The sequence below is a fragment of the Uloborus diversus genome, chromosome 4 (assembly GCF_026930045.1).
Source record: "Uloborus diversus isolate 005 chromosome 4, Udiv.v.3.1, whole genome shotgun sequence".
NCBI lineage: Eukaryota > Metazoa > Arthropoda > Arachnida > Araneae > Uloboridae > Uloborus > Uloborus diversus.
Window position 1 is genome coordinate 122,734,331 of NC_072734.1, and position 109,995 is coordinate 122,844,325.

The window sequence follows — 109,995 nt, forward strand, 5'->3', positions numbered from 1 at the left end:
TAGATGTTTCTTGGCTGATGCACTTTAGTTAAGATTATGATTGGTCATGTTCGAAAGAGTTACCGGTTAATTCAGACTCAGTGGGCCAATGAAAAAAAAGTACGGTCTGTTCGAATAGACTTACCGGTTGTTGACAGTGAGCTCTATAAAATGGAGAAAACCTACAATAGTGGAAACTTGAGCTCGCTTGGCGGGAGAACGGGGTAGAGCGGAAGACTAGATTTGTAAGATTATCGCTGTTTCGCTAGCGTTACGATTTTTGCTGATGCACTGGAGGGCGTGTTAACGAGGATGCGATCGCTGATCTCATTGGCTGCAACCAGTTATGTAATAGCTGCGCTTTTTGGGAAGATTGGCAGTTTTGTTTTTCTCTTGAAAGGAAATAATTGATGCAAATGAAACTTAAATGAAGTATTGTTGCGTTGTGTACCGTATCCTGTTGTAAAACCATAAAGGGTGGACTTGACACTTTTACGTGAAATATATTACAGTAGTTAGTAGTACAAGAACTTATATTAAATTAAAAAAATAAAATAATCGCGACCTCGATTGCCTTAGCTCATTTTCAGATGAATCTCGCGGGAAAAAGCGCGCATTAAATTCAAATTTTTTTATAAGAAATGAAAAAAACAAGCAAAAAAGAAAGATAATCACAACTACTGAGTTTTGCTAGTAGTAAAAGCAGAATCATGAGAGAAAATTGAAAATCCCTTACTAAAACCAATTACAAGTGTTTTGTTTGTTAACTCAAAAGAATTGACAGTAGATAAGAATTTTAAATGATTAAGCTTTCTACTATTGTGTGCCAATAATGAAATCGTTACCAATTGCGTAAATAAAGGTTTAGAATTGTTCTTGAAACTTACTTGAAAAAAAAGGTTATTTATAACTTCAGTTCAATATGAATCTAAAGTCCCAAACGAATGCTTTCATAAGCAGGAAAAATGTGTTCTTTCGATTGCTATCAACGGGTCAGTCCAAACACATTAAATAATAATATTTTTTTTTTTTTTTTTTTTTGAGCAATCACGAATTCTCACTTTCCCAAGTTTGATGTTGCTCTGATTTTTCAGATTTCCATGACAATGTTTGTTTTTAGTACTTATTTAGGAGGGAAAATTTCGCCTTCATAGTTACAAACCATGTGCGGTTTGATTTTATTTATATTTTTTTCAGGGCTGTTTTTTTTAGCAATAACGAATTATATACTATCCTCGCTTCACCAAAAAGGATGTTACTCTCCTTTAACAGACTACCATGACGATGGTTGTTTTTAGTATTTATTTAGAGAGCGAAATTTTCGTCATCATAGTTACAAATCATCGGCGGATTGGTTTTATTATTAAAATTATTGTTATTATTTTTTTTTCAGGGCCTAACTCAAGCAGACTTAACATTTAAAAAAGAAGGTTTTTTGGGTAAAAATTGTGTTTTTTCAGGCGAAAACACCTGTATGGATGAATATAAACAATAAAACTATCTAAATTCAAAATTTCCCGATTACTCATTCCCATCAGTTAACACTGATAAGAAATAAAAATACATAACGTAATACGCTGTAAATAATCTTTATGATAAATGTACTGGTGAATATCGGCCATAAAATCACAATCTTAATTACTGCATCCATATCACTATTTTATTTTTCATGGATATGCCTCGTATTATCTATTCTGGAAAATCATGAGTCATAATAGGACGGGTGCAGATTTCTTTACCATTTCCATTCCATCTGTAGAAATATGAACTTCAACGAGTAGGGTCCTATCGCAATTCGTGTTTGCGGAAACGTCAAGATATCAAAATTTAAATGATTTTTTTCTCTCTAAATAACAGAGGACAGCACGGAAAAGAAAACGTAACTAAACTTTCACGTGTTGCTACCCCCAAAAGTAGGATCAAGGGAAAATTTTAAATCTTTTTCTTGCTGACATAAGAAGTATTTTGTTTTAAGATAAATAAATACCTTTGTGCTGAATAGTAAAGTCAGAACAAACAACGTAAGTAGAAGCACAAATTTGTAAATAACCGCAGACACGTGTTTCGGCGTTACAGGGAACGCCTTTTTCAATGCAAAAATAATGAGCTTATGGATGAAAAGACATCCGACAAAAGGCTTTGTCGGATGTCTTTTCATCCATAAGCTCATTATTTTTGCATTGAAAAAGGCGTTCCCTGTAACGCCGAAACACGTGTCTGCGGTTATTTACAAATTTGTGCTTCTACTTACGTTGTTTGTTCTGACTTTAAGTATTTTGTTTATTTAACAGAAACTGGCAACCGATAAAATTTTTAAATCAGTGATCTTTCCCTCGTCACTAATCGCGTGCATGAATAAAAGCTTAGGATTAAAATGGATGATAATGCTTATGGATGAAAAGATGTCCGAGAAAAGCTTTTGTCGGATGTCAGAGTACGCAAGGGAGAGCAGCTGCACCCTTAAAAATAGAAAATATTTAAAATTAAGCCAAAAAATTAAAGGCTGAAACTTAAAAAAAAAATTGGAATTAACTTATCAATGATTTCGGCTCTAGTAACAGTGTCATTGATTTTGAAAATGTATATTTTTTCTTTGGAACAGTAAACTACTCCAATAAACATTACAAAACATTATTGGTGACAGTATAAATAATTATAAAATCAGGAATACAAAATAAATATAAAACCATGAATTCCAGCAAGCTGTAAATAACTATTGAAAAAAAAAAGTTAATTTAATCCACTAGTGTCAACAATACATATATTCAGGGGTCAAAAAATACTAGTTGCCAGATCGTTTTAAATTTTAGAATTGGTCTAATCTAAACAGCAAAGTTATTTAAAATGTAATGTAATTAAATAACCTTGACAATGAGCGCATAAACATCCTATTTTTGGGTCATTCTCACAGAAATGCCCTCGTTATGTTTACGAATGTTTTATGATTTACACATATTTTTAGAAGTTTAAATGCTTTTCAGGCTACAGTTTAACAAGATAATAAAAGTAAAAATAATTTCACACAAATATTTTTTGCTTACTATAATAAGCTTGCGTCTCCAGCGAGCTGCTTCAATCCATCACAATAGTAAATTAGCCCTCAGAATAGCATTAAAATAATAAAATGTTGAGGTGGTGAATTCAAGCGGTAACGGAAGAACGGTTTTTGGGGAAAAAATCGATGTATTTCTGTCTGTGAACTTATCAAACTACATATTTTTTTCAAAAACTGATGCGTAGACATTTATATACATCATACTAAGTTGCTTAAAAAGCCAAAGCCAAGAATTTTTCGTTTGTTGCTTTTTTTTTTTTTAAATCAAATTTAAAAAACGGCAACAGGAGGACATTTTTGCGACATGATTTTCACTCTATCATGTTCTCCCCAAAAGTTCAGCAAAATTATAAAATGGAAAATTCTATAAAAATTAGAGAACATACGGGAGTGTTCAATCATTCAATTTCTCAAAGCTAGTTTTAAAAAATAATTATTTTAAGAATATAAACTATGCGTTTGTTAAGGGAAACGGAAGAACAGTAACGGAAGAACACGGAGTCCAAAGCAATTAAACTTGGTCAATTTCAACTTAAAAACATTTATTCAGCTGATACAGCAGTCTGAAACAATGATATCTAATGCCTAAGCCTGAACCATCTGTCACAATTCTGAATTCTTTAAATACTCAATAATTTTATCAGAATACATAGAACATTTATATTCTTTCTCAGGAAACACAAAGAACATTCCCATACTATTATGCATTCTCAAACAAGCTATTTGTATTACTTTATCTTCTATATGAAGTACCTGTCCAAAATATTTCTCTTTGTTAATTTCTTTCCTTTCCATCCAGCTAGCAAAACTTGTCCAAACGTTAATGAATCATTTGGCATATTCTTTTATGATTTGGTGTTTTTGATTCAGCTGTATCTTCATCAGAGCCCGATCATTCTAATATTGGACATGGGGAACATTTCTGTTTCAGCCCCCCCCCCCCCTTCCCCCGCGGAGGGGCCCAAAATATTTGAAGACACTGGCACACAAAATTAATTCTGTGCCCCCCCCCCAATATATTCCCCCTTATGCTATTAAAGAAGCAATAAAATATTTCGATACTTGCGTATTAACACAGTTGTGCTAAATTTGGAGGTACCTCATATCACAATATAGTATAAAGGTACATTTAAAAAGTAGAAGAGATAATACGTTATAATTATATAAGATGTAATTAAAATTTGCCCTTAACCGTAAACCGTAAACATAAAAATTATCTATGATATAAATTTTAATAGTAAATACAGAATAAACTGGGAGTGGGTTTTAGGATTTGCAAAAGATATCAAATTTTTAAGGGGATATTTTATTAACAAATAAGAAGTTTTTTTTCCTTGTCTTGGCATTTGCAAAAATATCAATGATATCATTGTGCTCTAGATTCTGAGTGAAATTATCATTTATTTTTAATTACTTTGATAAATTAGGAGGATTTTGGGCCCCCTGAAAACAAAGAGGGGGGGGGGGTCTGTGCCCCACGTGCCCCTGCGGTAATCAGGATCTGATCTTCATTTTTAACATTATTTAAACTACCCTCAATCTGTTGACTTTGAAGTGAAATCTCCTTCGATTTCTTGAAGTACTTACTATATTCAATAACATAACTTGTTACAGGGTTCAAATAGTGCGTATTTTGTGATGAGAATGGATATTTCTCCATCTTTTTGAAAGTTGATCTTTGAATTTACTGATCCCTTCATAGTACGTTTAACAGTTAAATCAATGCTGTCAACAGTCCTTTCTTGTGACTTGTGGCAACAAATCTGAAAGCAATTTCAATATTGTATCGTTAAAATATAAATTTCAAGTTTGCAAGCAAATGTTTCTGCTGGAATTGGCTCGTCATATTACAAACATGTCATACCAAAATGATTATCACATGCTTAGGAATTTTTAACTGTAGTTTTCATGATTTTCATTTCATGCAATAGAAGAAATAAAATCACGAAACATTAAAAAATTTTAATAAAAGTTTATCTAAATAAAAGCACTTATAATGTTTGCACAAATATCACTTATATAGGTTTTACTTTAAAAAATAGTTTGTTTTCTACTAACATTCTTAAACATTACCCTGCATCAGCTTATAGATATAAATGCCCTTCCGTTACCGTATTTTTTTGTCCTTCCGTTACCATTAAAAACCATATAAATTAAATATTTATTAAAATTTTAACTATGCCTCCTTGACAAGGGTCAAAATTCTTCTTTGCATAAAAAAACATTAGCTTCTATATCCCATAGGCTCTTAGTGAACTAATTGAGATGTAGTATTTCGGTAAAGGGAGGACATCAAATTGTCACTTAAGTTATGGACCTATATCATGGTTGAAATAAAGAAATTTGAATAAACTTACCAAAAAGTTTAACTAGACTTCAAAGGATAAAAGTTACCCTAAATATTATATGCTGATAATAAGTTTATTTACATTACAGTATGTAACAAAGCAGAGATTTTTTGCTGCGTAAAAACCTAAACAGAAAAATTGATTTTGCACTTGATTTTCTGAAAGTCATCAAACTATTTGGGGAAAACAGGTTAAGATTCAAGAATTTCAATTATTGCTGAAGATAATGGTATATGGCAAGTGGCAGATTATTAATTTTTAAAACTCAAGTGTCATGTTTCCTTTTTCTTGGAATTCACCTTTAGTATAGTTAACAGCTGAAAAAAGTAGAGATCCGAGTTTACCAAATCAGGTAACGTTTTTTTAACATTTGTCATTCCCCCACGCTGTTTTCATAAGAAAAGTATAATAAAACAATGCATGAAAAGTGAATAATCATCGTTACTTCCTTGTTTAAGATTATTTGTGTGCTTAAAGTCAGAAATTTATTACGCCTGGGTCCTGGCTATTGAAACCAAATTGCAGCAAGTCCCTCATTGTCATCCCTTCACTAATGTATACAATGGGGGAATGATTCTGAAATATTAATTCTGAAACATCACTCTGAATTTCAAATACATTTCTTTTATCACGTATTTTCTAATTCTAAGCGAATTCTTTTTATGTTTTGTTTCGTTTTTATAATTATTTTACGATTGCCACAACTTGCTGATTTGCAGTAACTATTTTTTTGTGGAAAAAATTAGCCCCTGAATCTAAATATGACCACTGTCCCCCTCCCCTCACTTAAAACTTTTTCGAAGTCGCATCCCCCATAATTAGTTTCCAGTATTTAGGCAATTAAATATTCATTATTTTATTTGGAGGGGAAGAGAACATTCATCTGAGGTGCAGGAGAGGTAAAACGTTCAAAAGCATGAACATTTGTGGCAAGGACCCCTCTTTATCCCTCCCCCCATGGGGGAGTACCCCCTTCCCCCATTCCGTACTCACTCATGGGGGGTACTACAGCAAAATTTGATAAACTATGAGGGCGTTGCATTACCCCAAAAATATAACAATACATTAATTATAATACAGGAAGGTTCCTTATTGAGGATCTCGCTACTGATATTTATTTTTTACTTCTTAGTTCATACAGCTACAAAAGTGCATTTTTTATTTCATTTTGTATTTTTCATTTTACGTTTGCGTACACATTTTCATTAACTTATTCCTTCAACTTTATATAATAAAATAAAGGATGGGGATATAGGCTCAAAAATGTGCCTTTAATTTTAACCATTTTCCTACTTTTCCCACGGAAATGGGCGGAAAACAATTCGTCAACGCAAGGAGGAAGAGGACAGTTTTATTACGGTTTTAGGGGAAAAGAGGACCTTTTAAGAGTTGTCTTCTTTGTACTACTATCTTCAAGCGGGGGAGGGGGATTTCATTCGAAGAACACACACCCTCAGCAAAGTGATCCTTTCGATAAAAAGCAGAAGAAAAACAAGCATTGATCATTGCAGAAAAACACTTTCTCACGATTGATTCAAAGCGTCCACTTTCTCACAACATATCCATATCCAGTCTATTCCAACGATCCATTCATTCTCTATTGACGTTAAACTCATGCTTAGTTTCATTCAGAATCAGTCTCCTTCAGCTCCTTTTATTGCTGTTATTTTTTGTATGTCGCTAGTAATTTTTTCTTAAGTTTACAGTAAGGAAAAAAAAAGTATGTATGCATAACTTGTACTTTAATGTCCGTATAATACCCACACCGACTCTTGAATTTACATCATGCCTTGCTGTTGCGCTGTTAATTGCTCTTACAAACATGTGAACAAGGCACACATCACTTTGCATCAGGTTTGAAAGCAACCTTTTGTTTAAATATTGTTCACAGACAGTAGCGTAACTAGGGGTTGGCAGGAGTGGCTATAGCCAGGGGCGCAGCAGAAAGAGGGGCGGCATGTCGGCTGATTAAACAAAAATTTTTTAAGAGTTTTTTTTTTTTAATCATATAAATTGAAAAATGCTTTAAAAAATTGCAAAAAAATTCTCAACAAAAAGAGCTAGAGGGGGTTCATATATATTTACACACATACATAACATCTACTGAATTGGAACATTGAGCATCGTTGAAAACAATTCTAAAAAAGAAAATAAGAAAAAAAAACTTTTTTTTTTTTTTTTTTTTGAGGACACAATGAGTTGCAATGTGGGCGACTGGGGTTTGGGGGGGGGGGGCGTAATTTCTTTAGTTCGCCAGGGGAGCTAGACTCCATAGTTACGCTACTGTTCACAGAATGTCGAATTGATCTTTCAAAACTTTTACCAGGCTGGAATTAGCCTAAACATAAAAGAAATTTTTGCTGTCTCACTCTTCTTCCTGTCTCACTTTGCCTAATTCTCTTTTATACTTTCTACGTCTCATGTTCTTTTTTTCCCCCCTTTTTGCGGGGCAAATATATAGCTGCTTTTTTTTTTCTTTCCTTCACTCCTAAATTTAGCATTTCTCACTCCAAAATAATTTTTTGTTACTCCAATGCGGAAATTTTACTACTCAAACATTATTTTCTGCCCTACAAAATACATTTCTTTGCTTTAAAATCATATCTTTGTTTCATTTTCCGCAGTTTTTAAAAATTCAAAAATTTATCTTTCTACATATTTTGCTCATGCAATCAAAGTCAACAAGAAGTGTATATTTGACTTACTATAGAAAACTTGTATCATTTCATTATTATCATTTGTATTGTTTTGTGTATACAAGAAATGGTTTCATGAATTTTATATTTCGATTTTTGAATTCGTTGATTTATTACACTTGTTTTATTTATAGTACGAACAGGAACTGAAATACATATTTTTTTTTTACAAATGTATTGAGTTAAAATTTTATTCTTTCTTTCATCTTCATTTTTAGGAACAATTGGAAGTAATTGTACTATTATACATAGCATACAAGAACATGGACTTGATTGAAATAATGAGTTTCAATTCAGTCACAAACCTATTTTAGAAATATAAAAAAATATTTCACAAACAAAAATCCCCCATACGTGCAAGGGCGGACACAGAAATAATTTTTGGGAGGGGCACCGAAAGGTAAACCCCCCCCCATACAATTAAAAAATAAAATAAACAATATCATGGGTTTTTTAATAATGTTTTCAAAAAGCCCTTAAGCCAATAAATCTTCTTTAAAGAGCAGAAATATTGTACAGTAAATTATTTCTAACCTGGACACTTATGGAATGGAACAAAAATATTCTGATTGGGGGGGGGGGGTTGCACCATAAAGGAGGATTGGATGAAACATTGTCGCCGCAAAAGCAACAGCAGGATATCTTACTATATGGATTCGCCATCAAAATGTGTTCAGAATATCGGGGGTGTTCACATTACGGAGTGTTCAAAAAGAAAGTCAATTCTAATTTCTTCCAATGTGGTCGCAAAATCTTTTTTTTTTTTTTTGAAATTTTATACCTATAAACTGTTTAACCTTATATAATTTCACCATAATTGTATAAATATACACGGTATTACTTAGAAACATTTTCATAATGATTAAACCAAGAGGATATTAATACATAATTTGTACTTTTTTCTATCCACGAAGAATGAATGAATAAACGATTTAAAATAATTAATAATAAAGTTGGGAATTTAGACATATCTTTTTTTCCAACTATTTCTTTACATTGCAAAAGAAATAGTTCTCAAAAAGATGAAAATATGATGCGATACGTCACAAATCTGTAAAAAAAAAACTGGGAATTGTGTAAAAGGAAAATTGATATGTTCTTTTCTTCAATAAATTCTTTTCTAACGATCAAAAAAAAAAAAAATCTGTGATTAAAAAATTAGTATGTACCTCTTAATTATAGCTAAAAGTCAAATTAAGAGGTTTTTTTTTTTAAATGTTTTTGAAAAAAAATTTTTTTTAAATAAATATTATGAAGACAACTCAATACTTACAAAATATCTGCTGAATATTTGAGAAAGAAAACCTAAAACTTCCCTGCAGAAAAGAGATAAACAACAAAAACAATATTGTGAATGTGAAAACCCTTGTTTTCGTTTTACTTTAATTTTCGCTAGCTCATCATTATCGCGAAAATTTAAGCCACGCGAAATATTTAAACTTTCTGTTCTATTCACATACAATTCACTAAATTTTTTATCTCGCAAAGTCACCGATACGTTCATTTTCGCAAAAATTACGACTTGTGTAACTGTTTTTACAGAAGGTAAATGGTTAATAAATTGAAATAAATCCGCATTTGTTTAAAAAGTACTGTGTTACTGTGTTAAATAATCCTACATTCTCAATGAAAAATACTAAAATTTTTAATTATACAATTAAAATTTGAATTAACAAATTATCTGTTAATTCTTACTCTTATTAAGCGAAACAAACAAAAAACGAAGGAAAAGAAAAACATATCTCCAAGCGCTCCGAGCGATGGAAGTTCCCTCCCTCTCCTTCTACGTCATCACACGTCACCCCGAGTCTTGGCAATAATGGTTGCCGAAAAGGAGCCAAATTTTTATTCTTTTACTAAATAAAAGTAAAGAATTGTTTAGTTTAATGATGTACATATTCAGCAGACCGACAACGTGATGTGGTTAAAAACCGGTCATTTGATAACAAAAAGCAAATGGGTTATTTTTAAATATTTTTTAAAGCTTGCGAACTTCCTCGTAGACTCCAATGCTAAGACCATCTCCTAAGCCTAACGAGGGGAACATTGGCGAGATTCGAAGGTTACACTCTACCCCAATCTGATTCGACCCCATCCGCTCTCCAGGGTTACTATACAGCTCAATGGTTGTTGACCGTGGTTCACCGGTGTTTAACCAGGCGCGTTGCACCAGTTACCAGAAGACGCCGGTTGCGTATATTATGAGTGGCAAACCAGCCTCAGAAAAAAAGTTTTGAGAAAAAAAATAATTTGAACTTTGACATCTTGAATTCAAATTATGTTTTTCGCAATCACGAGTGTGTGTGGATGTGTATGTATGCGTGTGTATGTAGGCGTTAATGTAGGCAAGTAAGTGACACAACCTGGAGATGGTTTTCGCTAGAGGAGCAGCATCGTGAGACGGCCGGCCGACGGTGGTGAAGAAGAGGGGAAAATAAAATCATAGGAATTCAAAAGTGTCAAGTGATAACAATAAACAATAGCGATTGCTCAAAAGAAGGGGGGGGGGAACTTCTCACAAAATCATCTTCCTAAGATTGCATACAAGTAGATATATACATTTTGGAATCCCAGGAAGTCCTTAATTTCCCAGTACATGTGTTCCAGGAGACTTTCTTGTTGCAGGTCCGTAGCCAGATGGGAGTGGCCTGTTCTGCTGGTCAAGCAACGGTCCAACCTGCGGGAATTTATTCTATTCGGCATATTCATTATAGCTAGAGAAACGCGTTTTATTTGATAATCTAGACTTAACATACAAACTTACGATTGTATACCAACTTGCGATTGCTTCCTACAAAATAAAGGAACTCTTGCATATGAATGTGGAACCTGGGACACCAAGAACTACATAATTCTGAAGGGGGGGGGGGTGGAGCTGTTAGAAAGTACTTAACCTTTGTCTGTAGAAAAGCAATGCAAACCAACACGGGGAAAAAATTGAACATCTCATCATCTCATCGCCCTCAAAAGTAGTCTCCTTGGGACCCCCCCCCCCTCTAATTCTCGCAGTGGTGCTTCCATTGCTGAAAGCATATAGGGCCTGTATCTGATCGTAGTATTGATCGGTTGTCGTTGCAGACATTAAGTAATTTTTTGTCTAAAATATTGTACCATCACAGACTTTTTAGCTTTTCTTTTTTTGTGCCCTCTCTACCTGAGCTTCCGTTTATCTTTGGCGCCTTCGTTTGTTTTTATTTTATTTGCGTCCTTGAATGTGTGCGTTTTCCTTTCTTTTTCTTCCGCTCTGGAACCTGATCTTTTTTTTTTTTTTGCACCCTCACAAAGACCTGTTTCATCGTGTTTTTTTTTTTCGACGCCGTCTTGGGGCACCCAGTCCGCCCTTAACGGGGGGAAGGGTTAAATTCTGCAAGAATACCAATTGAATAAAAATATATAAGTAAAACAAAACAGATGCATAACACAACTGAAACAATTAGGACTTTAATGAGAATATACAAAACAAAAAATGAAATGCATTAACATATTGCTATCAAATATTTTAGTTACAAATTTCAAATTTTAAAGAAGATTTGCACCAAATTGTTTCTATCTTTGAAAATATCAAATTTAATTTGATTTCCCTGTAAGTCTCAGTGATGAGCAAAATGGAATTTAAAAACAAAGGGCATGTTTACAGCATTTTAATATAAAAATATTTAATGACTAATTCATTGAATTGAATAATTCTTTTAAAATGCACAGTTTAATAAACAATTTCTACAATTGGAAATTTATTAGCACATTTTCAGATGTGATAAAAGCATCACACATTATATACATTAAAAAATTAATCACATAACTTTTGTTGATTTCAGAGAAAACTATTGATTTATGATAGCAAATATCTTTAAATAAATACATAAATACAAAAAAGTCAGTATTAATTAAAAGCAAGATACATGAAATGATAAATAACATATTAAAAACAGATACACTAACTTAGAAAGGGAAAAATATATTTACATTACAAATTATCACAAGAAAAAAAAATCAATATTTATAACTAAAATCTAAGCAAACAAAAAGATTAAGTAATTTAAAATTTTCTGCTTTCAATCTCACATTTTGACTTATCACAAGAAGTTTATGCTCTTTAAAATAATGAAAACATTTAAATGAACAGTAAAGCCTTTATTTCATAAATTTTTCAATAACAAATTCATTTATTTTTCGAAATTCCTAGAAGGAGCTTCACTTTAGAAATGAGCATTTATTTAAAAACATAAATTGCTTTTTATTATGAAAGATTAAATGTTCTTCGAGTGTTATTTGTTGTGACAAACATCTTAGAGTTAAACTGAAAATTGACCGAGAATCCTTTTTATTTACTCACTATTCGCAACTCCAACGAACTATAGGGGGCACTGAAGTCACTGTCTAATGGCGGAATTGAAAACTAAAACAAACGCACATGGTAACGAAGAAAATGTTAAAAGTGTTGTGATTTTTGTTCGTACGTATGATTTTTTCGCTTTATTCTTTTTAAATTAATTTTCAAAGTCTTGTGGATATTCTGGCCCACGTAGAAAGAAATGAGAATTCAAGAAGCATTACTAAACGTCAAACATTAATGCAAAGTACGTAGTTCATAGTTCTAAGCAGCCATTTTCACGATGTTGAATTCGATATTTATCAATTCTTGATAAAACTAAATAATAATTGTGGCCTGACAAGAATAACAATTAATGCTAGAAAATTTAATATGACATTACAAATTATTACCAAAAGAAGATGATACTTCTTTGCTTTGCTTTGACTAGCACTTGTTTTCCATTTGTAGCTGAGTTATTTCTCTTGAATTCCCGAATCGGTTAATTTAAAAATTTTCTGTTTCGATTTTTCTAATTTCTGAGTTACGATTTAATTGTGTCATGTTATGCAAATCATCAACAAAATTCTCACGGATATATGGTGGTAGTTTTCTTTTCAATTGATTGACCATTATTTCCTTTCACTTATCGAATTCTGTAATCTTACTACCATTTTATTCCACTCATGATAAAAATTAAAAATGGTTTAACTAAAAACGCGAAATCTCGCCAAGGCTACTTTGCTCGCACAATACCAAAACTATATAACCCTAAACAAATTTGGCGATACCTTTCAGCTGAGAATGAAAGGAATAAAGTAAATTCTTTCTCGGTTAATCATTTTGTTCTACGATAATATATTCAAGAAAATATTTTGCATACTGTCCATTCCAACTAAATGCTGCTGTAAAATATGGTAAGTTTAATTAATTTAAGATTTAAAAAAAAAACCATATTCTTACGAATTCATACAAAACAATAAAATTTTTTACCTTGTATAACGTTATCCAAGTTTGTTAATCCAGTATTTTCGCTTTTACCAATTATTAAGGAAATAATGAAAACTAACATTATTTTGAGAAGCTCGAGAATACTACTAAGTGACGAATTAATTTCTGTAGCTGAAAGCAAACTAAGACACATCGATTGCGTTAATAAATACTCAGAACAAACTGCCTGTGTTTACGTCAACATACACACGTGGAACGCTTCATTTGCAGTTTTGTAAATCACCGCAAGGTAGCGTATTCGAGCGCTGGAGTTCCGAATTCCTCCCTTAAAGGGGTGGCAGAATAAAGTAACATTTCAAAATCAACCACTCAACACATTTGTCCATGACCGACATGAGCGAAGGTTACCGGCAAATTTGCACACGCTCGGGTTTGACACGAACATTCTTTTATTTCACTTTATTTCATTTCTAATGTAAGTTAGAGCTCCATCTAGTAAAAATAGATAGGCTACATATTATTACTGAACAAATTTACCATATATGGCTCAACTATGCAGCATTTGTCTTTTGTAGACCATGATTTCTCTTGTAAAGGAAAAGGTAATACAGTGAAATCCTGTTACAACGAACACCAATACAACAAAATATCTGTTTCAACGAAATAAATTTTCAGTACCCATTTAATTTCCATTACGTTATTTAAATTCCGTTACAACGAACATAATTTGCAGTCCCTTGAAGTTTGTTGTAACAGGATTTCCCTGTACATCTATTTTTATTGTCAAACTGAATTTTCAGCGATCCTTACGTTTTAAGTATGACAGTTGGATTTTAAAATTATAAATAAACCAGCAATGTTTTCTTTGAATTTGATGCTTTCACTCCCCCCCCCCCAGTCTTTCTCATAACTGAAATCGCAAATAATAACTTAAACTATGTCTATCCATTCATTTTCTTTCACAACAAGGGGGGGGGGGACATTTTAAACAAGTTTCCCTGAAAAAAAATCTTGATGAAGGGGTTAAAGGGCACTTCAAAAAAATATTAACTCCAGCTTTCAAAATAAGTATCACATATGATTGAAACAAATTGAATGAATAATTATGCGATTAAATTAACATTTTTGCAGCAATGTTAAAATTTCTTAATCATTCTTTTAATACAGATTTTCAATAATTTATCAAAAACTTTTCTATTTTAGATATATATTTTTAATACATTTGTCACTATTTATTTATCAGTTTCTAAAACTTCATTTATTTTCGGTGTACATAAATGATAGCTCTAACAAAAGTTTCATTAAGGACAATTTCTTTCTTTTCTTTCTTTCTTTGGCAAATAACAATGAGATACAACTTGACAAACAGTTCCAAAATATGATTCCTTTTTTTTCTGAACCCTTCTTCTCATATTCAAGGACATTTTAATGCAAAATAACTCTTATAATTGTAAGGATCAATTAATGTGATTCACCAAGATACACAAAGGATTGCAATGTAGTCTAACTTTTTCACACTTTTGCTTATAGTGCAATTTCAGTTGAATTAAAAACTTCAATTTGACATAAGGAAAATATCAATTTGACACAAATAAAGTCAGGAAAGCTCAAAAGGTTCACTACACAACAAATACTAAAGAACTTAACAACAACAGGCCGTGAACGAAGATATAATTTAAATTTCCCAGCAATATGCTTTTTCATAGTTTAGGCACTCCTAATTTAATAGACTTATTACAAAACATATACCACCGAATTTTATTAAATGAAGGCTGAACTGAAGTTTTCAATATGAGAGAAAATAATGATTTTAATAACCATCTACAATAAAAATTGGACAGATGTGATTTCGAGTTTAAAAATATTGTGTTTAAAATTATCACTGTACATAATGAATAGCAAAAATATTTTATTTCATTGATGTCAGTATAATGTTTTTTTTTTCTTTTTTGAATCAAACCAACTGATTTTTTTTCCTTTGAACAATGCAAAACAACTGTATAAAGCAGAAATTTTAAAATTGTCCATTTTGCAACAAAAAAGTAGAATGATACATCAAAATTTTAGGTACAGTAAAACCTGTCTACAACGATACTGTTGGGACCTAAAAAAATATTGCTACAGACAGGTTATTGTTATAGACAGTTTGATTATCTATGCTAAAATTTTGCTGGGACTAAGGAAAATATCGCTGTAGACAGGTTTATTGTTATAGACAGTATTGTTATACACAGGTTTCACTGTATAAAAATAATCTTATTTGACTGATAAAATCAAACTTGTCATAATATTTTTGTACAAGATGATTATAGCTTTCAGTTTACACAACTTGTTTATATTTTCACGACATCATTAGCACAGTCAGAAAAACCTTCTGGAGGGAGTTTTTTGATCAAAAAAGTCCTTTTATATGTTTAAACTACTGCATTAGAATACGCATTTATGTTAAAACCAATGCATGTGGGGGGGGGGGTATTCCTTCCCCCTTTTCCGGCGCCACTGCATGACATTCAAACAAGCAATTGCAAAAATATTAAAGTTCATTGAGTATAAACCAGTGGTTCCCAACAAGTGGTCCCTTGACCAAAAGCAGTCCATGAGGGTCTTGGGGTTGGTCTGTGGGAGAGTCCATGATAACTTATAAAAAAGTAATCTTTTTCCGTAATTAAATCAAAATTATGAATTTTGTTAAATAAGACGTAAATGCATTTGTCCTGATGAATCATGTTAGATATAATCTTTGACATAATTATTAGAACATACCATAACACCATAATGATATTTTTTTATGACGTAGAGAGGAAGCTTGCAACACCATTCAAACAGGTGGAATTTCATAGCTAGGTTTGTGGGCTACGCAAAGACAGTCTGCAGTTTGTGTTTATGTGACTGTGCTGTTAATTGTAATAGTTCCTTAATTGATAATACAGCATAACTTCGATTTAACGATTTCCTCAATTTAATGATACATCTCACTGGTCCTGATTTAAGTGCATTAAATGTCTACGCTCCTCGATTTAGCGATGTCCTTGATTTAAAAATAACCTTTCCCAGTCCCTTGACAATCCTTAAATCGGGGTTATACTGTAGCTTGTTTTTTGAAAAAATACGAATGTCACTTCTGAATTTAGTTTCAAATGATCAGTTGTATGTAATAATACAATGGTTAGCTTATGGTAATTCTATTTCAAGCTGAGTGGTCTGTAGACATCTTTGGGTTGGGAACCACTGTTCTAATCAGTATTTTACAGTACTGTTTTTCAGTAAGTATAAAACAAGAAGGATAACTAAAAATATATATATATTTCTTTACAACATTTACTTTTGGAAGCAAAATGTTCTGCAGAAAACTTGTTTGCGTTAGAGAATAATTAGCTGCCTCTTTACTTTGCAAATGTTTTTTTAATCACAAAACTAAAATTTAAAAATAAATGTACACAAATAGGAAAATTTAGTTAATAACAAGAAAACTTCACATAAAAATGTTTTCACAAATTTTAATAATACAGTGGGGTAGCAAGGAACAAATGGTTTTGTGAGGGATTTTGAGGCACAAAATTGGGAGTTGATCTGAAAGGTATTGGCATAAAGAAAGGAAACGCCCATTTTAGAAGCTTCAAAAACTAGGCAAGTAAATAAGGAAAAAGGCGGTAAAATGGCCAAAACATAGTTCCAATTTTAAGCAAACTTTTTATTTCCATATCTTTTCCATTTTTTGATAGCTCAAAGAATAATTAAAAAATATAGTGAAACTTCTCAGGAGTGGCTACCTGCTTTTTGAAAAATAAAAAGGTGGAGGTAGTTGTTCAGAGAAGTGTCAGCATTGGATTGTTCAAACAAGTTAAAAAATGTTGCTAGTATTTTTAAAAAATTGAACAGTTTACACTTTAATTAACTGAATTTGGGACAGATAACAGATTTCTGAAAACTTTTGCAGTACAACAAAATTTTGTATTCTCTCTCTCTCCCCCTTCAATCAATTCTAAATTGTTATGAGTGATATGCTTCAAACAACTCAGATACAACTGGATTGAAATTAATGAGTGGATGTGGCAAAGAAAATGCAGAGCTTGCAAGTTCTCTGCCACGGAACATGAAATGTAAGTTGAGTTAAAAATAATGGCAAATACAAAATTAGTTATGCCAAAGAGGTAGAATGACATTTTAAACAAAATTGGGCATGTTTTATCGAGGTGGATGCAATCGGATTTTGAAAGGAATAAAAAATAGAGACTGATGTGCAAAAAAAGCCGATTTGAGTAATTTTAAAGCCAAATCCGTGAAAGTTGACATGCAGGCTTTGCTGAAAGCAATATAAAAATTCGCTCATAAGCGTTTATGTTGGAAGGCATTTTAGCAGTAAAAATATTTTGTATCCATTTGCAAACGTGGAGGCTGCAACACAATCTGAGGGCACTGTTGAGGGGATTTCTGTAGTTCAAAATCAGATGCTGATGCTGTAAGGTTAGTTTTGTATAAAAGAAAAATCACTAAATTATAGAAAAGTTTAAGAACAAAGTCAGCTCTTCAATATGATTGTCTTAATATAATGTGCTCTCAAAATACATATTGAAAGCACATTATATGAAATCATGACATGGCAAAATGATGCAATAAATCTGAAGATTGAAGTCAGATGCTGATTATGGATGGGAAAACCAAAAGGGGATATTTATATCTCAGATGACAACAATGTAATCTGCACCATTATGGAGGTAGTGAGATGTCCATGAGAAAAAGAAATGCTCAACACTTGGATGTAAATTCAACCATCATGGTTTTCTCATACAGTGATATGTGTGAGCCTTGACAATGATGTAAATAACTTCACAACTGGAACATGGGAAGCAGTTAATGTGAAGACCAAAACTTTCTAAAAATTAAATTAATAGTCTACATCAATTTCATTTAAAAAAACCCACTGTTAGCAAATCACTCTCTTGAAGTAAGTATTTAGTAAAAACTTAATGTTCAAACATTTAAATAACATGAGCTTTCATTTTAGTATCATTATTATTATTATTATTATTATTTTTTTTTTTTGGTAGTAAACAATTGTTTCTTAATGAGGCAACACAATTTTCTGTCCTTGAATCTAAAATTATGTTAGCATAATAAGATGAAATAAATAACTGAAGCTACAATGAATATTTTGCATCTCCCAAAAATATTTTTTCTAATCTTAATTGAAGCTAACACTTAAAAGAAACTAGAAGTGAAACATTAAGCAATTCATAAATAGATAAAGGTTCACTTTTATAAAATACTAGAGGACCCGACAGACGTTGTTCTGTTCAAACTTTGTAAATTGAGAAGTTAAAAAATTTCAATAAAATATTAAGTGTTTGAACCGTTTTGTTGAAAAAAATAAGTAAAAAGAAAATGTTTCAAGTTGCTTGGTAACAGAATGTGTATATTTATTACAACCTGATTTATCTAATGCCCGCTGAGTCTTTGTTTTATTAACTATTTTTTCCTCGTACTTGATGGCTTGTTCCTTCAGCCATACTCAAAGCATAAAAAGCGTCCTCAGGTATTAAAAGGAAAAAACTAACTACCCATCTAGAACAAACGTTAAATCCCACTGCAACATCCCCCATATAGAAAAGAATAAAACAATCGAAAGGATATCGTTTAAAAAATTAAAAAGGTAAAAACAGTTCTCTGAATAAGCGAAAATCACTCAGCCCCCCCACCCGATATAAAATTCAACTAAAATGACTAAAAACTCTTTAAAAAGGAAAAACAATTCTTTGCAATTTGAAATATTTCACCAAACACAAAAAATACAATAAATTACATTAACAGTAGCTTTAAAATGTAAACAAATGATCACGCAGCTCTATTGTTTATAGCCTAAGTCACCAAGCCACCACGTTACTGTAATCCAGCCGATCAGTGAACGAAGTCAACTCCGACTGATTAGCGTTCCGATCTTTTGAACGAAAACTTCATATATTGCGTAATTTGTTTTTTCCCACCAAAGATGAAGATCTTCCACTGAACTGATCTTTTGTGTACAGAATTACCCTGTTGTAATTTATCTGGACGAAAATAAAATTCGTTTCGTCTTTAAATTCCATTATCTTTTCCTTTAATAATGTACTGATTAGTTTGATAATCCTAAAAGTATTCTTGAAATTGGTGCCAAAATTCAGATGGATTTGAGCCGAGAAACAAATGTTGCTACGTACGGTACTTTCTGATCATTTGATTAGGAAAACCTAAAGCACCAATCTGGTCACATGGTTCAACTACAACGACAGAACACACGTTTTGCGTGAACCTTCCAGTACTTTACTTTAAAATATATCTCGGGACCTAAAATCGTTGCTTTCAAGAGAAATAAAGGCTTCACTCTCTCTCTCTACATTTCATCTATTCTCAATTGACATATCACCCTAGGAAATTTCATTACGAAAAGCAGAGCTGGCTTTCTTATTGTCCTTTGGCAATGGGTTAAATATTTATTTCAATTCTCGCTCAACAATAGGTTAAAATAAATATTAATCTTTTGGGAGATATAATCATCCAATGTTTAAATTAATTAACAAAAACGTTTCCAATTCGATCCATTGCACTTTGAAACCATGCTTGCCACAACTTAATTACACACAAAAAATTTGATCAAAATCGGTCCAGCCGTTTAAAAGACTTATGGTGACAAACGTCCGCACAGAAGATTTTTATATATTAAGATTACTCAGGCACCACAGTATCAAAATTAGTAAATATTAATATGCATCAATTTGATAATGTTTCTGGATTTTACTAACAAATGGGCATTTTTTTTATAGCAAAAGCACAGCTGCAATTTCTCCAGAAAAAAAGAAAAAGGAAAAAAAAAGACAGCTTTTTAAGAATTTACAGCACAAAAATGAATTTATATAAAAGCTTATCTTTTTTATTTTTTTTTGTGACTTTGCAGGATCCTCCACAAAAGGCACAACACATTAGTAATTGTTATAAACAATGAAGTTATTACTTTTCCTGTAAAACAAGTTGTTCTTGATTTTAAATCTTTGCAAAATGCTTTTAACACCCAAATTTGTTTTCCTGGTGCTAATACTTTTCAAAAAAAAAAAAAAAAAAAACCTCCAATAACTGTACCACAAAGATTCTATGGAAGTCAATCTTATTACCCTTTGTTAATTCACTAAAAATATTTGGTTACACATAAAATTTCTGCTTTGTACAGTACTAACCACTAAAAAACAAAAAAACTAAATGTTTAATTTTTTAAAAAAATAAAAAGAAAACTAAATATATTTCAGGAACAAAAGTGACATAGAACACAAGCTCATTTTATGCTTCTAATTTTGAAAATGCAGGATTACCACAGAAAATCTCCAGCACCCAATCACTAACTTGTTAACAATGAAGGACGACATATCTTCTTGGACCACTGAGTGCTGTGAGGGAATTATTCTTTGGTTATGAAGATATGCTTTGGTTAGAAATAGGAAGTACATGGCATAACCCTTTGAGATAGAATGATTAGCTTGTTGCATGAACAAAATTCCCTTTGCGTTGAAAACAAATATCCTCATACATATAATAGCCAATGATCGAGTAATGCTCCTATGATGTCATCCACAATAAAACTTGTGGAATGGCATGATAATTTGATAATATGTTTTGTAATGTTTAAACATTGCGACAAAGCTGAACTGGATCCGGTAACTTAACTGTTTTACTGGTAAGACTGTCATTTCAGGGGAATGAAGAAATGAAAAAGTGGTCAACAATGAACGTTATCTACTGGAGTTTAGAGTTAATCCACTGGAGTTAGGGTTAAAATTTCGACTACAAAATATCACCAACACAAGCAATTGCTTCGTTTAAATGCAGAAGCAATTTTTTACCCCTCATATCTTGTTGAGTGATTTTCTAGTTTCAGTTGAAATAAGAACATAAAGAATCTATTTTTTACAATTCTGAAATATTTCTTTTTTGCTTATAAATTATGATCTTTGGTTGTGAAACAGGATTCCAAAGCTAAATACAGTCAACTCTTGATAACTCAGACCCTTATAAGTTGAATATTCCTGTAAAATTTTACTGGGTCCCAAACACTTGAGAAGGTTGAGGGAACTTTCCACAAATTAAACTACCAATAATTCAAAGGTTTCAACTGAACCTTTGACAAATTTATCAAGATATGAATTTTGTAATTTATTTCTGAATTTTTTTTTAACTAACTATTCCTAATAAAATAGCATCTCATTTCTCGTTCCAGACGATAGTCGCAAGACAGCATGGAATTTTGTTTGGAAAGAAACCTATTTTGGAAAACAATGGTTAAGCAAGAGAACTGAAGACTTTTTTAACAAGCATGACATCACAAAAAATTTAGATTAAAAGTTATAAAAATAGTCTTTAGGATATTAGTGAATTTTCTGTTCTGTAATCATGCCAAAATCTGGCTAAAAGTTAGGAGTTCTTCAGGATATTTAAATAAATAAAAAGGAAGAGTTTTACTGAAGATTATCAATTAAGAGTAATACTGGAAACTGAAAACAAGAAAATAATTGCTGACTGAAAAGAAAAAAGTTTTCAAGTGGGAGTTATCTAAAAGCAGTTGCTTAATGAAGTGAATAAAGTATAAGGAGGAAACTTTGAACTTCAAATTAGAAGTGATGAATTGGAGAAGATTTTTTGAAGCAATTTTGCTTTTTTTATGGTTAAAAACCAAGCTTTAAATAACAGAATACACAGCATTTGAATTTTGGAAATATGAGTTTAGAGGTTTGATGACAGGGTGTCCACGCAATCTCAAAAGTGAAATTTAGTGCTCTTTTTGGTACTTTTTCGGGACTAATTTAAAAAAAAACTTTGTAATCATAAAAAAGAAACCTTCTCAATTTTTGTAAACATTCATTGTACAGCTTTATAAGGATAATTTGCTTGTATTATAATAACTTGATTCTTGTAAAGCTATGCAATAGATATTTACAAAAACTACAATTTCTTTCTTATGCGACAACAAAGGTTTTAAAAAATAAAAAAAAATACAGGTGCAAAATTTTTGTGACTCTTTTGAGAATTTCCTGACCTCTGGAAACCTAGGATCGTGTTCAGGTATTGATTTGGTTAAGATTGTTTTTTACCTTTTACAATTAAACTATCAATATTAACTATTCTTGCTTTGCAGAGGATATAAATTCTTTATCATCGGCTTTGACTTCAATTTCAAAACTCAAGATGGAATGATTTCGGAAATGCAACAAGCTATGTAGGTCATCTCAGAAGGTTATGAAATACCAGACAACTCAGGAGACCGAGATGAGCATTGGATGTCTTTGCTGGCAGTTGACTTCAACTGCTAAAGGGTCATCTTCGCCTGATAATAAAATTTCAGATTCTGAACAAGACTCTTGATCACTCCTTTCGTAATGGATCTTTACTTTACCATTTATGACTGACTGCTTCCAACGTCCATGCTTCTGCATTAGGAAGTTGTCAACAACCCAAAACATAAAAACCTGGAAATAAGTAATTTCAACTTTTATTATAACTCAATATTAGCCCAAATATATAAGAAACTACAAAATCTGCACAAACATGCATTAGAACTACCACCTTCAAAAGAAATACTTCATAAATTTGACATACATAAAAAGTTAATTCTACATTGTACTTTCTTATTACTTGCAGGTAGTGATTGCAATACTAGTATACCGAATACTGGTATTTTGAGCAATTTTACAATTTTGTAATACCAGTATTTGCTGGGGTAAAATACCGGTATTTTCGGTACTAGCTTAAAGTAATAAGTTTCAATTAAAGAATTTTTAATTTAATTTATTATAAATCTACTTATATTTTAGATGTACATTTTTTTCCATCGTACAGTACCAAATTCAATCTATTGATGTAAAAATTTGGCTTCAAAACCACAAACTAATAGAATATCCTTAACCAAAAATATCAGAAAGGTTGCAAAATGATATTGTCATTACTAGATGGTGCGATGAATCGCATTTTCGTACACAGTGTTTTTATTTTCTTCATTTCTAGGATCATTCACTTTCCCTTTTGTAAAATTTCATTTCGATTGTAATGAAGAAAGCAGTTGTCCTATGAACAATTTATTCCAACCCTCAATTGCAGTAATACTTAATGATCTTTTTTAATTATTTGTCTTAACTGTGCTAAATTTTGACAAAAAATTTTTCTTGTTAGCATAACAAATGGTAATTTATTGTCACCGGTATTGATTGGTGTCCTGTATCTGGCTTTATACATGGCAAGATAACATTTAGAATTGAAAATTTTAATATAGGTAAAGCATAATCAATTGAAACATATTTTGAGATGTTTACGTAGTTATAATTGCCAAGGTATTTGAAAAGAAAGTAAAAACAAATAAGATAAACTAACAAGATCAAATTTATAGTCCAGTTGATCGTAAATTTAAAAAAAAGGGCGCATGAAAAGCAAACACAAACATCTTTTGCTCAAGAGAAAATGATGTTAATATTAGGACAATATCGTCTCTCCGAAAGAAAAAACAACTAGCTATAAATTAAAAAAAATAAATAAAAATACACACAACAAAAGAAACACACACTCACACACAAAAAGATTTATCCAAAAATAACATGCAAAAGACCAAATTATTTGAAGATGAAGGACTTCTAAACAATTAGAGGAAATGTATCACGCTTTATTAACAGTACCACCCACCTTCGTGAATTCAGGAAGAGTATTTTCAACAAGTTGAGCACTAAAATGAGTTTCAGGCTTAGAGACAATTCAAAAGATGCATTTTTGTTTAATATTATTGATTTTTTATAAGGGCATTTGTTCCCTCTCATTTTATATTTGTTCACTATACGTTTCCATAAAAAATGCAATTTTTGTATAAAATTATGACATGTGACAACGAAACAATATAGTTTCAAGCATTTTTGAGAAATTTCAAATACTGGTATTCTGGTATCACATTTTAAAAATACTGAATACCGGTATTGAATTTCTGGTCCGGTATTGCAATCCCTACTTACAGGGTATCGCACACAGATTTGGGGGTCAACACAAAGAGCCCTCAGTGTTAGCACACATTGCCGATCCTAATAAGGGGAATATATTTAAAGACTGGTAAGACTCTAACGCCTTTCAAGTTCTGGCTGGGCTAGTGCTTGTATGTTTTTTGTCTTAAATTTACTTTTTAAGATTTTTGTCTCTTCCGATCAGGAAAGTTTATGCTAAAAACAATCAAATAAATATTAATCAAAAATATTAACAAGCAACTTTTTAAAATATTTTTAATGTGAATATATTAAAGGTTGAAAATTCGCAGAATTTAAATAATAATATATACATAACAATCAGCGCTCACACTAGGATTTTCAAATTGTTAGCCAGTAAATTAGCCAAATATTTAAAATATTAGCCAAATTTCAAAAGTCTTAGCTAAACAACTATCAAATGACCAAAGTATAATTTTAGAAAGTAAAAATGCAAACACTTGCTGCTTATGTTTCAAAGACGCAACATAGCATACACTTACACTTAAGAGAAATAAGAATTGTTTGGCAGGTTTTATTTTCTCCAGCAGGATTTATAACAATTTTGAGGGTTTTTTTTTTCCTCTGTGGAATTTTTAGAGAATTTCCTTTTTGCCAAATTACAGTTTGTTTTGCTGAATTTATGTTTTTATTGCATTCGGCACAGACGCGAATGTTTAGTGCGGGTCCTGACAATCGTGATTTTCTAAAAGAATTTTTCAAAAAAATAAATAAATAATAAAAAAATTTTTTACATTAAATAAATAAACAATTTGAACATTTCATGAACATCTAGTTATATGAATTGCAGTAGCATACAGACATCACATTTGTTAGCATTGCAGAAATTAGGGAGATTTTTCTAAATTCATACCATAAAGGCGACTCCGAAAAGCAATCAAAAATTAAATTTTAGAAAAAATTCTCTAAAGCTTAGTTTTTATTCAAAAAAAATCTAAAACAATTAATTTGAGCTTTTCTCATAGATATCTATTCATAAAAAAATAATGGACAAGATCAGAGACATGACAGTATGGTCGACTTTTTAATTTGGGTGATTTGACGTAGAATAATCTATAAGTTTGAAAAAAAAGAGAGATTTTTGCCATTTACAGCTCATAAAATAGAAAGAAAAATTGCATTGTTTAAACTGATTTTTCGAGACTAACAAATAGCTCCAAACATTGTGAATGCTCACAAATTAACAGTTCGTAAAAATCGAGCATCAACTGGATTTGTTCTATTTTGATGACCATGTAGTGTGTAATAATGTTAACCAAATACATCTATATTTTATATTACTTCATTAACTTACTTACATTTATAATGAAAGGTATAATAAGGACCACAATCGCTACTTCTACTTTAGGATCGGTGATAGGAGACATGATTATTTTTCTCACCTGTAAAATTCCACAATTTAATTGACACAGTAATTGTTACATTCAGACCAATTTTTAGCCTACTTTCCCAGTAAAAGTCAGAAAAAGAAGAAAAAAGCATGAAAGAAGGCTTAATGCATCTTAAAAATATCGTGAAAAACAAAAAAAAAGTCAAAAATAAATAAAATAATTAAATAAATATTGAAAAATTAAAAATTGGAAAGTAGGGTATTGAGATGGGGAAAAATGTCTGTCGGTCTGTCTGTCTGTCTGTCTGTCTGTCCCCCCCCTAATAACTTTTGAATGAATAGTCCGATTCGAACAAACTTTTTTTTGTTCGAAAGATCTCGGCGAGGACACCTCATTCCCATATTTCACTTTTTGATTTGAACTATTTTTTGTTCAATTTTGAACAGTTCAATAAAACTTAACATTAGCGCCTACGGGGAAATTCAAAGCAATGCCGAACTGTGAGGCGAATTTGCTTCAAACAAACTTTGTAGGAAAAAGCTTTTGATAAAAAACTTGTATATAAGATATCATTTTGATTTGAACAATTTTCCGTTCAATTTTGAACAGTTCAAATCCCTTAACATTAGCGCCTACGGGGAAACTGAAAGTCAATGTAGATTCCGTACTTGAAGGCGGATTTACTTCAAACAAACTTTGTTGGAAATAGCTCTTGACGACCTACTCCCAACTCCGACTCCGAGAATTTAGGGGGACCTGACACCGACTCCGACTCCTTTTCCCGACAAAAAATCGGACTCCGACTCCCCGACTTAGACTCTGACTTCGTAGCTTTGGCAAACATTTATACACGGAGGAGAAATGACTGACTCCGATTCTTGGATATTCGACTCCGACTCTTTTATCCCAAAATGAGATTGACTCCGACTCCGCTGCTGTGGTTTTAACTGTGAAATAATTATTGTTGATATGATTTGTTTTTATTTTCACGATAAAGTTTTAATTTAGGTATTTAGTTTTCGGTGAATAAACTCAAAAAATATGCGCAGACGATTTTTTTTTTTTTTGACAATGAAAATTATTTCTTTAAGTTGACATTTTATTGTTTTTTTTTATTTTGGTAAGTGCATTAATTCGTTTAAAAAATTATTTTCGGCAACAGGGGAAAAAGAAACGATTTTTTTTTAATATGATGTATTTATTTTAATGAACTTATTATTTTTTCGTTTTGAAAGCTGTTAAAAAATTTTTTTAATGGAAAGAAGTGTATTAGCTGCTTTGTTTAAAAGGTGCTGCTTTTTTATTTGTTCGTTTTTTTGAAGAAAAGTAAGGAATATTTTATTCCTAGAAATCAGCTTAAAATATTAAAAAAAAATATGTTTGAAAAAATTTGCCATTTTAGCTATTTTTGAGAATATTGATCAGGTACTAGAAAGTAGTATGGGTATACGGGAAAGTAGGCTCGTCTAGTTCTAGACGGAACTTCTTGTTAAACTTCAATAATAAAGATAGATACATTTTTCGATTTTCCCTCTCACTGTTTTCCTTGGATTGTCAACCTTAATTCTTTGTTGCTTCCCTGCACAGATTAAATTATCAAATCCATGAACTTTATCTCAAGCTTACCACTTGGATGGCTCTTAAAATTCAGGCATCTTCAAAATTTCAGAAAAGAAATTTTGTGACTTTGTTTTAATGACCCACTTCCTCTTTTAAGAATATCAATTTCTCAACAGAATAGTATGTTTTTCCAGCAGTGCAGTGATATTTACAAAATTAAAAGTTTAAAAGGTACATAAATTTATGTACATCAACTAGTGAACTACATAAAAGGATAACAATGTCAAAGATCTGTTCAAGGGTTTCCTCATAAAAATCATTAAAAAAAAAGATACTTAAAAATGGTTGTTTTCTGACTTAAAAGTATCAACTCAAAACAAAAAAAGTTACAACAGACAGACACCTTTAAAAAGTTAAAACAAGCAATTAAAATAAAAGCTATTAGATTTTTTTTTTTTTTTTTTTTTGCATCAAGTATATCACTCCCTTATCGTTAACACAGGCTCAAGATTTTAACCTGAATTGGGCAGAAAATGGAATAAAAATCTTCATAACTAAACGGGGGTAGATACAGAGTTTTACTTTTGGGGAAAAAAATATCTATATCTTTTTTATTTTCATAAAAATAGAAAATTTGGTAGTTATATTATAGAGTATTTTTAGCTATAATGACACTATAAAAGAACCTTTATTCAACCAGCCAATAAACATGCCATGACAATGTTTCAACATTGAGCAAACTCCTTTAATTATTGAGTCTTAAACACAATTTAAAAAACATCAATATTTCACCTCATAGTATAGGATATGATTTCAAAAACTGTATAAGCAATAACTTTTAGGTTAATAGCAGAACATGTAAGAATGAAGTTTGGACATCACTCAGCACAATGGTTTATATCAGTAAAATGTGCTAAAATTATTTATTCTGATAGAAATGGACATACAATTTTGAATAATGTAAATTTGCTTCCATCTTTCATAGTTAAAATTTCATTCATACATTAATGAAACAATAGTGGAGCTCAGACATAATTTAGTTGGAGAAGAAACGAAAGCATTATTGTGTAAAACTATACAAAAGCAATTTCTCACTGATCAAATAAATTTTTAAGTAATTAATAGTTTTTTTTTTAAAAAGTGTGAAAACATTGCAGACACAGCAATGTAATTCCATAAAGAATGTTTGGTACACATTTTGTGCAATAAAATATCTGCAAAAATAAATCCACATTCTGAAGAATCTGTCACAAATAAGTAAAATTGTTTTATTTGATATTTCACAAGAAAGTGGATGGACAAAATAGGCATCTACAAAGACAAATTAACTACCTGATCCCAAAACTCAAAAAAATATATATTATATATATACTGTCGGCCCTGCTTAAACGAATACCACTGGTTCCTAGAAATATTGTTCGATTAAGTGGGGAAGTTTTTTCTACCTTTCCTGGTTAACAACTTTTGTCTTAAAACGGAATAATAAATCAATATCCAAGTAATAGAATAATTTTTTTTTCCTTCAAAAGCATTTTAAATAAGCTAAGTAATAAAAAAAAAGTATAAAAATTAAGTATATACTATAATAAAAAAAGCACGTATGAAAATTATAAATATTTAACTTACAACTTGAGGTATTAAATCTTTGTTTCCACACCTTTATTCAGTTCATATGTTATGGAGAAAGTTCACAATAGTGAGTTCTTTGCTTAAAGTATTTTGAGAACACTTTTCTAACTTCAATTACTGTATTTTAAGTAATTCACTCGATTTCTTATCGTTAGTTATGTTTATATTTCCTTGTGTTTTTTAATTTATCGACTGTCTGTTGGTAATGGCAACAATAAAAGAAACTAGATAGAATATAGTGGAAATGCTTTGATGGAATATGAATGTTATTTTTCCCGCCTGTTGTTTGACAAAAAATACTATTTTAACTTTTTAGGTCAATAATTGCTCTTATATTTAATTCATTTTAAACGTATTCAAAAATTTTTCTCAGCAAAATATATGCGAAAGCTGATCACTATTATTTGATTAACCAGGGAAATTATTCGATTAAGCGGGGATCTCTAACATTACACCTATGGGGGAAATATTCGGTTCTGGGAGATTTTATTTGTATCAGCAGGGTATTCGTTTATCCGTTACCCGATTAAGAGGGGCTGACAGTATATATAATATGTGTGTACATAATATATACTTAAGTTTGTTTTCTTTCAAAGTGTCAGCTTAAAAACATGTTTTAAGCATTTCGTTTCATGATATTGAGCAAAATCAAGTTTTTTTCATTTGCCAATGAAATATAAATCCAATTTTGAGATTAAAATAACATTTAATGAACATTTTTGAAACTTTAATTGAAATTCCAGTGAAAATATTGCAATTTTTGGATTCATCTTTTAAACAAAAGAGCAATTTAAGAAAATTCATGAACAATGATATGAAAACAAATCTGAGGAACTAATAACAATAATAATCTGTCATGATAAAAATTGTCTGAAAATATTTAAGCACACATACATTTGCTTTTGCTCTATTATAAAATAATTTATAAAACAAATTAATTACCTGATCCCAAAACTTCAATTGTATAAGAAGGGTAATGAGTATTTTCTCAATAAGCATGAGAGCAATATATACAGCACATTGAGATAACCATGCATAAACATAAGGAGCTTTTCCTGAAATAAAGAAACAAATTTGAGAGCTTTTATTTTTTGCTATTCAAAGTAAACAATATGATAAACACAGATATTTTTACAATTCTTTATAAACCAAACAACTTTGTAGAAAATCTTGAATTTTACACTTGGGAAATTCCTACGTTCTAATTGCAAAAATATTGGCATTCTGTAAGTGACTTGTATAAGACAGTACTTCATCTTTGGACAGTGTTTGATCCCTACTTCATAGCTTTAAAACAAGTAATGAAATAACATTCAATACAACACTGTGCTACCTGATGCAAATGTAACAAAACTCACGGAGCAAGACACAAAGGGGTTACAGTGGCCCTTTTGATAAAGTATTTGAAGCCCTATATCCAGGGGTGATAGTGTTCTCAAGTAAAATTTTCTGAAGAAATTTTCTGAAACTATGAGGAACCCCCCCCCCCCCGCCCCCCTGTAAAACTCTTCAAATATGCATATTTATTCAAATCATTGATAAAAACCAATTTAAAAGTTTTTTTTCTTCAAATAATTTTTTAGTTTTAGAATATGTGGCATACTTGCCAACCTTTGAAGAAAAAAAGCAGGAGATTTCACAAAACATACATAGATGATTCACCAGTGACATATTTCACATCGATATTATTATATTCTGCTTTTAAATGCTGTGAATATTAAGTTTGATATAAAATAGGAATTCTTCTAACATTTGAGCTAATTAGTACAAATACAACAAATGTAAAAAATACTGCGAATGAAAAATCAAATAATAAAGAATGCATTTGCTTAAAATTTGGTATATTCCCCAATTTCTCTTTAAAAGTAACTACAAAAATTTAACTACAAAAATCCGGGGAAAATACAGAAAAATATATTGAAATAAAATGTAAAATAAGTAGGTGTTGTGTAGCACATGCTGACCAACTTTCAAAATAATTCAAATATTTTCAAGATGCAAAAAAATTGAAATCAGCTGCAATTTTCGGCAAAGCACGTGCTTCGTTGAACATGCAATGTGGAAAGTTTCAAAAAATAAAATTTTACAAAATGAGTTATTAATTGGACAAATTAAAAGCAATTCAAGAAGCCAATTCCTCTAGTGCAAAATAAATTCAGCACCAACTAAAAAATAAAGTTCGAAAAAAGAATAAAATTCGGAAATTGTCAGATTTTCCAAAAAAAAAAAATTCCAATTTTTGCAGCATACAAATAAAAACAGGGAAAATGGAGTATTGAAGTTGTACTCTTTTCTGGCATTCCTACATATTGTGCTTAGGAAAAAATGGCGCAGGATGGCACATAATGTAGTTTTGTTGCAAGTTGGTGCAGAAAACCAATTTTGGCCTTCTCTAGCCTAATTGTCATAGAATTCCTACTCCTGAGGAAAAATTGGTTTCAGCCCTTATTCTTCTGCACAATATGGAGTTCTACTTTCCCCTGGCATTGATGGATGACTAGAAATGGGCGCCATCTATTGAGAAGAAACTGAAACTTTTTGATGATTGATTGAAAAAAAGGGAGAAAAATGGGTTTAAAACGGGAAATCGACGTAAAAAACGGGAGTCTCCCATTAAAAACAGAAGAGTTGGCAAGCATGATGTTGTCAGCCCAAAATTTTTAGAAACAGAACTCAAAATGTTATGAACTTCTTATATATGCTAGTTCTATACTATCAATTAGGTTTGAAAAATCTGCTTAAAAAGATAAATAAAATATAAGAAAAAAAAATAGATATGTATTGCAATTTTTAAAAGCTTTAGATATCCCAGGTTTACTGTGACTTAATAATAGAGAGAGGCACTCTTTTTCATAATTCATACAAATATAAAAAAATACGTAAGAACATACTAAAATTTTTTGCAAATGTCAGAGTTTGAAAGTCACACACACAGAGAAAGGGGGGAAAAACATCTTACCATATTCACCAAAAACTAAGTGATCCCACCCTTTTCTTCTTGAGATATGTTGTGTGAGACGAATACCAATGAAAATAATAAGAAGACCAATAGATGAATCTAGCAAGAAACTAACAATGTACCTGAAAAATGGATCGAATTAATTTTACTAATGGGAAAAACAAAGTTATTTTGAATATTTTACCTGTTACAATGCATACAATTTAAACTGTTTGATGGAGATGAACAACTCAAATTATTAATTCAAAAAAAAAAAAAAAAAAAAAAAGAAAGAAGAAGACATTATTAAAAAGTCGTAAAAAAAGAATTCTCTGAAACATTGGTAAATAAGTTAAACTATTGTTTACATGGAAATACTTTGTTCTATTATTAATGGTGCACTTATTCTTATTTTCGTTTTATTTATTGGGAGCAGTGAAATGGTCTTGAATATATGAAAATCAAACAAAACAAAATAAAAAAGGCTGAACCCTCGAGGTGCAACTAGAATTTTCTTATGGAAGACATTCTTATTCCATAGATAAATATATCCATATACAGTAAACTCCTGCTTATCCGCGGAATTGGGTGACGCAGGTGCCGCAGATAATAAAAATCACGTTTAACTGGCAAAAAGGCTAAAATCAGAGACAAAAAAGGTAAAAATTGTTCTTCCTCAAAAAACTAAGATGATGTATTGATGCATAATACTTTCTTTAAACAGTGAAAATATATACAGTACAGTTAAAATGTTTTGTATTTTTGCACAACAGAACTTCACATCAATAAAGTTTAAAAGTGTCTTTGCAATGAAGAAAGTACAAAAAATAAAATAAATGACACAAATACAACTGAGTTTAAATTTACAGCCATTGGTATTTGTGCTTTTTACTGCGAGAATATATGTTTCTGATTGTTGATTGACTCGATGTTAATCGGGAGTTTACTGTACTAGGAACAGCAATTTTAGTTCTGAAAATCCTTCTCTTTTGAGCACTAAGTAAAAAAAAATTACAGATCAAATTTTAAATTTTTGGACTTAAAGTGCAAAAACCTGTGAGTAGGATTGCTCCAGATTAAATATGATGGCTAGTAAGTAGATAAGTATGATACATTTGTCCGAGAACTGCTAAAAGAAAGACACTTGATTACTTACGCATTATTATGGACATATATGTGGTATCATTGTTAGCATATTTTCTAACACAGATTTTGTTCTTCTTGGAGTAGGGACTGTGATTCTTTGTTTAAATATTGTTCTTGCAAAGTAGTGTTTGGTGTTCTTTCCATGTATGATTTTAGTTGATTGAAGTTTATACTTAAGTCTCTAATTGAAATGTTTTAATTAATATACATTTCATATTCACTACAATATATATATGCAGTCTTTTTTTTTTTCAAACAGAAAATATGCATAGTATTTATAAATTTACCAAGTGCAAGGATCTCCTTGGAAAAATTCAGCTAAAAATACGTTAGCAAAATGAATAACCAGGGCTCCCATTCCTTGTTTAGACGTATCATAAAACCTGAAATTATCATTTTATTAATATTCATATAAATTTATGCAAATAAAAATACAGAAGTGATGATCAGCAATAGGCCCTTTGTATAACTACGAGGATCTTGGTGAATTTGCTAACTCCCAAAGAAGATTAAATTAAACTATTCACAGCACTGCAGTAACAACCTTTTCTGCCTTTAATTTCAATAATTACAACCCTATTGAAGTACAGTATAATTTGATTATCTGAGTGCAGATTGTTCATGCTCGTTCCTCCATAGAAGTAAAATTGATCTTAACGCAGTGACATATGCAGGATTTTCACGGGAGGGGGGATTTCCCCCAAATGTGTATAAACATTTTCTTATCTAAAGGGATAAGAAATATTGAAAGTACGTGGGCATGGATAAGTATCCATGTGATAGATTTACTGTGATAGATTTACCAGAACACAGCACATACAACATTTTTTTCTTCTACTAATGGGGGCTGCGTTTTAAGACTATTTAGCCTTTAGCAGACCTAGTGCAATCCCCTGATACGGTATCCAGTCTTTCATGTGCCATCATTAAGGCACAGATGTCAATGGCACGGGTTATTTGGATGCCCAGTTTCCACCAGATGGAGGCACCTGGGCTCTCTTTGATACGAAATTGCACTAGGAATGTAATTTTGCCGAGGGAATTCTAAGCCAAACGAATACCCAAGGAAACTTTACATGCCCCATAATCATATGACATGGGCGCTGATGATTTTCTGCATCTCAAAAATCTATCAAATGGCTACCCCAGGTTAGAACCTGAGCCCACAGGCATAGAAGGCCAGCGCCTAACCATCACGCCACAAGCCGACCCACATACAACGTACATGCACACAAAAAACATCTTTTATACATACATGAAATACACCGCCAGCTCAGTCATTTCCAGCCGAGGACTGCAGTTTCGTGCTACTGAATATACCATGCCTTGCCATCAATTTTCGAGTTGAACCGAACCATTGCTTCGGTCACTCGGCTGGTCTGTGCTAATTCTACATTAGCTACCAGTTTGTTTGGCCCTCTTGGCTTCCATAAGAGGTTTTCCATCTCCAGCTCAGTCACTTTCCTATGCCGGGCTGATGAGTGCTAATAAGCACGAAACTGCAGTCCTCGGCTGGAAATGACTGAGCTGGCGGTGTATTTCATGTATTTCTGCTTCAGCCCTGGCTAAAGGCCGGTAATCTACTGAATATCTTTTATACATGTTTAAGATTTTAAAGTAAAAGGGAAATCATTATTACAGAATGTCATAAATCTTTGCTGTTTCCTGGAAAATTAACATTTTTTCCAAATTTTACCTATGATAAATCCTCCAATGACAAAGTTCTATAGATATAGATAAGTTTTATAAATAACATTGAAAAGTTAACTAAAGGGAGGTTTTTTTTTTTTTTTTAATAAGCACATTTGACCAAATGATCATGCATAATATACAATAAATTCCTTTACTAACCATATTAGCCAAGGCCTTCTTTGTCTCCTAGGTTCACAAAACCTTTTCACTAAAATATAAAATCAAACATTAAAAACATAGCAAAAAGAAAAATTATTTAAAATATTGAAAAATTATGTTTAAAAGTATTATCGATGGTGTTTAAAGAATAAAATTATTTTTCACTTTTTAGAGCAATTTTGAAGTCGGTTCTATTTTTTTTTTCAAAATTTTTTTATTTCATTTTTTTTAGTGTAAATGTAGATATTTCAGTAAAAGTAAGAAGTTACCTAGTAAGAAGTTTGGCCCTATATCACTGTATTGCTTTAGAAAAGCCTTTATTCAAAATTATCATTACAATTACTATTATTATTATATGGCACCAAACTTTTATAACAATGAGTTTCATATTGTCGAGTAGATGAAGATAGCGAAGACAATGTGAAAGCCAGATGAAGCGAATACTCGTTAGGCTCAACTCGAGAAATGAACGTTACATCTCCTTATATACAACTTGAGAAAGTGCGGAACTTTCCAGACTTGGAAAGATACAGAAATTAATAGAACATTCGAGAAAATACGGGAAACAGTAGAAACGAAATTTTAGTAAAATTCACTTTGTCCTAGTCGGGATTTGAACCCGGGTCGCTCGTGTGGGATGCGAGAATTCTACCACTGAGCTACCCTTATCCACGGATGAAAAGTGCGAACTTCGCTACAATATCATTTTAATCATTTAATAGGGAAATTGCATAAAATGTACTGTTTTTTGCCCATAACTTTTTTTCTAAAGAACAAATATGGTCAAACAAAGTAATGGGACCTAAGTTGAGCCATCCCCTATCCATCAAAAAAAGAATCATCAAAATCGGTTCACTAGGTGAGACGCTATGAGTGGACAAACAAAAAAAAAAAAACATACATACGGTATGAACTGATAACCGCCTCCTTTTTGAAGTTGGTTAAAAAATAGTTTTTTTTTTTTTTGAATTTAAGTCAATTAACTGCCCTATATTTTGAACATATGCATAAATGTTGAAAAATCCGATTTTTTAATGGAGAATTCAACTTCCAGTGGCGCCGACTCCATGAGGCCTAAGGGGGCCCAAGCCCCCTCAAAAATATTTTCGAGGGGGCAGAGCCCCTCCAAAAAATCATGAAAATTATTAGTTATATTATGCTTTCTAAACTCACAAATTTATCTTTTATTTTCCTTGTTTGAAGAGTTTACTTCGTAAAATACATTGAGTATAGAGTTAAAACAAAGGTACCAGATGTGATATACCCCCCCCCCCCTTGGCGAGGATAGAATTTTTAGCTCATTTCGAAAATCGCCAACGTTGGCGATAAAACTTTTTCCGGTAGCCCTAGTAACCCTGCAGAATATACCTGGGAAGTACAGATGAACAGATGTGAACTAATTCTTTTCGCACGTGTGTCCGTGGAAGTAGGTGCACATATGTTCCGCTCTTAGGGGGATTTTACGACGTGGTGTTGTTTCGTGCAATATACCTTACAGGAATGCTTATTTTGTGTTAGTTTAAATTCAGTAGTTGTGTTTTGAAGTAAAAACATTAGAAAATGCCAGTTTCTTCAAACTTGAAGGTTAATTAAAAGTTAACTCCAACATGGTGTGTATCTGTAACGTGCCATTGTCATATGATGTATTGTTTTAGACTGAGTGAATATTTATACCATATAAAAAGGTAAGTTCTTTATTTTAGAATTAAAAAAAAACCTCTCACTTCCAAAATTCTTTGTTTTTACAAATCCTTCAGGGGTTCTTGTAGTATACATAACTGTGATCATACTCCGACCGTAATGTATATTAACAGTCGGAGGGATAACGGACCGAGCGGAGCGAGGTCCTGGCGAGCCAGAGGTCTCATAGTACTTTCGTAATGAGACCGAGGCAGGGCCGGCGAGCCGAGGTCTCATTACGAAAGTACTATGAGACCGAGGGCTCGTATCCCGGAGAAATGATGAAAAAAAAATTAATGCATTAATTTTGACTTGTAATTAATACAATAATTTATTTCATTGTATTTTAATATGTTTACAAAAAACCTCGGCCCTGTACATTTTTGAAGCATATATTCGTGATGCTTTTTGTTGTGCTTTTATGTTGTTTTTATATATATTGTGTTCTGAAGTGCTTTGATCATGTTTTCTTATTGTTAGCATAAAATATTATTTTATTTTATTTAGTTTTTATTCTCGGTCCACAGCCGATAATTTAAAGAAAATAATTTAAAGTTAAGTGTACCTACTTTAAGCCCAGTCTGGTAAAAGTAGAACCTGTCAACTAGTTGGTACTAACACTTCAATCGACGATTCCCCCACGCCATAATTAATGGCGACTGTTTACTGAAACCATCGGAGATTGCATGTCTCGATGTGTCGATTCAGAAAAGTTGAGTTGTCACCTGATCGACTCGAATTAATTCCACTTGTTGACCGCACGTGCTATGGAGAGGAGTACGAATATTCGCGGTAGTGGAATATGCAAATGAGTGATGGTCGAAGTAGAAGTTTGTGTGGTGACGTCATCGAGGCATGGAATCTCATTGGTTGATAAAACATATATATTGTGGCGAGTGGCAGCGATCTCTCTATCGTTTTTCTTCTTTCAACGATCCCCAGTGGTTGGTTCTGATCGTGAAGCCTAGTCCGGCTCACGTGTGGGGGGTTTTTCCCCGCGATGCTAGCGGGGGTTTTTGTGGTATGTGATGTTTAATCTTCCAAGTCCTGGAATTAGTGAGTCCAGGTGAAGAACCTGTTGTGTTGTGTCCGGCCAATTAAAATGTCGGGGATGTGAGTTCCACGTGTCTACCTGTGATGTTTACCGATCTACGTATTGTGTAATGTTGCCTGTTCAGTCCGGACATTCCTGAAGTGTGATTCGGCGGACCTTTTGTGCGTTTTCTACCTGATCCTTCGGAGTGGCAAGTGACTGCATCGACATCTTGGTGACATTTTTTCTTTATATTCTGGAACCACTTTTGTTATGATATTTTGGGGGTGTATTTTATGGGGATGTTATTCTAGTCATATTTAATAAATGTATTTTTCTGAAACATGTTTTTTGCTTGTCTCCAACTTGACATTACACGGCCAGTTAATGTTGGCTTAGTTTAAATATCTTAACTTCTGGATTTTAAACTTAACTTTAATTTATGCCAACAAAGTGGTAGCAGAGCTCGGTCGAATGTCATTTTGGTTGGAGACAAATTTGCAAAAGTTTTCAGAATAATGGAAAGGGACTATCGAAACATTAAGAAACTTAACTCCTGCAATTGGGCAACATGGTCGAAAAATATGAAAATGGTACTGATAGAAAGAGATTTATGGGAATTAACCCAAACAAAATTAGAAGAAGGTATTTCGGCAGAAATAAAGAAACGGAGGGGCCAAGCAGTGGCGATTATTTACCTCAACATAGAGGATGAGTTAAAACAACTAATAGATGATTTAGACGATCCATATGCTGTATGGACGTCATTGAAATTGAATTTTGAACCTCCGTCTTTAGCCCGTGTTGCCGGATTGTGGGAGGAGTTTTTTTCTAGCAGAATTAATGAAAAAGAAACTATTGGAATGTTCGCAGCTCGATTGAAGTGTTTGCTCCGACAGTTGGAGGAGAATGGCTATAAAATGGATGAGAAATTAAAGGGATTTCAACTAATACGTAGTTTAGATCAAAATTTTAGGGGAATAGTACAAAATATTTATAGATGGGATGAAAGTAAATTTAACTTTTCAAATGTTTTGGATGAACTTTTAGCAGAAGAGGGGAGATTAAAATTTTTAGGAAATGAAAATTTTGGAAATAGTAGTTCAAGTGTTAATGCTTTTTCAGTTCAGAATAAACACCAGACTGGGCGGAAAGTTGAAAATGTAAATAAATTTGAAACGAGAGTTTGCTTCACATGTGGGAAAAAGGGGCATATTTCGGCTCGGTGTTGGAGCAGAAAACCAACTAATCAAAATAAAGGTAATCGTAATTTTGTCAAACAAAGTAATCCCCCTAAGGCTGGAATGTTTTGCACCATCAGTAAAATATCAGGAGTGCAGGCCAACAACACAAATTTGAAGGAGGAAATACCAGTATTTTTACTGGATACAGGTGCCACGGCACATTTCTGTAAAGATAGGGACTTGTTTTGTGAATTGAGGCCTGTTAAAAATACAAAAATGGAAGTAGCTGTGGGCAATGTAAATAGTCAAGTCGAGGGGGTAGGGAAAATTGTTTTCGAAATTAAAACAGATGGTAAGCTAGTAACCATCACATTGAATGAGGTCTATTATGCTCCAACACTTAGACGAAATTTGCTTTCCGGATCCAGGATAGACAGTCTTGGTTTTTCATTAAGGTGGTATCCTGGTAAAATATGTATTTTTAATAATGATGGTATCAAACTTTTTTCTGCATTTTTAATTGATAAATTGTATTTTGTAAAACCCACTTCATTTTTAAGTAATCAAAGTAGTGACTCACCACCAAATGTAAATGTAACCGAGGTCAAAGGATTAGACCTGGAGTTGTGGCATGAACGGTTTTGCCATATTAATTATGACAGTATCTTGGAAACTGAAAAGAAGAACTGTGTCAAAGGACTTAATATAAAAAGTAGAAACCGGCCAGATTGTGAGCCTTGTATTATTGCAAAGAAAAGAAGGTGTTCATTTAAGCCCACTCCAGGGATAAGGTCTAAAAGACAACTTGAGCTTCTTTTCATGGATCTAGCAGGGCCATTTCCGGTGGAGTCACTAGGGGGGAAAAGATATATTTTTTCCATAATTGATGATTTCTCAAGGAAGTCCACTATTTACTTTCTAAAGTCAAAAGATGAAGCTTTTGGATATTTCCTTAGATACCAGAGGCATGTAGAGAGAGCCCTCAACAAGAAAATTTTGGCCATAAGGTCTGATAATGGGAGGGAATTCACAAATTCTAATTTTGAGACCCACTTAATTAAAGAAGGCATCAGCATAGAAAGAACCAACCCTTATACTCCCGAACAGAACGGGGTAGTAGAAAGATACAATTTGACATTAATGAATGGGGTTAGGGCAATGCTGAAAGACTCTGGACTAAGGGAAGAATTTTGGGCGGAAGCCGCCTTATGCTTTAATTATGTTAGGAATAGAACAGTCCTAAAAGAAAGGGGGAAAACCCCATTTGAGCTGTTCTGGGGAAACAGGCCTTCAGTAAGGCATTTCCGGAGGTTTGGATGTATTGCCTACAGAGGCATGCAAAAACAAAACCTAAAGAAATTTGACTCGAGAAGTAAGAAAGGCATAATGGTGGGCTACGCAACCCAAGCAAAAGGGTACAGAATTTGGGACCCAGAGCTAAAGAAAATTTTTGAAACTATTAATGTGGTCTTCAGGGAAAATTTAATTTGGGGGAAATCAAACTTGAATGGGAATGTAGACAATGATGATGATTATTCTTTTATTAAACCTATTAGTGAAGTTCTCTTAGATAAAGAGATAGATGAAAGAAAGGCTCCCACCCCTTGTGAGGAAATTGAATGGGTGAGGGATGCAGTAAAAAGAAAGAAAGGGGACCGTACTGATATCTATTACTATGAAAAGGGAAATAAAACCAGGTTAAGGTCACCCAATGATGTAGAAAAATATTGTAAGAAGAATAACATTGTTTACAATCCTGAACTATTTGATTTCAAAAGTAAAAATGTACCTTATAATCCTTTGTTTGATATTTTTAATTCTCCTAAGGAACAAATGGAACCCGAGCCAGAGGCAAATTTGTCAGAAGTGCTAATTCCACAAAACTATAATCAATGCTTGAAAACCCCAGAAGTAAAACATTGGCAAGAAGCCATGTCAGAAGAAATGAAAGTGATTCAAGAAAGGGGGGTGTGGCAGTTAGTTCCCCAGCCAGTTGGTAAACCAGTACTTGGTAATAAGTGGGTCTATGACTTGAAGAGGAATGCTAAAGGGGAAATTGCCAGATTTAAAAGCAGATTGGTTGCGATGGGAAACAGGCAGGTGGCAGGTGAATCGTATTCTCAGGTTTTCTCCCCAGTTATCAGTTTCTCCCTGATAAGAATGTTTTTCTCAATTCTGGTGATATTCCTGGGTTGGAGCCATTTTCAATTAGACGTAAAAAACGCATATCTTTATGCTGATTTGCATGAAGAAATCTATATGCGACAACCACAGGGTTTTGTAATCCCGGGAAAAGAAGACTGGGTATGCCGTCTAAAGAAATCGCTATATGGTCTCCATCAATCGGGGAGAAATTGGTACCTGGAAATTGATAGGGTTCTCCAAGGTCTAAATTTTTTGAAATTTAAATGTAGTAACTGTGTCTATACAAGAAACAGAAATGTGTTTTTATTGATGTATGTAGATGATATAATAATTTTTGGAAAAAATGAAATCATAATTCAGGAAACAATTCAGGATTTATCAAAACATTACGATATTAAAGAATTAGGGAGAACTAAAAAATTATTGGGGGTAGAATTTGAAGAAATAAATGGGGGAATTTTTATACACCAAAATTCTTATATTAAGACAGTTTGTGAAAATTTTGAAAAGTATCAATACCCATACTCGACCCTCCCAATAGCGAAAGGTACAATTTTGTCTTTAGGTGATTGTCCAAAAACGGACCAAGAAATAAAAGAAATGGAGAAAGTACCTTATCGCAATTTATTGGGATGTTTGTCCTATATAGCAGGGAAAACTAGACCGGATATTGCATATACAGTTAATTTATTATCTCAATTTCAAGCAAATCCGGGTAAAAGACATTGGCAGTGTTTATTAAGACTTTTAGGTTATTTAAAATATACAAATTATTATAAATTAAGTCTATCTGCAATAAATGAAATTAAAATCAATGGTTTTTCTGACTCAGACTATGCTGCAAATAGGGACGATAGGATTTCGATGGGGGGAATTATTATTTACATTGACAAAGTACCTATTATCTGGCGAACATTTAAACAAAAGTGTGTTTCATTGTCCACCATGGAAGCTGAGTATATATCTTTGACAGAAGCAGCAAAAGAGGTGGTGTGGTTAAAAAGAATTTTAGAAGAAACATCACATTTTGAAATAGCTGGATATAAATTTAACGGGTCTGTAATTAATTGTGACAATATAGCTGCAATAGAATTTTCAAATTCCCCTATAGAAAATTCCAGAACAAAGCATATTGATGTCAGATATCATTTTTTGAGAAACTTAGTAGAGGAAAATACATTTGAATTAAAATATGTGAAAAGCGCAGAAAATCCTGCGGATACGTTTACCAAGCCTCTGACTCGGGGTACATTGAAAAAAATGTGCAAACTCATTTTTGGTAATTATGAAAATGTAAAAGTTTAATATTCAAATGTGTAAATTTTTCAATGTTTCTCAAAAGTGTTTAAAAATTTTTTTTTAATTGTTGTTTGAAATATGTCAGTTTTCATGTCGTTTTGAAGTGTATCGTGCTGTGTAACCGAGAAGGGGGGAATTTGTTAGCATAAAATATTATTTTATTTTATTTAGTTTTTATTCTCGGTCCACAGCCGATAATTTAAAGAAAATAATTTAAAGTTAAGTGTACCTACTTTAAGCCCAGTCTGGTAAAAGTAGAACCTGTCAACTAGTTGGTACTAACACTTCAATCGACGATTCCCCCACGCCATAATTAATGGCGACTGTTTACTGAAACCATCGGAGATTGCATGTCTCGATGTGTCGATTCAGAAAAGTTGAGTTGTCACCTGATCGACTCGAATTAATTCCACTTGTTGACCGCACGTGCTATGGAGAGGAGTACGAATATTCGCGGTAGTGGAATATGCAAATGAGTGATGGTCGAAGTAGAAGTTTGTGTGGTGACGTCATCGAGGCATGGAATCTCATTGGTTGATAAAACATATATATTGTGGCGAGTGGCAGCGATCTCTCTATCGTTTTTCTTCTTTCAACGATCCCCAGTGGTTGGTTCTGATCGTGAAGCCTAGTCCGGCTCACGTGTGGGGGGTTTTTCCCCGCGATGCTAGCGGGGGTTTTTGTGGTATGTGATGTTTAATCTTCCAAGTCCTGGAATTAGTGAGTCCAGGTGAAGAACCTGTTGTGTTGTGTCCGGCCAATTAAAATGTCGGGGATGTGAGTTCCACGTGTCTACCTGTGATGTTTACCGATCTACGTATTGTGTAATGTTGCCTGTTCAGTCCGGACATTCCTGAAGTGTGATTCGGCGGACCTTTTGTGCGTTTTCTACCTGATCCTTCGGAGTGGCAAGTGACTGCATCGACATCTTGGTGACATTTTTTCTTTATATTCTGGAACCACTTTTGTTATGATATTTTGGGGGTGTATTTTATGGGGATGTTATTCTAGTCATATTTAATAAATGTATTTTTCTGAAACATGTTTTTTGCTTGTCTCCAACTTGACATTACACGGCCAGTTAATGTTGGCTTAGTTTAAATATCTTAACTTCTGGATTTTAAACTTAACTTTAATTTATGCCAACACTTATCTGATTTTTTCCTGTTGGCGCTAAAAAAGCATTGCTAAGAACGATGTATGACATATGTCGTCATACATCGTTTTCTTGGCGCCAACAGGAAAAAGTCGCCAAGGGTGGGGTATATCACATCAGTTCCAAAACAAATAATTATTACGGTAGTAAGCAGGTTAACTGAAAACGAGTGGTGTGAATAATGATAACGTTACGGTGCTGTAAGCACACTTAGACTTTGTCCTAGTGCGCAAACTTATGGGTCAAGTCTGTTACCGGTGGGCAGCACTGCAGCAGGCTCATCTAAGTGTTGCTGATCTGGAAAAAATATATGATGGTTTGATTCGTATATTGAATGGGAGGCGTGATAGTTTTGAATACCTTTGGGAATTGTGTTTAAAAGAAAAACCTTCACAAAATGATGATCATTCGCTTCCTCGGAATCAACGTACACCTAAGAGGTATGAAAACAACGAAGCCAGCTTACTGCACACTTTCAAAATCCCAAAGGAGTACTACAAGGCACTTTACACTGAGGTTTGTGAAATGGTACAATCTTGCATTATTGGGCGGTTTGCATCAACTAGACTCACACAGGCCATTGCAGTTGAACAAGAGTGCTTGCTGTTTTCAAACAGAGGTGAAACAAACTATGAAAAATCAACCGAGGTTTTCAAAAATGACCTAGACATTGAGAGACTGCGTTTACACTTGAATATGTTAGCTGATATCACGAATGAAAAAACAGCTGGTCTTAAAAACATGTGTAAATTAAATATATTTTTTAGGAAATACTGAACGTGTTTGTATGCATTTTTTCCTTTTTTTCAAAGCCATAAAATATGTGTCAGGCTTGTCGAGTTTTTGGGGCACTAATGTTGATTATATAACTTTAAAATACTTTAAAAAAACTTTAAAACTCACTATTTTTCATCTCAAATTTAGAAAATTTCTCACGGCAAGAAACCCTGGTACGTCTCCCCCCCCCCCACCCAATACTTTTTAAAAGTCAGCGTCTACGGGAGTGCTTTCCATGCAAGTCAAGTGCTCTACCTCATATCAGCCTATAGCTATAGCACTGCACGGCTCCCCATAAAATAGAACAAAAAAAAATGTCTTTTACTAAGACAAGTGACACGATCTAGTTGAACCAGAAAATTTGTATACCAATTTTTAGATTGTTTTACTTTGAAAATGCCATGTCACATACTGTTTGTTTAAATTATACACACCAGAAAATATGGCATTTTCAAGGTACAAAAATCTGACCTTCATTTGGGGGGGGGGGACCTCCGTAGGATTTGACAACCCCCTAAGCCCCCAATAATTTTTGCAAGTCGGCACCCCTGTCAACTTCTATGCAATTGGATTAAAATCAGTTGAAAAAAATATTACATATATATATATTTATACTTGTGAATGTTCACACTGGATAATTATTAAAAAAAAATATAACTTTGACAGAATTTGTTCTGTTTTCGATATTTTCTTACAAGATACAGTCTCTCAAAAAATGTAATGTTGAACATTTTTTGACACAAGGCTTTTGAGCAGGATGGTAAAAACATTGCCAACCCTGCTTTCATTTGCACTCATGCATAAGTATAGGAAAATTTAGTTACAATTATCAAAAAAAAAAAAAAAAAAAACATGCATACAAACTGAAAATTTTAATTAAGAACTCAACTTCTATGTAACTAGATTAAAATCATCTGTATAAATAAGTCGACTGCTCACATTCAATAAATGTTCAATATAAAACATTACTTTGATAAATTTTATTCTATTTTTGGAGTTTTCTCACAAAATACATTTCTCTAAGAATATAGTTTTAGACACTTTCGGGCAGTTTTGGACACAAGGGATTTGGACAGGATAGTATAAGGGTTGCCCAAATGAAAAGTGGATGTGTGCAATTATGTCAGTATGAATGATTCGATTACAACATCACTGCACAAGTATATAAAGAGTGGTATGAGTTATGCATCCTAGATGACGTTCAGCGGTGAAACCTGTCTGCAGTAGAGGAAATGGTACAAAAGGAAAGTCATGCTATCCATGAATGCCTCCAGATCGACATGGGATCTGCCAAGACCGGGTTGAGCACAAACATAGCGATCACAGATGATTCCATTGCCTTCAATAATGAAATGATCAAAGCTAATAAAAGGATTAAGACCCGTGAAATCGGTGACGAACTCAACCTGAGTAAAGGAACAGTTCACACTATCATCCAGGAAACCCAAACGACAAAAACAAATTCGGTTGGGGAGTATTGGAGCACTCCCTGTATAGTCCGGACTTGTCACTCTGTGACTGCCACATCTTTGGACCACTTAAGAGAGCATTACAGGAGAAACTTTTCTATTTGGACGATAAAGTGAAGGAAGCCATGCAGGACTTTTTCGGGAATCAGCCCCGATCTTTCTACAGCAAAGCCATTGACCTACTGCTGCAACGCTGGGACCTGTGTTTCAATGCCCACAGCGATTTCTTTTGATTTACATTAAAAGTGTTATTTTTATTCAACTTGTTCAATTTCATTTGGGCAACCCTTATAAAAATCAGGGTTTTTACCATAATGTCAAAAACTTTGCCAACCCTGGTTGTAGAACATCCACACAGTTATACATGGAATACACCCAGTAGCGGATACAGCCGGCGGGCAACCGGGCATTTGCCTGGTGGGCCGGTCATGCTTCGGGCCAATCAACTAACAGCAAAGTCTTTCAGGCTTGTCTACTAACAGCAAAAGATAAATTTTGCGCGCATATGTTTAGAATAACGCAAATTTGCAAAACACAGCCTCAGTTCCTCTTTACGCATGGGCTAAAGCTTGCGGGTGGAGGGAGCTAGGGCCGTCACCAAGAGGGGGGGGGGATTTCTGAACTGGGGCTGCCTAGGGCCTGATTACCACATAGGCTGACTAGGCCTAGGCCACCATGTTCCTAAGAGGCCCCAATTTTTTTAAACAATCATGCATAGCATTGCAACGATATGAAAAATACATGTATATTTTAAAAAACAAAAATATATGACTTATTAATTGGAACAAAACTTCTTTAAAGGGAAATTTTTAATAATTCTGCCGGTAACGAATTTACTTGGTCACGATTAAGAGGGGGTCCAAAGGGGATTCATAAATGCACATAAGTGATTTATACATAAATGTGTGATTAGACAAAGAGGCCTCCAAAAGTGCATTCATGCTTTGAAAATGTAAATCAAACATATTCGTGAGGGGCAGAGACGGATCCAGACAGAATTCTCGGAGGAGGTCATTTGAAAAGAAACGATGCTTTGGAAAATTTTTGAATTTTGCAAATATCAATATAGCCCACCTTTAACTAGAGCATTTTTTAAGGAATTTTCCCTAGGCATGCAAGTTTAATATTAAGGCTGTATCCTAACCAATAATTGTCCCCTTTTCTGAACAAACGTGTGCATGCATCGTCGCCCCTAAGTGGTATTCCTGTAATCAGTACTGTATTCTGGAGCAACTGTATAGCACTTTTAATTTAAAAGAAGTCGATACGAACTAACCGTAAGTATAATATAAGCTCCGAAGTAAAGGGGGTTCGGGGGCGGTTCTACAAATTTTCGAATTTGTAGTCTTAAAAACGCATTTTAGACGGTCTTTGGTAATGTAAGGGGAGAAAAGGTTCGGTGGCGCTCCTCTGTCTATTTTTCGAAATAGTAGCTCTAAGAATCCAGTTTTAAACGATATTTGACAATGTTAGAGGGAGGAGAGATTTTAGACTATCTTTGGTAAAGTTAGGGGTTAAAGAGATTCTGAGGTCCACTCCCAAATTTTTTTCAAAATTGAACTTATTAAATTGCAAATGTAGGCAATCAAGATTCATGAATAACTTATAGAGGACCAGCAATTTTTCGAAATTGAACTTCCAGAAATGTAATTCTTGAAGACTTTCAATGATGTTAGGGAGGGAGGAGTTCTCCTCCGGAAATATTTTGAGACTCAAGCGCTTAAAACAAAATTCAGGCCGATCTTGAACGATGTTGGCAAAAATGAGAGGTGGGGGACCCTCTCCTGGAAGCTTTTGCAGATTATTTTTTAAAACGTGGTTTGTAGACGATCTTTGGTAATATTAACAAGAGGAAGAGGAGTGGTTTGGAGGGTTCCATATTAAAAAGGGAATGAAGAATAATTACATAGCACTGCATAAAGCCAGGTTAAAACTTAAATCAAATTTGAATTTAATGCGCAATCATTAAATGTATGACTTTTTGTCGGACACTTACTAACACATATCCCTTTTCTTTCCCCTCAAGGGGGCAGGGCCTGATTACTGTGTAGGCCAACTAGGCCCCCATCTTCCTAAGGGGTTCCAAATTACTTCAAGAATAATGCATAGCATTATAATTATATGAAAAGTGTATGTATTTTTAAAATAATAAAAAAGCAATGACTTGTCAAAAGGAAAACACTTCTTTAAAGGAAATTTTTTATTCATTCTGCCAGTAGTGAATTTACCATGTCAAAAGTATAAGAGGTCTTAAAGGGGATTCATAAATGCTCATGATAAATGATTTACATAGTTCTGTGAATCTGTGATAGACAAAGGGGCCCATAAAAATACATTTCAACGAGCCTCAAACCTGTAAATCAACCACTGCATTCTGCTATATAGTCTTCAGGGGCCTCCAAATTATTGTGGGCCTGGGCCTCAATTTTAATTAGTCGGGCCTTGCCTGGGGAAGTAAACACATATAACAAGACAAGCCCATTATACTAATTGAACCCAAATATATGGTATACACTTGATATTTTTGAAATTTTCGTGGAGTGGCCATGCCCTCCCAACCTCTGGCATTGTTTCCATTCTTGTTCGACTTCACATGAATTACAATAAAGTTTTTTTTTTTTTTCAATTTAAGCTAGGAAAGGGGGTTTACAAAATTATACTTGAAACTTCCTCAGTGTGTTTTCATGGCTCCCTGGCGTTGTTTTTATATTCTTGTTAGACTTCGAGGAATAAGGGTTTTTTTATATTTAGCTCTAAGAAAGGTTTTTAACTATTTTTGAAACTTCTCAGGGTGGCCATGGCCCCCGCTCATTGTTTTCCTTATTGTTAGAACCTTTATGTACTATAAGGGAAATTTTTTGCATTTTTGCTCAAAAAAAGGGGATTTTAACTATTCTTGAAATATTCTCGGTGGGATCCGCCCATGGTGAGGGGGCCTCCAAATTAATGTGGGCCTTGGGCTTAGGCCTTTAGTTAGTCGGGCCCTGGGGCTGCCAATATATTTTTGATAGTGTAATAAAAAATAAATTAATTAATTAAAAGGAAAAAAACAGGAAAACCTTAACAGTCGTAAAAAGTTACAATACTTTTGGTCTCTTTGATGCTTTTATTTATAAATGACAATTTACTATTGCTTACAACAAGGGCCGATGTGAGGTCATGTCAGCTTAGTTGGAGAATAGGGGCCAGGCTCGGAAAAAAGCTAGTGCAGAGTGTAAGATATCCTAATGGTGAAAGGTGTAGAAGGGGGCCTGTGAAAAAATTTACCTGTGTCATTTTTTTCCGGATCCGTTTTTGCTCTCGGAGACCCAGTTTATAACAATTGGAATAAAAGTGACAAAATATTTTTTTACCTAAAATTATTTTTAAAAATGCAATCTTAAAATACCATTGAGGAGCATGAAAGACTCTACATTATTAAGATTATCAAATCAAAGGCCAAATTGTGAGTTTCAAACATTTTTTAACGAAACAAAGTATTCTGTACGCTGTACAAACTCACGGTTTCGGGCCCCTCAGTTTAAAAAGAAAATAAGTTGATAAAAACCAATGTCGAAAGAATTCCGGTGGTCCCCAGAACCTCCCATCCAATCCTAATATCATCGAAGATTGTGTAAAATTTAAATTTTTGGACTTCAATTTTGAATAACTTCATAAAAGAACAGCCGAACCTCTCAAATTTTTTTAACGTTCTCAATTTAAAACTGTTTTTAAATTAACAGTATCAAAAAGTTTCTGGGAAAGTGCCCCTTCCCCTCCTCTCTCTCTCGACATCATCAATTAAGAATGTTTTAAATCTCGTTTTTAGAGCTTAAATTTCGAAAAATTTTTGGGGTGAGCCAGGGTTCCCAATAGGGACGGGAAAATGGGTGGGCGAATCTCGCCACTTGCTAAAAGTTGAGTGAGATTTGAAAAAACTGAGTGAGAAAATTTATTTAAAGAATTTTTTATTCCATAAAAATTACAAAGTTCCACATTTACATAGTAAGGATTTAGCACCGCCTATTTTTGCGTTCATTAAATTTAGTGGCAGCTACATCATATGGAAAGTTCTCCAAGTCTACACCTGCATCAGATATGCGTATTAAATTGCTGAGCGTTTTTGGAGCAAGTCTATTTCGAAACTTATTTTTGATTCTATTTTGGGTACTAAAGGATCTCTCAACAGAGGCTGAACTTATGGGTATCACCAAATAAATTTCCATTAATGTTGATGTGTTCGGGTATGTATTTTTGTATTTTCGCGGAAACAGTTCTGCCACTTCACTTAGGTTTAAATCTTTGTAACTATGCTTCAGCATAACAGAAACATCTTCATATTCTTCAATCAGTTTTTCGCAATTTACGTAAGTAACAAAATGGTTTCCTAACGATAGCACTTTTGCTTTCATCTCTTCATTGTTAGCAGATTTTAATAAAAAAGGGTCAAAGGTGCTAAAGTTTTGAATAATATTCATAGATTCTTCTGGGAATCTAAATCCATACTTTCTTTAATTGAATTTATTAATGACATTTTAGTGGCAGTGAGCTGATCCAGTGAGGAAGCTGAAATTATCTTTTTATTAATCGTTGAGTAATAACCTTCGCTAGCGCCTTCCATTTCTTCCCTATCATTTTCTTCATTTACGATAATATTGTGAATGAATCGCTTTTCATTCACGCCTGGACTGTGTTTTAAATTTTCTAAGTGTATTCCTGCAGCATGAATTTTGGGCATGACAATAGATAAATCTGCTGAATCTGATTGAAATGCTTTCGAAAGATTAGTAAGTATTGGTAGTATATCGTTCAAAATGTGTGTTATGTACACAAACCTAATATGTCTTACGGATCTCAATAGTTCAGGTGCTGTTGGGTCATTTCTCTCCGTTTGCGAGTCCAAATAGACCATGAGCGAGTTCAAAGTTTTATATAGAACTTCTACAGCTTTATGTAGCGACAACCAGCGAATAGAGTGAAATGTTACATATTTCACTACCGATTCACTTACTAATTTTTGAACAGCTGCTAACTTTGCTGATCGGACAGCTGAAGCATTGAAGTATGCGAATATTGCTCTGACTGTATCGCTATAAGAACGAATGCTCTGTAAATTTTTGACAGCATCCTGCATAACAAGAGCCAGTCTGTGAGCTGTACAATGTATTGCAATTATACAGGGATTTACCTCTTTCAAACGAGCAATCAAGCCTGCATTTTTTCCCAACATAACTCGCGCACCATCGCAGCCCACGCAACCATTTTTGAAATGTTGATTCCTTTTTTATCCAACATTTCTTGAATAGAAAACATTAATGTATCAGCTTTACCATCCTGGATAGAAATATTTTCCAAAAATTCGCATTTTACTTTTCCATTCGTTACATATCTAATGTTAATGCCGAGATGTTTTTCATTGGCCAAATCGCACGTTTCATCACAAATTAATGAGCAAACACCCACTTGTTTCACTTCTTCCAAAAGATTATCCTCAATCACCTCAGCAATGCATGAATGAAGTTCATTCACAGAATCACTGTGTTCATATCTTATTTTGGAATTTTTAACATCACATCCTTGGAGTTTTATGAACTGTTGAAGATTACCAAATAGCGAATTTGGCAATTCATTGACTGCTACGAACAGCGCGCTTTTTAAACAAGAAATTAAAAATGATTTATTTCTGTTGTCTAAATTTACCGTAGCTACTTGCATACTTTTTTGCAGGATTCTGCCTCAATGGTTTGCAAATGTTCTTTACACATTTCATGGCGATCCAGAGAAGTTGTTTTATACGAAGTACAACCCTCTGAAACAAAAGTAATTTGAATAAAAATAAACGAATATTCGGATTTATATCTATTTATTACAAAAAGTTTCTGTTAGTGTATCGAAGAAATTCAAACTACGAGTAAACTACCAAATTTACAGCTATAAAATTTAGTGCACAGGCTGTCTGAGAATTTATTTATTTATTTATTTATTTTTTTGTAATATTTATCATTTTAATGACATTTTAACTTTCGGCGGACAGCTTAATATCAAAAAGTAAATAATTTCATTTTCTTAATTTTATTTTTCAGATGCTACATAGTTAAGACTATTAAAATTTAAAATGAAATTTAAGTATACAACACAACTCTACGTATTATTGAATTTTATATTTCTTGGCGGTTTTTTTATTTATTTAGTTTTTAAATTTGTTTATGGACGTTGTTATTTTAAGGATAATGCAGTTATAAAAAATATTTTTAGGAATTTTTGTTTTTGGATGATTGTTTAACATTAACACTATTTTCTACCTTGACACCAAGTGCGGATCCAGAGTAAGGGTGACGGAGGCATGCTCCCCCCCCCCTCCCTTTCATAAAATCAACCAAATACAGCCAAAAATATTATTTTGGAAATTTGAATTTCTAAAAATTCCCCCCTTACACCCCATCTTCTTTCGAATGTTCCTTTTATGCCCCCTCTCCTCCCCACCGCCATTCTCTTCCAACAACAATATCACTAAAAGCAATCACTGGATCCACCCTTACATGATACACTAATTAACAGAAATAATGTCACAAACTCACAAACAATACATGTACAGTAAAAGCTCGTTCAAGTTAACTGAATTCCTACTTCTATCATTTTTAAAAAATCTTATGGGAACAAATTTCTTCTCTTTAATTTCACGTCGTGTTGGAAACGAGCTAAGAATCAAGCTTAGCAATATTTCAAGCATTCGCAAAATATCCCTGCAAGATGATTCGGCGACTCTCTTTGAAACAGTTGTTTTAAGCTTTAAATACAAAATGTTTTTTTATTTTTCCAAATAATAATAAAATTCAATGATTGAATTAAAATTTGGTAATGTACAGTGGCGTAGCTAGACCCGACTTTCGGGGGGGGGGGGGGGGGGTTACTTCTTTTATATATATATATATATATATATATATATATTATATATATATATTTATATATATATATATATATATATGTATAATCGCTTGGAATTTTTTCCTTTTCTTCTTTTTTTTATCTTTCTCTTCTCTCTTCTTTTTCTCTTTTTTTTGAGACTAACTTTTCGGGGGGGGGGTTTTGTCCCCAAAACCCCCCCCTTAGCTACGCCCCTGGTAATGTACAAATTTCGTACTCATATAAAAATATTTTTTTTTTTTAAATATATATTATAACTCGTTATTTGCATTTCCTTATCCAAGAATAAGAAAAAAAAATTAGGCCATTGGTATACTGTTAAATTTTTTTTTTCGTTCATAGTTGCAACTTTTATTTTAAAAATAATTTTTTTGAGCGACTTATAAAATATTTACTGATAAAATATTAAATCATTACTTTGGATTTTGGTAAAATTTGGATTTCCTTTGGATTTAAATACAGGACAAATAATTGAGTTTTTACTGTAATTATTAGATGAAAAAATTAATAAATAAAATACTTTGAATTTACCTTTTGCAAATGGATTACGCTTCTTGTGGGCTCGGCAAAGTTTACAAAACATAAGGATAACTCCATTTTTTTCTTCCGTTTCCAGCCAATCATATATACTTTGCCATTTTGGTTGATATTTGTCAAGCTTTTTCTTTTTTTCCGGTGGCATATTTAATTGATCATTTTCTTTCTCACTATTTTCCATTTTCTTTTTATTTGAAACATTAGAACTCGCAAGTAGATACTTTTCCATTGCTAAGGATGAGTGAGAATATTTTCCAGGCGAAACATGCACAAAGCACGTTTGCTAAAATGATCTCCCTAGCCACTAGTGGGTGACCATTGACGTGTTGGACAATTGCTTAGTGATCGATGGGCGTACTGGCAAGACAGGTTAGATCTCAGAAATCTCTCCTTCGTTTCAAGTGTTTTGGTGGTAAAACTGGTTATGAAGAAAAGAGATACGTTGTAGCGAGAGGCTGAAAAATTTGTCAGAACTTTCCGAAATCGCCGATTTAAAGGATTTTTTTTTCTTTTTTCTTTTTGTGGTTATGTGGCCTGATAATTCGCGAGAATCTCGCACTTTGATTAAATATTTATAGGCGCGAGAATGTCTCGCATCAAAATATTTTTTATGCGAGATTTCGTTTGAAAGTGCGAGATTCTCGCGGTCTCGCGCTCTATTGGGAACCCTGGGGTGAGCCTCTTGAAAACTCCTTTTTCTAACATCACTGAAGGTTAGCAAAAATTTCGTTTTCGGAACTTAACTTTCCAGTAACTGCCGGTGCCCTGGTCTTTACCAAAAAAAGGCTTTTAAGATTTCAATTTGAAAATTTTCTGGTGGATGGCCTCGAAATCTATCTCGACTAAAAATCACCATCAAAGATCTTCTAAAACTGCGTTTTCGAAGCTAATATATTTTGAAAAATTTCAGAGGCGTGCCCCCGGAACCGCTCTTCTTACCATATACACGAAGATAATTTAAAATTCTGTTTTTGGATTTTCACTTCCGAAAAATTGCAGCAGGTGAAACCCTAACCTACGCTTCCCTAACATCACCAAATATTGTCTGAAATTGAGTTTTTAAGACTACAATTTCGAAAATTTTCTAGGGGAGAGAACCCCCCGACTCCTCTATTTCAGACTCAATGTTAATCTTTCCATTAAGTTTATATTTGCTATTACTTTAATGACTCCCAGAAGTTAGAAAGCTTAGTCCACTCTCTCTTCTTGTATTGATAGATGCGTTTGAAAAAAAAATTAAGGGGCTGCCAAACTTGTACCCGACCCCTCCCACCAGGTTTTTGACCTCACATCGAGTTTGGAGGTCGTCAGGGTATGGCAATACAAAAAAGGGAATAAGCAGGAAACAGCAGTCCTCGGCTGGAATTGACTGAGCTGGCGGTGTATTCCATGTATTTCTGCCTTAGCCCTGGCTATATGACGGTAACTTACTGAATATTATACAGTTTGTTCGTCAATGGTATCATGGATCTCTTTCTTCTTTCTACATAACTTTTCAAACAATGTTTTTCCTCTGCAACTTAACTCTTATTCCCCAAGGTTTGACAAGAGTTTCTGGTCAGGTATAATTTTATTGCATGAATTCTTTAGCTAAAAGCATTGAAAAGGGTGTTTGAAATTCGGCCCTGATGTTGGATATGCTGGTGCATATGGGCAGTTCTCAAAAGGTGGGAGCAAACACAGACCTCAACTTTGAAGCTTCAACACCAAATAACTTTCATTTCAATCAACTCAAAAATTTTTTGAGTTAAATTATAATACTGTATAGAGACAAGAATTGACATAAATTATGGAAAAATTGCTCTTCAAATGCCCTTAAAAAAATATTTTCTTTGCTAAAAGGCACAATTTTGGACATACCAAAACGTTAACTGAGCAAATGTACCATTAAAAAAAAATTTTTTTTAATTATTTCCATACGTTTCAAAAAAAAAATTAAAGGTATGAATCGTACACTGAATAATTTTTTGTTAATATTTTACACAAATAACAAAAGTAAAGACAGATTATTTACTTTGTAAACGATTTTAGAAAAAAGTAAGTTTGAAATTTGATGTATGTCCAAAAGTTACGATCTTTACAATGCTATTATTTGAGAACTAAGTAAATGATGTTTTCGTTTTAAAGGTATTTATCGATCCTCAGAGTCAATTTTTAATGGTTTAAAAGTGTTTTCATAAGCTTTTGTGCAGCATCTTAGAAGAAAAATGATTTTTCTTAAACATACATGTGAGATGTCCAAATTGCGTTACGATCTTGACGCCGATAATTCTGTCCGTTTATTCATAATTTTTGATCATCCACTGTCTTCTAACCTCAATAAAAAAGGTTATTATAATGTTATCTTATTTAATCCATTGGTATTTTGCATAATTAATACGTTACACATTGAACAATACATAAATTACAGTAGAAACATAGCTGGTTATGATCGAACGAAAGCCATTTTGCGCTAAAATCGCCAAGCAAACTCCGTTGGCGACAACACAGTGTACGATAAGCTAAAGGTTACCAGAGGGGAATTCCAGTTTGACAAATGTAGTTTTTCGTCAGCTGCACCAGTTTTGGCGACTTTATCAACTGCGCTAGCAATTTTTTTCCCCCGCTTTTATTATTTTAGAATTTTTTTTTCTCTTTCTTTTCGAAACATAATTTAACGATCTCCAAATAGAAATACGAATTTCTTTTTTCAATAATTATTTTTAGACATTGTTTCAATTTTTATGACATCAAAAAAAATATTCATTTTTAAAACTGATGTCACTTTTTACATTTGTATTATTTTTAATTTGAAGCTTTTTTTTGCCTTTCATCAACTTTTTCAAAATCATTCCAAAACTTATATTTAACTTTATTTATCATTATATGTAAAGAGCAGTATGTAAAGCCATTCAAGTACTTGATTCCTCTTTATTATTAAATTGCAAAATTCAAAAAGTAGTAAATAAAATTTTTTTGGAAAAGTTAAAAATCAGATTAACAATTGTCAAAAATGGTGAAACTTACATTAAGATGATGTCCAAAATCCGTTACCTACAGGACAACAATGTCCAAAATCTGTTACCTACAGATTGCTGATTTAATTTGCTAATTAAGAATTTTTACAAATACCTGCTGTCTTTTCATGTTCATATATTGTGTTCTAGGTATGCATACTATAGAATAAAAGCAAAATTGATGTCAAATTTGAAAATTTTTGAAAATTGCTCAAAGTTAACTTTTTTGTTCCCACCTTTTGAGAACTGCCCATATATCAAAGCAATAGACCCTCTAACCTCTATCCTGTTCAACCACTATTCACTAATCATGTTTTTTGATCACAAGTTCTAGACCACAACTTTATTGCTAATAAACTCAAAACAGGACGTTTTGGCCTGAAAACACTTTAGAGCACTTCAGCTTTAATAAGCGGCAATGCTCATTTCACCCATTGATACAAAGAGGAAAAGCAATAGTGGTCATAATTAAATAATGGTAAACTTAGTATTAGTCAGAAATTTAAGGTAAAAATAAGTCGTAAATTTTTTATCCGGGGCATGGTAGCATGGTATCGTTTGGCATTAGAACAAATTGGCGCCTTAACCAAATAGTCAAGTTTTTTTCCACCCTGGACAAAATATCATTTTGCCCTTTTAGTCAACTTTTTATCAGAAAAATTAAAATTTCTAAACTAAAAATGCTGAATGTAAAAATAATAAATCAAGATGTTGATTCTTCATTGTTTCATTTAAGGACATTTAATTTAAAGAACAGCCTTCAAATTGGTATATTTGTATTTCAATGCAACTGAAGAGCTTTATCTTTATGTTTAGTGCCTGGGTAAAAAGAATTTTATAGAACCCTTGTCATTTCTTTGAAGGCCCATCTTTATTCATTTAAAATGTGTTTTCAAGGAAATTAGACTAGAAATGACTCTTCCATGTGAAAGTTTTAAATATTTTCCAAAGTATCTGTAAAATAATCATTTATCAATAGTTAGATGTAACCAAATTTCAAATAAAACACTTGCACGTTTATAAGAAAAAATTTTTGCATAAAACGAGTTGTTAGAAAATAAACCTGAAAGGAAAAAAAGGGGGGGGGGGAATATGCAGCACACATAAATAAAACTTCTCAGTAAAATTTTATCATGGTAATTTAAAACTGAATCAACGACTACTTTAATTCAAATTGTACTTACAAACTAGACATGTAAATGCTAAACATGCCAGTATTCCTTGGACTAACCATCCAAAAGAATTAGTTAAGGCACCATGGGTACAATGTGGTTCAGAATCCATTGTAAAAGTTTTTTCTTTTTTTTTTTATATCAAGAGTCGAAATAGCTGTCTGTAGCAAACATTTCGGCCTAATTCTGGCTTGACTAAAACAAATCCTAAGGGGTCAGTAACATTCTCAAATTCTACATTTTTGTCCACGAATACATCATTTTCATTTCGCTAGACGGAAAACATGAAGTGCATGCAAACTTCATAAGATTTCATCTAATATCAGTCACACATCCATAAACATTGAAAAAAATTAAAAGTAAATAAGTGGACGTAGAGTCGAGTTGCAATTTATTTTCATCACAAAATCAGTTTAAATTTCTCATCGGTATAATTTCCCAGAATAAAAATGTTTGGAATAATTCATATTTTTGAAATACTGAATAATTCAACTTTATAAGTCAGTTTTTGAGAAATAATACATCTGTTCCTTGCATCTATCGGCTGTAGCAACTACTACGCAGCATTCAACTCTGATTGGATAAGACGTTGAAAGTATCACTTATTTGCAAGAGACTCGCTTTTGTTTAGCGCAGAAATTTAGTTCAGTGAAAAATGTATGGTTAAATAATAATGCGCGACAAATAGCAAAATCTGAAACTACGCCAAATTACTGTAAGGGTTGCTATCAAATTGCAGAAGCGTAGAGGAAGCGTTGAGCAAGTAGACAGTAGGCAAATATATGGGAAAATTTGGAACTTTCACTTTCACTACCAAGACTTTTTTTGCTTACGATTTTTCTGTTTCTTGTTTTGCTCTTGAGCGTTAAATATTTTGTTTTTCGTGAAGGCTCCTTTTTTTTATTTTTTTAGCAATTATGTGATTCAAATTAGGGAATTAAAAATTGCTGTAGAATATTCTCCGTCTGTGCACCTATTTGGCAAAAATTTTAAAGATATACATGGTTTTTCTACTTAGCCAAGTTAGTATTTTGTAGTCACATTTTAGTTTTAAAACTTTTTTTCAAGAAAAAGTTTTTTTTTATTTTTTAAATCATTCACAGCCAGCAGTTTACGTTGTTCAAACATTTTTTTTTTCTGTGTGAAATTTTAAAAGTTTTAGAATGAAAAAGCATCTACTTTTATTTTTACCTTGTTGTCCAGGGAAGAAAAGTTTTAAAATTACTGGCATGAAATTCTTGTACTCATCCACGATTTTTTGCTGCGTTATTTGAACGAAGTATTCTACTTTTCTCATTGAAAAAAAGAAGTTGGTTGAAAAGTTTCAGATACTAAAGAGAAAAAAAAAGACCACTTTTAAAAAATAAAACTATGTTTCTATTGTTATTAAAAAAAAAGTAAGTCAAAGAAATTGTAACAGGATGTCTGTGGATGGCCTGTGCCCAGGAGATCCTATAGCCCTTCAGCCTTCACTCTTGCATGCAAAATTACTTCAAAACCCAGTGGTTTGCACAGAGCAAATTTTTTTTTTTTAGATTTCAAATAAATTCTTATTTTTTGAAAAAAATAAAGATTTTAAGTTTAAAATTCGCATAAATTGCCTATTCAAGAGATGAAATATTTCCCACACCCCTTAGCATTTTATGTTATTCAAAAGAATTTCTTTTCCTGCATCAGATTAAGCTTGTGGCAATTTTCTCAATTAATTAGATCTGTAGATATAACGGCATCTTGTCTAGCAAAAGTCCTAGGCTAAACTCAATTCAAGCACAGAGCTATAGAGCAATATAATTTCATTTTGGTATTTAGTGGCTTATGTTACTAGAGCAGGGCCTCTCCCCCTCCTCGAAAATACTGCAAAGATCCTCCAAACTTTGTTCCGGAACCACTTAGCACCTAAAATTTGGTACAAGTTGAAAATAAAATCCTGAAAGTCACCTTCTTCCAAAAAAAAAAAAATGTATTGCATTTAATATGTGCTTGTTATTTATGGTGGGTCATTATTAATATATTTAATTATATGCCGATGACGTAATCAATTCAGAAGCAATAATCGTTACTGCGATTTGTTCATATCTTTTTTAAACAAATTATTTTAGGTTCCTTTTAGCAAGATAAGTTTAAATTATATTTATTGAATAGGTAGCTAATAAATTCTTTAGCACTGATTTAGGGGAGGTAACTTTCTGCTTAAATGCTTGCTTCGTTAGTTTTAATTGAATTTTTATTAAATTATTTGTTAGCAAACAATATTTTTCTTTTTAAAATAACAAATGAGATTGTTAGTAAATATCTTTACAAAATTAAACTGTTTATTAATACTAATAAGTGTGTATAGATCTTATATTCATTTTTAAGCTGAACATATTTTTTATAGTATTACTTTTTTTCCTAATGTCGATTTTTCCGGAATGCCTAAAAGGACCAGGCAAGTGCTATTGAAAATCTGGTGACCCCCGAATTTGGCGGCATGCCAATAATGCGGGGTGATACGGTAATTCTTAACATTTTTGCTGCCCCTAAGAAACTTCTCCTCAATCAAATAATCTTGCCTATTGGTAGAAGCAACTCAGTTTCAGTGTTAATCAGTTAGACAAGATTTTTTAAAACCAAGTATAGGGTGTAGTATTTTTGATCGTTTAGTTTCCCTTTTTTTACGTTTAGGGCTTAACTTAAAAGCGTTTAAAAGATAAAATAGAATTTATCTAAGCAGTGTAATATTTAATGCATCCATTATAAATTACCTCTTTTTCAGAGGCAGTGAGAAGTCAATGGATGTTAGTGACAAAATTTAAAAAATGGAGATAGCCAGTACAAATGATAAGAAAACTTCTCATCTGCTTTGGGGCAAGAAATAATACTAGTAGCCCTAGCATGATTTAGAAATTTGTTTTATGAAAGCCTAGCTAGGATCTGAACTTTAACGGGATTTACTCGAAATTTTAGATAGTCCACTTACATCTCTTTGCTTCTCAATGCCTCATTTCTTCTTTTTTCAGTTTCTTGTAATGCCATTTCTGTGTTTTATTCTTTTCATTTGAATTGCAAAAAGTCGAATCAATTTGTTTAGGAACTATAGTAAGTATGAAAGCAAGTTTAGTATTTTATGTTGAAAAGAGACTTAATAAAGGGAATTTTTTTAGGTTATTACAAATAAATACCAGAAGAAATGATGTTCCTTGAAACCTTATGTTAAAAATGGAATCAACCAGTAAAGGTATATTTTATGAAGTGTAGTTTTATGTTGCTTATATTTTATTGCTAATATAAATTGTATACCTGCCAATTTTTATAAGTTCTACACTGTTGCCCTGATATTCTTTGCTTATGAAGTCTTTTTAGATGAACACAAAAATTTTTTTACTTCAACCAACAAACATTCAAACCACAAACTAAATCCATTGGGAAAAATGAGTTCCTCAGAATTCATTATCCTGATGAGTTCTGAGAACAATTTTCTGGTATCAATTGCATATAATGACATTTTATTTGATATTGCATATAACAGGGCTGTCCAACTGCAAAGAGCCCACGGGCCAGAATTCCAGTCACTGATCACCTGGCAGGCTGCAGTTTGAAAAGTTGAACAATAACCTCTTATCTCTTATACAATAACAATTAATAGTTGAAAATTATAAAACAATGAAACACAAGGATTATAAAACAATTTGCTTACATTTTAACGAAAAAACTAAGGCCTATCTGCCTTCTTTTCAAAGGGCAGAAAAGCCAACATCAATGTTTTACTTCATATCCAGCAAAGGCCGTAGAGTCAGTCGGGGGGGGGGGGGGGGGGGGGGGGGAGAGTCATTGTTTTTAACAAATTGCAGGCAAGTTTTGTTTATTTGAAATGCTTCTGTCTTCCCTCCCTGTCTCCCTCTGCCAACACGAGGCAATACTATTTCTAGGAATTCGTTTGAACACCAGCGTGGAGGGTAGGATTGCTTGACCTTGACCTGTAGATGTCCTGTACCTTTTTCTTCCAATACAATGAAAGGAGTAAAAGAGCGATCAAGAGGAAATTTTGGGGACTCCGGCTTGACCAAGAATGGTAGTCTCGGATGCTTCTTAATACCATAAAATGTCGAAAAAAGAAATATGCTAAATAAGAAGTTGGCGGGCCGCCACACAGTGGAGTATTTGACTGAAAATCCTGGCCAAAACTAGTTTGAAATTTTCACCCTTCTGAAGGCGACATCCTTGTGTGCGTTTGTGCGCTGTACGGCGAAGCTATCCCACTTATAGACATGAAACTTGGTGTACAAGTTGTCTGAAATGTCTAATGTTACAATTTGAAACTCGATTTTTAAAATTTGAATTAGAAAATGATATATTTAATATTTTATCCACGGTTTAGACTTTTGCATGTTTACGACCGTAAAAACGATCCTAGTAAACGTAGAAAAAAACCCAATGCATCACTAGATAGGAAAAATAATTTTCTTCAAGATTATGGTTTGTTTGAAGTTCTAACGTAATTAACCGAATTTCTAAGAATTTACAAAGGGAGGTCACTTTTTCGACTTTTTTCAATTATTCAATCCATGTAAACTTAAATTCTTGCATCCAATATTCTAATAATGTTACGGCTCTGAAACTTTTTAAGGAAATAATATAAACACCTTACCTTCATTTACAGCGAAAACGGTGAAGTTATGTTCTTTCACTGATTTATAATGAATTTTTTTTCAATGAGTTGAAATAAAAATTTTCAATAATTTTCACTCGATCCGAAATGAATGCCACGGTTGGCTCTTTGCCAATAATGCTTAGACAAGTGATAAGTAAACATGTTCGATGCGAATTGCTGTTTTCCTTTGAAGATATGTAATTAAGTGCACTGTTCGAGGGGGGAGAAGAGCAAAAAGCGGTTAAAAAAATTCTAGTATTCTGTACAAAACACTAATTTGAAACCAAAAAAATAATCAATTTTATTCTTTTCGTTTGGTTTCAATTATTAAAACCCTGAGTTATTCATGCACCAAAAGAATTAAAGACAAGGGTTTCGGGGTTACAAAGAACCTTTTTTCTATTGAAAAAAATAAATAAATAAATAAATGAACTAGGATATTATAACTGTATAAACACTCGAAAATGGATATTCAAAAGCTCTTTGTTTTTGAATTGTATATATTGTACTCGTACCTTGGGTCGATCCTTAGTTTTACATCGTGTGATGTGTCCCGCTAAAAATTGTACGAACAAATTTGGAACTAAAATAACTTTAATTTCACAATGAGTAGGTAAAATGTCTTAAATATGGATAGCTCGCTAGCGTAGGAACGTTAGGAGACAATTACAATTGTCTCCTAACGCTAGCAAGTGTGTGTGTGTGGGGGGGGGGGGTATTTCCCCCCTTTTGCTACGTATAAGGGGGAAAGACCCCCTCCCCCGGCACATTATTTGCAGCAATGATCTGAAAAAATATAAATATTTATTTATTTTATCTAAAATCTATCTCAATTTTAAGGAAGAGCAAATTTTCTTAGTGAGATCAGAAAATAATTTAATTTATTAACTCATTAACTTACATGAGAAAATTAACATAACTGAACGCAAACACATGTTTTAAGGGTGCAGTGAATCTCTTTAGCGATGCATAAAGGTAAGCGTTTTCGAAATTAATTGGATGATTCTCATTCCATAGCTTACATCTTTACACATTGATGAAGCGGTTTCTCATAACCATGAAACTCGTGTCTGAAATTTTATTGTTGTTTGTGCGCTCAAATATGTCGATCTTTTCATTCAGTAGTACTTATGATAACTTTTTTGCAAATTTATTAAATCTTTGTAGGTAAATTCAGTTTAAAATCATGACTTGTCACAAAAAGATCGGATTATGCACTTTTTAAAAAAAAATCATTTAAAAAAAGGGCAGTTGTAGGCGGAAGATTTTTTTGCTGAAATTAGCACTAGAGACTTTGCCAAATACGATGCAACTTTCAAAATAGCCCGACCAAGCCCGACACCCATTTAAAAAGCTTTCTCTAGTTATAAATTAAGGCAAAAAGCCTTTAAAAATCTCACGTACCAAGTTTTCTTTATTTTTTTTCACTAAAAGAAAATAAAAATATTTACTTTGATTTATAATTAGCACTAAGCCCTGACATTTCTTTATACCGTAAAATTGGTTTGGTTCAATTCCATTCATTTAGAAAGCCACAAAAAAATCTACATTGAAACGTAATAATTAAGCTGAAACGTAACAAAAAAGCGAAAATTCTTATAGAAATCTCATCTTTTACCGATGCTGTGAGCAATTGTATGTGACTCAAGTTTCCAAAACAGGTGCCGATCGATGCACCAGTTAGTCAACTATCATGGAATAAATTTTCATAAAAATCGAGTAAATTTTTAATTTTGGACTTTTGGCCAGGATTTTCAGTCAAATACTCCACTGTGCGCCAGTTGGACAGCCCTGCCATATAATATCAATGATTTGCACTATTCGCTAACTTAAATAATAATTTTGTGCATAATGCTTTACTTGACATTAAGTAGATCTATATAAATAAAAAATAAAACAATGAATATATATGTGTCTATGTTCCCTACACAGATCTACAGTTTATGTCAGATGTCAACCAAATTTGGAAAAAAAATGTCCAATTTTATTTATTTTAGTCTCATTCAAAAGGTTACTGAAAATACCCCTGAATTATATTTACTTCCTTCAGATTTTTAAACCACCAAGGCTGTAAAATCAGCAGGAGAAAAGTTATAAGAATTTTTAAGTAAAAGTGAACAAATAAAGTTCTTGCTTATGTTTGGGGGCTTTTCTTGTAATCAGGGGATTTTAATTTTTTCCTTTTTGGTTATTTTTCCGCAATCTGTTGGGAAATTTTATGGATTTTTTTTCTGTTTTTATTTTAGCCTGATTGTTGATCATGCTTCACTTGATATAAATTGTATTTTTGAGGTATACTGTGCAAAGCCCGACACCACAGCTAGAAGTGTACAATATTTCCCAGTGTAATGTATTTAAAATTAAACCATAGTTCAGCGCTGTTTTACTATTGTATTTTATGTTTGGTAATTACAAACAGATGTGCTAAATATGACTTAGATAAAAGAAAAAAATAGTGATTTTCCACAATATTGGCTTCCAAAGCAATTTTGATGCTATGTTTTCTTTTCCAAAATATTTAATGGAAGTAATTAGTTATCTGTATCTCAGTACTTATAACACTTCATTTGTATTGAAAAAATGGAACAGTTTCTCTTTTTGTAATATTCTCCACTTTCTTGACAATCACTTTTATTACCTCTCTAATCCAGCAAAGCACTACTTAAGACAAAAACTTATTGTTCAGAACTTAAATTTTTCTACTGAAGTGTGAATAAAATAGGAAGTTATATCTCCATGAACCATGAATTCTACTGATTGTTATCATGGGGTTCATTTCTGTTTTCAGCTTCCCAAGATGGTTCTGATCCTGATTTCAAATGGGTTGATTATCTTGAGGATACTAATTCTACTCCAGCTCCATCAGAAGCTTTTATACATGTAAGTTCTGTATTATGGGTAAATGTTCTCATTTTCTGTGAAAAATATTTGTAATTGGACATAAAAAACAGGGCAATAGAGATATATCACAGTAGATTTCTAAGTTTATAAAGAAAACGAAACTTTTTACCATTTGCAGAGATCAATGCTGTTGCTGTAGCAGAAAGTATACTGTTAAATCTTTCACTTTAGTTGCATACCTTCATTAAAAAAAAGAGAGAGATTCTATGGAATATTGTGTGCAACTTAAATTAAAATATTGAAACTAGATATTAAGAATTTTCCTGAAAATGCATGTCATATACAAATACAAATACAAAGGTGATGACCAGCAACAGGCTCTTGGCCCAGCTAGGCTGGTCCTAGTAAATTTAGTATGACAGGGTTAGATGTGTATCTATCCATAAAATATGGCAAGTTATGGTGCAGGGGGTCCCAAACTGGGTGGCGCAAAAATTGGCAAGGGGTGAAAAGTGTCTGGATTTTTGTCAGTTCTCCCCAGGCTTTGGAAGGCTTATTAAAGAAATATATTACGAATACAGCGAAAACATTGAATTTACTGGAGAAAGAAGCTGTACTAGTTTAGTTTCCCAAGTTTTTGATTTCTGAACCTTTTGTAATGCGACAATTATAAAGTCTTAAGACTAGTTATTTTGCCATTTGCTGTAAGTGCAGGACTCGTAGTCCTCCTATATTTCCTATATTTTCACAATTTGTCATCTATTCTCCTATATTTTCTCACTAACTCTTATACTTTTTTCGGCGGATGTTAAATGCTATCCAAAAATGCAAAAACCTTTGATCCATTTTTTTCTTCTTTCTCCGCAGCACTGTGCTCTCGTATATCTTTAATGTTGGCATATGTACTAAACTTCTGCTTGATTATTTTTATGAAATATACAAAATATAGATGGCTTTACTTGCAACTTTTAACTTGTTTTCAATTAATTTCTCTTGCAATGGGTTTACTTTGTAATTTTAATAGTATAAAATGTTAACTTTAAGTGTACTGCTGTAAGGATTTTAAAGCTTTTAATTTTATCACATATAATCTTACATGTAGTTCAAATGACCGGTTGTAACTCTAACGATTGAGTTTGAAAATGCCATGTACAAATTTTGGTACCTATTCAACTTTGAGTATTTCAAATGTTTCAAAGCTTGTAGCTCACTGAAAAATCTAACTATCTCAATGAAAAAAGTGTCATTTTATAGAATTTTGTCTGCTTTTTTCAAATATGTACTTATTTGTATGTAGATGTTCCGAAAATTTCAGAAATTGTTCTTAATTGTTCTTCCAAATTATCGCAATTTGCGAGAATTTTAGATTTTCTTCTAATTTTAAGAAATGTGCGGAATTTCTGCAAAATTCTATCTTGAGTTGGAAGATATTTGAAGAAAATCTGCAGTTTTTACAGATTTTCTGCACCACAGTTTCTGCAGATTTTTTGCACTGTAGTTTCGCAGATTTTTTGCACTGTGGTTTCTGCAGATTTTCTGCAGAAGATAAAATTTCCTTAGCTGAGCGCTCAAATTTCTCCTCCTTCTAACATCATCAAAGATCGTTTAAAACTGCATTCTTTTTCAAAAATAGACAGGGGAGTGCCACTGAACCTCTAATCCCCTAACATTATCAAAGATCATCTAAAATGCATTTCTAAGACTACAAATTCGAAAATTTTCCGGGGGACAAACCCCCGGAACCCTCAACTTCGGAGTTAGTATCATACTTACGTCGTTAGGTTCATATGGCTTTCTCTTAAATCAGCAGTTCTATACAATTGCCTCAGAACAAACAGTGCTGATTGCAGGAATACTACTTGGAGGCGATGATATATGCACACCTTTGTTAAGAAAAGAGAGAAATTATTGGGAAGGTTCTTTATCCTTAACATTTACCTTAAACTTGCATACATGGCCTTTATGGAAAACTTGTGTCTCCTAGTGAAAATTCCTTAAAAAATGCTCTAGTTAAAGATGGGCCATATTGATATTTGTAAAATTCAAAAATTTTCCAAAGCATCGAATTTTTCTAAATGGCCCCCTCCGAGAATTATGTTGGGATCCGCCCCTGGAGACTGCCCCCGCACTTTTTTCATCATCAAAGATTGCCTCAATGTTATTTTAATTTCAAAACATTCTGGGTGAGATTACCCGAACGTAACCAGATATTGTTTAAAATTTCAGTTTTTAAACTTCAATTTTGAAAATCTTGTGGGAGAAAATCTCCGAGCACACTCCCTCTTTCCTTTAAATTCAAAGATACCTACATTTGCATTATGAAGAAGCCAGTTTGAGGAAAAGAATCTCTCTAGATAGCATAAAATTGCATTTTTAAGACTCCAATTTAGAAAAAAAAAATCTTGATCTTTTTCTGAAGTCCCCAAAGGAAGTTCAAGACTAAATTCTTAGGATTTCATCCGTTCAAAAAAAAAGAAGAACCTCCAAACTCTTTCGTTCCTCTTGAAGTCAATAAAAGAGAAGTCTGAAATTTTATTTCACAAATGCCGGATCAATTGGTCATTAGGTCATTAAACCACGGGCTCTCCAATATTTCTTAACAACACAATTAAAATTAGCAAGTGTGGAGCAATCATCCAGATGAGCAGCGTCCATGACTTGTCCAGAGTTACATGAAGTACAAGCTGGTGGATCCATCAGGTGGAAACGGTACAAATAGGCATTGAGACAATAGTGTCCTGTTAAAAGTCTGAGAACAAGAGAAGTCTGAAACAACATTTTTAAAGACGTTTAAAAAAAAGTTTTAAACTTTGCAAAATTTCTGGGAGCGAACCCCAAACCCCTTTTTAAGTTTGAAAAAGATGGCTTTAATTTGCGTCTTTAAGACATCAGTTTAAATTTTTTTCCGGGAAGAGCCTTCCTTACCCTTACATTACCAAAGACACTCCAAACTTCTTTGTTTCTATTATTATTAATAATAATAATTAGACTTTATTTTCAAAAAACATTATAGGGAGAACCCTGAAAATTCCTTTCCATTCCCCAAACATTGACAAAACCCTACTAAAACAGCTTTTTTAAAACTACAATTCCAAAACATTTACGCAAGAGAACATCAGAAGTACCCCCCCCCCCCTCTTAGTCACTCAAAATAGCCTAAGATAGTATTCAACTTCTTAAAAACAATTTGCTCCCACACTTATAAGCCCCCCTTGCCGCCTCTGTTTGAAACTAACCTATGTAAATTTTCAGTTTCCAAGACACATCATGAGTATCTAGGATACCTCAAAAAAAAAAAAAAAAAAAAGATCCAAAATGATCTCCAATGGGGGAACTGCACTAAACATGGCAATTCGTTTCAAAAAGCTTATCCTCCATTTTGGAGCTCTTTTTTTTATTGATCCTAGATCTTCAGGATTTGGGTCTTGGGAGCTGAAAATTTGTATAGGTTTCAAAGGCATGTCTTGACCTCTATAACATTTCGTTCAATTTGGAGATGGTCGGGTAGAGGCAACAAGGTTGCTTGACATGGAATGACTCAATGATGTTTAGTTTTTGACACACCTTTTGGTCCCTGTTTCCAGCCAAAGTCTGTGCAACTCAGCTTAAATAATAGTGAACTTTTCTTACCTGCTGTGATGTGTTTCCGAAGAAAAATTTTGTTCTTTTATACTATGAGGTAGGTTTGGCATTCATGCACTCTTGCTTTAATAGTATCAAGGAAAAAATACAGTATCAAAATGAATGTATATTTTTTCTCCGGGTTTTGTTGAATGTTCTTAATAGTAAACTGTAGATTTACTGATATTTATAGGGCCTTGTATACTTGGCATAGCTTTTAGCCAGACGTAAATTTTCTCTCAATGCACGAAGAAGCACCCTGTGACTTTCATTTTTACCATGCAATGTGACCAGTACATAGGTAGAACAATAACTAATTTTAATTTAAGTAAAAGATTAATTTAATGAAAAATTAGTTTTCAAATACATTAATGTTTACATTTTCTGTTTCAGTTACTTTTCTGTGCTGCAGTATTTGTTAAGGTCTTGATAACAACGATACCACAAAGATTTATAAACCTACTCAGATCTTTCTAAAAGGACCTCTGATATTTCTTACTTCATACTAATCATATTTTTATCACTTGTACATATTTAGCCATGAATAATTTTATTAATTTTTTGATCTCTATATTCCACTGTTTCACTTTTTGGAAAAAAAAATCCCATATGTTAGGAGTTGTAACAAAAGTAAATTAAATACCTTTTAAACATGTTTTTAATGTCAATTCATGATATTAAAAACATGTTCCTATCCTGGATATAAATAACAGTAATAAGTACAAAATAGCTCATGCTTGTATGTGGGTTCTTCTAAAAAATGAATGTCACTAACTAGTCAATTATGTTTTATAAACAGACATTTTTATTATTGTATAGCTATTTCATATGTCTCGAAATTATTTCTATTGTATTACACAATTATTTCTATTGTATTGAAGGTGGAACACAGTTTGAACACTGGTCTCCAAATCGGAATGAAGCTAGAAATTCTAAATCAAGAAACGAAAGATGTGTACTGGATTGCATCTGTAGTTATGACTTGTGGGGAATTGCTAACTCTCAGATTCTTTGGTTATGGTAACGATCGATCTGCTGATTTCTGGTTCAATGCAAAATCAGGAGAGTTTCATCCAATTGGTTGGTGTTCTGCTAATAATAAAAAGTTGTGGCCCCCGAAAGGTATTTGGTTTTGTTTCCCTTTTGTTTTTATTGTTTCATTTACTGTTGTTACTGATTGGAAAATGATGCTAAATTAAACCAGTGTTCAAAATTTTAGGAGTATTTAATATTAAAATTCTTTTTTTATTTATAGGTGTTTTGGAAAAATGTCCTGATGTCAATACTTTGCTTTCGGATGTTAAAATTGAAATAACTAAAGCAGAGAACATCCCAGCTTTTATTTCAAATGAGGTAGGAATTTTTCATTAGATTCTGTTTTAGCTTTTATTGATTAAACAACTGCTTTAGATTTTTATCTGCAAGTGTTTGCATTTTTGCCATTGTTTCTTTCTACCCTTTTATTTTCTTACTTTTGATGTTGAACTAAAAAATACCATGGGAGCTCTAATTTTTTATTCACGTATATGTGTTTGCCTTAGTTTCATACTTCTTGTCAGTTAGCTTAATTTTCATTAGGAAAAAACTGTTTTTTTAATTGCATTTTTTAAAATGATACATAGAGAGATGGATGATAAAAGAATGTTAAGACAATAGTAAAACAAAAAATCTTATAAAGATTTTTGTATGTATTTCGAGAGTTTCTTTTGCTTAAAATTTTTTTAGATTGATATTTTAATTAGAAATAACTTCTTTCTAAAATTAAAAAAAACTTTATGAAACCATTGAGACATGTCACTGGAAAATTCCCTATCTGATCCAAATAATTTCTTAATATGAAGAACATTTGAATGAGGGCATGTGATTTTATGTCATAAAAAATATGTACAATAACAAAGTGAGATTTTTAATTAAAAAAAAAACTATGCATTTACTTGTTATTTAATATTATAATTTTTAATTTGTGATGTTTATTCCACAGCTTGATGCTGGTATAATACCAATTGATCTAATAAAGGTCGGAATGAAAGTTGAAATTTCTGAAGTTTTTAACCCACAAAACATATGGATTGCAACTGTATGTATTTTTGCTGTGTATATATTTTATCTTTGCTTGTGTTGATAGATACTGTGGCTAAATATATGTATTATGTGAATTGCTTTTTAATGCAAGCAAAAGTAATCTCATTCTGTCTTTACTTTTTACACATTTTCAAATATATTAGTGTTAATTACATAACTGAAGTATAGGGGGGGGGAGAGTATGAATTATTGGCAAAGAATTCCCCTTTTTTATTTTCAAAATAATAATTTGCAAAAACTTCAGAGTTGTGTTACACCTCACCAATATTATTTTTTCAAATGCAGATTTCACAAAATGTTGGAGGACGTTTGCAACTGAAATATGATGAACTGAAATCTTCACATGAAAAATTTTGGTTGTTTTACCTTTCTGATCGATTATTCTCCATAGGGCATGTAGCTGAGCATAACTTAACATACTCTGCACCTAAAAGTAAGCTCTTTTTTATTTGAGAATGAATGTTTATGAAATGCTGTTCATATAGTCAATGTAACTATTGCAAGGCATCGTTTATACATTTTGCAAGAAACTCATATAAAAAAAAATCTTAAAAGAATGGATGTATTTTAATAACAAACAATAAAATTTTAATGTAACTTAATGTTGTATGAAAAGTAAAATAACATAACAAACTGAAATGAAGCATGCAGTATTTTTTTTTTTTTTTTTTGAGAATGAAATTAATTTATAATTTGCCACCTTAACCTTATCCTTTAAGTAACTACAAAATTTTTTTTTTGCATATTGTTAAAACCTGTCGAAGCTTGTTGAAAACTTAGCAGTGGATTTCAAAGAACCTCTTTCCAAAGTTTCTTCATTGAAATCATCTCATGTATTGTTTATTAGTGGTACCCCGCACGGCTTTGCCCGTAGTAGAAATTTAAAAGGTCTTTTGGTTCATCTGTATATTTACAAATAATGCATGGTGAATTTCTCGCCAATTGTCTTGCCCATGTTACGGTTCCACATTATGATAACTTGGTAATTTACTCGTCCATCTTATAATAATGCTGCTCGGGAAAATGTTCTTAAAATTGGAATAGAAAAAGAACAGAATCGAATTTTTAAAAAACCGTTTCTTAGGTGTACACCCCCATGCTGCAAACTAACTTGGTGCCAAATTTCATGAAAATTCGCCAAACGGTCTAGGCGCTATGCATGTCACAGAGATCCAGACATCCAGACAGAGACTTTCAGCTTTATTATTAGTAAAGATAGTGGACATGATGCATTCTTCAACACGTTTCTCAAATACTTCAAATCATCTTCCTTATCACTCAAATTTGACCAGTTTTCAGGTCTACAATCACAAGGAAAAGGTTAATCACGGCATTTTCTCGCTGTTTATACCCTGCTTGAACATAAACTTGTAAAGAAAATAATCCCAAGAGAACTAATGTAATGCATTATACATTTAGCTTCTTAAAAATTTCTTTTGCTTTCTCTGTAAATAAAGGACCACTGGTGGTTATGTCAACACTTCTACACTAATTGAATGAATGTAAAAGCCCTTTCTCTATATCAAGCAATTTTCTGCTTTGACTCGCATTTTTTTTTTCGAAGCTCTGGCACCACTTTGATGCTGCCTTTTCTCAATGATTTTGTGCATTGCACGTTTAAAGTTGAAGTTACTATTGGGGCAAACCTAACTTGGCAGCATTGTAACGGCTACATAAATCCTAATCACAGCATTACGCTGCCAATTTTAGTTAGCTGCAAATATAGTAAACCTAATTGTTTGGCGAATCCAGTGCCAGATCTTCGATGTTTATGATCCAAGGCGAATCTTGAAGCTGCAGCCCCTTACCCATCTTCCTTCATGTTTTTATACCAAAATCCAACGGAAAAACCACACAGATATATTGTTAGTTTACCCCCCCCCCCCCCCAAAAAGTTACTTTCTAGGCCAAGGGCTTGCTCCCCCTAGATGCAGCACTGGCAAGATCTACTCTTTTTAACTGTTGGTTTTCATCCACTTGTTTTAAATGAACATTATTTCCTTCAACAACAGAGCTTTTCTTTCATGTGAAGTCACCGTAAATGCTTGTGAATGATAGAATTCAAAGACTTGGGTACGCAGACGGGAAAGGAGCTTACCCCTGCTTTGTTCCAGGTATTACAAGAAAACAATTTTATGGTACAAGTGAGTTTTTTTCCCCTTTTGTTTAAGCGTACTGCTTTTGTTTAGCTGGTGAGGTGTGAGTCAAGATTGTATACAATTCCTAAGATTGGTCAAGTGGCAGTTTAGAATCTGAGGGTAAATTATGCATTTTCTCTCTCCTTGACTTGGAGAACAACAAAGTGTCAGTGAAATTTGAAATTTCAGGAAAAAGTGTAAACGATGTTATTTAACTTTAATATTGATTGGATTTTCCTTGTATCATTTAACCAAATATATAAATGATTAAAACTTATAAATGGTGCTGTACTATATTATTATTATTCTTTGATACATTACATAATTTGGAATCTTTAGAATACCATGTTTGTGTAGTCATTGATTCACTGAATGTTTACTGATCTTGAATTGAAAATATATAAGAGTATTAAGAAAACAATTATGTGCCATCAGTTCATGCTTTCAAAACTGAATGATTTTCTTATTAGTAGTTTCAAAGTAGAAAATTCATTTTATTGAGGTTTGTTTCAAATAAAAATTTTTATTAAAATTATTCTACTTTCACATGAAACATTCATATTAATTATGTTCCTTGTCATAGATGTATTTTAGTGGTATAAAGTTAATGCCATAATATATGTGAAAACACATATCATCAAACACATATAATCTGTTCAATTATATTAAGCAACTGTGGAGATTTTTTTCCCTCCGTCCCCCTCTCTTTGAATGTGCTTAGAAGTATTGTACTTGTATAAATTCGTTATCTATTATTTACACCATGGCAGTATTGAAAATGCATGATTTGATTTTGTCCCAAAATTTTCTGTTTCCATGCATGTAATTGTAAAAAGCTGTTTTTGAAAGTTATCTAAAAATTTTTAGGGTATGTTTATGTCACTAAATAAATAACAGATCTGTTAGCATTCCACTAAAGTTCTAATTTTAAATGATCCGTTATAAAATTATTGACTTTCATAGCATGCATAAAAAAACCTGATTGAGTTTCTTTGTGGTGTAATTTTTATACCTTTTTAGTGCTAAACTAATACTTCTTCAATTGCAGAATTGCAGAAACATTTAAAAATGAACAAGAGGAAAACAGTAAGAAAGAATCTGCCAAAAGTTTTTAAGTAACCCTGGCTGTAGATTATTATTGTGGAAATACATTTTCAAAAAAACCTTACACTAAAGTTATATTTCAGATTTGATGGTTTCTGCTTAGCTTTGTATATTTAGGTTTCATTTTAAATGGAAGCTTTGATTTTTCAGGTTTGAAAAATAATCATACTGAAGAAGAGTTAAGATCGGTGCTAGAACAATCTCTCAAAGATGCAAAAAGTTTTCCTTTTCCATCTCATGTTCTCCGGGTAAAGTAGATTATTTTTTAAGTATAGTAATTCCTCATTATATCGCGCCTCGTTGTATCGCACATTCAGATACATCGGACTTTTATTTGTCTGTCTCCTGAAAAAATAAATAAAATAAAACTTAGCTTTAAATAAGATCTCTTAAGTAGTAAAATCATTGTACTTCCTAGGAATATTACTTTCTTCCCTTTTCAGCCAATAGTGAAACAGAAATATATCCCATTTTCATAGGCGGATTTAGGACTGAGTTCCTGGGGGGGCAGGATTTTTAATTTTTTTAGCAACATTTTTGTTGCCCCCCCCCCCCCCCCTTGCTCCTAAGTTTTTGTCTGTTTCCTGTGATGCATAAGTCCATGCTTTACTTTTTGAATTGACCTTAAGAGAGGGAGCTGGTATCAAGAGAGTGACGCAGGGCTCCCTTTTAAGTGGGAAATAGAATATCTCCAATTTTAGGGGGCCGGGGGTTTCTCCCCCGGAGAAAATTTTGTAAAATGGATATAAAATTCTGCATATTGAAGCCTTATAAAGGTTAATTGGATAGACATAGAAATTTATAACTAGATTATACAGTTGTACAGTATTGTTCAAACTTTGTAAGAAACAGCCATTTTAAGTTTGAAAGAAAAAATAAACTAGATTTCTCATTGCAACAACCTTTTTTTAATTATAAGTGGTGCAGAAAACGAAAAGGAATAGAGATAGTGTATCATTTTTTTTCCCGGCTAAACAGATTAACAATATGCAGTAGAAGTAATTGGAGCCTACTTTGCTTAGAATTTTCAAAGACTTATCTAATTGTTTTCAAGGACTCTGGAATAAATAAAATTATTTAACGCCCTTCATTTGTACTTTCCAGTCTCTGGTATTTTAGTACTTGATTGTAAATTTTTACAGTCCTGTTCTTACTTTGGGAGAAATAACTATTTTAACTTTAAAAGAAAAAAGAAACCATAGATTTCTCATAATAACTTTTCTTCAGTTGCAAGTGGGACAGAAAACGAAAAGAAATAGAAGTAGTGTGTATTTTTTTTCCGTGCTAAACAGATAGACAATATGCAATTTCCAAACTACTGCATTCAGAATTGATTAAATAGCAAGATATGAAACATGTGAGTCAAAAAACTCAACTTCAAATAATATATTACAAACGTGAGAACCATTATTTTTACATTTTTAATACAGGATGTGGCAAGGAGCTGAATTTGACATATGTTGGCATTCCTCCCCCTCTACCATTTGTTAGAAATTTTAAAAAGCACTTAAAAAAGAAATTAGTTTTTTCAAGCAATTTCCATTTTTTAAGGAACGAATCATGATTCTTTTTTTTTTTTGGGAGTTAGGGACCCACTTCAAAGCAGGGGCCATAAGCAACAGCTTGTTTATCTCGTAGGCAAATTCGACCCTGTTTGTAATGCACTCTTACCTGTAAATTTTTTGTAATTTTTACGAAAATTCGTCAGTTTTTACGGTTAAAGGATTTTTACGATTTTACCAATCTTTGTTAGGTTTTAATAGACTTTTATAAACTTTCAGCAAATTTTTCCAAAACTTTTGATGACTCAATTATTTAGATTTAAATAATGACAAGGACTGACTCACTTAGACTTAGATGATTATGACTTACCTTACTTTTTAAACAGTATTTATCAAGTAAGTAAAATTGTACTCTCCCTCTAAGTTAAAAGATTCATTTAATCAGAATACTCAGATAACTGAAATTTATTCAGTTTGCAATAGTATTTAATCTCTCTCTCTCTTAAAAAAGAGAGAGAGAGAGAGAAGGAAAAAAAACTTATGTTTTTTTGAATTTCTCAAAAGGCCAATTAATATACTAAGAACATAAATACTATGCACAAATAAATATTTGAAATGTGGACACAAATCATAACGAGTAGAACTTTCTGTTAGCGCGAATGGGGATGGGGGAGTTTTTCCCCTTTGCTTTAGGGGGGTTCTAATTTGTTAAAATAATCGTCAATTATTATAAGTGTTGCAGCATAATGTATAGCTCGTTTAGCCTATATTTTCATTCATATACTTGCCCAAATGTTTTTCAGTCCAAAATCGTGAATTTAGACACATTTTCAGCACCCCAGTGACAGCTGTATTATTTGTATTTAATGTTCGTTGTTTTTTCCTTTTCTTTTCTCCCATCAGAAAAGGCCATTTGCTTTTCTCTTCATTTTCATTGAACAATTCAAAAAAGAAAAAGTCATGATTTTTTTGTTTTAAGATTTTGGAAGATGTGTTGTTACTACATAAAGTCCTCCCAAAACTGGGGGCATTGCCCCCCTATGCCCCCCTATAAATCCACCCATGCCCTTCTGAACTATTCAAAAAAGAAAAAAAAAATTATTTTTATTTTTTGGAAGATGTGTTGTTACTACATAAAGTCCTCCCAAAACTGGGGGCATTGCCCCCTATGCCCCCCCTATAAATCCACTCATGCCCTTCTGAACTATTCAAAAAAGAAAAAAAAAATGTGAATTTTTGGAAGATGTGTTGTTACTACATGAAGTCCTCCCAAAACTGGGGGGGGCATTGCCCCCCTCTGCCCCCCCATAAATCCGCCCATGCCCATTTTGAGTTTGCTACATTTCAAAAATTAATTATACAAATACAAAAGTGACGACCAGCAACAGGCTCTGCGCCCAGCTAGACTGGAGTATTTAAATTCTTATTTGACCAAAAACCTACTGAATTATTTAGATGTTTTATTTGTTGTCTCTAAGCATTTGCTGACACAATGTTCTTTTATTAATTTTCCTCAGAAATTCAACTTAGTATAAAACTATGCTAGATTAATTTTAGATGCACATAATTGGCTACTTGAAGGTTAGAGGGATAGCTGTTTTTAATGACCTCGGTTATATTGCATTTCTGAATATACTATCGCACTTTTTTATTATCTCCCAACAAGCGCAATAAAAAATATTTAAAAAATCTTGAGAGTGTGGCTCCTTGCATATGAGTAGAAAACTCTCTATGTTATTTATAATTATTTAAGTTAAATTCAAGGATGTAATTAAGATTAAAAATAAAATTAAGTATGCTTATAATATAGCTTTAATTTGCACTTGAATTTCAGGGGATTCCACATCGCCAATATTGATATATCTATTGAAGTCTGCCGTGACCATTAAAAAAAAAGTATAAATGATAGAAGTATATAAATGAGAACGAGAAACATATATGTGTGTGGTGCCTCATTGTACTAAAACTTTTCTATTATTTAAAACATAAGAAGTTCGTTTGAATAACTTTTGTAATTTCGTATTATTACATATATATATTTCATATTTTTCAGCCCAAGATTCCATTAGAAAAGCATTATTTCAAAGAGGGAATGAAGCTTGAAGCTGTTGACCCAATTACTTACACGAATTTGTGTCCTGCTACCATTTCTACTGTTTTGAGTGATTATTACTTTTTAGTGTCTATAGATGATTGTGGTTCAAAAAGAGATAAAACAGCTTTGCTTTGTTGCAATTCAAATAGTCAACTCATATTTCCTGTTGGATGGGCAGAAAAACATGAACTTTGCTTAAAGGTTCCTCATGGTAAGACCAATGTGACTATCTTCTCTGTCATGTGCAGTGGCAATGTGAGAAACTCCATCATGGAGGGTGTCCACCATTTTAAGAAAACAACATTGAAATTACCTCCAGAGGCAAAAAGGTTCCCCATGTCTGCACTAGACTGCCGTAGCTCCTTTAAGTTGATTAAGTAACAAAAAAATCTTTTAAAAACAGAAAAATAATTTTAATTTTCATTGTAGGAATTAAATTTTGAGTTTGACAAAGAGAAGTTCAACAAGGAAGAGTTCAGACCCAGGGATCACCTATGCCACTGGTCGTGTCATTTTTCATTGCAGCAAAATGATGTGTTGTTTATAACTATATTGATGGTAAACTCGACATTGAAAACAAAACTTAACCCTTCAAGCGGCCGTGACGTAAAATTCCTTCACCCAGGGATGTATGTAAGAGCGGCCATGTCGAAAAATTTGGCCTTGAATATTCTGCTTCGAGAACGGCTGCGGCGTAAAATTCTATGGAAGAATATTCATGGCAAAATTTTTCGACACGGCCGCTCTTCAATACATCGCTGGGTGAAGGAATTTTACGTCACGGCCGCTTGAAGGGTTAAACTGGCATTTATTTTTAATTAAAATTTATAAAAAGATATTAAAAAAGCAGTAATAATAACATTCGTTTGGATTGACCATTTTTGGACTTGGTATTGAGCAATGTCCTGTGAAGGGAAAAATACTTGAGATATGTTTTTTAATCATCAGGTTTTTGGAAAACTCAACAAGTTATTCTCACCAAAATTCAGTTTGTATACATAAATTGTTCAATGAAAAATGTAAAAAATATTAGAATAATTGGAAAAACAATGACTTAAATATGCACAAAGGCATAAATAAGTAAAGTAAATAATGAAAAAATCAGGAAAAGTAAAATTAAATGTCTCTGCTTCGAAAGCAGACCCCCTGCTGTCAAAGTGTGCATTTGTTCCAAAACAGAAGAAAAGTGCAAAGAATATACCTTCTGTTGAAACCTGGCACGCCTCTCTGCTTTTCTTGCCCATTGCATCATTCAATACTTACATGGAAAGAGGAAAGACAAACTACATGGAGATTCTCCTTAAGCTCCTGCTCTTGGCTTCCTTAAGAGGTTATCTACCTCCAGCTCAGTCACTTCCCATGCCGGGCTGATGAGTGCTAATAAGCACGAAACTGCTGCCCTTGGCTGGAATGACTGAGTTGGCGGTGTATTTCATGTACATGCAGATGTTTCTCAAACTGGTTCTACTGCGATGTTTTCAAATGAATAAATGTCAATTCAAACTTACTTTTATGCAAACATTTCAAAGTAACAAAGGTTTTTTAAAAAAAATTTTGAAATGAAGATGGAAAGTATACATGATTATTCATTTTATGGAAAGAGCAAGGAAATAAATTCTCTGTGAGATCCAAAGCAGGGTCATGACCCCCTCCCCCCCAGCAACCAAATATAGCCTAAAACTATTTTTTGAACTTGTATGTTGAAAAACTTGCCCCGGACCTCCCATTTTAGCCCTAAAACTGGATCACACCCTAGGGGAGTGGTTTTGGTGTTGAAAACCCTCCCAGAAATCCTAGGTATTATCCCCCCCCCCCTACAAATCAACGAGAGAAAACCAGTGCTTAAATTTTTCCTGAGTGGAATAGGTTTTAAGAAAACACTTTATTGCTTTTATATCATGGAGCAGTTACAAATTACTTCCCAATTCTTAAACATAACAAGTAATATTTTGTGATGAGCTCTTGTACTGGTATAAGAAGACTAAAATAGTCTTACTAAAGGGCAAAGGGAGTTATGGTTACTCAGCGCTGCATAAATCCTTTTCAAGGAAACCTAGGGGATACACATGATTAATTACTAAGGCACAGAAACTATTTAATTAAGCATATTGACTAATGTTTTTGCATTACAAATGATCAAGAACAAGAACAATATTTTTTTATTTTGAACCCCTCCCCCCTCCCCCAGAACATTTTTCTAGCTGCGCCACTGTTTGTGATAAAATGCTCTTTTTTTTCTCTTGTCTGTGCTATCTTTCATTTTCAAAGGCTTTCTTCTTTTACAGGTTACACTGATGCTTTCTCATGGAATGATTATCTTAAGCGTTGCAAAGCTTTTGCTGCGCCTGAAGAATTATTTTCAGAAGTATTCTTTTTTCTTAAGTTAGAGTTAAAGTAGTGAACTTAAATGTTATTTTTTAGTTTAATTTGATTGGTATTCATGTATTTCATTAGAGCTTTGAAAATGATGAGTTTGAAACAAGCATGAAGTTAGAAGCTGCTGATCCTCTTCATCCTGAAAATGTAAGTTTGTTCGTTTTCAAATTTTCATTAACCATTAATTATGTGAGTTTAGGCTTTTTTTTACTTATATTTACAGAATTGATGGATAATTAAAAATTGCTTAATATGTCCTCTTGAAAATGAAGTGAATTAAAGCACCAGTTATTTTAAACAATAAAAATAAAATTTTACATGTATGGATTATTTACTAATTCCTGAATAGTATATTAGCTCAGAGCTTTTAGAAATATCAAAAATAAATATGTTAGAAACAATTTTAAGAGGGAAATGTGGTTTAAAATTGCTATTCACTTAAATTTTCTCTTTTGCTGTATTGATTGTTTTTGTTAAAATTTAAGTATTATTATACATTTTCATAAAAAAAATATTTGTATTGCTCAATATTTATAAAAAACTTCTTGGTCATAATTTTGGTTAAGAAAGGTTTTGAAAGTTACGCTGGTTTACATTTTGTGAATGAAATTCCCTTTCAAAAGAAAAAAAATCTGTTTGTTATAATTTGCCTTTTATTCCTTAGTTTAGAAGGAAAACTTTGTTCCTTTCCTTTTCAATGACCTAAATTTTGTTTCAAAATCCTTTTAGTCTTGAGTTTTAGGCTCTTTAGTTAGCCTTGTGAATTTCAACATCAGGAACTTTTCTTTTTGTAATTATTATCATCATCAATAGCTGTCTTAAAGAGAACCCTTTCTCTTTTAAGATTTTAAACTTTTCTCTTCTATCTGTTGCCTACATTTTCCAGTTTCCTTAAGATCCTTTCCCACCTGGTTTTTCTCTCTTGATTGGGGTCTACTTCTTACTCATGAGCATCCAGAGTTCTTTTTAGCTATATTTTACCAGTTTCTTTCTGTTCCATCCTTCATATTGTCTTAACACTTGGTTTTCCTTTTTATTTCAGTATCACAGGTGCTTACCATGAGAATAAACTTATTAGACAATGATTCCTTCTTCTGTATAGGGTTTCTCATTGCTGAGATCAGATTCATGTGGGAGCCTAGAAAATCACTTTGATTTGTTATTTGATATCAACAGCAGGGAATTAAAAATCCATTTTTATGGCAAATTTTTGAATAAAAGCCAAAATGTGATTTGCTTGGTTATTTTTCTCTGATACTGTAAAAAAAAAACATTTAAATGATGTTTCATTCATGAATTTTTATGAAGTACAGTGATCTCTCACTTATACACGACCAAACGGGACAACGAAATTTTCGCACACAAGTGAAATTCGCATATAAGTGAAAAACCCAAAAACTAGCTTAAATGCAATAAGTTAACATCAGTTATAGTAATACTAATAGTATACTACTAATACTAATGAATAAATTCGCACATAACTTCCATTTATACATTGTGATTTAATAAAAAAGCCAAATTTGAAGTTGTACATTTTGTCATTTTTTATGCACTGTACAGTATGTAAGCGAATTCCCCAAAACTTAAAAAAATGTCGTGTGATCAGTGCTGTAGTCTACGAAAATGCAAAAGATTTTTGATAGGCTATGTCAACGCGTACCGCTTGAGTACGATTTTTAGTGACATCAACCTTTTTGTATGTAACCTGTTCTCCCCTCTCGAAGTCAATCACAAGACTAATTCCACCCCCCTATTGCACACTTGTGCAAAAAAAAAAAAAAAAAACACACACACACACACACATGTTCTTTGAAGAATCCGAACAATGGAATAACGTCGTGTGAATGTATTTCAAGAGAAAGAACAAGAAGGGTACAAATCCTCCGATAAGCAAAGCGTGAATTAAACGATTTAACTAAAATTGAAAAAAATTTATCGCGCATAAGTGAAAAGTGCATTTTAGGTTTCGCGTATAAATGAACAAGAGTTAACATTGTTTTCCTATATCGCTGGCCGCGGTCCTGAGAAAAACGCGCATAAGTGAAAAACGCGTATAACAGAGGTTGCGTATGAGCGAGAGATCACTGTACTATGGTAATTATGACATGCACCCCCGCCCCCCTCCCCCCCAAAAAAAACATTTAGAACTAATGTATATGATCCAGCAATTTTTTATATTAAAATAAATGTTTTCTTTTCTGGTTTTAATGGAGCAACTAAACTGTTTCAGAATTCTAACAGAATCAGAGTTTAGGTTATATTGTCATGGAAATATGGATCAGAATTCGGCTGAGAAAAGTAATTACTTGAAAAACTACTATCGTGTATACTGCCGTGTGCAGGTAAACGGCAGTATCTGCAGAAATGAGTTTACGAGATATTTGAAGAAATATGTGTCGGATTCAGTACTAACCATTGGGACATCTTGGAATTAGATGTCTTTTTCGGGTCTTTTTTCTGCGGAAACCAAATAAGCGAGCTTGTACAATAAAGATAAAGTACAATAGATGACAAAAATGCAAAAAAGTGAAAAATGAAAAATTTTCAGTTACTGCCCTTTACCTGCACACGGCAGTATAGTTAAGCATGTGGTGATTTTGCCCAATGTTATTCTGTAATGCATATACTGGAGCTTTAAATACTCTCTTTTTAGTTTTTAGTTTAATTTTTTAGTTTTTTGACCATATTTATTGAATCCTCCATGACTGATGAGTTCTGCATTCAACCTTTCCACTTTTTTCTACTAATTGCTGCTTTTGTTTTTCCTTTTTCTCCTTGTTATTCCTAAAAAATGTTTTAAAACCTGTTATTTTGCCTGTATATTTTAGATTTTCTTGACTTATTAGTTTTGCTGTAATGCGCATCTGTGGGTTTGGTTTGGTCTTTTCAATATTCTTCACTTGTTTTATAATTATTATAGACATATATATTGGCAGGTCGTTTAGTTGACCAAAAAGGGGTCGTGACATGAAAAGGCTGGGGACCACTTTTCTAAAACTCGAAACTTTCTTATTTCTGCCGAATTTTATAATATATCTCTTTGAAAACAAATTGTATTATCCAGCTTTATTGCTTTCTTTTAAACTGATTTTTGACATAAAAACATTTTGCTTTCTTTTTTATTTAAAATTTCAATGAACAGTGCCTTATTATTTCAGATAAAAGTTGCAACTATTACAAAAATTGTTGCTCCGCTCATGTGGTTGCACTTTGACAGTGATGATAGTAACAGTTCTAGTTTCATCACCAGCTTAAACTCACTTGACATCTATCCTGTTGGTTGGTGTGACACTAATGGTTATCCTTTACTCACTCCTTCGATTCATAAATCAAAAATTGTGGAAGATATTGCTGTGAATAGGGCAGAGGAAACTAATATGAAGTAAGTATTCTTCTAACTTGTTGTGATCACCAAAATCTTATTTAAATGCTTGATTTGTTGCTTTTCTTCTTAAAATATTTGTCAATAAGTTCATATACAGTGTACCCAAACTGCTGATAAAAATAATGTATGAGAAATTATGAATCAAAGTATAACCCAGGGAAGTAACTCTTATTATATATATCATTCATTGCCAGCATTCTTTTTTTCTGGTTTTTGGAAAAATTAAATTGTCACAGTAAAACATTTTTTAAATGTAAATATTTTATGGTGTTTTTGTGATTGATTTTTTAATTGTCCTCAATCACAATTGGACATTAATAATAACAGATGTCTAGATTTGTATTTTCGTGGGATGAGTTCATGAACAATAGTTCTAGCACTTTGATTTTAAGGTCAAATGAGTAAAATTTGCGATTTTTTTACCTAGCTGTTCCAGTATAAAGATATTATAAATGGTGCTAATACCATTATTTATTTTTGAACATAAATCTCCTACATGAATAATCATATTTCTGATTGTTTTTGGATATTGTGTCATATTTTAAGTAGTTTAAAATAATTTATAAGGTGTTTCGTGATTTACTCAAGTTTTATGTAGCTTTAAATTTTATGCCTTTTAAACAAAAACAAATTTTGTTTTTCTTTTTTTCTGTCTTTTTTTTTGTTAAATGTGGCATTTTCAAACTGGATTGTATTAGAGATGGGCGCTCAGTTCACGAATTGCGTAAAAGAATCTAATCTTTCAACTGAGTTAATCAATCACAGTTCGCAAAAAATGAACAGCCAGTCCTTTGGCGAATCAATTGGGTAGTGAGTTATCCAATTCACTTACTTGGCGATTCGCCAAAAGATTTGCATTTGAGGATTTGTTGCAGGTCTGTTCCCAAAGTAAGGATTCTTCCAGATTCTTTTTGGGAGATGATTCTTTTTGAGGGTCGATTCTTTTTGAGGGTCAATTTTTTTTGAGGGTCGATTTTTTTTTTGAGGGTCGATTCTTTTTGAGGGTCAATTCTTTTCGGGAGTCGATTCTTTTTGAGGGTCGATTCTTTTTTGTGAATCACGTCTTTTACTGAATTACATACTTAATCAATCACCAAGTTAGCCAATTCACTCATTTGGTGATTTGGCGCAGGGGTCATTTGATGCTCTAGAGTTCACATGAGATGTTTATGCCGATTTAGGGGGTTGACCCCCCCTCGCGCGATGGTTTCCCTTACTCAAAGCCACTTCTTATGTCATATCTTTGCCAAATTTGACACAGAGGTCCTTTGATGCTCTATAATTCACATAAGGGGTGTTTTGTCCCACTAGGGGGCCCAATCCCTAGGGACACTCTTAAATAAAAAAATCCACGACTTACGTCGAATCTTTCCGTATTTGGTACAGAGATCCTTTGATGCACATTGATTCATATAAGGGAATCTTCACCCTCATGGGGGACTTAATCCCATCTTCATGGGGATTTTCCTGAAACAAATACCGTTTACGTCGGATCTCTGTCAACTTGGCTTAAAGGTCTTTTGAAGAATGAATTCATGAAGGTAGGTTTTCTAGCCCTCTCCCCTTTATGGGAGTCATGCCCCATTTTGTTTTTGCTATTTAAATTGACAGTTTATGTCAGATCTTTGCCAAACTTGGCACAGGGGTTTTTTGATGCTCTAGAATTTAGATAGGAATGTTTTCATTAATTTGGGGGGGGGGGGGAGGTCGACTTTCCTTTATACAAATCTACTGCTTACACCAGATCTTTGGAAAATTTTACACAGAGGTCCTTTGATGTTCAAAAATTTATGAAAGGGGAATTTTGCTCCTTAGGGGGTCTCCACACCTTGGGATTTTTCTTCATGCAAATCCACTGCTTATGTCGGAATTTTACCTCATTTGGCACTGAGGCCCTTTGATGCTCAGGAATTCACAGAGGGGGTTTCTCTTTTTTTGGGAGTTTAACCCCTTGAAGATTTTCTTTATACAAATCCAGTTTATTTCAGATCTTTGCAAATTTGGCACAAGGATCCATTGATGCTCAAGAATACATTTTATTTATATTCTTATAATTACCCCCCCCCCCCCTTTTTTGGAAGTGAGTCGCTGAACTGCTGAAAAGAATCAATTCTTTTGAGTGAGCGAGTCACTCACTAAAAAAAATCAATTCTTTTGAGTGAGCGAGTCACTCACTAAAAAGAATTGTTTTGCCCATCACTAGATTGTATATGTTATTTAATATTTCAAGGTTAACTCTTAAAGTCCGTAAAAGTATTTTGTTTCTCTTTTAGGCTAAAAGTTACTGATGTCCAAGTTTCGACTCAATCAGGTATTATTCACTTTCTTTTATCTCCCTCCTTTTTTTTTCTAAAAAAAGTTTGAGAATCATACTGCCATGGAAAGTTAAAAGGCAGTATCTACAAATTTTTTTCTTTTCTTTTTTTCCATATTTCTGTCATCTTTTGTAATTTAATCTTATTGTACAAGCCTTATTGCTTTTTTGGTTTCTGCTGAAAATGAAGCAAATAAACCCAAGCACTCTGTTGGCTTTGTTACATGCAATGCTACACTGTTGACTAAACTTTGAAGTCCTGATTTATTAAGATACCCATATCAATAACATTTTCTGCCTGACTAATGACTGAACCCTGTAAACGATATCTCATACACTTATTTCCATGACCTAAGTGTAGCACTTTACATTTCCCTACATTAACTGCCATACCCCACATATCCACCCACTTAGTAATATGATCTAAATCCTCTTGAAGCTGTTTTACTTGTTCTTCATTTTCTACAATCCTCATAACTTTTACATTATCAGCAAAACAATTCATGCTTCCAGAAATATTTTCATTGATGTCATTCATAAAAATGATAAACAAGAAAGGCCCTAAAACTGAACCCTGAGGAACCCTGCTTAAAACATCACTCCATTTAGAATGATTCCCCTCACAACAACTCTTTGTTTTCATACTGCCATGGAAAGTTAAAAGGCAGTATCTGCAAATTTTTTTCTTTTCTTTTTTTCCATATTTCTGTCATCTTTTGTAATTTAGCCTTATTGTACAAGCCTTATCGCTTTTTTCCTTCCTTCCAAGCCTTATCGCTTCCAGTCAGCCAACTTCTAACCCAAAGTAAAGTTTTTCCTCCTATTCCCATATCAGCTAGTTTGCTGAGAAGAACAATATGCATCACCTTATCAAAAGCTTTTTGAAAATCAATGTAAACAACATCCACACACTTTTTGTTATCTAAAGCCAAGGTAACCTTTTGGTAAAAATGCAATCAACACACGATTTACCTTGAACCCATTCTGCAAACTAGTCAACAGACTATTAGTCTCTAAGAAATTCACAATCTTAATTTTGATCAAAGCTTCAAAAATCTTACAAACCACTGAAGTCAGACTTACAGGTCTATAATTCCCAGCATTACTTTAGACTCTTTCTTGAAGAGCGGCGTTATGTTAGCCAGTTTCCATTCCTCTGGCACTGACCCTGAGTTGTGAGAAGCATTGAAAATATTCAAAATAACATCCACTAATTCCTCTGCACATTCAACTAAAATTTTTGGATTAATATTATCTGGTCCCAGAGCTTTAGTTGCTTTAATTTTTTTCAAATGAAACAGAACCTCCTCCTGGAAAACACAAAATCATCAAGCTGCATTTGATAAAATTGCTCCTAGTACGCAAATATCACTACCCCTAACGCACATGATAAAATATGGATAACTGGAAAACATTGGGGGATGGGGCCAGAAGTCATTTCTTGCTACACAATTTAAATATGAATCGGATGGGGGGTGAAATTTTTTCCAGTCTTCTGAAACCATAGTAACAGCTAAGAAGCCAATCACAAGACTTTCAAACGCCTCTTAATTTCAAATTTTTCCAGGCAAGGGGAACTGAATGCATATTACATCAAAAAATAATCAATTTATTTCTCCTGATCCCCCTAAATGAATCCTACTTTCAGACTTAACGATCCTTGTACTCCAAATGCACATGGTGGAACTTTTAGTGTGTTGAGTACCTGACACCCTGTAATTGCAAATTCTATGTCCTAATGTCTTGTCTCTGCATTGCTTTTGCACTCCACAGAAGTATCTCTTTCTTTACTTTTATATCATTTCTTTTCTTATATAGATTTCTTAACTCAAGTAGCAAAGTGTGGTGTTCTCAACAACTACAAAATATATGCATGCATTTCATTGCTAATTTTTACCTATTCATATTAGTATTATTTAAATGTTCATTGCATAATTATTTATGCCATGTTACTCATAATTCTCATGCTTATCTGCATTATGTTTAATATACCTAGATATTATTCCTTATATTTAGCTGTTTCACATTTTCATTTTAGAGCAACAGTGTAAATCCTGGTGTCCTAAAATATATTTCAATCACCGTTGCTTCACTGGACCTTTGCTCAGTAAAAGTAGATTGGCGGAATTACCACAAGCTATTGGACCGGGGCCTGTTAATTTAGTCATGTTTGATGTAATCAGTCGTGTTGTAAATATTGCATACAAATCTAGTCGTGTTTTGCAAATATTGCAAGTTCATGGGAAACCATCTTCCGGAATGCATCAACAGGTGATTAAAGCAAAGTAAGATTTTTTTTTTGCATTTATATTGTTAATAAATAATGATCACCTAAAATCTTTTAAAATATTTCATTCATGTTTCAAACTTGTGCAAAAAGTCTACTTTTTGGAATTCCAAAACTATTTCAAAACTTTTAATTCGAATTTTATATTATGTAATTTTTGTTTAACTTGATAAATTGCTCCTTTTAAATTCAATATCCTGTTAAAGTATGGTGAAAACTAAAGTAATTTATATTTATATATATTACTTATGTTTACTTTAGATATAAAGGCAAGTCATACAGAGCTACCATAGAAGTAGTGAGAAATAGTGAACAAGTCGAGGAATTCTGTAAAAATATTTGTCTTAAACTGGAATGTTGTCCACATTTATTTGGGCCTGTTCATGTCGGAGAAGTTTGTCCAAGTAAATGTCATACTCAGACAAAAACAAAATTTGGTATGTGTTGTTTTTTTTTTTACCTCTTTTATTTGTTGATAAGCTTATAATGATTCTTAGTACTTTAAATGAACTGGGATATGCAGTTTTATACAATGGCGTAGTCAAGGGGTGGGATGGGTGGTCATACCCCTCCCTCCCAAAGCTAAAAACTATATGTATGAACGGGCCTTTAATTAGCTTTTCGGCCTTTAATTTCGAAAAATTTCATGTACCCTCCATAGAGATGAAAACAGTCGAAAAAAAATCCGAAAAATTTCCAAAAAAACGGGAAAAAAAACGTTTTTTTTCCGAGGAAGTAAATTTTCACTTCGGAAAAATTTAAAAAAAAAAAATGAATTTTTTCAACTTTTCAGGGTTTTAATTGAAATTTTCAGCAAAAAGTGATTAGAAAATTTCCCACTTAAATTCTGATGCAATTCCCCCCTCCCTCGTTTTATGTTAAAATACTGTCTAACCTAATGCAAGTTTTCGTATGATAATATAATTTGCATATATATCAAAAAACGTTTAATAATACTTTATGCAAAAAAGCTTAAACCAATAACCTTAGTGGAGAATTTATTTTCCTTCTTCATGAAACAAACAAGCATAACATCAACCACAAAACTATGTTTCTGCTGACCGTGCGAATCAAATGTACAGGGTGCGGCAAAAAAAAAAAAAAAAAACCCGGGCAAGCAATTTTCCATGAAACTTGATTCAAAATGAATAAATTAACAAAACACAAAAAAATAATAACATGAGTAGACCTTTAGCAATCAATAAATTTAATAGGTTTCAAACCAGCAGCCTTTTGCAGTAATACAGAGATGCAACTGCTTATTGAACTTTTCATTCAAGGGCCACAAGTTCTTTAATCAATCCTATTCCCTATAAAGCAATTCGTTTAAAGAGTTCAAACTTACGTGTAGTTTAGGGTAGACTTTAGACTCCTAAATATGTCATACAGTGTAATAAATGGGATTGAGGTCTAGCGAGTAGAGCATCAAGTCAAAAGATAATATGTCAAAAAAAAAAAAAAATGCTCCATGTACCACTCTTTTCTTTTTGCCCATATCAATAGGTGTGGAGTTCAATGAAAATGTCCAGTTTACATTGCTGAAGTGCTCTTAGGCCCACAAAAGTACAATAACTTCTAAAATGTCCTTCTGGTTCACTTTTTGATTCATTTTACGGCCCTCATCCACAAAAAACTAGAGATTTTTTTTTTCGCTTGTGCTGATTCCATCACAGACTAAGCCTGACTTCGGATTTTGGTGATTTTTTAAGGTGCTTGGCTACAGACCAATTCTTATTGTTCTGGGGGATATGAGCTGGTTGAATACTATCTCTTTCGGCGTGGCCTTGCCGCCCGTCTCAAACGTTTTTGGGATCTTTGGAGTCATACAAATGCCTGAACTTTTTGGAAGTCATAAAACTTCTGTTTGAGCTGTTTTTTCCCTTAGTCGCACTTATCGGTCACAAATTCCCATCTTACAAATGACTGCTCTCATGGAAACCCAAGGATGTCATTGTACTCACTTTTGGATGACCTAACGATTAACTCAAATGTTCATTGTTCATTTTGTCAACTTTCCGGACATCGACGATCATTTCCAAGCCACTCGAAACGACATACCGTTTCAAATACTGTTTGTCGGCGCACAACAAGCAAACGAACTGTCCTTCTACTTGGTTAAACAACTTAAAATAGCAAGTATTTTATTTAAAATTGTAAGAAAACCAAAAAACAATACATAAACTAGGAAATATATTGTAAACTATTTTCTAATAAAGTGAGAGACAGAAGTAAATTAGGCACTTATTGAAATGAAATTACCTTTCTTCCAATCGATGATACAATTTTCGTCCGATATTTTTTTTGCTGCACCCTGTATACTGCCATGCTAAGCAAAAAAAGTGGAATTTGAAGTTGGGCCCAAGCTGAGATATTGTGTTTTAAAGTTTGGCTCTTCCATATATTTGATTCAGATTTCTTTTTTTTTCTTTTTTTAAGTTCTTGATCAAATGACTCTAAAACATTATATTTATTATGTAAAATACGAAACAGAGAACAACTTGGTTCTAATAACTCTGTTTCGTTGAAAAGTGCTGGTATGACTACTTTTACTACTGTGCTTAGCACGGCCATATGAATAAACTGAAACTCCAGTTGATGTTTTGGTTCAGCTTAAGAAAAACCAATTTAGTTTTGATTTGGGCTTAGACTGGGTTGGAAAAACTCAAAACTCAATAGCTTTTATTTTCAGACAGTAACATTGTATTTTTTTTCTTAAAAAAAAAAATATGTTTGAAAGTCGAACATTTCAATTAATAGTTCAAGTTTCAAAGGCAATCTAAAATATAAAATGTAATTTTTATGATTAATTTATTTTTATGATACACATTAACCAATATTAATGGTTGAATGACGACTGGATTTATTTCTGGTGTTGAACCATGAAAGCTCTCAGTTATAAAACAAAAAGGTTTTTTTTTTCTAATTAATCCTACCTTTATGTGTATTTCTGTCAAGCAGAAGAAGAAGATGTGTGGATAGCATATATTTTTTAATGCATAACTCTTTATATGTTCCAAGAAACACAGAGCTATTAAGAAACCCTAATTTTATTCATAAAAAAATCAAAATTTCCACTTTTTTGCAAATCTTCCCGAAAAAAAACGTTTTTTTTTCCACCACTTCAAAATTTCCGGAAATTTTACATCTCTAACCCTCCATGAAAAATTTCTCGCTATGCCGCTGATTTTATATGTGGCATTACTTTGCTAGATCATGAAAAACCTTGAAAACTTGTAAAGGTTTATTTAAAGAAAATGTTCCTCGTATGCAAAAAAAAAAATCAATTCTATAAAATTGATAGAAGAAAAAAATCTATAAATTAAAGCTTTTAATTGTTTTATTAAATGTGTTCGCTTTATATATTTTTATGACTTTTAACTTGAACAAAGGTTGGTTCAAGATAGATCCAACTCTACAACTTGGGGTCTATTGTAATAACTCCTAAACAGTGATTTTTATGAAAAGGAATGTATTGATGATGCAAAGCAAATTTCAGAAAGCTTTTGACAGGAATATCTTTCAGCCCCAAAGAATGCAATCAAATGATGCCCTAAGTCAGCAGTTCCCAACCTTTTTAGTTGTGCGGAACATTGTAGTTGGGGCAAACCTAACCTAGCAGCATTGTGGAGGCTACACAGATCCTAATCACAACACTGCAAAGCTGCCAGGTTCAATTTTCCCCAACTATAGTTCTGTGTTAAAAAAAGAAGTTCACTGAATGAGAAATATAGAAGTAAAAGTCAAAAATAAATTATCAAAATTTAAAAACTGTAATGGGATTTTTGGGACTTTAGTTTACTTCATTTAAATAACATTAAAGCTCCATTAATCTAAATTAATGCATCCTATAAATATACCAAGTTGGAAATTTTCTATCGAGTTCCATTCTAGTTAAAGCATGAGAAGCAAATATGAAAGTGACATAAGTGATGTTTTTCTACTTTCTCCACATGGTAAAAAGTAAACAAGTCTCCAACTGCTAAGGTACCCCTATTCTACTCTCACACCATACTGAATCCAGCGATACCTCTTGGACACTGGACAGGTTGGCAATTAGGTGGACACAAGGCCTGATTAAGAAGCTGAGGGGCCTAGGGCAGACACGTTTTTTGGGCCCGCTGCCTCTTACCTTATAAACACAAAAAATTGTGATGAATCAGCAGTGGTGACTTCAGAGCTATGGTGGTCGGTGGTGCTCAAGCACTTGCTCAAAATATTTGTCGGGGTGCGGACAACACCCTACACTTTTAGTAAGATGAAGAAAAGTGAAATAAATAAAAAAAACCTCAATTTTATTTCTTTTTCTCATATAAAATATTGGAACCTAAACGATTAAGTCATTTGGGGGGCTTAGACCATGACCTAGTTGGCATGTTTGGTAATCAAGCCCTGGGTAGACATAGCTTTAAAGATTGGCACATGCACATATTTTTAATAATATAAACAGATAACTAAGAATCCCTAAAGCTTTGAAAAAATTTTGTATTTATTTCTCTTATCACAAATGTTTTCTGACATGTGCATAGATAATAATTAACAAAACTGATCTCTTATTTTTTCTGTTTAATGTTTAAATTAAAACTTGGTTTAAATTCATAGGTTATAACTTTGTTAAGAAACATAAAAAACCTGGTAGGCCACCTCTATCATCTTCAGTAAGCTCTCTGAGCAACGGGGAGGTGGTAAAGAGAGGTCCTGGCAGAAAAAAGAAGCGGAAACACTGGACTCATTTAAATATGTTGTCTGGGGAATCTCAACCTGAAAAGAAACCCAAATCTGTGGATTCGAGTGAAACCGATGAATCTGCAAAACCGGAACCGAGCAAAAGTGAGGATTCCAAAGAAAAATTAGACAGCATTCCTACTAAGAAATTAAAGATCACTCCAAGTTCAAGCATCGTCACAAGGGGCGCAAAACTGCCTAATTTTGGATTGTGGCATCATGTTTCACCCTTTCTTCCACGTCGGGGCAGACCTCGGACTAGACCAATGAGACCCTTTCCACCAAGAAAAGTGGGTAGGCCCATAGGCAGTACAAAGAAAGCTATTGCATTGCAGTTGAATTCCAAAAAGAGTGATGCTGATGATGTTCAGTCTGATCACTCCAATGAAGAAAAGGAAAAGGTAATTTGCTTGATGCACTTTGTCTCCTGTGTACAGTACATGAATTAATTTTTTATCTATGGTACTAATACAACTGTTGTAATAGGAAATTTCCATGTTTTACTACTATATTAACTGTATCCAAAGAAGTTTTTCTCTCTAATATAATAGCTCTTATTTTCCCCACAACTCCCTACATTTTAGCCTCTGCAAGAGAAATGGTAGGGTCCTTTATGTAAACATCACCTGAATGATAGCCGTACTAGCACAGATTTAGTTTAACATGAATATATTATAGCCAACAGTTGGGTATTAACTAGTATTATAAAAAAGCATACTAGCGCTACATAAAATTCCTTAAGAGTTACCCAATCTGAAAATGCTAATAAATATTTTAGACAATTTCTTTACTTTTTTATTGTCTGAGTACATAATATGTTTAAATTATCAGTTAGATCTATCTTCTTTTGTAAATACATCTAAATGAGTTGTTGTCTTGATTGCTCAAATGAATAATTAACGCAAATCTAGTTTGTTAAGGCTTCTCAAAGCATTTCATATCACTTATTAAGAGGGGATTTTTTTTTTGGCTTAATAACTTTTGCATTTTGTAACTGAAAATAATTTTACATAATGAAAAGAAAAAATAAAATTGCGAAAACTTATTTGAGTTTAAAAAAAAGCTAGGAAAAAATCATCTATCACAGGTTACACTGATTACACAATAAATTTTTGAACCTTCGACTTGTGCTTTCATTTAAATGGAACTTGAGATAGTATAAACAAGCAAACAAACAGAAGTAAAATAATTATGCTGAAAATGTTTCTGTAGACGAGCATTCTTTATTCTGCTTACAATCAAACATAGCCTTTTTGGTCAATTATATGATGATGATGACTTATTCCTCCTGTCTAGCTGCAGGCTAGACCAGGTCCATGAGCCCAAGAGTCTTCAAAAAATCATATACCAGGAGAGGACTGGAGTAAATGTCCTCTCTGTCCAGTCCCGCACAATGCAAAGGATGATCCGGAGATGCCTGCACTAATCTACATTTAGTACAGGCCTCAAAAATTGTCTCGCCGAAATGAAAAGAAAGGCACTTGATGTGCCAGGTCAATTATGTTGAAGATTGAATTTCCATATTATTTTTCCTTTTTTGCATGAGTTAATGTTTCAGTAGCTGTATTAACTTTAATTTCTTGCAAAAGTTGCTTATGTACAATCTCTGTTTCTTGTATTTTTCTTTATTTTGAACCAATGTTAAAAATTGAATTCTTTTATGTACATAAAACATATTTTCAAATGTTTTTTTTCTTCTGAAATGTTTCTTTAACAGTTAACGCTTTGGGGCAGGTCTATATCTCTTAAAGCTTCTGTAATATAACATTATGTATGTTCATATTTGTACTTCAAAACTTTGATTCCTCACAATTTAACCACTTTATCTTGTTATTGCCTCATATTTTTCGTATCAAATTCAAGTTTGACTGTTGTCACAGTAGATAAGTCTCCAAATGTTCATAAAACTATCTATCATGTTATGATATTCATGTTTAAGTTTTTGATTTCTACACCTGAAAAACTTGCCCATGGAGCCCATGTTTATTAGGGGGTCCCTTACCAAATTTTGCCTCAAGCCCTCTTCTAGTTTTGCCAAACTTAGAAATCTATGTATTTTTACTAAGTTTTAATCTCACTCTGGGCTCCATAGCTAGGGCCCCCGTGGCCTCTCCCATGTGGGGGCCAAGAACTTGCTTTTGAAATTTGCATTAATTACGTACTAGATTAGAAATTTTTTAATTTAGTTGTTTTCACCCTTCTCTCAGTTAACACTATACAAATTACATTTACCCAGTATTTTTCTTTCCGTTAAATTTGAATTTTACTTGTTGCCCAGAATTGAGCAATGACTAATTACAAGAATACTATACTAGCTTGCAAGTTAACTTGTCAGTGACGTCATTAAGCGCGGAGGAAAAACACTGAGTGAAAAGACCGCCTGTAGGTTTGTAAGGAGGATCTCCGATAAGACACCGCACTCGCAGTTGCCTGCTTGGCGAATTAATCCGCTTTGGCATACTTCAACGAGAGTGGAGCACTTGAGCAAAATCGCGCCAAACGCAGAATATCCGGAGATCGCCAACTGTTTGTGAGCTCTGATTGGCTGGTTCGTTCAGTTGCAAATGAATATATGGATCCGCGCTGCACCGCTCTTAAAATAGAAAATATTTAACGATTCACAGAAATTATGACAAAAAAATGTCCCTTTTGCGTCGGTTTAACTAACTAATCCGATAACTAAAGCAAAGTGCGTAATTTCCCCCCGATTATCTGGCAAAGCGCAAGGAACTATTTCCTTCACTTGGCCGCAGCTCATTTCTCCATAGCCAAGAAAGCTTGCAATCGAGTATAATAACAATTCCTGTATGTTGTGGGAAGTCAAAATTGCCAAAGTATGGTTCTATTTCTGTATAAGCTTCTAAATATTCAATCTGATCAAATTGGGAACAATAAATATCCCATCATTTGTAAGCATTTAATTTACTGATATTTAATTACAGACTGTTGAGCCTGTCAAGAAAACTTCCCACTTGAAAAGTAATCCTTTGGATTGGTCTGTTGATGAAGTAGTTAAATATTTGCAAGAGACTGAGTGTGCTCCAGTTGCTCCTTTACTCAGAGAACAAGTAATTACATTTTATTAAGAATTTTTTTTCTCAGCTTTATATTTTTTAGCAAAAAATACAGTGAAACTTCATAAGATGATCTTACCAAAAGTAATTATTTTAGAGAATTTTTATCATATCAAAATTTGTTACTCCAAAATGTGGGTAGGATTAAATTATTTTACTATGCAGTAGGGGTGACTGGACGCTATGGGCCGGGCCCTTCCAGAAAAATTGCAACTAATTTAATACATTATAAACAAAAATATTGTTTTGTATTTCAGTTCAAAAAAGCAAAAAGTAGGGCGAACAATAGATTTGAAACATCTAGCTTCTCCCCCCTCCCCCCCTTGCATATCTCTATACATTACCAAAAAGTTTTTAAATCCCATTAATTTTAGCACTTTGCAGCTTTTGAGAGCTATGGGGGTTCGCTCGAGGTTGCCCTTGCCACACCTCTGCCCTTAGCCAATCGCAATGACAAAGTCAGGAAGTAAAGAATGGCGGGTGATAACACCTGAAGGAATTTATTGCAACTCAAGGGTGGACAAATTTCACCGAGCCCGAACGAAATCATAGTTGTCCAATACCAACCGGGAGGGAAGAGTAGAGGTCAGCGAGGAAGAGTCTAGCAATGTCGCTCACTAGAATAACATGTAGAAGGGCAGAGAATCAGCTGCCCTCTGCCCATGTGTCAGGAAAAATCTTTTATTATATTGTTCCGCTTCTTTTTTTTTTTTTTGTCTTAATTTTTTCCTGTTCAACAGGTATTACTATATATAAGGCATGGAGATTGCCAGTTTCATGAGATTCCGTGCATTTGTTTTACAACACATACATAATTTTTTTAGTTATTTGTTTTTGGAGCTAGAGATGCTTATTCTCAAAATTTCTGCGTGAAAACTTGCATTTCGAATAGTAGAGCAGCGATTCTCAATCCGTGGTCTGACCGACCGACAGAAAAAAAAGTCTAGTCCTCATATTTTTTGGTCGTCCAAGTGTAAAAGAGGAAGATTTACTGATGTATGGGTAAATCATCAACCGTTTTCATAAAATTGAATATTATTAACTTAGAACTCGAAGTTTTGGAAACTGACTTAAAAAGCGAAAAAAATTATTTGATGGATATTGTTAATGTAATACAGAAAGGAAAATACGACTTTAATCTCTCTCCCACAAAACTAAGCCGTTTCAGTCATTAGCTTTCGTTAACGTGTGCTAACTGGGCTGCATAATATTTCAACTAAACTACTAGTGGAATGAAGGCACTTGTAAATAATATCTTTTAAAATTATGCTGCTATGGTTCCATATAATTAAAATATTAAAGAAAAGAGCAAACTTCTGTGAAACATTCACCTGTACACTTATTTAAAGTTACAAAATCTACAAGTCAGATGTGTGATAATCTTCCAAACATCGTGGATCCGGTGATTCAAAGAAATGCTTACTTTGTTATTTTTGAGAAATTGCTATTGGTCATGGCAATGCACTAAAGGTGAAATATAAAGTAGTTGGATAACAGTAGGGTATCTATACAACGCAAAAGACTACTAATCAAGAAACACTTCTATAGCAATAAGAGAATTTCTTCCATCAATATTAAGATTTGAAGCTTTGAACTACAGCAGTTAGTTGACAGGTCAACATGTTTACTTCCTCTGCTTCAATGATGATGTGAAAAACAAGGATATTTTATCATTTCTAGAAACTATACATTTGCTTAAGTATGTATTCTTAAAATTCCCATATCACACACGGGCAGTGGAATGAATTGTGGAACTGTTCAGTGAATCTGTAGAAATTCATTTGAGGTATTAGATGGAAGAGATGGATTTATATGTGAAAACCTTTATATTTTTCAAACATTAGTGCCAAAACTGAGTCTAAGTCCAACTTCACACCTTGATGAAATGTAGAAACGTGTTTAAAACCATATAGTTATTATGAAAGTTACTTTACAAATGTCTTGTCAATAAGTCCATTCATCTTGGGAATTGCAGGGTAGAGTACTAAGTTGCAACCACCTATTTGGGTTGGGTTCTGGGTTGTTAATGCAACACAGTATAATTGCAGTTAAAGCAAAGAGCTGTATCCCTACTAGCAAAATTTCTTGCATCAACCTTGACAGATCTTGATATTATACTGACGGCGTCAATATTGACGTGTTTCATACTGCATAAAGCTTGCATAAAGATTAAAAAGCAATATTACAATAACAACACGTATGCAACATTGCATTCATCTTAAAATATCAATATTGATATCACCTTATAATAACAACATTGCATACATGTTGTCGCCGTCAAGATGATATTGATTTCATGCTGTCGCCGTCAAGGTAATTAGTACACAATAGAACAGGTGGACCTTCGTTGCTACTTGCGCATGCGCACAGTTCTTTCTACCCAGCATCCCTCGTATTGCTGGCACATTCTTCCTGCTTCGACCTCAATCGGTTCAGAGGTGCTGCACGTGGCGTTGCATTCTTTTAGGCTTCGTTAAGTTGGTTGCTTAGTTATTAGTCTGGAATAGTATTGTTTTAGGAAAAACTTATGAATGACTGATAACTGTATTTGTTTATTAATATAGTACTAAACAAGTCATATCGCAGACGATGTGCGATCAATGTTAGAAATGGCGAAAATAACTTTTTTCGTCCCTAGACTTTGAAACAAAGGACCTGAAGCTCAGAATTTCGTATTATCACTTCAATCTCACGTAAGATTAATTTTATTCAATGGTATTTATGTTATTCTTTAAGATAAATTCATATGTTTTGTCCATGGGATATTTTCAATGCTGACATCTATTTGAAAATGTACTTATTTATTGTATTTATTTATTATTTTGCTACCTTTACAGGGTTCGTACGCTCCGGGAATTCCGGGAAAACCGGGAATTGTCAGGGAAAATGGCACTGTCAAAAATGTCAGGGAAAAGTCAGGGAGTTTTCAAATTTTGTCCTCCAAAATTTTTTTTTCCAAGGAATTAAGTACTATGAGATCTAGTCTTCGTTTTTATTGTGATTTCACGAAAAAAATTGTAAATTTTTATCTAAACCGACGCTGACACTTAAAAACTACAATCGAAAAATGAACGTTTTTTTTTTTTTTCACAACAAAAAATGCGCCAAAAGAGCGAAGATTTTCTTACATGGAGTCGGTGAGGGGAACGCATTTCTTTCTACTGCCTAAAGTTTTAGATGGGTTGCCACAACATTCTGTTCGGTTCAGGGTTCGTACGCTCCGGGAAAACTTGGAATTATTAGGGAAAATGACTTAGTCAAAAATGTCAAGGAATTTTCCAAATGTGTCCCCAAAAATTTTCTTTTCCCAATTTTTTCCCAGGGAATTTCGTTTTATAAGATCTAATCTTCATTTTTATCGATGTATTTAAAAAAAATTGTAACAATTTTAAAGCAATGAAAAAAGTGGCGACCCAAAAAATCTTCAGCAGCCGCCATTTTTGGCTCTCAGTAGTTCCCAAGGGGAAAAAAATCAGGTGAACAGCAATTATGCACAAACTCAACAGGAGAGAGGACAATTTACTGCTTCGGAAGCACAACCTGTAGATGGGAGGGTCGATCGGGGAAAATGTTTTTTTTTTTTTTTTTTGATCGGAAAATCATTTCAGCTACGTGTGAAACGTAGTCGCCATCTTTGGTCATTCACAAGATGGAAGTAGATACGATCCAAAAATGCCTAAGTTTCTAAAAACAAAGCAGAATTGGATGTTTTCTTTAATTGAAAACTGATGAAAACAACAAAAAATGGTCTGCAAATTGCTTTTCTATTATTTGAAATAATTTTCTTGAGAAATGAAAAATTTTGTTCTTAAAACTTAATCTTATCCTCACTGCCTCGGACGCAAATGTGATAAAAACTTTTCAATGAATTGTAGTATCATGAAGATTTATTATTTTTTAATTGTCTTCATGCAACAAATTAAAGTTATTTCTTATTTTTGGGCATAGCCGCCATATTTGGTCATTCCCAAGATGGAAGTACACAAGACTTTTTCAAGTGCCTAAGTTCCCGAAAACGGCATTGGATGTTAATTGCAATGCAAACTATTGAAAACAACACAAATTGTGCCCTTTTTTTCCGTATAATTTGTAATTATTTTCTGGAAAAATGCAAAATTTAATCTTCATAACTTTTTTTTTTGTTTTAATTGATTTAGACTCTTATGTGCTAAATACTGACTATTTTGCTTTTATTGTAGTGTTTTAAGGATTATTAATTATTTATTACTACTTTTATACTAAAAATCCCAAAATCTACTTATTATTTTAAATTTTTCACTTTGTCGCCATATTTGATCGTTTGCACAATGGAAGTAGACTTAAACTTCCAGAAACAGAATTGGACGTTTATATCAATGTGTAATATTGAAAATAACATTAAATGTGCAAAAAGTTATGAATTTTTGAAAATTAACTATTACTTTCTGGAAAAGAAAGTTTGAAATTTTAATGTAAGCGTCCTTTAATATGTGAAAAAAAAAAAAAAATATTGGCATTGGCCTATGATTGGCGGATGTTGATTTTTGTTACTATGAATTACATGGTATGCCGATTGATGCAACAAGTTAATCATATTTATACTGAAATTTAGCATTGCATTTTGCTCAATATGTTTCGTGTAACCTACTTATAAGAAAATAAAAAGTATTGTAAACCAAAAGCGGATGCTAAAAGGTTGCTGCAGGACTACAGCAAAACGCTATAATATTACGCGTGACATCAAAGAAACGCTAAAATAAGTTGAAAGTACTCTGTTTTCAACAAATAGTAAACAAATTAAGACAATTTTGAACAAAATGTATAAAAAAAACTTAAAATTTTGACAGAGAAAACAAACGAAAAAAAAACAAGTTTTTTTTTTTTTTTTTAAATCTAAGGGGAGAAGTTTCAGCTCTTCTGCATCGCTACTTTAAACAATTTTAATTATTTTGAAAATATTACTATTTAAACTTAAATTTTGAATGAAGCGAGTAACCTGGAATTTTCTAAAAAACAACCTGGAAAACCTGGAAAAGTCAGGGAACTTTTTTTAAACAAAAGTGTATGAACCCTGCTTTAGTGCTATAAAAACTTCCGCAATTATTCCTAACTAGGCATTTTATGTCTTTATAATACAATTAGAAGCATGAATTTAAAAAATAAGTCAAGTATTACGCAAAACGAAGAAACTTTCATTTTTTAAATTAAATCGCGAGTACTATTAATATCTTTATATGAATTTCCGATCAGATGTCAGCTTTAAGAAAATATTCTCAGGCTAGAAAACTATCTTGAAGAATAACAGAAATAATTAAAGAATGAAATTTAATTCTCGAGTTTGAAGTGAAAATAATACAAATAAATAAATGGATAAAACACGTTGCAAACGTGCTGATTTCATACTGTCATGTCAATGTATCCTGACATTTTCCTGTCATATCAATACGTATGCAATATTACAAAAGCAAGATCATCTTGCCTAGACCTTGATTTCATGCTGTCATGACAACATCTTGATATTATCCTGTCATATCAATACGTATGCAAGATTACAAAAGCAAGATCATCTTGCCTAGACCTTGATTTCATGCTGTCATGACAACATCTTGATATTATCCTGTCATATCAATACGTATGCAATGTTACAAAAGCAGCCTACCTTGATACTTTCCTGATATTATGCTGCATACACCTTGTCAGTCAATATTGTGGCAGCCTGCTGACAGCATAAAGGGAGTAACATAACAACATTGAGGCAGTATTAATGCAAGATGATTTTTCTTGCATGTCAACCTTTATGCAATACTGAGGCAAGATATTTTGCTTACTGGGATAGTGCACATTTGCTATAAAAAATACACAACTGGGATCTAAAAGAAGTACTGCAATATACAAAATAAGCTAAAAACGTCGATTTTGGGTTGATTTCACGTAACTTTGCGGCTTTAGTGCAAACTAAAAACTGTAAAGGAATGTACATATTTTCAAAGATATATTAAAAGACTATTAAAAGGAAGCATTTAAACGGGATTAGAACAAAAATTTTGAACATTTGGATTTTCATAAAAATGTTTGAAAATTGACCATTTTTTGCCTTTTTTTTTCAAACTTTGCTGCCAATGCACGATTTGAAGACATAAATATTATTTTTTTTAATGATTTTTCCCATGTTTAAGATGGCAATACACAACTTTTGTTTTGCTATTAGAAGTTGCATAGCAAAAATTTCCTTTTTTTGGCCCACCCTACTATAGATTCATAATATTAATTCTCTTTCTCTGCTCATATAATGCAATTATATTAGTTTGTTTGCTCATAAAGCTAGTCATGATCAGGGGCGCCCATATAGGGGGGCTCAAATCCCCTCCCCCCTTGAAATTAGAACTTCCTTGCTTTTGGTACTTTTTTCTTTGCAAAAATGTAAAAAAATTTATTCTCCAGCCATTAATGAATAAGTTATTAAAAATGAAATATTTTAATGACTCTAATCTGTCCTGAAATCTGTTTCCATGGGGAAAATACCCTCTTAACCCATGGGGAAAATATCTGAGACCCCCTTACAATTTTGCATATGGGCGCCCTTAGTCATGACACCTCTGTGGTGGAAAAGTGGTTAATATTTCGAATTGTTAGAAAACAAACCACCAACTTAAACAAAAAAAAAAACAAAATGAGGAAAAATTTAGGCCGATCGTATTTTAAGTGTTTCCGCAAAACTCCAGGACGTCTCAATGTTTGGTGCCTACGTGGAACACAAAGAGAAAAAGTTTGACTTACCCCAATGTTGTGGAGACAAAATAAGCACAATTTTTTTCGCGTCACATGTGAAAATTTATTCTGATGATCATCACTTACACGACGAATACCAAGATCCTAGGGAGCTCCCGCGGAGTAATCAAAACTTCGCAGAACAAGGAATGAAATATAAAAGATTAAAATGTAAAAAAAATTAAGGTAGGTTAAGTTCTAAGTTCAGTCTATTGCAGGGAATTAGGTTGTAACAGCAGAGGGATGTGCATTGCACATGGGGAGACTAAAAAAGGTGCGGCTTGTTGTTGCAGCAAAAGAATTCATAGTAGAGACATCAGCGAGGGAGATGATGTAAAACCACATGGAGCTGGCTACTATACCACGGCAATGACTGAGAAAGCTCCATTACTCACGGAGAAAATGGCGCAGCGGGAGTCAGAACTAAATTCATGTCGACCGCACAAACCGCTTCTACTATCATTTTCTCACCATAAACAGGAACATCACTCGCCTCTTCGATCTTATGCAAGTGTCACAATGTGAAAAAATATGATTTTCATCTGTGCAGGATCGGAGCTACTTCCATGTGGACGCGAACATTTTTCAACTTTTTTTAGAAACTCTTGGTTAAATACTGCATCAATTTTGGAACTAAACCGTCATTTGTTGAAAGACACAGGGCTCCATGGCTCCTGTGTAATTACTTCACAATTTACATCGTTTTTCAGGCAGATGCATCCAGATTTTTCATCTCCATCGGCGCCATTTCGTACTACCCTTCACAGGTCAAGCGTCCTTGCTCCTCACCACACAACGCTCCGTCACATATCCCGCCTAGCACACGACTAATCACGAAAATTTTTGAGACATCCCCGCTAAAAACCCACGCTGCCGCGTGAAAAGCAGATATTCATACGCGGCGTCACTTAGCACAGCGAATGGAAATGCGGGAAAACGACATCACCGATCAAGACCACGCCTATGGCCAATGAGCGAAAAAGGCGGGAGACAATGCATCGCAGGAAGAAGGGAAAACATGGCCGCCAAAAACTCTGAAAAGACGCCATTAACTAGAAAATCCAAACACATGAAATAAAAACGCGAATCTATGAAAATATATGTGATTACTATATCACAACCTCCTCCTCTCCCCCCCCCCCCCCCTCCAAAAATAAATCAGGACTCTTTTTCTCTATCTTGCTATAGATACGTTTGAGAAAAAACTGAGGATCTTCCTAACGCCCCCCTCCCAACTTTTTTACCTCTTTCATTCCCTTTATTGAAAGTTGGAGAAAATCAAATCCTGCATTTGCCACTGCAAAGATGCAAGAGTTTTAAAAATGCCGAAATGTATGTTTAACATTATCAAGGCTATATTTTTCTTATTTTTCTGCACTTGTTGTAGAAATAATAATTTAAAAAAAAGGCACATTAAGCTGAAACACAATATTTTAAACACCTTGCGTTATAATGTAATATATGTGCAACGTCTGTGCATGCACACATACATATATATATATATATATATTTACACGGGGGATACATAGGGGGTCGCAGGTTTCTTAGTTGGTGAAAAAGGGGTCCCGACGTGAAAAAGGTTGGGAACCACTGGCCTACAACAATGCAAGAACAGAAAGATTGCATATGTGTAGAATTACGAAAAATTGACAGTGAAATACTCCAAAATCTATGTTATAGATGTATGTCGCATTACGAAAGGCACACACATCGAACATTTGTGCGTGAAAAAAACTTTCACAGTTCATTTTTATGTATCATTTATAGTGTTAAGTACAATAGTTAAAAAATATAAATCTTTGAAATTGGGATATTCTTTAATGCTAACCCTGTATATAATCTATGTATTAAATCAAGTGATGTAATTTTGAAAGGCTATCTGAAGTTTTTTTCAATGAATTAAATATCATTTTATGTTCCTCAGCATTAGTTTACTAACTTGTTTTCTTCATTTTATGTGTGTAAACATTATTGTGGAAACATAACTGCGGACCCACCCACTAAATTAAGGCACGTGCCACCACTGCTGTACAGTATAGAATATGTGTCGTAGAAAGACAAAAAGGTTCCTCAACTGCACTTCTAGGAAAGTCGAGGACGCTTCGTGTCCCCTATAAAAAGTCCCATATATATATATATATATATATATATATATATATATATATATATATATATATATATATATGCCAAGACTTGTCAGTAAAGGCCCTTTGCTGAAACCTGTAAGCATATCTCCTTTTGATTAAGAGTTTAGCTGAATGAAGGATAGTCACCTAAAGATAGTCTGAAATAATATTTTAAATTTTGGCGAGAAACCTAGAACTTTTTACCTTATTTTTGCATTTTTAAGATTCTAGTTTCAGAATATTTTCTTCCTAAAATAAAGTCTTGAGCTTCCAAAAAATCTCCCCCCCCCCCCAAATGAGTCTTAGTTGCCACCACTGTTGAGAAATGATTCTTTTAGAAGTCTTATGGTTTCTCCATCTTTAACATAAAATTTTGTGAATATAAGTTGAATTGCTTACGTTTTGGATTAAGCAAAATGCATACAAAATATGGCTTTCTTACCTTTGAACCAATGACTGTATATTTTAGTGTTGATATTATATTTTGCAGGAAATAGACGGACAAGCATTATTAATGCTTAATATTGCAAATGTTCAAGAGCATTTACATCTAAAACCTGAGCCAGCAGAGAAGTTTTGCTACCTTGTTAAGAATTTGAAAATCGAATTCTTTACTCATTTTGTGTCATAAGTTACTTCCATTCCATCTCTGTTCTGTAAATATACAATTTTATGTTAATTTATTTTGTATAAATTTATCCTTCTATATTTTGTTACATTTACTACATGTGAATGATGTTAAGTGCCTGTTTAGTTTGTATATAAAATAAAACAAATTATTAGTATTTACGTTATTTTTTTCACTGAAATAGTCCCCCCCCCCCCTTACTAATAACATGTTTCCAAAATGACATCATTATATTTGGGCTTGATAATTCAGAAGCAATTTCAGTGCTTTATTTATTTTTTTAAAAGTAAATGAACTCAACAGTTTACTTCAATTAACTTGTTACAACAGAAGACTACAATTTCTTGCACTTATGCACTGCTTTAAAGTATGCATCCATAAAACAGAGGATCATTTATTATGTCAAAAGAGGTTGTGTTCCTTCAGCATAACATGAGGTTTTAAATGGGCTAGGCTTCTTAGAGCATCTTTAATATAAAAAATATTCCACATACATTGATTTTGGGTGAAATTGGTTTTATGCCTATACTGAAGATTTAGGATGCAGAGATGAGATTTTCCGGCTTTTTCTATTGGCCTCTCTAGCTCAGTCCCAGTTTTCTTATTTCTTTCTATTTTTTCCCCTCAGATCTTCATCCTCCGCGATATCTGCCAAAAACGTCTGTTTTGGAGTCATGCCAACGACGTTAAACACATGCTGTGCCGAAAGTTGCATACCTTGTTTGAGATTTTAATATTTTTACATCCTGAAGTATTTCAATTATTTTTAATGTTGGGGGTGGTTTTTTACTATATGCTACCTTATATCTGCTTATTTTATTCATCATTTCAATAATATATTTATTACTTTAATTTATTTTAGAAAAAATGCAAAAGTTAATCAAAAAATGTGTCTAGTCTTGAATTTTATTGAAACTTGGCATAGTTACTTTTTTTGTGTATTTAAGAAAGTGCAGGGGTAGAAGTGACCGACTTGTCACATATAGGACATTTTCCTCAAAAAATATAGGACACATTATATGAATAATTTTGCTATGAAAAAAGAAATAATACGGATCATATATTATTTATTTATTCTTATCAATGATTTTGTTTAAAAAAAACCTCAAATAAAATTATTCCTTACATCTGAAATGACTTTTCTGTAGTTGAAAGAATAATTTTTGAAAAAAAAAAAAAAAAACAGTGTACTTTATAGACGAAGTAATTAAACAAAATTTGAACAAAGAAAATTTTTATCTTTTCTTCCTCACTCATGACTAGTGATGTGGATCGGGTAAATACCCAGTGGGTAGGTAAATATTTTTTGGGTATTTACCCGGGTATTTACCCAAGGCCTGGGTAAATACCCAAAAACTGGGTATTTTACAAAAAAATGCAAAAAGTGAATGGAATTTTTTTTAAAATCTAAATATGAAATAATTGGCAAAACTGAAACATACATATGTATTATATAGTTTATAATATTTTTTATTGAAAGACTTGATGAAATTATGAAAGAAACATATCGTGTGCAAAGAATCTTTCTTTTCAGTGTCATATTTCAAGACGTATAAGCAATTCAATGATGAACTCAAGGATTTCAAAATCATAATCTAGGTTAGTCATATCCAAAACGAAAAAAAAAAAAGAAGCAGGAGGGATGTTTGGAAGAATAAACTGAGAAGTTATTGAGACACTATGATATTATTTATTTATTTTATTGCTGTTTAGGTGATAACATGGCAAATATAGAAACAGTTTTCACATTAATAAGCAAAAATAAATCAAAATATTGTTTTCCGTTGCCTTGCTCATTTGCACTTGCTCCCCAGTACTTCATGATTCAAACTATTTTTAATACATGCAATTAGTGATGCAGGGTGGGAAGGTAAATATTTTTTTGGGTATTTATCCGAAGGCAGAGTAAATAAATCCCTTAGTAGTTGTAGTTGTGCATTTTGCAAAAAAAAAAAAAAAAAAGATAGGTGGTATCAAAAGGTGATGAATTTCTTTTTAAAACATAAACCGTAAAATGAAAGATTAAAAATATAAAAATTTATGTATTATAATTTTTTTCTAATTAAAGGCTTAGTAAAATCTTTTCAAAAAAAAAAACTGTCAGAATTTAAAATGAACTATTCTAAAACTTAAATAGGATGACAGGAAAATTTAAAAGAGAATTTTGATATAGTTTTCCTGAATTTGCTTTTGCCGGTGGTTAAATGATTATTTCCACACCAGGCATTTGTATACATATTCATTACATTCTCTCCCCATTTTTATTTTTTCAAAATTTGGCTGCCGCTTCAAATATGCATTTTTTGGATTTATAGTGCATTTGCCTAACTATCCATTTGTGTTGCGTTGTAGTTCTGGTACGAAAAAACTTTGAGATTTCCAATGCTGATGAGTTCAATCTCAAAGCAGTTCTTCTTTGTCTTTGGCTTTGTTTATAATTCTTTTTATTCCTCCCCCTTTTTTTAAACGTTTAATTCCTTTTTTGTTACTTGCCATTATATATATGCAGAATACGTCTGAACACTTGAACTAGGTTTGGAGGAAATTTCTGCAAAAGTTATAGGAAAATAAACAGTAATAATAAATTGAGCAACATTTCGTTACATTTTGATGTCATGCAGGGACATATTACTGGGTTATAAAAGACAAGGACCTTAAAAAATTGATGTTTGCTTTTTTTTTTGCAACCAGTTAAGCTTTTTATTTTTTGTAGAATGGCTTTTTATATCTGAAATTTGGCTATCAACATTGATTAGGCATTAGGGTGATCCGAAATAAGCCGAAATTTTTTTTTTTTTCGAAATCAATTTTTGGATAGCGCGCAAAAGTTGCGTAGTGAGCAAGTTAGCTCTCACAAAAAATTTCTTGGATATTAAAAAATATCTAGCCAGCGCTATTTGACACTGAAAAACCGAAAAAAAAAGAGAAAAATGAATTTTTGTCGAAATTTTTTTAAAAAAACTAAATTCCAAATATTTTGTTGGAATGCACCAAAAATGTTATATAATGAGCCAGTTCGATCCCATAAAATGTTTCATTGATTTTAATGAGCATTTAACCGCTTCTTTCCGACATCAAAAATTGGAGAAAAATGAAAAAATATTGAATTTCTTTAAAAAACCAATGTGAAAATTATTTTTCAAAATTAAATCATAGACTAATTAATTAAATAGCGCCATTAATCATAGTAATTATTATCACGCAATAGTATCATACATTTTCGAGAACTACATATGTAGATAATAAAATTTTAAAAAAGAAATCTTCAAATTTGATTTATAATACCTCATGCATAATGAATACTATTTTTTGGAATAATATTGTCCCTTGTTATCAAAGATGGAAGTTCTTTCCTAGCTTGAAGTTTAGCACGAATGTATCCATCTCGTGCAGTTTCACCACGAACTTTTATTGCAGCTTCGGGTATTAGTTTCACACAACGTTTCACAGCTTGCGTGTGACAGGGAAATTTCTCGAAAGTAAACTCTGTAGAATGTTCTTTGCACATTTCTTTCCATTGTTGGTCTTTTAGATGCATTGTAAGAGGTGGCTCTGTTACAACAAAGTTTGCCCAATCAACTAAATCAACATACCGTAAAATCCCGAAAGTAACCCCCCCTATTTTTAAAACAAAACTTGTTAATTTCAGAAGGGGGGGTTATAATCGAGATTTTTTTTAAAAATGAGCCAAAATAATTGTTTTTAGTAGAATTAATTTTAGAGTCAGAAAAGAAATAAGTAAATAAGAGTTAATATTAATGAAGAGTGAGAAATTAATTAATAAAAACCTGTCCTAATTTTCAAGTAGTAAAAAATTGCATGTGGGCGCCATCTTTTTCAAAAGAAAGGATTTTGTACCTTAGTTGGCGAAATCCCTCTAATTTATCACTTGAAAATTCATCATGTACTGAATGTAATAAGGTTACAGTAAAAGAAGCAAAATCTTAACGTTCTTGTTTCAGAATAAAAGCAAAAATCGCAATCACGGCCGCCAATTCGTTACGAAGATCGTAATTTCGAAAACTGAGCTTTGCAAAGTTCGCGAACGCAAACAGAGACAAATCTCTTATTTGATTTTGTGAAATATACATTTCTGATGATCATTAACTCGTTCAATTATTTTATTCTGCCTTTAAAAAAGGTTGTTTTTAAGTTTCGCGCTACTTTTTAAGCAACGCATTTCCAAAATGGCGCCACGTTTTCAAAATGGCGTCGTGTTGAAGATTGTTCATTTTCACAAGTCAGAACAAAAACGCTCCTTCTAAAATAAATAAAAAGCAGTACAGTCAAATAAATTTCTGCTGTAATACTGTCAACAAAAAAAAAAAAAAAAAAAAAAAACAGGCGCCCTTGCATCAAAAGGAGTCTAAACATTTTGGAAGGAATAAACCGTGGAGACCATTTTTTTCTTTTTTGTTCAAATCATTCTGTTTTCTTTCTTTCTTTTTTTTTTTTAGAAAAGAAAACCTGCACATGGGGGCGAAGGGGGGGGGAGAACTAAACCTCTGTAATTGCTTTTCAAGTAAAGCAGAAAATTTTATCCTTTTTTTTAGAGGGAGTGGAAAATGAAGATGATTAGATTTTTTTTCAGGTGAAAAAGGGGGGGGGGTATATTCAGGATTTTAAAATAATTTCACTTTCCACAAAAAAGGGGGGGGGCTATAATCGATAGGGGGGTTACTTTCGGGATTTTACGGTAATCAACGGCTTCAAAATTGAGTTTAGGATGCTCAAGAATCGTACACCATCCGAGCTCTTCGTCTTCTTATTTCTAGAGTTCAGAATGCGCCTAACAGCTAATTCCCGAATGTATTTTCTTGAGTCAAACAACATTGTCAACAATAGCTGTTCAGAATGAGAGAAATATGCATTACTTGACCGAGAACTTTGAAAATTATCTCCTTAACGTTGTCTGAAAACTGCCTTGCAAGAGAAATCATTTTCCAAAAATGTTGGGCGCGGTACTAGCAGTTCGGTCTCATTTTCATTTCAAACCACATTGGAGCATTAACTAAAATTACATACTTTACAAGCATTGTAAGGTTTTCTGATGGAGTTAGAGTGTCTATATAGAAGCGTAACAAACGGTTTGTAGTTGTCAGCCATCGCGCATGACTGACTGAGTTTGCCTGGGCTACTGTCAGCC

At 32.9% G+C, this 109,995-nt stretch overlaps 2 protein-coding genes across 2 annotated transcripts; one reads left to right on the forward strand and one right to left on the reverse strand.

Annotated features, from left to right (window-relative positions):
- Nucleotides 1-22,610: 22,610 nt before the first annotated feature.
- On the reverse strand, nucleotides 22,611-57,289 carry LOC129220399 (store-operated calcium entry regulator STIMATE-like). The gene is made up of 7 exons (XM_054854813.1): nucleotides 57,190-57,289; nucleotides 34,827-34,875; nucleotides 33,263-33,358; nucleotides 31,851-31,972; nucleotides 29,834-29,946; nucleotides 25,670-25,753; nucleotides 22,611-22,823 (listed from the first exon to the last, which is right to left on the reverse strand). The coding sequence occupies exons 1-7, from the start codon at nucleotides 57,287-57,289 to the stop codon at nucleotides 22,611-22,613; spliced, it is 777 nt and encodes a 258-aa protein (XP_054710788.1).
- A 776-nt stretch (nucleotides 57,290-58,065) lies between these two features.
- LOC129220282 (scm-like with four MBT domains protein 1) lies at nucleotides 58,066-104,964 on the forward strand. The gene is made up of 18 exons (XM_054854670.1): nucleotides 58,066-58,199; nucleotides 60,321-60,394; nucleotides 64,596-64,687; nucleotides 69,151-69,391; nucleotides 69,525-69,622; nucleotides 70,251-70,346; nucleotides 70,637-70,784; nucleotides 73,744-73,841; nucleotides 77,149-77,401; nucleotides 79,476-79,555; nucleotides 79,645-79,713; nucleotides 82,725-82,948; nucleotides 85,225-85,262; nucleotides 87,304-87,550; nucleotides 87,814-87,989; nucleotides 92,152-92,675; nucleotides 95,217-95,342; nucleotides 104,712-104,964. Exons 2-18 carry the CDS (start codon nucleotides 60,367-60,369, stop codon nucleotides 104,850-104,852), a joined length of 2,679 nt encoding a protein of 892 aa, XP_054710645.1. The 5' UTR covers nucleotides 58,066-58,199; nucleotides 60,321-60,366; the 3' UTR covers nucleotides 104,853-104,964.
- Nucleotides 104,965-109,995: the final 5,031 nt, after the last annotated feature.

What these genes read in the sequence shown, in the direction of transcription:
- LOC129220399 (XM_054854813.1), bottom strand. Translation starts at nt 57,289, where the DNA reads ATGGATTCTGAACCACATTGTACCCATGGTGCCTTAACTAATTCTTTT. An exon ending in CTTAGTTTTTGGTGAATATG is followed by an intron (nt 29,947 to 31,850) that starts GTAAGATGTTTT and finishes TCTTTATTTCAG; the next exon opens with GAAAAGCTCCTTATGTTTAT. An exon ending in TTATACCTTTCATTATAAAT is followed by an intron (nt 22,824 to 25,669) that starts GTAAGTAAGTTA and finishes ACTTATTTCCAG; the next exon opens with GTTTTTATGTTTTGGGTTGT.
- LOC129220282 (XM_054854670.1), top strand. Translation starts at nt 60,367, where the DNA reads ATGTTAAAAATGGAATCAACCAGTAAAG. An exon ending in TTGCTTAAAGGTTCCTCATG is followed by an intron (nt 77,402 to 79,475) that starts GTAAGACCAATG and finishes CTTCTTTTACAG; the next exon opens with GTTACACTGATGCTTTCTCA. An exon ending in ATCCTCTTCATCCTGAAAAT is followed by an intron (nt 79,714 to 82,724) that starts GTAAGTTTGTTC and finishes TTATTATTTCAG; the next exon opens with ATAAAAGTTGCAACTATTAC.